This window comes from Puma concolor, chromosome A2 (assembly GCF_028749965.1).
Source record: "Puma concolor isolate L17-30 chromosome A2, mPumCon1.1.hap2, whole genome shotgun sequence".
Classification (NCBI taxonomy): domain Eukaryota; kingdom Metazoa; phylum Chordata; class Mammalia; order Carnivora; family Felidae; genus Puma; species Puma concolor.
In genome coordinates, this window is record NC_141668.1 from 115702625 (window position 1) to 115836180 (window position 133556).

A 133556-nucleotide genomic window follows, 5' to 3' on the forward strand; every position below is an offset into this window, starting at 1 on the left:
AACGGGCTTTCTGACCGCCAGGCCTGAGTGGGGGAGGCTGCAGGGAGGAGCGTAGGCCCTAGAGGGATGCGAATAGAAGTCGCGCCACAGACTCTGGGGCCTCAGAAGGCAGAACCCTCAGGACCTCAGAAAGTGGTACAGGAAGTATTTGGTCCTCTGCGTTGGGAATTGTGTGCTCAACTCACTGTTACAGGTGGGGGAACTGAGGCCAGGAGAGGGGTTCAGCTTTGCTGGGATCATAGTGCAGGTCAATATTTTGGACAGATCAGTGTGTGGGCAAATTTAGGGAAGCCTCTTGGGTCCTTTAGGGAAGCCTCTTGGGTCCAATTCGCCAGACCAAACATCTCTCAACTCGTTTTTTTAAAATGTATTTCGAGAGAGCAAGTATGTATGAGTGGGGCAGAGGCAGAGAGAGAGAGAACACCCCAGTGCGGGGCTCAATCCCATGGAGCTTGAGATCATGACCAGAGCCAAAACCAAGAGCCAGACATTCAGCTAAACTGAGCCACCCAGGTGCCCCTCAGTAATATAAACTCATTATTTATAGATGATGTTAGAATAAAATGCCACTCCCCCAGCTTTTTCTGGTTGTTGGCCTTTCTTTTTTGATATATATATTTTTTATTTTTGAGACAGAGACAGAATGTGAGTGGGGGAGGGGCAGAGAGAGGGGGAGACAGAATCTGAAGCAGATTCCAGGCTCTGAGCTGTCAGCACAGAGCCCGGCGTGGGCTCAGACCCACAAACTGAGATTTTGACCTGAGCTGGTCAGACGCCTCACCAACTGAGCCACCCAGGCGTCCCTTGTTGACCTTTCTGATGGCCTCTGTCCACCTCCCTCCTCCCTGTGTGTTTTGGCCATAACTTGTATTCATATCCTTGTATTCCATCCCTTACTATTTGTGTGACTTAGGGCAAGTTACTTAACCTCTCTGTACATTTCCTCACCTATGACACTGGGCTAACAGAACCACCTCTGAAGGCTGTAGGAGAATCCAGAGAATTCTTGAAAAGCACTCAGAAGCGCCTGCACGAAGCCAGTCTGTAGCACAGGGGTACCTCTCTAGGTCTGGCCCTGTCCACACCCTCTTCCCTGTTTCAGAAGGGCCCAGAGTCTATCGCCCGGCACTAGGGAGAACAGAGGTACCCTGTGCCCAATCTGGCCTTTGGCTAAACACACCTCCAGAGATGGGGGCTCACTCCCTCATGCATAGCTGATGGGAAGAAGCTCTTCATCTGCCCCCACAGAGCTGTGGACCCCTAGTGAGGCCTGGCTGTGCCCTCTGGGCCCATCCTGCCCTGGATGTCCAGTGAAGACTCAGGACATCAGCGAGATCCCACCCAGGATAAAGTGGCTCCATGCAGCAGACCCACCACTTACCTGCCTCGGCGGCTTCCTCCTGCAGATAGGATAAAATCCAGTCCAGACCCAAGCCCTCACCATTGGGCCCTGCACCCTCCAACCTGGTCTCCCCACTCTGCTTTTGGGCCTCCTTTCTCTTCCTTGACCCACCAAGTTCATTCCCACCTCAGAGCCTTCGCACTTGCGCCCCCTGCCTGGGACACTGTGCTTCCCCGTCTCCACAGGGTTGGCTCCTGTCTTTAAGGTCTCCCCACAAATACCTCTTCAGAGAAGTCCTTCCCTGGCCCCGGAGCTAAAGCTCTCACCCTCCACTGTGTCCCCATGACTGTTTTGTTTTGTTTTGTTTTTTCATTCTGAAATAATTCTTTACAATGTACTCCCTTGTTCATTGTCTGTTTTCCACTAGAATTATAAGCCCCATGCAGACAGGACCTCCTCCGTCTTATTCATGTTGTTTTTCCAGGGGTGAAAACAATGCATAGTCCAAGCAGACTTTTTGAATGGATGAATGAATGAATGAATGAAACAGGTAAGATGTCCTAAGATCCAAACAGAAGCTACTGCCAGCCTATGATCAAAAAAAATAATAAAAAAAAAAAAGAAAGAAAAAGGCAGACACCCCAGTCCAGTTGCATTTAAATAACTTTATTTAAAAAATCATCCCAATGGCACCCCACCCCCAGCTCCCACGTCATTGCAATCCCTGGCAGAACGGATTTACGCGTGGGCCCCAAAGAGACCCCAATGGCCTTTGCAATGCAGCCCCTTGGCATGTGCTTCCCGAGAGCTCTAAGAAAACCCCATGTAGAAAAATACTTTACAAGGAATATGCTCTAATCTCAGCCAGAGAAAAATACAGCTTTTGAGGGTGGGAGGGACATGTCACAGGGGCTGTACCCAAAATGCATAGGCAGGCAGGATGCTCACCGGGGACGGGTGTCGGGAAATGTCAAGTCTGGGATCTATGATCCCCATGAGAAGCCAGAAGAAATATTGCATATGAGAAGGCCGGCCACGGCCAGGGGCCACCTGCCGGGCCCGGTTGCATACGTCTGGGGGAAATGGCAGAGGCCTCCAGCCCGAGAAAACAGGGGAGCACTGGACGGGTCAGAACGCATCTTCCTTCACCTGCAGCCAGATGCAGCTTTCCCAAGCTGACAGGCCCTGGGAGTATGTCCTGTCTAGCCCTGTCACTTGACAGAGGCCCAGAGAGGCTGGGCAACTTGCCTAAGTTCACGCAGCTGTGGCTGCCAGTGGCCATGTCTCTGTTGTGTCACCCCCCACACCCCCAAGCTGAGGGCTCTTGGCTTTTCCTCAGTGCCCCTGTGATGGGTGGGCAGTGCCCTTTCACCCTGGGGCGGATGTTCACACAGGAATCCAAGATAGCAGAGGCATTGGACAGTCCAGCCGTGGCATGAAGGGCTCTCCAGGGAAGACAGGAAAGGGCAGGCTATGGGAAACTGGAGGGAGGAGAGGGAAAGCAGGCCCCCAGGAAGAGTGTGGGTGGGGTGCCCAGTGGGCCTGGTTCTGGCCATGACAGGGAGGCCCGTACCTGCTCAGAGACTGTCCACCCCTTGATTGTCCAGAGAGGGCCAGACCAGACCCGGAGGGGGTCACGGAGCAACCAAGCAGCAACCCAGGGTGAAAAGAACAGGCCTCTCGACTCCCCATCTTGTCCCTTGAGTGGAAGAGTGTTTCTGGGGGGCCTCCCTTGGAGGGAAGCATGGAGGATGCAGATGGGAATGGGTGCCCCGTTTTCCTGAGACCCCCATTAAGAGCATAGCAAATCCCCAGACCTGACTGAATCCTCCCTGCCCGCCTCCATCCCTGGGGCCCCAGCCCAGACCACCAGGTGAAGGCCGCCCGTGCCCTTCTCAAAATCAAAAGGGTTTCTGGGTCTGTGGAAAATGAGGACAATGATTTTAAGGGATGCTGGTGCTTCCAGATTTCAAGTGGGAATAAACTTCCTTGAATGACCACCTTGGACACTGTCGCCTTTGGGCATGAGAGAAGACGGCCCATCTCTCTCCTGCCTGCCTCTCTATCTCTGTGCCTCCCTCTCCCTGTCTCTCCTCCTTCACTAATTTAGATATTGAAGAGGAGCTGTGTCATCTAACATGGCATACTTCCATGGTTTCCCCATCTCCACTGGAATGGCAGACGAATGGAAACCCCTGGGTCGTCTGTTCCAAATGACTCCCTCCCGCAGTGTGGGACCTGGCCTGAGAGGGGTGTGTTCATATGGATCTGTGCCTGTGCACCCTACAAAAGCAGCAGGAGGGGCTGAGAGCCCAAAGCCACACTGAGCTTGCCCAAAGGGCCCAGCACTGTGGTCTCAAATCACGGAGGCTTCAGACCAGAGATGCCGAAGTAAGAAAACCACTCGCTTTCAGAGTTGGCGGGCTGACGCTTCCTGGGCTTCAGCCATCCCAGCTCAGAGTCTCTCCAGTGGGGATGCCAGTGAGACCCAGACACCAGAATGCTGAAGAAGAGAAGGGGCTAGGCTCCCACCCTGAGTGGCATCTTTCTTGGTGGGAGGCGGTCCAGAAAACAAGAAACACCCTAAATGCTCTCCCCCTGTTGGGAAACTAACTACCTGAGCATGTGTGGACCCACTGCCCGGATGCTTCATACCTCAGTCCATGACTGCACTGGGGGTATCCAGCTCCCACTTGCTCACCTCTTGGGATGGGGAGCTCACTCCTCCCTGGCAGCTCCATAGCTCTGCTGGGAGAAAGCACTCCCTACATGGAGCTGAGCAGCCTGTCTCAGCCCCTACTGAGTGGGGCTCCTCCGGGCATCTTGGAACCCCAACATGGAGAAAGACCTGGACGTCACTCCAGCTGGCACAGGGACATCACTGCCTGGGACTCCAGGCACCACAGAACCGGAGAATAGACACAGAGTCCGGTCCCCGGCTCAGAGCCTGCCAGACGGACAGATGGATAAGTGAGCGGCCACTTCTCCAGCCCAGCTACAGGTCTGGGGGTCAGGGTCTACTCGGGCAGCCCCTGGGGTGTCCAGACCACACGCTGACTTCAGAGCATCCGGGGGCTGCTGGGGCCTGGTGCTCGCGGGGCTCGGCTGCTCTGCGCCAGTGGGTTGCGGCTGATGACCAGTGCCAGGACATCGCCTGCCTCAGCCAGGAGTGGCACCGCCAGGCAGCAGTCGAAGTCCCGCGTGCGAACGTGGTTGACCTGCACGGTATACAGCCAAGGGGACAGAACGGCATTAGCTGAGCCTGGGCTAAAGTAGGTGGGAATCGTGGGACTTCCTGAAGCGTGGGCCCTGCCCCAGCCCAGGTACAGGGTAAAGCTAGAACACTCCTAGAGAGGAAGTCCTCCTTCATTTAGTTCTCTTTCAATCTTTCTGGTTAGGTTTTATCAAAGAGAAACCCCCAAAGGGGTGCCAGTACCTCCTTCCCACTCCACGAACACCCACCTCTCTCCCTTTTTTTTTTTTAACATAAAAGAGCAGACCACACACCCAGCTTCCTGCCTAGAATTTTGTGACATTGCTTTGTTTCTGTTTTATTTTTATTTTAGATTGATCTTTTATGTCAAGCAAAGGGGTGCTGGGTTTTCATTCCTAATTGACACAAAAAGCTTCATTTCAAAATAAATTTCAGTTGAACTGAAAGGAAACATATTTAGTAAAAATGTAGCACTGATATAGCAAAAATCACATCATGGGAACAAAAGTAGCTGGGGCCTGGGAAAGGCGGTGCAGGGTAGCTGGGCCAGGCCTGTCCCAGAGCTTTCGATCTGCTCACCCACATTTCCCAGGCTCCCTTGCAGTTAGCAAGGTCACATCACTAGTTCCGGAAGGCCAATAGGCTGTGAAGGGGAGTAGCAGGTGTTCTGGGTAAAGGCAGGAAAAAACCCACGTGTGATGTTCCAGTCGCTTTTCCTAAGTCACGTCATCTAAGGCATTTATAAGAGGGTACAGCCCCCATCAGCCTGGGTGGATTAAGCCTATGCCAGCCCACTGTGGACAGGTATACGTTCATGTGTGTTAAGCTACTGAGACTCGGGGTTGTTACTGCAACACAACTGAACCTAACCTGACTAGAGGACTGGTCCTGTCATTCCCTTTGCTCTATGAGAAAGCTGGGGCTCAGAGAGGGGAGGCGACCTGCCTGAGGCCTTTCAGCCAGGGTAGAAACAGGGCTCTTTCTCCACCATGAGGCAAGAAAAGGCCACGCTATCCATGGTGCCCCCGGCCCAGCATTACCTGAAGGACCCTGTCGAAGGGCCGAAGGCCCCCACGTTGGGCTGGCCCATCAGGGCGCACAGTGTGGACATAGACGCCCTTCTCCAGGAGGCCATCGGAGACGCTAAAACCGAAGTCATTCCGCAAAGGGTCCTTGTGCAGTGTCACCTGGGAGCGGAAGGAGGAAGAGGTCCCTGGAGCTTTGACCTTTGTCCCCCGCCCCCCACAGCAGCCCTTGGTGCGGGACACACACTTAGCCTGCCGCCTAGCTGTGCTCCCCACACTTCACTGCGTTTGTCCCACAGCGCCCCCTTGCGTTCTGCATGGCAGCACATCCTCCAGTTCCCAGCACCAGTCACAAAGGGGAAGTTAGGGATAGAGTACCTCCTCAGTTCTTTTTCAATCCTCTCCCTTCCACCCAGAAGAAAGTCTCCGTGGGGTACCAATGGGTTGTCACCCTTCTAACACTTGCTCCTCTCCCAATTTACCAAGAGGCTCTGAGCCTTCTGAGGACTACCAGCTGAGAGGTTTCTTCTCTGTTTTTCTATATAGTAACCTACAGATGGCAAGGGAGGCTGGCTTCTCCTTTAAGGAAGTGATATATATAGATACACACATACAACTACATATACATGTATTCTATATAAATGCCTTTAGATCTTACACACTAACTTAAGTGGGAAAAAAAGTGAGTCTACTTAAAGAAATGTATTAATAGCAGCCTGGTGTGTATCATTGGGGGTGGGGGTGTGTATCACCCAAATGATGAGAATTTTGGAAAACTCAGTCTAATACCAAATCGTGTTTGGTGGTGGAGAATGAAGCCCAGAGAGGGGTGGGGCCCCTCGGGAGCCCCTGGTGAGTCCTCGTGGCCCCGGGACACCCATCCAGGCTTCCCGTGCCCAGCCCCGGTGCCCACCTTGTGCATCTCTAAGGGTGTCGGCACAAGCAGCTCCTGTGTCTCTTCAGGGGACGCTCGTACCTCCTGGCTCCTCTGCCAGGGCCGGTGGCCAGGCCTGCCCTCAAGGGCCACGCTCTGCACCGTGCCCGTCATGATGGATGCCTGAGGACACACAGAGCTTCATTCAGATGCTTGTTGGCTCGCCGTCTGCAGTCAGCATCTATGGACACCTGCTATGTGCCAGCCTTCAAGGTCACAACAGTGAACAGCATAGTCATGGTCTTTGGCCTCCTGTGGCTCTCAGTCTGCGGGTGGGCAGGGGTGAGGTGGGGGAGGTCTTCGATCACACCAGCAATTAGCATACAAATTGTTGGCACTGAATGGCACTTACTCTGTGCCAAGCTCAAGTCTAAGGACTGTCCCCACAGAATTCGTTTTGCTCTCTACAATCCTATGAAACAAGCAAACACCATTCTACCATGCCTTTGGTCTATTTTATAGGTGAGGAAGCAGAGGCTAAGAGAAATTAAGATCTGAACTCAGAGTCTGCCTTCAAAATCAAAGGTTTTAACCACTCTGCTACCCTGCTATTGGTAAAAATAAGTAAGATAAAATCACTCACAAAACCTAAAAGAGTTTATGCCGCCTCAAGATTCTCACTAAAAGATCTTAAAGGATGAACTGAGACGGAAAACATGGAATGCGAGAAACAATGGTGAGCACAGAAATTACCAGTAACAGTAAATGAGTATTGACTAAAATCCCACAAAACTAATTTTGAGCAATTTTATAAACAAGTGGGGAGAGGAGTTGGGAGGGAAATGGAAGCATTCTGCAGGGCCTGTCTCATTCAGGAGGAGGACAGAGGCACTGATTAGACTTTGTTAAAAAAAAAAAAAAGAAAAAAACAAAAAAGGAAAGTGAAGATGGTAAAAAAATTCAAGGCAAAGTCCACCGGGCCTGGTCTTTTCAAATAGTCAGCAACATGGTCTATCCATGGGACGGAATATTATGTGGCCATAAAAAGCATGAAGTATTGATACGTTCTACAACATTAAGCTAAATGAAAAAAGGCCACATACCGCATGACTACGTTTATAAGAACTATCCAGAACAGCGGTTGAGAGATGTGGGACTCCTTTTTGGGATGTTAGAAATGTTCTGGTCATGTATGCACAACATTGTGAATACACTATAAAAGCCCTTGAATTACTAGTGATTATCCTTAATTCATTCTTTTTACTTTTAATATTTAATTTACATTTGAACGGTTTGTAAATTTTTTTTAAAATTTTCAATGTTTATTTATTTTTGAGAGAGAGAGAGAGAGAGAGAGAGAGAGAGAGAGAGTGAGCAGGGGAGGGGCAGAGAAAGGAAGACACAGAATCCGAAACAGGCTCCAGGCTCTGAGCTGTGAGCACAGAGCCCGACGCAGGTGCAAACTCACAAACCACCAGATTATGACCTGAGCTGAAGTTGGACGCTTAACCAGCTGAGCCACCCAGGGGCCCCATAACATTATGTAAATCTTATGTTATGTGAATTGTATCTTGATAAACAAAAATTTTATGTCAGCATCGTTAAAAAGGCACTGGACTAAAATTAAGAGAGACTGAAAAGGCATAAAAACCAAGTGCCAAGCATGGATTAGGGACTAGTTTAGCCAGACCAGACCTAAAGGGAAATTTGGGGTCAACTGTGAAAATCTACGACCTTGCTATTAGAAGAGATGAAAATATATTAGAAGATTATTTCCATATATGGAAAAACAGAGTAGCTGACTGAAAAAGCATATAAAAGAGCATGTATATCATGGTTTTGTTATCCTAAAAATACATATACACTCACTTAAGCAGTAACAGTGGTAATCTATGTGTGATGAGACTGTTTTGTTCTTATGTTTTACTCTGCTTATTTCATTCTTTATTTTACTTTGTTTATCTAATTTTGCACCATCCACATGTATGGCTTCTGTAATAATAAAAACATTAAATGTAAAAATTCAATATTAAAAGTAAAACAGGGGGATTCCTGGGTGGCTCAGTCGGTTAAGTGTCCGACTTTGGCTCAGGTCATGATCTCATGGTTCGTGGGTTCGAGCCCCGCATCGGGCTCTGTGCTGACAGCTCAGCGCCTAGAGCCTGCTTTGGATTCTGTGCTTTCTTCTCTCTCTGCCCCTCCCCCACTCACGCTCTGTCTCTCTCTCTCTCTCTCAAAAATCAATAAACGTTAAAAAAATTAAAAATAAATCAAAAGTAAAACAGGGGCACCTAGGTGGCTCAGTAGGTTGAGCATCCAACTCTTGATCTTGTCATGATCCCAGGGTCATGGGATCAAGTCCCTCATCAGGATCTATGCTGAGCATGGAACCTGCTTAAGAGTCTCTCTCTCTCTCTCTCTCTCTCTCTCTCTCTCTCTCTCTCCCCCCTTCCTCTGCCCATCTCCCCTGCTCACACTTTCTCTCTAAAAAAAAAAAAAGGTAAAATGAATTAAGGATAATCACTAAAAGAATAAAAATTATAAAAAATACCCTTTTTCATGATGGAAAGAGTGCAGGAGTAGGAGATTTATCAATACAAGAAAAGTTAAGATAGTAGATCAGAAGTATTGAGAAAGTAGGATACTTTCTTTGCTAGAAATAACTTTATATTAGTAATCACAAAAAGAATAAATGAACTAAACTTGCCTTAAAAGAAGACCCTTGGCTTGGGGGGACAATCAGCTATATATAGCATACAACAGATACACTTAAAATGAGAAATGTACAACTTAGTAACACAGTAAGTTTGAAAATAAAGAAATTAGAAAAAAGACAGGAAACATTACTAAAATAAAGCTGGTGGAGCCATATTATTATGGGAAAAATGGAATTTAAAGTGGAAAGCAGATAGGGATAGAGATACTGATTAATAACAAAAAGAAAAATTCACCAAGAAGTTATAGCCATCATGCGCTTAATGACAGACAAATTTTGACATAGACAAAAATTGACAGAATGTCAAGAATTTGCCAAATCTCTACTCACAATGGGATTTTATCATACTACTAACAACAACAACAAAAAACCACACGAAGATAAATAAAGCATATAACATTTCATCAGGATGCAGATTTGAACAAGTTTATGAACAATCTTGATGTGCAGAGAACCCTACACCCAAAAAAGGGAATTCACATTGTTTTGCAGGCATACACGAAACATTTACTAGAATTGATACTAGAAAGAAACCTCTCCACTTCTGTATATGTTAAGGGTCTAACTAAAATTGTACTAGACATTTTTTAGATATTTGGAACTGAATGATCAATTAAAGCACTACAAATCAAAACTTGTGGGATGAAGCCAAAGCAGTACTTATGGGTAAAATCATAGCTTAAGATGCACCACAGTAGAAAACAAGGGAAACTGAAAATTAAGGACCTAAGAAACCAGGAAAAGTATCATTACTGAAACACAAAGAAGTTAAACACAGAAACGAGTAAGATAGGAGACAATGAAACACAAGACAGAATTAACAAAGCCAAAAACTAGTTCTCTGAGGAGCATAGTAAATAGCAAGGCTGATGGAGAAAAAAAAAAGGCCCTAGTCAACAATATTAGGGCCAAAAGCACAGGTAAAGCAGAGGTTTACATTATCGCTCTCAGAGTATGAAGGAGCTTCTGAAATGACCCAGCTGGATCTTTCCTAGACCTTCTGCGCAGCCTGTTCTGTTATGGGCAATGTTGACCTCACACAAAGCTGTAGTCACTTCTCAGCTCCCCTGACCCCGATCCCCTGTGCTGTCACTGATGTTGACATCCACGTGCTTCCACAGGGCATGCCCACAACCGTGTCCACATACTGCACATGCACACACAGACACCAAAACTGTCCCTGTGCATATCCAACTGTGCACACTCAGACACACCTGCTCTGAAATGCCCACACACATGCTGCCAATGCACACATGATACCAGACAGGTTCACATGTGCATACGCCTTGAACCGCCACACCACAGTGTTCTCAGTCACACTTGTGTATGTGTCCGCACATGTGTGAAGACACCTTTACATGGCGGGTGCCGGGAGAGTGCATGACACACATGACACGCAGGCAGGATCCCATCAACACGCTTGTCTCCTACGGCATGCCCGTCAGTGTGTCCATGCACAGGTGCCCCCAGGAAGGTCTGCGGGTGGGTGGCCCTACCTCCAGTTCCCTCAGCAGCTCTGACTGACCACACGACTCCAGGTCTTCGAGGGCTTCCCCGAACATGCGCCAGAAGCCCTCCTCACGGGCAGGGCCAGGGGCTGGGCTGTAACGTAGGAACCAGAGAGCGTCAACTCCTGGTGGACAGATGGGCGGGCAGGCGGGCTGGGGCCTGAGGAGTCTTCGGGGCCCCAGGGCCCGGCGTTGGGCTCAAGGGGCCAGAGGGTGGGCGGGCGGGCGGGCGGGCAGGCAGGCGGGCGTCCTCGGTGGCAGTGCTGGGGCCCCAGGGCAGTGGTTGGTGACACGGAATGGGGGGGAAGACGCAGTTAGGGGCGACCAGGACTGTCGGTGGCCAGTTAGAACAGGGGCAGATGAGACGGGGTGGAGAGCGGTGACACAGGACGCCTGGGAAGAGAGACAGACGGACGGACAGACAGACAGATAGACAGAGAGGAGATCCATGGTGTAGTCCCAGAGGACGGCCCCTGGCCCCACCCAGACACATGGCATCATAGCACAGTGACAGGGACAGAGCTGGAGCCAGCAAGGACACAGATGGATGGAGATGGCGTGTCTGTGCTGGGGAAGGGTCCAGGCCACCCCACGGCTTCCGTCACAGGGTGTAGGAGCCCATCATCACTCTAAAATTGAGGCGCGATAGAATATACCAAGTCACACTTGCACGCTTCATAGTTCACAAAGCCACCTGCCGCCTACAAAGTCCTGGCCGCTTATAAAGTATGATTTGCAAAGCACTTTCTTATAAAGGCCCTCCAGCTTTTCTCTCCTAGGGAGACTCAGGGAGGCTGATGCATGATAGTTGCCTCCTGCCCTTCCCATTTTAAAGATGAGAAGACTGAGGCTGAAGGACATTCTCTCCATTCAAATCATTTCTACAAATATTTTGAGCCAGGGCTCCATCCACAGGGCTCACGGCTACGGAGGTAAAGAAGGTGTCGCCCCTGTTCTTAAGGAGCTGGCGGTTCCTTCACAAAGTGTGCAGGTATGCCTCCTGGGTGCCAGGCACTTAGCAGAAGGGACCACAGCCAGGGAACGCATCAGGTGGACACAAGGCGGCCAATGCCATGAGGAGGCTCACATGCCTTCTGCCTGAAAAAGTCGGGGAAGCTTCCCGGAGGCAGGACCTGGGTTTTCAAGGCACAGTAGGCCTTGGTCAGGAGAGAGTAGGCAGAAGGAAGTGCCTGATTGAAAGCCCAGATGTGGGAGGGGTGGCTAGGGCTCAGTGAGGAACAGCCACAGGGCCTGTTCTCCGCAGGGGCCTCCTCCAGGGGTGACAACGTGCCCTTCAAAGCCAACACTACAAAACCCATCACGTCCACAGCTCAGGGCTGGCACCTGTGACCCGAAGGCCCTTGTAGGGGGGCCGTCAAGGAATCTGGGCTAAGTCAGGAGGGTCGGGTTCAAGTTCGGAGTCTATTGCCTTTCTTCTGAGAACGAGAGATTAGCAGACTTCAGAAAGGCAAACACCTTCCACACGTTTGCCATGGCAGCGCCCTCTGCTCAGCACAGCCTCATCCCCATCTCAACCAGGCCGAGGCAGCTCTGACCGACGTTTCCTCCTCTCTCCTGGGAAGCGACCCTCCTCGGGAGCCAGACAAGACTCCTCCGCTGCCCCCCTACGGTGGCACAGGGACCCTCACCCATCCTAGCCAGGAGACCGTGACTGCCTCCTCCCTCATGGCGTTGCCACCACAGACCTAGTTGGTGGCTCCCAGTCCTCCTCCTCCTCCTCCTCCTCCTCCTCAGGGAAGCTCTCGTCTGTGGGGGCCGGGGTGTAGCTTGTCCTCCGGGGCTCCGTGGGTGGGGGGCTGCTTCTCAGCCGGCTGGGCCGCCACTCCTGGGGGGTCACATTCCGAGCTGCCGCCTGTGGAGTGTAGGAGCCTGGCAGGTGGAGAGGGGGGTGGTCTGAGAGGGTATAGCTCACCCTCCTTTCTGCCCCTTTTCCAGCTGTGCTGGGTGACCGTGGATAGGTCTTTGCCCCGTCTGGACCTGCATGACTACCCAGAGTCCCCTGAGGGCCCGGCCGCCACCCAGAACCCTCTGAATCACCCAGCAGAAGAGTTAATGCCCAGGGCTCCAGGACCCTGCCCCGCCTCCATCAAGCTTCGCCCAGCTGCCCTTGCACGGGAAGGACTTTCACTATTTTGACCATTCCTCTCTTCCTGCCTTTGGGAGCTCTGACGACCCTGCCCTGGGAGTATGCTAAGAGATACTGATCAAGTACTTGAGATGGGGAAGCTGAGACCCCAGGGAAGGCAGATATACAGACAGTGAGGACAGGGGCTGGGAGCCACCTGAGGGCACTTAGAAGCCTCGCTCCACTAGTTCTCTGAGTTTGGCCTTGGGGAGCCCCTGTGGCTCTGTATTGCAGAGGCCAGAAGGCCAGCTGCTGCAGTCAAATGCCCCCAACCTCCAAAGCTACCTATGGGTCTCAACACACATGGGCAGGGGAGCTCGTGTCCTAAGAGGGTGGCCTGGAGGTGTCCACTTTAAGGCTGGGTCTTGCGGGATGAGGTGGGAAGGGGTTTTTTGCCCAGGACTCCACGGATGCAATAAACATTGATTGGGCACCTGCCGTGTGCAGGGCACTGGGCTGGGAATGACAAAGACACAAGTATGGCCAGCTTGGTCCCTAACCTCAGGGTGGGGAACTCTGAATAGCCAGCTGAGGTGCTATGGATGCTAATCAAAAGATGTGTGAAGGCCTGGGGTCCATGCTCTGAGCAGTGAGGGGCCCTGGGAATGGCTGATGTGGCCCAGGCGGGTCTGCCTCCAGGAAGCGTCCCTGAAGGAAGGAGCTGGGAGGGGAGGAGGAAGGATTAGGCAGAAGGAGCAGCCCCTACAAAGGCCTGGCAGCTGGGGTGGCCCAGAGAGACCATGTTGCTTATAGGCGATGAAGTGTTACCTGGGCCCCCAAACCCCCCCTCTGTGGCCGAGCTGTCCCAGGACTCCACGGCGCTGTCCACGCTGGGCACGGCAGGGGAGAACCGAGCTGCCAGCAAGCCCCCTTTGAGTGCCTCTGGAGGGTCCTCATCTGCATCGCTGGCCTCGCTGAGGCTGCCTGACTTGCGGTGTGGGAGGGGGCCTGGGATGGAAAGGGGGTGTCACTGCCACTGGCCTCTGACCTCAGAGACAGAGATGCTCAGTGAGCCTCAGTTTCCCCACTTCAGTCTGGTTTGGGAACTCACAGGCACTGAGCACTCCCCCCGAGCCTGCTGCTGGGCCCCCTGATATGAGGGAGGTGGTGCACCAATGGGCAAACCCATTTCACAGACAGGAAAACGGAGGCTGAGTTCTCTGAGCTGGCCTCGGGGAGCCCCCGTGGTGTTGTGTGTGCACAATATGCCCAAGGTCACAGGGTGAGCAACAGTGGGGCCCGGGTCAGAAGGAAGACCCTGAAGGCTCCTTCCACGGTGGGCGGTGGCCTCGCTTGCCAAGGTACAGGGTACAAATCGGGGGAAACTGAGGAAAGGACAGGTACAGCCCGAAGGCATAACGAGCAGCTGTGAGAGGCAGGAGGCGATGAAGACAGTGGGTGGTTCAGGCCCAGACTCTGCCCCATACAAGCTGTGACCCTTCTGGGTCTCGTCTCCTCAGCTGTCCCAGGTGCCTTCCTGCCTCTGTGGGGTTTGGTGGGGATTCCACGAGGCTGGGCACAGAGGGGTTCCCACATGGGCTGAGGGCCCCCAGGTGTTGGGGTGAGGCTCACGGTCTAGCTGCTTCTTGATCTTCAGTGTGACAGTCTCACCAGCCACCTGCAGGAGGTGGATGGCCTCACTCAGAGGCCGGCCCTTGAGGCTGACGCTGTTGATGGCCAGGATGCGATCCCCAACGTGGATAGCGCCAGTCCTGGGGAGGGGGCACAGGACAGAGAACGAGACACGGTCGAGGCTTCAGGGTGGGGGTCTGCCCTCAGAGAACTCAGGAACCCCAAGGCACAAGCCCAACGGACCTCAATCAAACCCAGCTGCAACAGAAGGCAAGTGTGATCTCTGGTGGTATGAACAGAGGTACAAAGTCTAGAATTTGGGAGGGGAGGGATTATCCTGCCTGACTGTAAAGGCAGGTTCTGGAAGCAGGGTGAAGCATGAGTTCTGAGCACGGTCTGAATCGCGCAGAACAGCTGTCAACTACCACGTGATCTGGAGCCCGTAAATGAGAGTGATAAACTTACTTTACCTAATTCTACCTGAAAGATGGATGGGTGGAAGGGATTCATGCTTCTCTCCATGGACAGCCTTTCCCTTTCCCTGGGCCTCAGCTTCCTCACCCAGAGAATGAGCACAGGGTGCCCAGGCGACCTCACAAGGGGATGCAAGGGGCTGGCAAGGCCAGGCAGCAGCATCGATCCGGTCCAGTGGGTTTCTGCCCAGACACCACTAGAATTACCTGAGGAGCTTTTCTAAACATGCACATGCCTGGCCCCCACGCCTGGCCAATTAAATGGTATCCCTGGGAATCGGGCTGGGGAAGGGGATCCTGAGGAACAGCCAGCACTGAGAGCAGGGAGAGCAGCTGCAGGTGGGCACCGCCCACCAAGCTCCCCAGGAGTCCAGGGAACTGAGTAAGTCAGGGGGGTGGCGGGCTGAGTGAGGGAGGGAGGTCTGTCCAGTTCGCAGGGCCCCATAGCATGGCTGCCACAAACTGAGACGCCTTGACTTAGGCAAACTACACACCAGATTCTGAAGACACAATTAAAAAAATAGCGTAAACTATCTCATTAATCATTTGTATATTGATTACGTGTTGAAATAAATACATACGTAAGATTCGTTTTATTTCTCTTTATTTTTCTAATATGGCTACCGGGAAGTTGATAATTAAATGTGTGGCTCGCATTACACTGCAGCTAGACAGCACTAAGCTAGATCAGCCCGGTGAGGGCACGGGGGGCTGTCTGTTGTGCTCCCAGCGTCCAGAATGAGCCGCCACATAGTAGGTACCCAGTAAGCGTGGGAGTAGATGAACATACTTGAGGTGGGAACCATCCACACTGGCCCCTGGAGTGGGCCAGCAGGGGGCGCTCCGGGAGCAAGGACACCAACAGGGAGCCAGGAACCACACTCCTCAGCCCCCTCTGTCCCACTGCGGCACCCCGTCACCACGTGGCCCTTCCTGCTTTGTGTCCTCCCCCAGGGGCCCAGCCTGCCCCCTCCAGACCTGCCCAGTCTCTCCCTTTACAGCCAGTTCCTCTCAGTGGCTGGAGAAAGCTGCATCTCGCCCAGACTGGGACCACCCCCTGTGACCCCCATGGGGCCCTGTTCTACCTCTGGGCCCCAGATTCACCTGCTCCCCCCAGTCTGGCCAGCCTGGGGCACCCTCTTTCTCACACCTTCCCCAGGGGAGAGGACAGCAGGGGGGCCCATAATGCCTGCAGAAAAGCCCCATGCTGTGCCAGGATTGAAGGCACACAGCAGGTGCTCCAAAAAGGCTCATAATGCTGACTTTCCAGAAATCTCCAGGAATCTCCACGTTGGGAGAGAGAGGAGAGTTGGCATACATTTATCTGGCACCTACTGAAGCTGGAGAGGTCAGCCAGGGAGGGGCTGGTCTACCTCTGTGGAACTGAGGCTCAGAGAGGGAAGGGACAGTCCTGATGTCACCCAGAATGTCAACGTTGGAACCAAGGTCAGAATCCACTTCAGCTGTTCTCAAAGCACAACCCCTGCCCCATGAGGGTCCCTGGGCCCACCCCATGCATCCCCCCCCCCCAGAACCCTGGCTCACCTCTCAGCCAGACCACGCTTGGTGAGGCCTGAGATGACAATGGGGTCAAAAGGCTCCTCTGTGCCCGAAATGGTGATACCCAGGGGACCCCCGTAACGTTTCAGTTCCACTGTGTAGCTAATGGCACCCGTGGTCTCCTGTTCATCTGCAAAGGTGGCACCTATCAGGGAGGGGTGCAGTGGGGCAGGACCCAGGAGATGGACGCCCCCAGCCCCCAACACCTTGGTGTCCTTACTCACTCCCACTCGCACTCACTCATTTGTTAGTTCACCCACTCACTCCTGCCATGACTTTGGATGGCACAACCCGGGGACCCTGATGCCATCTTCAGAAATGTTCTGCCCTCGAGAAATGTTTTCTGGCACCCAAACACCATGAACCCAACACTCTAAAATATAGATTTCATGCATGACACAAAATAACAATAATGAGAAGAGAAACCAGATTTCCAGCTTTCTTTAAAAAAGAAAACTCAGAAGAAGTTTTGCCCACAAGATAGCATCCTTCCCAGGGTAGGAGTTGCCTCTCTGAATAAGGGATTGGCTCTCCAGGGACCACAAGCCTCACCCCTCCCTACTGCCTCCCCAACCTGTATACATTTTTCTTACCTTCTGTCCAGTTCACTCACTTCTGTCACCCATCTGGCCTCAGAGGTGTCACAGCTTTTACTTCTTCACTCACACACTGCCCATGCAGGGTGCGGTCATTGAGGCATCCCTGCCCCGCCCACTCATCTGCTCGCTGCTGCCCCCTGGGGGTCCCCTCTGCTAGGCTTTGTGCTGGGCGCAGAGGATCCAGGCAGCCCCAGGGATGGTGAGACATCTGTGCTGGGGCTCCTCCCTGCATCTGTTCATTCAAGGAGCCTGCAACAGCAGCCTGCCTCCCTCCCTCCTTGGCCAGAGGGAACCCCAAATTGCAAGCTGGGAACCCATCATCCGGGGGTGGACCGAGAGGCGCAGGGCCGGGCAGGGGCCATACCGGAGTTGTCCTCGTCCTTCCGGATCTTCAGCTTCACCAGGTCCTCGCACTGCCGCAGGATTTGCACAGCGTCCTCCATGGGGCAGTTGTCCAGGCGGATATTGTCGATGGCCAGAAGCTTGTCACCTGGCTCAAGGGTGCCGGTCCTGCATGAGCAGGGGTGGGGGACAGAAAGAGGCTGGCACACGCTACTCCCCCTGGATTACTCCCCCTGCCCTGTGCCCAGGGCCAGCCCTACCTGTGTGCCACGCTGCCCTTCTTGATGTCAGAGATGATGAGGGGCTCTCCTCGCTTCCTGCTGGTCGCTGGGGGTGGAGGGGGGAGAAGCATGAATCTGACCTTTGACCACCTCAGCCTCAGGGAGTTTGGAGGGGTCAGGAGTTAGAGCACGTCCTGCTCTCACTGCTTCCTGTCTGGGTGACTGTGAGCAAATCAGCCCCCTTTCTGCCTCAGTTTCCCCTCTGTAAAATGGGGGGGATGCCACAGAACTCATGGAGATGTCATGAGATCAAACTAGACAAAGCAAAACCCAACGTGGATCCCGGCACATAACAGGTGCTCAGTCCACATCAGCGCTTTTCCCTTCTGCTCAGCCCATCCCCCAGCAAACTGCGAACTCCTTCAGGGTCTGTGTCAGGGACTCCCACCTGGCACAGGGCCACGACCCAGGAACTGGGTGACCCTTCCACAATTGAGTTTTCCCTTCTCCCATCTGCAGGGAGTGCTAGCTGAATGGCCCGCAGGGGGCTCCCTCTCTGGAAACGGCCTCTGACTAAGAGAACAGCCTCACCCAAGGTTATGCAGCTCCTGGGTACAGCCTGGTCCAACAGAGGTGCAAAGGCCTGGCTCCCAGCCTCATTCAGGACAACTTCCAAAGCCTTCCTGGCCCTTGGGCTCTCCGTGGGATTGGCTGAGCCACCTGCTGTGGTCGCATCACAACCCAGCTCCTCCATCTGCCCAGCCCCACATCCTTCACCTCGCACAGGTGGTGATTCCAAGAGCCCTTCTCAGCAAACCCCCGGAACATAACTCTGTCTAAGAAGCTCTTTCTGGGGAAACGTGACCTAAGACAATGGGTGTTGCATGAATAGCTAAGTTTTCTTGCAGAAAGAATCCATCTGGGCGAATGGATTTTCCCATTAGTGACCAGATGGTGGGAGCCTCTTCTAGCCCATGTGGCATCTTTGCAGATGAGACAAGGGCACCTCTTCCAACTGATGTAATAAAATTGTAAGTCTACCTCAAATGGGCATCTTTGTGTCATGTGCAACTTGTGCAACTGTATCTGGCAGCCCTACCCAGAGGTTCCTGGGCTGGAAGCAGCTTCTCCCCTCCCAGAGTGCTTAAACTTCCACCTCCATTGACTGGAGTCTGGGGAAGGAAGGAGCTGCAGTCACCCTCTGTCAAGCCCAGGGTGGGGACTGAGGATCATTTCACACAAGGACTGCAATCCTGGTCTTCTGTTCTCTGGGGCTCCCTGAATCTCCCTGGGGAATGAGGTCCAAGCATCTGTTGCCTGACCTGGGGTCAGCCTACCAGTGTGTGTGCTGCCCTGGCCAGAGTGGACACTAGCCAGGAGGTCACCTCAGCAGGGCGGTGGGGGTGGCAATGCTACAGCCAGCCGGGGGGTGTCTCCACCCCTTATCCCAACGTTTTTCCCTTCAGGATCCCCAGGGCACAGTTAGAATCTCTACTATGTATGTGCAAGGGAGAAGGAGAGTGAACAAAACAAAGATCCCCACCCTCCTGGGGCTACCAGTCCGGTGGGGGACACAGATAATCAACAACATTTTAAAGTACAGCTGGCCTTTGAACTATGTGGGGGTTAGGGGTGCTGTCTCCCCATGCAGTTGAATATTAACTTTTGACTCCCCCAAAACTTAACTACTAATAGCCTATGGTCGAATGGACACCTTACAAATAACACAATTGATTAACATGTACTTTGTATGTTATATGTATCACATACTGTGTTCCTAAAATAAAGTATGCTAGAAAAAGGAAAATGTTAAGAAAATCGTAAGGAAAGGGGGCGCTTGGGTAGCTCAGTCGGTTAAGCAGCTGGCTTTGGCTCAGGTCATGATCTTGCGGTCCGGGAGTTCGAGCCCCGCATCAGGCTCTGTGCTGACAGCTCAGAGCCTGGAGCCTGTTTCGGATTCTGTGTCTCCCTCTCTCTCTGACCCTCCCCCATTCATGCTCTGGCTCTCTCTGTCTCAAAAATAAATAAACGTTAAAAAAAAATTAAAAAAAAAATCGTAAGGAAGAGAAAATACATTTACAGGACGTACTGTATTTATCAGAAAAAATCCACGTTTAAGTGGACCTGCACAGTTCAAACCCATGTTGTTCAAGGGCCAACTGTACATAGTTTGTCAACTGATAAAGCATGCTGTGGAGAAAAAGAAAGTATGGAAGGGGCCACGTGGAGGGTAGGGCAAGTGTAAATCGGGGTGGTAGGAAAGGACTTCCAAAGGTGCCATTTGAGCAAATGGTGGGGAAGAGGGCAGAGGGAACGGCCAGTGCAAAGGCCCTGAGGCTGGAAGGAGCAGTGTGTTCAAGGATCAACCAGGAGGCCAGCAGTGGCTGGTGGGGCATGATGGAGGGATGGCGGGAGATGAAGTCAGAGATCACTAGGACCAGATCACAAAGGCCTCATCAGCCGCGAGGACTTCAGCTTTTACTCAGAGTAGGATGAAGCCATGGGAGGGTTCTGAAGGTCCCTATGCTTGTGCATTCTACTCTTCTGTTTTCATCCTCCCACTACTGGGAACGTGAAGGTGAAAAACAACAACAACAAAAAAAAAAACAAATAAAAAACCAATCTGGCCCATGTGTTTGGTGCCTTACAAGCCACTTAATCCCACTGGGAGAGCCACATGGCCAGGAAACTCCCATTGTGCAGAATGGGAAACTGACGCTCCCAGTGGCTAGGGTGTCGCCCAAGGACACAGAGCTGAGCATTGCAGGCAGAGGGAACCCAAGCCAGCCCTCCCACCTGGAGCACCCCCCTCTTCTAGGCTGGAGGTGTGTGCTTTCCCCCAGCAGGAGGCTCACTCGGCGTGGGGACTGCATGGCGGGGAGGGACTCACAGCCAATGGTGATGCCCAGCTCCACCCCACGCCTCTTGGGCAGCTTCACGTGGAAGGTACCGCTGCTCGGGATGACGGACTCTGCAGGCAAACACACGTGGACTCATGTGAGGCCTGAGGGAGAAGACTCAGGGAGTCCCAGTAGGCCAGCTGGGAGAGACTGCAAAAAGTCACCGTCCCAACCCCATCCTGCGTCTTCCACCTGACAGATGAGGGAACTGAGGCATGGTGAGCTGGCATTTGCCCAAGACAACCCATCTGGTCAGAGCAGATTTGGGGCTGACGCCCAGGCTGAACCCAGTTCAGACCCAGTAACAATCTACCAAGCACCTACTACGTGCCGGGCCTTAGCTGGGTGTTTCCGCACGATTTATCTCATCTAACCCAACAATATCCATTGTAGTAGGACTCTATTCACCAGTTCAAGTTGGGGAAGCTGAGGATGGGTGGTGGGAGGGAGTGTCCAAAGTCACAGAATGTCGAAATCACAAGACCAGAACGTCTAACTGAGTTTTTGTGTGGGGTTCTTTGCCTAAGCCCTGCAGAGGGGCAGGGAATGTTTTCAGCCCCCCTCTGCCCTCCCTCGGTCCTGTTTCGGCACAAAACTCCCTCATCAACGTTCCCACTGGTGTGCAGAATTCCTGCCTCCCCGGCCAGTGCCTTCCTGGTGCTGGTGCTCAGGCACACGCTGCAAACGCTCAGGCAGAAGGGTCGCTGCAAGGGGGGGGGGGGGGGGTGGGGTGCGGGTGGAGGAGCACGTGCAGCGGGCGAGAGCACAGGACAGGAGGGAGCACAGGGTCCCCAAGGGCGAGGGGGGAGGTAGGGACACTCACTCACCTGCCACATCAAACTCGACCTCCAGTGCGACCCTGTGGGCCAGCGCCGCGTCCCGCAGCAGCTGGTTAGCTTCCTCCATCGTCCCGTCCTCGGTGGCAATACCATTGATGGACAGGACCCGGTCTCCCACCTGCAGCAGCCCACACCTGAATCCCGGGCAGCCCCACGGAGAGAAGAAGTTCCGTTACCAGCACGGCTATCCCTGGGGGACAGGAATGCCATGCAGGGGCAGGCTCGGGGTATGACTCCCAGCTCGGCCCTATACCAGCTGTACATCCTCAGGCCATTCAGCACGTGACTCTGGCTAAGGGAGTGAACTTGCTGGGCCTCAGCTTCTCTGTCTGCCCAAGGGGGGTGATGCGTGCCTTAGGAGATATGTATATAGAGGACTCTGGCTTCAGGCAGACGGGTTCCAGTCCTGGAGCACTCACAAGCTGCGTGACCCTGGGCAATGCATCAGCTTCTCTGCACCTCAGTTTCCTCATCTGTAAAGTGGGACTGATGATGGAGTTGATGGGATGGCGGAGCAAGATACACTTGTGAAGCCAGGCTTGGCATGTGACTCAGTTTCCCTGGCTGTCTGTGAGCCCTGAGTTGGAGAGTGGAGGCCCAGTGGGGCAGGGGAAGTTGGCTCACCTCTCTGCTGGGCTGTCGGGCTCGATGAAGCGCACGAGCGGAGGGGAAGAAAGGGTCTCGGTGGCAAAGATGCCACCCTGGAGCTGGAGGCCGAAGCCGCTGAGGGGATCTCCGCAGAGTATGACCTCCGTGGTCTCCGTGTGCACGATCTGTCCCCCTGGCCCCACCGTGCTGGAGGCCAGTGACACTGCAGGACAGGTGAGCATGGCTGTCAGGTGGGCAGTCCCAGAGAGCCCTTCAGGCCAGAACCAACCCATTCCTAGGCTCAAGAACCTGGAGTCAGACAGGCAAGTGAGTGGCCCAGGGAGTCACAGCCTGTTCTGGGCAGTGCCTCCTCATCTGCACAGCGGGGGATTCCCACCCAGCAGGGCCGTGACAAGGATTAAGGGAGACAGCTCCTGGGACTGCCATGTTGTAAAACAGAGGATTGTGATATGTGATGCGATGTTGTAAAGTCCTCTGTAAAACAGAGGATTGTGATGTTACGTTGGGTTAATGTTGTTCTAATGCTAGTATAATACCATAATACGTAGTATGCTATTTTTGGTAACAGCTTTATTGAGATACAATTCACCTAACATAGCATTCACCAATTTAAAGTGTACAACTTAGTGTGTTACAGTATATTAACAACGTAGTACAACCATCAGCACAATCAAATGTAGAATCCTTTCATCATCTCAGAAAGAAACCCCATTCCTTTTAGCTAGTGCTCCAGATCCTTCCATCTCTCTCGGCCCTAAGCAACCTCTAATCTATTTTCTTCTCTATGGGTTTGCCTATTCTAGACATGCCCTGTAAATGCAATCCTATAATATGTGGTCTTTTATGTCTGGCTTCTGTCACTAAGCGTAATATTTTCAAGGTTCTCCTTTATAAGGCTAAATAACATCCCACAGTATGAATACGCCACATTTTCTTTAACCATTCATCTCTCTCTCTCTCTCTCTCTCTCTCTCTCTCTTTTTGAGAGAGAGAGCGTGCATGAGAGCAGGACAGGGGCACAGGGAGAGGGAGAGAGAATCCTAAGCAGGCTCCATGCTCAGTGAGAAGTCCCACAACCCTGGGATCATGACCTGAGCCAAAACCAAAAGTTGGACGCTCAACCAACTGACCCACCCAGGCGCCCTTATCCATTCATCTCTTGATGGACATCTGGATTGTTTCCACCTTTTGGCTAAAATGAATAATGTTGCTACGAGTATTCATGTATAAGTTTTTGGGTAGACATGACATATATTTTCATTTCTCTTGGGCATATATCAATGTGGAACTGCTGGGTCATATGAAAATTTTATATCTGTTTGATACATTATGTTACTTAATATATATTGTTTTATATTCCAGATATAAAAATATCTGTATTATTAATAGGTATTATGTATTAAATATAATTTATTATATTTAATTCTATTATGAATTCTATTATACTATTATGCCTTTATTACTATTTTGTTATACTTTATATTACATGTTACAATCTGTGTAATATATTATATTGTTGCATATGTTGTATTGCTATAATTTTCATAGTTCCATCCCTAATAACAAGAATGGTGCTTGGTATATAGGAGGTGTTCAAAATGTTTAACTAATTAACTAATGGTTATCATCAATAATAATAATAATAATAATACTTTACTACTCATCCATCTTAGGAAAGGGACAGGTAAAGGTGTCCCAAGAGCCCTTAGCCTCCACATGCCCCTGCCTATGAACAGCATTTCTGAATCTTTTTACCTACACACCTCCAGCTTTGGTGGTTGACAAAGGAGGTTGGTAAAGACGTATTTTAATCTCTTATCTGACTCTGAAGTGTTTCCATTTTCACCTTGGCTTCCAGGAAGCTCATAACCGTATTTAGCTCCTTTCCAGGAGATTTGTATTCCTCTTCTCCCTCACCTGGTTCAATTCCAAATGGCCCAGTTAACCTTTCATCCTTCCTGGAGGCCTCTACAACTCAGAGCAGAAGGCTGGATAAACTCTCTACGTCAACAAAGGAAGGACTTTTCCCAGGAAAGACTTCAAAATTCTTGGCATTCTCGTGACTTTTGCTAGTTCCACACGTCTCCTGCATTATCATTCACTACTATTTGTCTTTACATTCACTCACTTTTTAAAATACTTATACCTTCATTTCAAAAGGGAACTACGGGGCGCCTGGGTGGCGCAGTCGGTTAAGCGTCCGACTTCAGCCAGGTCACGATCTCGCGGTCCGTGGGTTCGAGCCCCGCGTCGGGCTCTGGGCTGATGGCTCAGAGCCTGGAGCCTGTTTCCGATTCTGTGTCTCCCTCTCTCTCTGCCCCTCCCCCGTTCATGCTCTGTCTCTCTCTGTCCCCAAAATAAATAAACGTTGAAAAAAAAATTTTTAAAAAAAAACAAAAGGGAACTACATATACAGTGATTGCAAATAGAAATGCCTATAAACAAAAGGTAAGTAGAAATCTATACGTGTGTGTGTATATGTGTGTATGTCTACACGCATATGTGTATATATACATACAGACTGAACGTGAAAATTACCACATGCTGGATGGCTAGCCTCAGGCCTACATGTCTTTGTCTTAGGGGAAATTAAAAAATGTCAGAGAAGCGGTAAAGACGTAGCTGCACCACGCTCACACTTTCTCCTTGAATGGATCAGAACGAATCCAGAACGAAAGAAAATGAAATGGAGTTCCTGCAAGACCTTTGTGCAAATCTGAAAGAGGAAAGCTTTTCAGATTCAGGTATCCTCTCCTCAAGGCACTTTAAGGTGAGGTGCCTCTTTGATGGTGAGGTCTATCACCTGCTGGGAATTTTCCATAATAAATGTACAAAGTAACTGGAACTCATCAGGTGCATCCTTGTACACTGCACAACCTACCCAACCATCCAAGGCAGTCTGGCATACCACTCATGCTATTTAATGACCCCACAAACATAGAACTGGGGCCCTGCCCCAAATGCACCCATTCTTCGGCAAATCTCTCAGGATCAGGCACACATGTAGCTCAAAGCGGAGGGAAGAGCCCATGGTTTACTTACATGAGCTCTTGTGCTCCCTTCTTCGCTGCCTCCTCCGCCCCATTGTGGTCCGGGGGCTCATAGGGTGGGATCCACGGGGAAGGGTGCTGGGGTTGGTGCAGGGAAAGGCATGATTCATGGTCGGCGAGGAAAAGGGAGTCGAGGACAAGGCTGAGGAGATGAGAGCACAGCCCCGTGAATCCCAGAAGGGCCTGCCACCTTGCCACACAGTGGGTGCTAGGCAGCCACCCCAGCACAAGGCGACACGGGGACGCACTCCCCCTTTCACCTCAACCACTGGCTGTGTGACCTCAGGTAAGTCTCTCCCACTCTGGGCCTCAAAGACTGCAGGGTTTTCACAGACCTGGTGAAACCCAGCTGCCAGGCTCATGTCGCCACTAATGTGCTGGGTAATACCGGGCAGACCCCCTAACTTCTCTGCGTCTTGGTTTCCTCCCCTATGAAACATGCACAAGCCATGGTGAGATGGGCACATTACATCGGCTCTGGTCCTGGCCGGCAGGTGTGGCCCAGGTGGGCGTCCTGCAGTGGCCGGGCCGCGGGCTGTGGCAGGAGAGCACGCAGGGGTCCCAGCGATGTGGCTGTTCGCTCCTCTGCACCTTCACTGTGACCCAAGGAAGAGGAGACAGAGGTGCAGGTGTTAGGGACTGAGCGAGTCTGGACTCACCACGCCCCCCTGGAGGGCAGGCTCCCATCTGCAGGATGAAGTGAGAAGAGCAGGACCAGACAGCCCGAGTTTCCCCAGAGCCAAGCCAGGCATTCATTCGGATGCCGCTCATGTGTCCTGAACCCCCCCACTACGTGCCAGGCACTGCATGTGTCCTGAACCCCCCCACTACGTGCCAGGCACTGTGCTCAGCTCTCAGCCGGGCGGCAGCAAGGATGGGAGGGAAAGCAGGCCCAGCCTGAGAACTGGCCCATCAGCTTTGGGCAGCGCGGCTGGCAGACCCCACTGGGCCCCTGCGCCTTTAGGATCTACTGCGGTGCTGTGGCCTGGGCAGCCCTGGCCAGGGGCTGAGCACATGGGGGCACTAGGGCCTGGCTGTTTCTGCCCCATGCTGGGCTCTCGAGGCAACCTATGCTCCAGGGCCGAGGAGTTGGCAGAGGTCTGCTCACCCCCGCACTGCAGTCTGAAGCTGCTCTGGCTTCCCGCCCCCTGCCCTCCAAACTTCCACAGGCTTTACCCCCAGATGAATTCTTTGCAGTCTCCTCCATCTGCTTCCCACGGGACTCCAGCGATCCTGCCTCCCCCACCTGCCCCACCAGATCTTCTAAACCGGCTGCCATGCAACGCCTCCTCCCAGACTGCCCCAGGTCCCACCTTGGCTCTTCCTTCTGCTGTGGGGCTTTCGGGGGGGGGGGGAGGCCAGCCTGGTGCAACGTGTCCATGGACGGATGAGTGAGAACCCAGCTATCTCAGCCCAGTGACTCCACCCCCTGTGCAGCACCTCCATCCCACACAGGGAGGGCACGGCACACAAGCCAACTCAGGAGCCAGCTGCCAGGTCCTTGAGACAGGCCACTTGGCCCCTCTGTGCCTCACTGCCATTATCTGTATAATGGGGCTAAGATAGTGGCTGCCTCCCAGGATAACGGGGAGGATGTGAACGAGCTACCACATAGGACATGCTTAGAGCAGTGCCTGGCACCTAGCGGAGGCCCACAAGGGCCAGGAGGGCTGTTGGCAGCCGTGTGCCCTCATGAGGCACTTCAGGGGTGCCTCTCTGAGCCTCAGCTGCGTCAACCTCCTCTGGAAAGTGGAATAACAGCAATACTGACCTCACAGACTCGTTCCTAGGATGAAAGGAGGCGACCCATGGGAAGCCCCAGCCCACAGCAGGTGCTCCATATGTGACTCCAGCTCAAGCCCCAAAGCCTTCCGTGTCAGGCCCTGGCTGTGGCTTGATGGGGCCTTTTCAGACCCTGGCAGAGACCACACAGATGGACCCTCCCCAACACCTGTCTCCCCGCATTTTATTTGAGGGGTTTCTTTCTCTTCCAGATGATCAATCGGGTGTGCCAGGCTGGGATTCACACCCCTGGGCTGTGCTCTATCCTCTACCTTGGTTAACTTCTCCCAAGCCTGTGCATGTGGGGTCCTCACTCCCATTTACGGACGAGGCGATGGAGGCTGAGAGATGCAGAGGCTGTTCAGCTGGGGCAGTGCTGGCATTTGAACCCAAAGCCCAAGGTCTGGAATGCTAGAGGCACTTCCCTGCCCCAAGTTCAGCTCTGCCCTCTGGTCTCTTAGACCACCTGCTTCCTCTGCTCTTGGACTGCCTCGCACCCAGCTCTCTGCTCTGGTCTGGGAGCCCCCAACTCCTCAAAAGGCGGGGCTCTCGGTCCTCCTGACTGACTGGCTACCCCCTCTGGTCCTGCTGAGGACAGTAAGCTGAGCCCCAGATCTAAGCTCTGAGTAGCACAGAGCACAGAAAGACTGTCCCCAACCTTGGTCTAGCCGTTGTATTTCTATTAATACAAAGAGTGACGGAAACAGCCTTGGGACACCCACCCCAGCAGACTGTCAACACTCAAACATTCAGGTTGTTTCTCTGCCCCACCGGCCCAGCCTCGGCTGCTGCACTTGACAGTCTGAGCTTCCCCATGGGAGCGGACATTTGTTCCAGTAAATTTTAGCCTGCCCAGGGCTACAGTCCTAGGCCTCTGGGACCCTGTGCAATCCTCCCCATCTGCCCTCAGGTTTGGGGGCTGAGACCCTCCAAGGGGACCCACCTGCCTCTGACGGTTTCAGGGGCCGCCGACTTTGGGGTGCTGGCAGGATCTCTAGCCGCACTTTCTCTGACACGTTGGCCAGGAGCTTGGTGGCCTCCAGAAGCGAGCAGTGTGCTGTGCTGGTGCCATCGATGGACAGGATGTGGTCTCCAGCATGTAGGGCCCCACTCCTGGCCGGGCGGGAGAATGAAAGGGGAGGCTGGTCTGGCCAGAGAGAGCTCAAGGTGGCCTCTCCCCCGTCCATCCCTGGCCACTACGGGGGCAGCACCCAGTGTGCCTCACCTGTCCACCACACTGGCCGGCTTGATGCGGTCGATAGTGATGACTGACTTGTTCCGGTGGGAGCCGGTGGTGAGTGAGATCCCCAGGGCAGACCCAGGCGTCTTGGTTATCTCCACTATCAAGGGCCCCGAAGCATTGGCCACTGTGTCTGGCACGTGGAAGGAGACAAGAGTTCGAAATGCAAATATTGAACGCTTGCCTCCCCAGCCTCAGTCGGCTATCTCAATTTAATCCCCACTGCCAGGGAGGGATTACTGTACCCATTTTACAGACGGGTAAACGAGACGTATGGAGGTAAAGGCCTTGTCCAAGTTCACACAAACACTCAGCAGCAGAGGAGGGTCAGGAACTCAGCTCTGAGGGGCTCTGACCCCACGGCTCTGCTAGACAACACTAAGGTGCTCCCACTTATGGAGAGCCTGCCATTTGTCTACAACCTTTTCCCATCTCAGAAAACGGCACCCCCATTAACCCACCCAGTGGTTTAAATACGAAACCTAGCTCCTTGTGCTCTCGACGCCCCTGCCCAATCCCCGCCACTGTGTCCAAACATCAGCAAATCAGACCAAATCGACTTTCATCATATTTCCTGAATGCAACCTATCTATGCTTCCCAGGCAACCAGCCTGGTCCAGCCACCATCACCTTTCTCTCCCCTAGCCTTTCCCATCTCTCCCTGATGTTTTCTTTATTTTTAGAATGCCACTTATTGCTATCTGACGCCTTCCATATTTGATTTATTCTGTTTACTGTCCACCTCTCCCCACCAGAAGGTGAGCTCCCTGAGAACAGAGGCCTCGTCTGTATTGCTCTCACCTGGATCTGCAGTGCCTCAAACAATGCCTGACACATAATGTTTATTGCCCAGAGAGGCTCAGAGAGGCTAGGTGCTGGTCCAAGGTCACAGAGCCTTTGCAGTGGTGAGGATTTGGGTCTGCTACCCCTTGCCCCAAGCCCTGGGCCTCTTTCTGCCCCAACCCTAGTCCTCAGACCCCCAACTCACCTGGGATGGCCACATCATACTCCACCTGGAAGAGCGCCTCGTGGCTGCACTGTTGCAGCGTGGCCATGGCAGTGGCGTGGCTGGCCCCGTGCAGCGGGATCCCATCAACGCTGAGCAGCCTGTCGCCCACCTTCAAGGAACCTTCCCTGCAGGGAAGGGCCTGGTCAGCCAGCCCGGCCTCAATGAGCACTGTGCACAGCCCTCCCGAGAGGGTGCTGGGAAAGGTTGGGGCACGGGGGACAGAGAGGGGCAGGCAGTGGGTGAAGGAGAAAGGGACGGAATGATGAGTGAGGGAACGTAGGAGGGAGTCCATGGGTAAGCGGCTGAATAAATGAAGCGGGCAGGTAAGGATAGCTGGGACCAGCGACCAGCTCTGACAGCTCCCCCCTTTCTCGGTGCTTAATAAATTCATAGCCCCAGCTCAACCCTGGAACGTCTGAGTGGGGACGCCCAGGGATACAAGAGAATGCCAGTGCCCAGAAAGGACACCAGCCCTGTCAGGGCCACACAGCATCAGGGGCGGGGCAGTCTGGAGGCTTCATGCTGCCCATCATGAGGTCCACTCTCACTGCCCCCACTCTGCCTCCTCAGCAGTGATTCTGGCCTGGTGACAAGTGCACCTGGGAACAAATTCAGCAGGGGCCCCAGGAGAGGGGCCTGAGTGGGGGTTCACCTCGGTTTGGGTCAAATCTCCACCCTGGAGTGCTTGCCCCAACAGATGGCCAAAGCTATTCTGGGAGGTTCTATGAATAGCTCATCACAGCCTCTGTCCCAAGAAAGGGTTTAGATTTCTGACAAGGCCGTTCCAGGCTTCTCTTAAAATGGCCAAGACTCTCCCACTGGGGAGGTCAGGGGTCAGGTGCTGGGAACCGGACACGTTTGTCTCCCACATTCTCGTCTCCTGGCCCTGCCTGCCTGGTCCTTCTGGGCTATGCCCAGGCAGAGCCAGGCAGGGTGGCACAGCCAGGACTCCAGAGGCTGCGTTATAGAGGCCATAGCGGCACTGCTAACAGGGCCCCCGAATCTCTCACAGCAACTCCTAGGGGCCGTAGTATCTGCCCCATGCCACAGATGGGGAAAACGAAAGCCAGGGAAGGGAAGAACAACAGAATGCCAAGGCTTGCTCCCCTCCCCACCCCTGAGACAGTAGGTTGTTGGGGAGGAAAGATCTTGGGGTCTCTCCCGTTTGGCATTGAGTCCTGCTCCACCAACAAGTCCAAGTGACTCTGAACAAGGTGTGTCCTCTCTTTGGGCCTCAGTTTGCTCATCTAGAGAACAGTGGTTTCTGGTCTGCCTTCTTCACAGAGGAGCTGGGGGCAGTCAGGGCAGGGAAAGGCTGTATGGTTTCTTCTGGTTCAGGCTCACCTGTCTGCAGGGCCGCCAGGCCGGACACAGGTCAGGACGAGCGGGCGGGTCTTATGTACGTCTTCATGGGCACCCCCTGGACAGAACTCAACAAGAGGAATCAGTCATCTACCCACTCTTTCCCTGATGCCTAGAGGCCCCGACTCAGCCCCTAAACAGGCTCCCTTAACTAAATCTGTTTTAGGACCTGTCCCTTCTATTCACGGGCCCTCTTGTAAGATACCAACCGTAAATCCCCAGAGCTGGAACAAAAAGTAGGGAACGTGACCGAAATCCTTTCTTAAATGGCTTGCTTCCCTTCCTATGATCTCATCCTACTTCCCTTTTTGCCCTGGTTGCTAGGCAGCTCCAAACTTTGTTCTCAATCTCACTCCCAGCAATCACGCACCCTTCATTGCTTGGCAAATGTTTCCATTTAACATTTGACTTAATGGCCCTGGGTTCTTTAGAGTCAGAAGCAAGAAGCGATCCTATCTATCCATATACCTATCCCTACAACCTCATTAAAGCAAAGCATGTGTTCACACATGGAATTATCAGTAGCCTCCTTCCCACCTCTTGGCCCCAAGTATGACTCTTACACTGACCTCTGAGGACAAAGCCAAAGCTATTGCCCTCCTTGTACAGGGAGACGTCCACTGTCTTTGTGACAATCCCTGGGCTGTTCTCAGGGGCTGGGGAGAAATAGAGGGCTCCTTTGAGTACCTCAGTCACATCACCAAGCCACAGACATCCCCAAAGCTCATTCTGGGAGAATTGGGTGACCAGACAGAGATTACAGGGAGGGTAAACTTCCCCCCACCCCAGTTTACAGGTAGGACAAGCAAGACTTCAAGGGACCCTTCACCTTAACACCCACTTAGAGAGAGGCCTGCCCAGGCTCACACAGAGACCACGACAGAACTCAGACGTGAGTCCATGGCTATGGGCTCAGGCCAGGGTTGAATTCCAGTCATTCAAATCTTAAGACTTTAGACCAGCTTTGAAAATTCAGAGCTAGGCTAAACCCTTGCCCACTGTACTCTGTGCAAGCTGGCGGGGTGAAGACACCAGTAGGGCTGGGAATAACTGTTTCAGCCCCCATTCCCCAAACCATCCCCCCGCCCCCCGCCATGAGGAAGAAATCTGGACGCTACATGTAAAAAACGACAACGGGTTATAAACAGGGCCCTGCCACCTCCTGGTGACACCACACTACAGTTGCAGCCGAAGTCCCTAGGTGTGACATAGGCCGGTCTTCAGGTCCCACCCACCCAGCTGGTCCCCACCACCCAGGTGCTGGCAGGGAGGCAGCTGTGTCTACCCATGACTAAGGCAGTGGAGAAAGTTCCCTGTCCAAGGGCACCCACCGGGCGGGGGCAGCTCATACTCCACCTCCAGCACCACGCGCTCGCCCACATTCTTGAGCAGGGTGATGATCTCATCATGGCGGAGCCTGGTCAGGTGGATCCCGTTCACTGACCGAATATAGTCGCCCACGTTCAACAGGTCACTCCTGGGAGCAAGGAGGCCAGAGCACATGCACGGTGAAGGTGCCAGCATTCACACCCACTCTTCTGTTGAATCCTTATGATCTCCGAATCCCCATGTCACAGACGGAGAAGCAGTGGCTCAGAGAGGTCAGACATCGTCCAGGGTCACACAGCGGGTCAGTAAGAGAGTGCAGATTCTAACCTACACCTGTCTGACACCCAGGCCTGGCATTTCCCCCGATGCCGGCCTGCCTGCTTTTCTTCCTGCTGGGGTGTTGCCCTCATAGTTAAGGCTCCGACCAGCCTCAGAGGAGCCTACAGAGTGGCTGGATCATCTCCTTATTTGCTGTTTCCTAGAGCTCACCCTGGCTTCTAACCACTAATCTTCTGTTCTATTCAACTGGACGCTACCGGTGCCTGCCCTGTGTGAGGCCCAGAGAGGTGGCAACAGAGAGGCTAACCCCCAAGTCTCATGGAACTCCTGATCCAAGGGACCCGCATAGGCCAGACGACAGGAAAATCCAGAGTGATGTGTGCAGAACTGGCACGCAGGGCCATGCGAGCAGAGCAGAGGAGCCGCCTGGGCCTGGGGTACGGGGGGCCTCCCAGAGGCAGTGTGGATGGATGAATAGGAGGCTGCCAGCGGGGAACAGACCTTCTGGCAAGTTAACTGCATGTGCAAAAGCTTGGAGGGCCTGGCAAGAGTGGGATGCTGTGGTCGAGCCAGCCCCTTGAGTAAAGGGGAAAAGAAGAAGCTGGGGCCTAGAATTACAGCCACCGCTGACCGGAGGCCTCCCTCCAAGGAGCACTGGGGCGCTCCTGCAAACAACTGACTGATGGCTTTACCGACAGCCCTGGTACCTTTTCCGCTGGCCCCTGCCCGCCTCCTCCTGCCCCACGGAGCCCACTCCTCACCTGGCTGCGAGCCCCCCCGGTCTCAGGTTGGAGACCCTGGGCTTCCCATCCTTGTCGGTGCCACCTGAGATGGTTAGGCCCAGCGTGCTGCCTTCCTTCTTGGTCAGCTCCACCACGGTGACCCCGCGGAACTCCTCTGTCAACAGATGGGGGGCTGAGCGGGCAGTATGGCACAATTCCAGGCCCCCAGCTCCAATACAAATGAGACCCACACTTGGTAAACAGAGCACCTGGCTGCAAAATGCTGGGTAAGATCATCTCCTTTTTACACAAAGAGGATCAGAGAAGTTAAGTGACCGGTCTAAGGTCACAGAGTGAGTCATCGGCAGAGCCACTGCCGTCTGACCCCCCCCCCCCCCCGTTCTGAGCCACCTGTGCCTCCAGGACAGAGAAAGGGGAAGGGGAAGAGGCTCATCACCTGGAATGCTCTGTCTGCGGCATGCCAGGGCCACATCGGTCCCTCCTGCATCCTTGCCCCCTTTGGAGTAAGGTCCATCGTCTGCAGGCAAGAAAGAGAAAAGGCCCTGAGTTCCACTTTCATTTCCGTGCAGGTGAAACCTTTCTGCCTTGGGACTCTTCTGCTTCATGGATGTGACCTGTAAAAGGGGTTCCCTCCTGCCACCGGCTCCGACTGAATCTGCTGGGCGGTGGCGGGAGGGGGGGGGCGGTCCTCATGGCTTCTCCTCCCAAAGGAGGCTCCATCTCTGCCCTTGAGTGGAATAACCTTCTTCTGAACACCACCACATACTGGGGCTTCACAGCCATCCTGTGGTTGAGTGTCATCCCACTGTATAGATAGAGAAGCGGAGGCCCCAAGCGGGACAACTCAGGCGCATAGTCACACAGCTGGGGAGTCACGCCATCTGGATTAGAGCACAGGTCTTGGGGCCCCACCACCCGGGGGCTGTGCCTGCACAACTGCCGGGACTGGCAACTCTCTCCCATGCAGGCACCACGGCACAGGTGAGACGGGGCTGACTGTGAGCAAACTCAGTCAAATGGACCCACTCAGCGCTCCTTCATGAGGACTGCACTTGATTGTTTACAGTTCACATTCTCAGATGTTCTGGCAGCCCGCGAGAAGTGTGTCTCCTTTAGCTTCAATTCTAGAAAACACTCTCTGAGAAGTCTGTCTCCTTTAGCTTCAATTCTAGAAAACACTCTCCGAGAAGTCTGTCTCCTTCAGCTTTAATTCTAGAAAACGCTCTCCGAGAAGTCTGTCTCCTTTAGCTTTACTTCTAGAAAACGCTTTAAGAAGTTTTCACAGATTTCAAACATAACGAAAACAGAATAGTACAATGCGGAGGTTCTCAAAGCATGGCTCCTAGACCGGCAGCACCAGCAACCCCTGGGAGCTGGTCAGAAACACAGATTCTCGGGTCCCACCTAGGACGTAGGACATTAGAAACTTTGAGGATGGGGGTCCAGCAATCTGCATGTGTACATGTTTTAGTAGATTACCCTAACTTACATTTTCATCTATTTTTTAAATTTTATAGACATTAAAGTTCTTTGTCGTGTGCTCTTCTCTGGGTTTTGGGAAATGTGTCCTGACCACCACAACCAAGATTTAGAATAATTCTATCACCCCCAAAATTTTCCCTTGCTCCCCCCTTTGTAACCAACCAGTCCCTGCCCAACCCTCAGCCCCCAACTACCACCGATCTGTTTTCTCTATATATACTCTTGGCTTCCCTAGAATGCCATATAAATAGAATCATGTAGTAAGTATGTGGGCTGTTAAGTCTACTTTCTTTTATTTAGCATAATCATTTGGGATTCACTCCTGTTTTGCATGGATCAGTGGTTTGTTCCTCTTTTTTTATTTAAAAAAGTTTTTTTTTATGTTTATTTTTGAGAGAGAGAGAGAGAGAGAGAGAGAGAGAGAGCAAGCAGGGAAGGGGCAGAGGGAGGAGACACAGAATTCAAAGCAGGCTCCGGGCTCCAAGCTGTCAGCACAGAGCCCAATGAGGAGCTCGAACTCATGAACCGTGGGATCATGACCCAAGCCGAAGTCGGATGCTTAGCCACCCAGGAGCCCCAGTTTGTTCCTCTTTATTGCTGACCGATGTTCCACTGCAGGGATGCATCTGTTTGCTTAGCCATTCACCTACTGAAATACATTTCCACTCTTCCCAGTTTGGTGCAATTTCACAGGGGGCATAATAAATATTTGCATATAGATTTTTGTTTGAACATAACTTTCTGTTCCATTTGGGTAAATACCCAGGGATGGGATTCTGGGTCACATGGTAAGGATGAGGTTAACTTTGTGTGAAACTGCCAACCTGCTTTTCAGGGTGGCTGCACTATTTGTGGGTCCACCAGTAATGTAGGAGGGGTCTGGTTGCTTCACATTCTCACCAGTATTTGGCAATGTCAGGTAGGATTGGTTTTGTTGTTGTTGTTGTTGTTGTTGTTGTTGTTGTTTTAATTTTAGTCGTTCTAACAGATATGTAGAGGCTTCTTACTGTGTTTTTTTAAAAGACTTTATTTTTAAGTAAACTGCACACCCAACGGGGGCTCAAACTCACAATCCTGAGATCAAGAGTCATATGCTCTCCCTGCCTGAGCCAGCCAGGTGTCCTTCTTATTGTGGTTTAACGCACACTTGCCTAATGACTATGATGTGGTACGCTTTTCCTCATTTGCCACCCATATATATCTTCATTGGTGCAATATCTATCCAAACCTTTTCCTCATTTTTAAATTGGGTTGTTTGTTTTCTTGTTATCAAATCTTTATATATTCCAGATTCCTCTGTGTAGATGTAATAATTTTGTGTTTTGCAAAGGCAACTCTGTGTCACACTGAAGTTTGAGAACCACTGGTATAATGAATCATCTTTACCCAACATCTAGTTTTAACAATTAACACTTTGTCATATGTATCCCATGTATTTTTATGTTGAGATACTTTAAAACAAACTCCAGATATGATGAAATTACACTCTAAATATTTCAGTATGCATTTAAAAAAGTGGGAACACATTTCTTAAATAGCAAAAATATCACTATCACACCTTACAAAATTAAAATGATTTCTGGAGCGTCTGGGTGGCTCAGTTGGTTGAGTGTCTGACTTCAGCTCAGGTCTTAATCTTGCGGTTCGTGAGTTCGAGCCCCAGATCAGGCTCACTGCTGTCAGCCAGTCAGCACAGAGTCTGCTTCGGATTCTCTGTCTCCCTTTCTCTACCCCTCCCTCACTTGTGCTCTGCCCAAAATAAATAAATTTTTTTTAATTTTTTTTAATCTTTATTTATTTTTGAGAGAGAGACAGCGTGTGAGCCAGGGAGGAGCAGAGAGAGAGGGAGACACAGAATCTGAAGGAGGCTCCAGGCTCCGAGCTGGCAGCACAGAGCCCGACGCGGGGCTCGAACTCACGAACCGTGAGATAATGACCTGAGCTGAAGTCAGACGCTCAACCGACTGAGCCACCCAGGTGCCCCAAAATAAATAAATATTTTTTTAAATTCCTTCATTATTAAATTACTAATTAAAATCCACTCCATATTCAAATTTTCCCAACTTCAGTAAGTTTCTAATTTCAATGAGTACAATTTTGGTTTTAGAAAGTTGTGTTTGGTTCTTTTGCTTATATCCTTGTCATATATTGTTCTTTCCTTATCTAGTGCACCTTACAGGTCTCTAATAATTTTAAATCTTTGCAATGTTCATCTATTACTCAATTTTCTATTATCTCAGACTCTTGAGAGGTGTTTCTGCTGTCTGGGATGTCTGATGACTCTCCCTCGTGGTGAACTACTTCCTTGTATATTTGGTAATTGTTGGATTGTGAGTTCATGTCTAGTAGGGCTTCATCTGTGGGAATCTTATTCAGCCTGGTTGAAGGCAGGTCCCTCCAGGGTCCAGAGAGTATTTGCAATTCCTTTCCCTCAGTGCCTGCCAAGGCATTATTTATAGAAATATTGGCTCAGGGGTTCTGGAACCAGGGGAGTAGTGTGAATTACAACCTTCAACAGATACCAGGGGCACATCTCGGAAACCCAAATCTCAAGACCTAGCTGAGACAGACATTCTCTCTCTTTGGTAGATGGGTGGGTATTTTCCAAGTCCCCACTTTCGCTGAGGGTATGTCTTTTTAAAGGTCCTGGCTTTATGCTGGGGTGTGAGTTCCAACTAGGGAAGGTATAGGGACATCATCTCCTGTATCCTTAAGCTATTAAAACCTAAGCCTTTGGTTGCCAGACCAGCAAACACCTTCATTCCTGCTGCCCCCCCCCCCCCCCCAGTAAGGAAGCTTATCAGCCTACATGCATCCTGCTGGTTTTCAGCTTTCTCTTCATTTTTTGATTAGAAATGTACTAAATTTACAGACCAATTTGTGGACAGTTGACATCTTTACAATATCAGGTCTTCCAATTAATGAGCATGGTCTACTCTTTCATTTATTTTTGTCTTCTTTAATCTCTGCCAAGAATATTGTATACTTCCACGGGCAAAGACCATGTACATCTTTCATGAAATATATTCCTAGATATTTGAAGTGTCTTAATGCTATTGTAAATTGGATTGTTGTTCAAATTTAATTTTCTAATCATTTGTTGCTGACATAGAATAACAGAGTCGATTTTGTATACTGACCTTTAAAACTCCCGTATTAATTCTAATAGTTTATCTGTAGGTTCTCTGGGCTTTTCTGTCGTCTGTGAAAAATGACAGGTTTTTTTTCTTTCTAAATGTCATACTTTTTATTTCTTTTACCTGCCTTTTTGCACTGGCCAGACTTCCAGTGCAAAACTGACAGAAGTGGTTATGAAGGCCGCTCTTATCTCCTCTCCAATGCACCCTCTTCATTTCCTATGAGTTTATCTGTGCATCTCAAAAGAGTTTGAAGCTGGAAGGTTTCAGGTTACCTGCTCTGTGATAATGCCTGAGCCCTTGCCTCTCCACAGAACTTGTTTGTCTTAGACACTGTGCATACTCTGGATTCTCCTCTATGCCCTGGCAGCAGGGGGGAAGGGGGGCTCACACATCATGCACCAACCATCCACACCATCCCCTATATCTCATTTACTTCTAACAGTAACCCTGGGAGGAGGGAGATGTTACCATCACTTCCACTTGACAGATGAGAAAACCTGAGACTCAGAGGGGCAAAGTTCTTGGCCAAGGAAGCTTCTGCCAAGAGCCAGGACCTGACCCCAGGCCCCTTTGCCCCTGTCACCCCACATTCCCAGCCCCCTTAACCAGGTTATTTTTTTCACACTCCTTCTCCAGGTCCTTCCTCAGCACCAGACTGAGATGGGCAAAGACAACTGGCAAACCATCAGGCTGGCAGGCTCTCCCGTGCTGACTCGGGGGCCACCCCTCCCAGCACCAGACATGTCCCATGGGTCTCCAAGGCCTCATGTGAGCCTGCACACATCCCCACCCACCTATGAAGAAGAGCCCTCCTGCTGCCCTCATTCAGGCAGCTCCAGCCTGGCCCAGTGTTAAGGGGATGTGCTCAGGGTTCAACCCATCCTGAGTGCAGGCTCCGGCTCAGCTATTCACCAGCTGTGGGAAGGCCACTCCTCTCCCCAAGCCTCTGGCCATGGCAAGACCTAACTCCCAGCACCCATCTTCCCTTCTCACTCCTCTGCGGAGGCACATGGAAGCAGAGTTGATGAGGAATTAGCCCCTGCAAGGGGCAGAAGCCACAAATCCCATCCCAGCCAGGTCCTTTTCAGATTAGGGTTCAGCGGGGGGTGGAGTCAGGCTGGGCCAAGGTCAGGGCTCAGCTAGAATCAGTCAAACTGGGGGAGCCTGGGTGGCTCAGTCAGCTGGGCGTCTGACTTCGGCTCAGGTCATGATCTCACGGTTCGTGAGTTTTGAGCCCCGTGTCGGGCTCTGTGCTGACAGCTTGGAGCCTGGAGCCCACTTAGGATTCTGTGTCTCCCTCTCTCTCTCTGCCCCTCCCCGACTCACGTTCTGTCTCCCTCTCTCTCTCAAAAACAAATAAACATTAAAAATAAAAGAATCAGTCAAACTACAGCAGGTTTCTCAACCTCTGCACTATTGACGTTTTTTTGCTAGATAATTCCACATGGTGGGGGGCTCTGTCCTGCACTGTACCATGTTTAGCAGCATCCCTGCCCTCTAACCACCAGACGCCAGTAGCACCCCACCCCTACTCACGACAACAAAAATGACTCCAGACATTGCCAGATGTCCCCTAAGGGGGCAATAGTGCCCCCACCCAACGCCCTCCCCCTGAAAATCACTGCTCTAGAGTCAGAGTGGGGCTCAAGCTGGGGCTGGGTCAGGTTCAGCAGGAGGTCGGGGTCACAGCACAGCCGGAACCTCAGGAAGGTGAGCCCCTTCACCACCTGCAGCTCTAGCCACTGAGAAACTACCCAGGTCCCCCATCACTCTGCTTTTCCAGACCAAGGCTAGGCTCCCTTTGCTTGCCAGGTGGCAAATAACAAATCAGATAGCAGGTGAGCCCCAAATCATTTCTAGGGCCCCCGCAGTTGGGTCCCCAGCAGCTTTCCTTACTAGCTGCCCCCACCTCATCCCCCAGGCCCTTGTTCATACAAGCCACCACCAATTGAGGCAACACACCATTAAGTATAATGCCTCCCATAACGGTTCCCTAATTTGCACTTCATTTAGATTCAACAAGATGTTTCTGAGCTAATAAAATGAAAAAGACTGGTTTCTATCAACTCTGTGACAGCGAACATCTCTGGTATTTCATTGTGGGCAATTCCAGAATTAAAATTGGCCTTATCTCCTGCAAATGAGATTCTTGTCACTGGAAAATCCCTCTCTCCTAGGCTGTCCTGGGAGGACCAGAGATAAGCTTGCCGGCTCCAGGTTTGATTCCAGGGAGGCGGTTGCGGGGAGAGGAGAGATTATCTCTTAAGAAAGGACGGGGAAAGCAGAGGGTCAAGTTCACCAAATTCAGTGCAGCAGGATCCCCAAGAATGGAGTATGAGACAACAGTGGGTTTAAGGTGGTGTTCTGGGCCCTGATATCAAAAACAAAGTACCTAGAGACCTAGAGTGAGGAACGGTGGGATCCCCAAATGCTGGGTTCCGAAGCAGAGGCTGCAGGATGTTGGCTCTGAAAGAGAAAACCCATGTCCTGGGGTGTCCCCACGTGTGGCTTCCACGTGGCCTCTCCTCCCTTTGCACACCCCAATATTCAGATTTTGCTCCGCTGAACCATACGGGGCCACATCGGCCCACAATGACCCCCTTGGGAAAGAGGTGTCAGGACCACCTGTCTCAACCCTGAGTGACCCCGATTCCCTCCCTTCTACAATTCTTTTGCTGGCTTTGGGCTCAGGCTGTGAGCCATCTCTTTTCCCGGCTGGCAGGTGTGCTGCGAACTGAAATTCATACGACTGTGTGCAAAGAGTCAGTGGGCAATAAACTGGGACTTGAGAGACTCTTTCTCTAGAAAAGGCATGTGCATTTTTGTGTGTGGCCTTGATGACCTCTCTTGGAGACTGAGGCCACTCAAGACAGCCAGTTGCTGGGTAAGAGGCTCCTGGATAGCCAAGACCCCGTACCATATTCAGGAAGGCACAAATGAGAAATGCGACAACATTTGCTGATGCCTGTTCAGCAACAGTGCCCCACTTTCATGAGCATCCAGGGTGGGGGGAAACCGAGGCAGCCTTCAAACCAAGAATCAAGGCAAGGCCAGAATTTTCAGTTGGCTGCGTGACTTGAGTCTCTATTTCTCCATCCATAAAATGGGGGTGTATCCCCCCACTGCTGGCTCTAGCCAAGCCAGTCTTGAGAATTTGAGGGAATTATTTATAGAAAATTCTATGGGGGTTCAGACCCTTGTCCTCCTCCCTAGCACAACGTGCTCACTCTCTCCCGCTCTGTCTTTTTTTTTTTTTGTTCTGGGACTTGGTAATTATATGCCTAGAGATGAAGGCTTTTCAAAAACATCTTTCCCACCAATTTTCAGCTGGAAACGTGCATAAAAACAGAGATATTTTTATCCGCGTGTTTCTTTTTTCCTGTCTCCTCCTTCCAGCAATGGGCAATTATGAGCTTTTGCCTTCAGTCAATCCGTCCTGTAAGAACTCGCTTCAGAGGGAAATGCATTTCCGCAGCGAAGCCAGCCTGTCCCGGCAGATGCGGGCTGGCCCCGTCAGGGAGCAGAAGGGAGCGAGGACACGCAGTGCCCAGTGCAGGGTATACACCTGGTCCCAGGCCCCACGCTGCAGCCAGGGGCAGGTGGGTGGGCTTCTTTTTTATTTTATTTCTCTTGAAAGCTTTGCTAACTTGCCTTCATTATCTCCATCTCTCTGGGGCCCCAGGGAGCTATTGAGCTCTGACAAAGGGCAAAGGAAGTCTGCCCCTGGCCAGGCTGCCTGTGCCAGGATCCCGCCTAAGCAAGAAAGGGGCGCGGGAGGGCGGGGCGGCAGACTCAGCCTACTGAGCTTGGTTCTGTGGGTCTCCAGGAGGGAGCATTCGGCCTCTGAGGGGGGACCACTGAGAAAACACATGTTCCGAGGCTCAATCTGGGGGGAACAGGAAATGACTGCGTGACAGCCAGCCACCAATGGGGCCAGCCCAGCCCCGCGCTGATGAGAAGGGGGGCCCCACTTTCCTCTGCGCCCAACGTTGACTGCATTCAAGTACAGTACTCAGGGGCCCGTTGCTGACCCTGGGGCAGCAGCCGCTCACTGCTCCCACAGGCCACCCGGGATCTACTGGCCCCAGCTCCGCTGTTCCCACCTCTGCAGGCATGGCTGGTCCGATGGAAAAAGGAAGGACAGACTTTGGAGTTAGGCCAACTTCAGAGTCTGATTCTAAACCCTGCTGCCCACTGGCTAGGGATCTAGGACCAGCCACTTCTCCTCTCTGAGCCTCAGGCTTCTACTCTGCACAGTGGGGGGCGAGGGCCCGCCTCATGGGTTGGTATGAGCAATCTAATTAACATTATAGGGTACACACAAGCCATGAAACACGGGAGTTCTCTCCCTGTCCCCATTACTGACCTCGTTAGAAAAGTTTTCATAGATTAATAATGGTAACAACTCCTTTTGATGAAGTGCTGGGTGTTGTGCTATGCACGTTATAAGCATCGTCTCATTTAATCCTCACTACCCTCTGAGATGGTATGATCGTTATTCCCGATTTACAGAGGGGGAAACCGAGGCACAGAGAGGTTACCTGACTTCCAATGGTAAGAAGCAGGGTCAAGATTTGAACCCAAGCCGTGTTCTATGAACTTTAAAATTATTACCACTTTAGGGGCGCCTGGGTGGGGCTCAGTCGGTTAAGCATCCTACTCTTGGTTTTCGACTCAGATTATGATCTCACAGTTTGTGAGTTCGAGCCCCGCATGGGACTCTGTGCTGCTTGGGATTCTCTCCCTCTCTCTCTCTGCCCCTCCCCTGCTTGCTCTCTCTCTGTCTCTCAAAATAACTAAACAAATAAACTTTTAAAAATTAGTACCGCTTTATCCTCACGATAATCCTATGTGGTGGGTGCCATTATCATCCCCATGTTCTAGATGAGGAAAACGAGGCACAGAGAGGTTAAGGGACTTACCCAGGGTTACACAGCTCCTAAGCTCCTAGTCATGGAACCCCTCCAGCCTCCTACCTCCTCCTACCCTATGACAGTCTTGGGGAGTCACCAATGAAACCATTTTATTTCCTGGCGGTGGCTGCCTAGAGCAGTAAAAACTCATTTCACTCCGTGAAGAGTAAAAGCAAAAGTTCCTGCCACAAGTGACAGTCCCTCGGCCTCCCTGACTTTGCCAGATGATACGCGTCCCTCCGCCAGCTCCCTCCACTCCAGGTCCCAGGTCTTCTCGCTGTTCCACACACCAGACTTGTGCCCACCCCACGGCCTTTGCACCGACTGTTCCCTCTGCCCAGAATGCACTTCCCCAGACATCCACAAAACTCCCTCCCTCACCTCCTTCAGCAACTTGTGGAAATGTCATCCTCTCAGGAAGATCTTCCCCAATCAGCCTGTTTGAACTTACCCTCCACCCCACCACCACCTCCCACACCTCCATTACTCTGTATCTTTCTTCATGCACTCAACACCATCTAACAGATCTCACTTTTGTAAAAACTTAGTGATCTCATTTACTATCTTCCTCTGCCCACTAGGATGTCAGCTCCAGAGCGCTGGCGTTTTGGTTGCTGTGTCCCGGAAGGAAAGCATGGCATACGGTAAGTGTTCAGTAAATAATCTGGAATTCAATTCCCACTCACAGAGTAGGAGAAGGGGGATCAAAGAGGTGGCATGAGATTTTTAAAGTCATAGAATTGGAAGAGGCAGAGTGAGGATGCCAATCCAGGCCTCCCTGGATCCATACTGTGGCCTCTGTGGTGGAGGGCCTGGGGTTGCCCCATGGCCATAGCCCCTGCCATGCAGTAGGAGGTGAGGCCTGACAGAGGATCCAGGCAGTGATGGTGAGAGCCCCTCAGAGGAGTGGGCAGCCCAGGCCACAGCAGAAGGACTACCCTTCCCAATCTCTACAACACACATGCATACCCTGCCTGAGCCTTCCCAGGCCCAAGCGATACTCACTGAGGCCCAGCAGGCCCTGGGAACAAAGACCACTTTGTGGCCAGGAGTCAGAGGGGAGTGAACGCTGGGAGGGCTGGGGGTGGGGCTTCCTGCCAAAATCTGCATTCAGGCCTCCAGTGCACCCAACCCTGGTCACATCCCTTTCCGCAAGGGCTTAGGGTTAGTGGGTGGTGAACGAGGCTCCCAGGGCATGTGCAGGCAGGAGTCCATCGGGGACAGAGAAAGGGCACTGGGTAGTGCATTCCACAGACCCCAACCCCAAGCCAGGCTCTCACTGAGGAGCTCTGCAAGTGGCCTGACTTCTTATAGCCCAGCCTTCCCTGCAAAATGTGCAGGGTGTATGGAGTGGCCACCTGTTGGCTATCCTTGTCTCCCCTGCTCCTGGGGAGGCCACTCGACCAGGCCTGGCCAGCCAATCAGAGGCCTAGTGATTGTTCAAGGGTGAGCATGTGATCCAAGCTGGGCCAACAAGAGCTGGCCCTGGGATGTTTGCTGGAACTATTGGAAACAGGTTCTCTTTCCTTAGAGACGACTGGCCTGGTTGACCTTAAGCTCAAAGGTTATGGGGCCCTCTGGGCACCTCAATGAAAGGAAAGAGTCTGCCTGGAAATGAAGATTGCCTAAACCAAAGCAGAGACCCAGAGTCCTAATGATGTAAACTGAGCACATGGATCCCACTGTACCTAAGCTCCACCTTTAGACTTTTCTAAAAAAAAAAAAAAAAGCCTTAGTGCTGAACATCAAATGTGGCAGGTGTACTCAAGAGGCTCTGTGGCCTGGGAAGGAGTCTAGGGTGGGGGCTGCTGTGGTGAGGATGGAGGTCCAATAAGTCAACAGAGAGAGAAAAAGCCAGGGAGATGCCAAGATAAGTCTTGAATGCCAAGATAAGGAGCTGTGATCAGATTTGAGTTTTAGAAAGTTCCCTCCTAGGGCAGGATGGGAAAGTGGGGTGGAGGCTAGAAGGCCAAGAAAGAGACTGGGGCAAAGGTCCAGGCAGGCAATGCTGAGACCTGAGCCTAGGTGGAGGCCACAGGCCCATGAGGTGAGGGAAGACAACCTCCCTGGCAGTGCTCCAGGGGAGGTCTCCAGGGCACTGTTGCACTTGTGGCTCTGACCACTGGAGGACAAGGTCACCCCACTCACCTGGGCCTTAGGTCAAGAGGACAGATATACCCAGGCCAGGGGAGCAATGCCTCCATTTATAGTGTAGTCACCGGGAGGAAGCCGGGGCAGACCACATGGGGAACATCCCAGCTTTGCTACTTCTGGCTGTGTAGCCTTGGACAAGTCACTTAACGCCTCCATGCCTCAGTTTCCCCAGCTGGAAAATGGAGAGAAAAATAGTACCAAACTCACAGTATTGTGCAAATTAAATGAGAAAATGCACAGAAAGAGCTTAGAACAGAGCCTGGCACAGAGTAAGATCTCAACAGCTATTAGCTACATTATTCATGTTATTATCTGGGGGTCGGGGGGTGACCCTGTCCCTGCCCCTTGCCATGGGGGGGTGGGGTGGGAGCCTAAGTTCACCGGGCCCTTGGAAGCAAGATGGAGGTAGCTGTGCCACAAACGTCATCTGGGGCTAGTCCTGCTTGGACACTGCACTGTAGCTGTGGGGACTTGGGTGGGCCACCACCCCTCTCTGAGCCTGTTTCCATCGGTCCACTAGGACCACAGCCCTTACCCTCGGAACTATTTCAAAGAGGTACCATTAAGAGTATGTTGAGTGTAGGAAGGGATTGACAGGGGTAGTCCCAGGGCACTGAGTGAAGGATGACCGGTTCCCGGCTCTTGATAAGCTCGGGCTGGGGTCGGGGGTAGGGCAGGAGCAGGGTTAGGAAGGTAGCCCAGCAGGAGAAGGCTGGAAAGACAGGCGGCCAGACGGACAGATGGAGCAACCATGTCTGCTCCAGAGCCCCTGCAACAGCGCCCATCCTGGGCCCACTTAGGAATGTGGAAGCTGTGTGATACCTGTCCCACTGCATTCCCAGGACCCCGGGGCTCCCCAGCCAGACCCCGGGCCGGGCCGGGACTTCTGCCTCCTGCCAGGAGTGCAGCCTCCCGCCTACTGTAGGAGCTCCCTCCACACCACCCTGAGCTCAGCCTCTGCTCTCACATCTCTGGGCCGGGAGCTCACTCCCCCCAGCTGATGCCCATGCAGAGAGGGGACGCACCTCCCTGAGGCACCTCTGAGGGGCTGAGGGCTGCCCTCTGGAACTCCAGATCTGCCTGCTGCCCCTGCCGTGCAGGACGGGGGGCAGCCCGGGGGACTCAGTCCCTGGCTACAGGACAGCAGCCCTCTCATGGGCCCACCAGGGGCCGGGTGTCCCAGCCCTGCACTCTCTCGGGGCTCTGGGTCTCCAGGGAGTGGCCATCCTTGTCTCTTCTCTGGGCAGCAGTTCCGGAGGGTTCAGTCCCATCACTCTGCCTACAGGTTCCCATTACTCACCCGCCTCTCCAGGGGTCTCCCGGCTGAGCCCACACAGCATGTCTGCTATTGTCTCCTCGGCTGCCCACCAACTCCCTCGGGAGCCACGCTGCTCAGCCCTCCCTCACCCTCCCCGGGGAGGGGCTGTGGGAGGGAAGCTCACGGCTCCCACTGGCTGGGCACCGAGTCCACCCACTGCAGCGGGCGGCTCTCTGCTTAAAGGGGACACGGCCACTGTATGACTGGCTCCTGGATGTGGTTCTACACCCCCCGGGGCCCACGGTCTGAGTCTGGGTGGGGACCTCTGAAGATGGCATGTCTGGGTCCTCCCGCTGGGTCCCCAAGCAGATGTACCCCTGGAGCCAGTTCTGTTCCTAACTTGCTCTAGGACTTTGGTAAGTGACTGTTCTCCCCAGGCCTCAGTTTTTCCATCTAGAAAAGAGGAACAGTGCCTTCCAAACTTTTTTTTTTTTAAGTAGCAGATTCCAACAGAATCTCGCACAGAATCCCAGGACATAAGCCAGATAAAGTGCAGCCATATGCCAAAAAGCATTTGCAGGACTCAGCGTTAGAAATCCCTGAGCTCAGAGCCCCCTGGGGCTCTTCCACTGACATTCCAACTACCTCCTCCAGGCCTCAGTTTCCTTTTCTGTAAGGGAGGGCCTGGGGAGGATGAGCCCAGCAGCCTGCCCCATAGAGCACTCCCCCAGCCTTTGGGGAAGACAGAGTAAGATGGGCAAAGGATCCGCCTGCCTTGGGCTTGATGGGCAGGGGCAGCTGATCAGAATTCCAGCCCCGGCTGGGCCTCAGCCCTGCACACTCCTACATTCCTCCACGCTAGCTCAGGACTGACTCTGCCAACCCTGATGGACACACAAGGCCCCTCCGCCCAGCTGCTTCTGCGCTCCATCCCACCAGTGTATGCGGGCACCTACTGAGGGCCAGACCCCGCAAAGGTGCTGGGAAGAAAGGGGGGTGATAGGGACACAGGGTGTCAATAGCCTGTATGCCTAACTCCTGCTGAATGCAGAAGAGAGCAACACAGATGAGGTCCCAGCTCCCATGGAGAGTTTCCTGGATACATGGAAACAAATGGGGCTCCAGTTTGTTCTGTGTCCTGCAGTAAATGAAAATGTACAGTACCATGGTTGGGGACTGGGGGCTTCTTCTAGGTTCCTTCCCGTTGCCCACTTCCCAAGGCTGCCTTCTTCTTTTTTTTATTTTTTTTTTTATTTTTTTTATTTTTTTTTTAAATTTTTTTTTTTCAACATTTATTTATTTTTCGGACAGAGAGAGACAGAGCATGAACGGGTGAGGGGCAGAGAGAGAGGGAGACACAGAATCGGAAACAGGCTCCAGGCTCTGAGCCATCAGCCCAGAGCCCGACGCGGGGCTCGAACTCACGGACCGCGAGATCGTGACCTGGCTGAAGTCGGACGCTCAACCGACTGCGCCACCCAGGCGCCCCAAGGCTGCCTTCTTCTTAGGGTGACTCCACATGTACCACAGGGGGCAGGGTCCAGGTTCCAGGTCAAGCTCACTGGGCCAGAAGTGAGGCCAAGGACTCAGCCATTGAAGGGGTAGTGAGCACTGGGTCAGAGAGGGGGTCCGAATTGGGAGGAATTTGCTGGGAGAATCAAGCCAGGCAGGGAAGGGGGGGTGCAGGCTCTCAGGTTCGTCCATGGTACCCAGCAATAGTCAGGACAAGGCTCTCAATGACCATGAGCAGGACGCTAAGGGCCACCTTGGGGTAGTCCCAGCTCCATACCAGGCAGGGACATGGCCCTTCTCAGCCTGTGAACCGCCCTTAACAGACTCTCACCCTCTTCCCCTCACCCCTTATTTACAGCTCCCTGAGGGGCCAGCTGCATGGTGCAAGAGCCTTTAGAGCTACATCCGTCCCCTCTTTTAAGAAAATATTTGCTCGCCACACAGATGCATTTAAATGAGCGATGAAGATTGGCGATCTCTCTTCCTGCTCCTTTGGTATTTACTTTTGTGGATGAGAAGCTCCTGGAAAGGTCACGCCATGGGTTATGAGAGAGCTTCCGTGCGGTGTTTTTCTGAATGCCCGCTGTGCCAGGCGCTGGGGACCGAGACACCAGGAGACAGGTGGGAAACAGTGTCTTCCCTCTGCCCTCTGTCCCTGCCATCCCACTGAGCACATTTTCCTCTTGATTTTATCCAAGAGTGGGTTTGGAAGCAAGTGCTGGTCCATTTTAGAACAAAGCAGGGTTTAAATAAATATCTGGCACAAAGGTTAAGTCACCTGCCCTAGATCTCCCAGCTATGAGGGTGGAGCCAGGTTCACACCTAAGAGTCCTCGGACTCTTGGTTTCGGCTCAGGTCATGATCTCACGGTTTCATGAGATCGAGCCCTGCGTGAGTTCGAGAAAAGCCTTGCTTTTCTCTCTCCCTCTCTGTGCCCCCGACTTGCGCTCTCTCTTAAAATGAGTAAATAAACTTTAAATTTTTTAAAAAAAAGAATGAAAGTCACTGCTGTGTGCCTCTCAGGATTTCAGGGGCTAGTAAAGGGTTCCAGAAGTGCAGATGAGGAGCAGTTGGCTCTGTTGGGGTTCCACCAAGGAAGCGTTTTGAGTCTGACTTTGAAAGATGAGAGGGAATGTGCCCAAGAAGGGAAAAGCCATTGCAGGTGTGTGTCGGGGAATGCAATCCTGGGTGAGAAATGAGGGGACCAGACAGGAAGTGCACGTGGAGCCAGGCTGTGAAGGGTCTACTAAGGCCTCCCAGGGGAGCTCCTCAGCCATGCAGACTCTCAGGCCCCACCCTGGCCCACTGAATCAGAATCTGCATTTGAACAAGCTCCCCGGGGGACACACAGAAGTTTGAGAAGTGCTCTGTTAGGAGTCTGGCTTTCATCCTGTAGGCAATGGGAGCCAAGGATGGTTATAGAGCAAGGGAGTGAGAAGGCTCTCTAAGGACCTCAGACCTGCGGCACCACCTGAGGGACAAGGGAGGGGGGCCTGGCAGTGAGCAGCAAGGGTCCCTTCTGGGAGCTGAGAGCAGGCGAAGCTGCTGTCGGTCCTGCTCCAAAGACGACCCCTCTCATCCAATGAGCGCTGCCAAACTTCAGGGAAGCAGAGGGAAAAGGGGACAGATTGCTGGGTGTGTAAGGTGGCTAGAAGCCAGGCCTGCTAGGGATCCGGGCCGGCAGCAGCTCCCAGTCATGTTTCCAGCACTGTGAATGGGCAGACAGGAAGACTGGACAACCTAGGGGAGGTGGCAGGGCCACTGAGCCGGTGGGCAGATCCTCCATGGCCAGCGGAGGCCCTGACACCCCCACGTCCTTAGGTTTTGCAAGACAACTGGAAGATGGATTGCAGTGTGACCTGGGGCATGCGTCCAAGCCTCTGTGGACCTCAGCTTCCTCGCCATACAGCATACTCCCTAGGGTAGGGAGACCACATGTTAATAAGTCAGAAAGCACTTATCCGTCCACTTTCCCACCAAGACTCTCATATACCAATGTTGTGAAACAGACCAGAGAGGAAGAACTTGGAGGTGGCTGAGCACACAGGTCAGGTGCACCCAGGTTCGAGTTCTGGCTCTGCCACCCTTGAACGATGTGACTCCGGGCCAGTCACTTCTGTGAAGAGACTTGGAAGGGCTGCACAAACTGTGACTGTCCAGCACACATGACCTCTTCCCTACACGAAGGCAGGCCTGCGGGGCCCTTCTTAGTGTCTCTTAACAGGGTGCCACTGGCATGATGCTCTCTGGCGTGTCAGGTTGTCCCTGCAGGACACCCTTCGGGACTCCTGGCACCCCTGGACCCCGCCCACCCAGGAGCGGTGACTGCCACAACTGGGACGGAAAACCGAGACCCAGATGGGGCCGTGTCTGGGGAGCCCCACCAGCACAGAGTGGGAGCCTGGACCCCAGCCTCCACCTTTCCTCTCAGACCCCGGGGCTGAGTCCACCATGACCACAGGGGAGCTGTACCAAGCCCGCCAGCACCACCACCCTCCCCGACGGACAGCCGGAAATGAAGTCTGGGTGGGAACGAGGCAGAGACGGCGATTTGAAGACAAGACAGATAAACCCTTTATTGCTGTTCTGTTGCTTCTTCCTCCCCCTCTCCTCAAACCACCCCAGAGGCCAGGCCAGGACAATCGCGGCCCCCTGCCTGGTTGGTAAACATTTCCACGAGGTGGGTCCCCATTTTACAGCTGGGGAAACTGAGACCCAGCCTGCCCTTCCAGCAGCCACGGGCGAGGCACGAGTGACCCCCCTCTTAGGAGGTGCTGTTTGGCCGCAGTCCCCACTCCGGCCACACTGTTCCACACACACCCCCACTGTCCCTCAGCTACTCCAGGGCGGGCTAGGGAGAGCTTCGGGGGGTAGTGCCACGTCGGTGGGCGGCTCCCAGGCTGTGGCCCCAGACACCTGCCGGTTGCCAGTACCCTTCACCACAGCCTTCCTCCAGCCCTGGAGGGCACAGCGGCATGCCAGCCAAGGGGACCCGGGCGACAGGCCGTGTGCTCAGAGGGAAGGGGGAGGCTCTGGGATGTGAGAGGAACCACAGAACCAGGTGGTGCAGAGACTTTGTGTGCCGGGCCTGACTTTCAACGCTGTATACATCTTTCCTCACTTCATCCACAACACCCGCACTTCAGCGATGAAAAGCAGGGGCCCAGAGAAGGGAAGCCCCTTGCTCTTACTCACACAGAAGGTGAAGGAAGAACCGGGATCTGAACCCAGGTACTCCTGATGCCATCTGCACCAACACCCCAACCCCAATCCCCCTGAGAAAGGCACACTCAGGAGCCCTCTCCCCAGCCCAGAGAGATACAGGAAGGACAAAGGACTGTGGGGGGAGGGGGAGGGCCACACTGCTGCCCCTGGGGAGTCTCTGGGAATCTCCTAACTGGAGAGGGTCAAGAGGCACCAGCCCAGGCCTGGCTGTGAGTAGGGCATCTCCCTAAGGCTCCCTCTTGCCCTCTGTATTTCCCGACACCTGCAATGGCTTCCCTCCTGGAAAAGATGACATGAGGCCACAACCGTGCAGAGGGCCTCCCTGAGCCTCAGGTTCCTCCTCTAAAGTATTGATGAGATTGTCCATTCAAAGGATTCTTGTGAGAAACTCGGTGAATAAACAAAACACCTAGAAAACTGTCAAGTACGGGGCCCACAGAGGTAGCTAGGGTGATCACAGCCCTGTCCTGTCTCTCTGGCCACTCACGCATTCAAAGAGTATTTATCATGCACCCACTACCAGCTAGAATCTAAGCTTGGCCTAAGCTTTCTGCAGTGAACAAAATATGAGTAGAGCCTACCTCTCTGCTGCCAGTTCAGGGGAAGGGCAGAGGTCAAAGGAGAAAAACACACAAGTATAGACACATAATGAGATGGTGCTGAGGGGAGCCGGGACAGCACCAGGCGGGGGGGGGGGGGGGGGGCCGGTCAGGGAGCCTCTCAGGGCAGGTATTGTTCAGGCAGAGGTGAAGGATGGGAAGGGGAAAGGGAGACATCGGGGGCCAGTGCAGCTGAGGCTGGTGGGTAGACGAGGAGTTCAAGATTCTGCTTTGGGCATGAGGAGAGCTGCTGAAGGGTTTTTAGCAGGGTCTTTTGTGATCTTATTCCAAATGGTGGCCAGATGGAATGGGCTGCAGGGTCAGGATGGCATGGGGCAGAGGTGGGGACAAGAGGGGAGGAAAGCAGAAAGGCACCTTAGAGGCAGGAAGCCTGGAACCCCAGCGTCTCTCCTGAGGACACTGGGGAGCCATTGAAGAGTTTAGAGGGAGAAAGGGATAACTGCCTTAGAAAACAAACTTGACTGGGTGCTAAGAGAGTCACTGCACAGGATGAGGGCCTCAGCTGACCTCAGTCCCACCCCCCCGTCATGCTCCTCCCCACAGAGTCTGCTCTGACTCTGCCCACCTGCCCTCTCACTGCCGTTCAAGCAAAGGGAGCAAAACATGGGGCACCTGGGTGACACAGTCGGTTAAGCGTCTGACTCTTGGTTTCAGCTCAGGTCATGATCTCACGGTTTGTGGGCCCGAGCCCCGAATTGAGCTCTGTGCTGACAGCACAGGGTCTGCTTGGGATTCTCTCTCCCTCTCTCTCTCTCTCAAAATAAATAAATAAACTTAAAAAAAGCAAAACATAAAAATAAATGGGCAAGTTGTCAGGGCTTAGCCCTGGGAAAGAGCAGTGTTATGCATTCCAACCTCAGGAGGTCAATGCCACCCTGGCAACGGCTCCTCCCTGCCCTGCCCCGGGGAGAACCCTGGGCTGGGTGTCAAAAGACCAGGTTCAAGGCCCAGCAACTGCTCACGCAGGGCCTACTCCATGCCAAGAACGTCATATGTGATGTCAGAACATCAGCATCTCTTGCAGAAGGAACTATACCCAAAGAGGATCTGCTATAGGCCCAAACATAGCAAAGGGGGCCAAAGAGGAGGAGTCAGGGAAAGCTGCCTGGTAGAGGTGGTGTCTGAGCCAAGCCTTGAGGGACAAAGGAACCAGACACTCAAAGATGAGGAAGGAACAACATTCGAGACAGAGGGGACAGCCTAGGCAAAGGGCGGGAGGTAGAAAGGTGCACAGTATATGTAGGGAAAGGCACCAACCAGCATGGCTGGGGTCAGAGGACCCAAAAGAGCAGGTGGGCTGGGCCGGCAAGTGGGGCTGGGTCCCAACGACACAGAGACCTGCTTTGGAGTAGGGAATGCACTGAATGGGGCATTCCTGGCACCGTGGCCACCACATGCATGACACTTAGGGAAGAATGGTCTCAAGCTGTCAGGAGCAGCGGGTGGAGCTTCTGCACACTGGAGCCTGATTACAGCGACAGCCCCTGTATTTGATGAGGATGTGGGAGGGGAAGGCACCGCCCTCAAGCTGTGCCCTCGAGTGACAGAGTGGAGTAGGAGACTGAACTGGGGCTCAGCCTTGTGGCGAGCACTATGCCTGGAATCCCACCTTCCACGTTCTAGGTCAAGCATTACCCTTGTCCAAATGCATATGCCCCAGAGGAAAAAAAAAGGCTAACATGTACAAAGCACCTACTGGATACCAAGCACTTGATGTTTAGTGTGCTGCAGAATCTTTCCAAAGCCCTGCTGCTCCCACTTGAGGAGAAACTGAGGTCCAGAGAGGAGAAGGGACTGGGCCAAGGACTCTAGCTAGTACAGGCCAAGGGACAGATTGTCAGAATCAGGTACTCCCTCCTCGGGTCCTTTACATGGGCCTTTCCCTCCTTCTGGAAGTCTCTCCCCACATCTAAAGATGAAAATCCGTACAGCCCAACCTAAATGCTGCCTCCACCAAGAAGCCCACCCTGACCACACCAGGTGAGTCCCCTTCACCTCCTCCCAGTCTTTCCACCGATGCATTTGCTCACCTGTTCTTTTCCACTAAACAGGGGCCCCCGGCTATCTTGCTTATTGATTTCAACCCTATATCCAGGGCTAAGCTCAGCACACAGTAAGTGCTAGGATAAATCAATGAAAAATAAATGGTGATTAGGCATAATCTCTAGATTGCTATGTTGGAAAAGAAAGCAATAATTCATCCCCTCTAACACATCAACACAGAAACGTTTTCTGTTGTTTGATATAGTTAGTATACCTCCACGAGTGGAAAGCTCACCACCTCCTAAGCAGCCACCCAACTCCTGAAGAGTCAAAGGATGAGTCGCTCCATTATCCTGAGCTGGAGCCTGCCTCCCTGTGGCTTCCTGTGGCTCCCTGGGGCACCCAGACCCCCTGCCCCAGGACTGCCCCGCATAGAGTCAGGGGCCCTGTCTGGACCCGGGCCATGGCCTCTGAGCCCTGGCAAGAGAGGGAGGCCACCGCTCAGGATCTGGATGTGGCTTCCACCGCATGGTCCCACGAGCAACCATCCCATCCTGAGGGCCTCCCCTGGGTGTGTGGCTGGCCACACATCCCAGCGTTCTGGGGCCATGCTCACACGTGCATCTTCAATCCCTATGGATTTCGGCAAGCCTTTACCTCCAGTGTGTCTGCACCAGGCCCACGAGGCTGGGATAATCACCTCTTTCCACAGATAAGGAAACTAGAGTCCAGAGGGGCAAGAGACTGAGGAATATGCAAGTGTCTGGCTCCAAAGCCTTAATCACAGTTCGGGAGCCACACGTTCTCAAAAGGGCTTTGTGTGAGAGCCTCATTTTATCTCGTGGCCTCCTGGTGGGCCTGAACATTGAAAGAGAACCCTGGAGGCAGGGGCTGATGGGGCGCCTCAGGCAGGGTGATGATCTGGGAAGGCCCACCCAAGGGTCCCGCACAGCTCATGAATATCCCAGGAGATCTGGGCAGCAGCTCTCCCACTGGGGAGTTGTGGGGTGGGGGGGCCCTGCAGGGTTGGGGGTGGGCCACTTGTTTGAGGACAAGGCTTGACACTGAGATTCTTGGGCCAGTGCCTGCTGCCTGCCAGCTGAGGCCTCCCACGGCTCACGGCCCCTCAGTGCTGTTTAGGAAGAACCACTGGGAGGTTGCCAAACCGTGTCCAGAACCGGCTGCCTACCTCTCCAGCGTCGCCCACCCCCATCCCCAGCATCACACAACCTGAGCCCTTTCCACCTCCCAGCCTTCACACTCATGGTCCCTCAGGAACGCCCCCTCCCTCATCCCTTACCTGCCTGGCCAAATGCTGCAAGTCCCCCAGGCTGCCCGCTGTCCCTTCCTCCAGGAAGCCTTCCCTGATCCTCTAGCTGCTGATGCCTCATCTGGGTTCCCAATGCCCTCGGGCACCTCTAGGTCCCACTTCTGTCCACTCACCAGATGTCCCACCCTATTTGCCCATCTATTCCCAGATGAGCCTGACACCAAAGTGGTGAGGAACAATCTAGACTGCCCTCCCAGCCTGTTAGCATCGCCTCCTCCAGCAGTAGTGCCGTGGGAGCCTTAGCAGAGCCCTGGGTTCAAGTCCTGATTCTACCTCTGACTGGTTGGGTGACCTTCAGCAAAAGTGGCCTCAACCCTCTCACGTGTAAAACAGGGGTGCACGTATGGGCTGGAGCCGGGGTTGAACCTGTGGTCCCTGGGTGCTATTTCAGCTCTGACCTCAGCTAACCTGGGACCCCCTCACCCCAGTCTCTGTCTGAGACTCAAGGATCCCCAACCTTTTCCAAATCTCAAACAAACCTTCCTCAACAGACTCATTCTGCAAACGGGGCATCAAGACTCAGCAAGTGGCAAGGACCTTCCCCAAGGTCACCCACAGGGACCCACTACCCCAGTTGTGCGGCTGTGAGAGGTTGCTGAGTGTGTGGCCTCCCTTGGCCCGCCTACCTGCCCACACATCTGCTTATGAGTCACCATCACCTCGGCCAAGACGGCGAAATGTGGGGGCTGGAGACAGAAGGTCAGCCCAAGGAGAGCAAATGGGTGGATGGGGGGAAGGCAGTGAGGGGGCTTCCAGCCACTGGAGAGCACAGCAGGGGGCACAGAAGGGAAACTGAAGCCAGGAAGAGCAAGCACCCACTGAAGGACCCCAAAAAGTAGAGTCAGCCTCAGTCTCCTGTCTAATGGATGTTCTTTCTGCTCCATCAGGCCATTTCCCCAGGAAGGGAGACAGGGCCCGCAGCTTTCACAATTATCCGGGCAATTAAGACAGGCAGATGGTCCCACTGGACTGAGCATTCAAGCTGACAAATGGAGACAATGCTGGGACATTAACTGACAAGATTGGCACTAGTTCTGGTGGGTGACATGGGCAAGGTGAATGTGCCATCAAGACGGTTCACTGCCCGGAATCAGGAAAGGGCCCAGCCTGCTCAGACTTCCCCACACCCTGCCTGGGCTCAACTCTGGGCTCTGCCCTACAAGAGGGACACACACAGGCTGGGACATGGACAGAGATGGTGACCAGGTGGGGAGGGGTGAGAGACCCTGAGAAATGGGGCCCCTTAGCCTGGAAGGGCAATCTTGGGGAGGCACCAATGCTGTCTCTACAGGGCTGTCTTGGGGCAGGGGGAGCAGAGGGAGGGCGGAGAACCTTGAGGGAGCCTGGGGAAGACAGACCAGCAGCCACATGCTGGGAATGCAACAGAGGGGTCCCTTCTTGTTGGCAGGGTGGCCAGATAACTGACCACTGAGAAATGCCCCTGTGGTGAGACATTTGGGCTTGGAAGTCAGACTGCCTGGGGGGCAGGGGCAGGGCACAGATTCCACCATCTCCTTCCTAGCTGTGTGACCTTGGAAAGTCACTTCTTCTTTGGACCTCAGTTTCCTTACCTGCAAAATGGGGCAATTTAGTTCATAACTCACAGGGTTGTTGTGAAAATAAGAAAGTACATGTGAAGTACTCAGCATAGCACTTGACATACAGTAAGTGCTCAATAAATGCTTGGGGAACAAAGAACAGGACCAGAGGTTTGCACTTTATCTCTGTCTTCTTGATAAAATAAAGAAATCCGTGGTCTCTGAGACACTGCAGTTGATCTAAACTTCTGGTGCCCTCCCCAGTCTGGGCATGGAGGAGGGCAGAGGCCTAGGAGCCGGGAGCTGTTCAGGCACTGGAGGGAGGGGCTGGCTTCCCCATTGGGAGTCAGATGTGAGACCCCAATGCAGCTGCTGCACTGTGAGACATGCCAGGAGCCGGATGTGGAGGCGAGATAGAGAGCCTCATTACAGAGGGGAAGGAAGGAGTAAATAATTCATCACAGATGTGCACCATGGAGGGGGTGCAGGCAGAGAAAGCTCGGGAGGGTGAGGCACAGTCCCTCCCTGTGCCCAGGAGGTGCCATGTAGCCAGCAAGAGGGATTCCTGTCCTTAACCTTGGGATAACCTTGTTATCCCTAAAATTGCCCACTGCTCCTCTAATACATCCCCTCTCCTCACCCGGGCCTGGGAGGCCAGATAATAACGCCCTTGCTCAGAACCTCTTTGAGCCCATACCCTCTGTCCTCCTTCAGCCCCTCTGCTCTAGCCTTGCCAGCCTGGGAACAACCAACATGTTCATACCTCAGGACCTTTGCACTGGCTGCGGCCTCTGCCAGCCACATCTTCCCCTGGATAGCCATGTGGCCTCCCTCACCTCCATAAAGGCTTTGCTCTAATGTCACCTCGGTGTGGCCCTCTCTGAAGACACCACTTAAAACCGCACACACTACCCACATACCCCATCTCCTCTTTCTGCTTTATTTTTCTGCACACACGTATCACCGCCATACATTTTCCTCGCTTTCCCGCTGCTAGAATGTCAGCTCCAGAAGGGCCCGGATTTAGGTCGATCTAGTTCCCTACCGTATGTGCCCCTGGGGCCTAGAACAGTAGTTCTAGCACACAACAGGTGCTAACAGATACCTGTTCAGATCGTGAATGGCAAAGCATAGTCTACTGCCTCAACATCCATCAACTCCACCTACCCTAGAGCCCTAGCTCCCTACCTCTCACCTGGACCCCACCCTAGTCCCCTCCCTGCATCCTCACCTGTAGTCTGCACTGTAGCCAGAGCCTATGTTAACACAAAAAGCTGTTCTCCCCTCTCTCCTGCTCAGGGACCTTCCATGGCTCCCACGGACCTCTGGACAGAGTCCAAACTCCATAACCTCCTGCCTCCTCCACCCTGGCTCCCTTCTCTCTTTACACTCTTCACAAAGTTCTCAGCTCCCTGAGGCAGATCTTTGAAGCTTCAGATATTTGTGCTAGCTAGTCCCTTTGCCTGGCAAACTCCTATTCATCCTTAAAAACTCCATTCAGGGGGGATTTCCTTGACCTCCCTCAAGCAAAAGCATTTCTTTCTTCTCCAGGTACCGAGTGGACCCATCCACCCCCACCCCCACCCCATCGCACTGAAGTGCCGACATCATCTACACATCATTTCCTCCTCCCCCAAGCCCTCTGGGTCAGGAACTGCAAGTGATCTCCTTCGGGGGCCCTGACACCTAGCACTCTGAAAATTTCACCTCAGTTGTCCTTGCAGCCTACCCAAGGAGGAAGGCTCTAATATTAACTCTATTTTACAGACAGGAAAACTGAGGCCCACTAGGCCCAGTTGCACAGCTGGGATAAATCCCTGGCTGTTGGCTCCAGGGCCTGTGCTCTGTATATCCTTCCTCCCTCACATCCACACACAGCAAACAAAATCCCTCACTCTTTGAATCAAACATGACCATTTTATGCCCGCAAAGGCCCAAGCATAGCCCCATAGGAAACCTTGATCTGATAGCCCAGAATCCTCTGGGGTGATGCCATCATTATGCCCAGGCTAGGAAAGAAGGCACAGTGGCCTGGGAATGTCTGTGTCCTCTGCAGGCACTGGGGTCCAGGACATGCATGTTAGAGTCAGGCCAGCGCCACAGGCCCCTCCCCACCCCCGAGGGCTCCGTTTCCTCACTGTCCAGATGCGGACATCCAGACACTGTCAGGGCTGTCTGAGATGGAGCAGGGCCGTGTTTCCATCTGTGCATACACGTTAGGTGCTTCCTCTCACCTCGGACCCCTGACCAAAATTGGGGAAGCTGAGTCAGGACTGAACACCTCCTATCTCCAGTCCCGGTCTGGGCGGGGAGTATAGCTCACAAATCTGGGCAAAGCCTCAAATCCCAGTCTGAGGGACACAGGAGGGGTCTCATCTGGCCGCAAGGCCCAGAGACCCCCACCCTTAAACAATCACAGGGTAAAGAACTTAAGGGCCTTACCCAGAAAAGATACGGGACAGGAAGGCCTGCTAGAAAATACCAGCTACAAGTGGGAAGATGTGCCCTTAGGCATTAAAAAAAATGCTTTGGAAACATAAACGGAAGAAACACCTCCCCTTCCTCCGATCTTCCCCCCTTGAATCCTTCTCCCTTGAGCTTTTACATTTTCACAAATGGATGAAAACAAGTTCCCTGTGCCTCTGACAGAGCCCCCGGCAAAGAAGTGGAGAGATGTCAGACAGGAGCCTGGCACACGCCAGCACACCGTGTGCCCCCAATTGGGGTGCGCTCCCCCCTCTGTTTTGTTACAGGTCTGCTGGTCCCAGACACCACCCTGGGGTCAGTGGTGTGCATATGGCTGGGGTGGGAGTAGGAAGCGAGTGGCTACATGAAGTTCAAAATTACCAGGTGTCTACTGTGTGTCAGGCTCTGCGCTAGTCTTTCCCAATCATCACTGCAATCTCAGAAGGGTGGCCTTTCCTGGGTCCATCGTACAGAAGAGGAAACTGAGGTTCTGAGTGGGCTGCACAGGAAGGAAGAACGGGGATAGCATTTGAATCCAGGTGGGCTATGGATAATACAAGTACTTTCTCCACCTCCAAGGGGGCAGAGCCTGATCCACAGTATTTAGTTGGCTGTTCTCCCAAACCCGAGGACAGCCCGGGATGTATCTGTCTATCCCTCCAGCCTAGGAGGATCCCACCCGGTTCTCAGGGACTGTGGACCTGAAGAGGAGGACAACAGCCTTGACGGGGCAGGGGACTTCTCCCTTGGAGGTGGTCCCAACACAGGAGTCCCTGGAAAGCCCCAAAGGAAACTCTGTTCCTGATACTCTCCAAGTTTTTCCTGCTCTGTTGTATGGAAGGGACTGACAAAGGCCTCTACATGTCAGACCAGCAGCAGCCTGAGGGCAAGTACAGAGCCTAGAGTCCCTCTGATACCCCAAAGACCCTACTACCTTACCCTTTGACCACTCCTCAGGCAGCCCCTCTGTTTGTAGGCTCCTCCAAGTCCAGAAAATGTTCATGGCAGTTAGGAGAGCTGGCTTGAGAGAGCCTCTGAGTGTTGCCTGTGTAGCCTAGAGCAAGCCACTTACCCTTTCTGTGCCTGTTTCCCCGTCTACACAATCGGGATAAGGACGGGACCAACCTTGCAGAGCTGTTGTGAGGAATCACTAAGTGAATGTATTGCCTGGCACACAGTGGCACTGAATTAATGTCACTGACTGTTTCTCTTATTAACAGCATGATTATTCTTAGTTCTGAGGCCGGCAACATAAAAACTGTGAATCCACCGTCTCCCACCTCCCCTCCATGTTGTCGACGGACAGATGGCAGCACAGGGAAGCCACAGATGAAACCTAGGGTCACACAGCTTGGGCAGCTTGACTCCCAGCTGGACACTACTCTGACCCCGACTCACCCCTCAGCCTTTCCCCCCTCCCGGGCCCCCTCCTGGAGCCGCCTGTGCAGGATGGGGCTTTGCACACAGTGAGGCTCAGCACACACTCCATGTCACCCAGGGTCAAGTCTTGCCTCCACCCACGGCCCCCCGGCCCTGAATGCCCACACACAGCCCTTGGCCCCCACCCCCCCCACACACACACACACGCAGCAACCCTGCCGGCCCAGCTCGACCAAGACAACCTCATGCCCCAAACAGAAGGGAAAATAAAGGCCATCAGCGACATGCCATGTGAGGGGGACAATGAAAGGGACTGTGACACAGGAAAGCAGAGAGGAAGAGAGACAGTCAGATGCAGACAGGGACCATGAGAGAGAGAGAGAGAGAGAGAGAGAGAGACAGAGAGAGAGAACAAGACAGAAGGGGAGAGAAAGACAAGGAAAAAACAGGTTGGGGCAGAGAGAAACAAAGATGAGAGAGAACCAGACAAAGAGAGAGACAGTAAGAGGCAGAGAACAGAAAGAGACAGAGGCAGAGAGAAAGATGGAAAGACAGAGGACAACAATCTGAAAACAATATGGTCCATGAGACTAGATTAACAATTAAAAAAAAAAGATGGACAGAGAGACAGAGAGACTCCGCCAGACAAAGAGGTGGGGGGTGGGGGCGGTGCGGGGACAAACCGAGAGATGGAGAGATGCAGAAGGCAACAGAGCCGGCTGGGCAGAGAGAAACCAGACACACACACAGATTCAGAAAGAAACCCGGAACAGAAGCGAAGCCCAAACAGTGCCAGAAGAGATGGGGTGGAGGCAGAGACGGGGCAGGGAAGGAGGCCCCAGGTCCCCAGGAGCCCTCAGCCTCCGCCTTCCAACCGGATCGGGTCCAGCCGCCCAGCCCCTGGGCAGGCAGCCCGGCTGCCCCCTGCCCATCTCCCCACTCAGTACCTTTGGGTCGCCGCCTCACCACGCCCAGCCGCCACTTGAGCGACACAGCCAGCATCAACCCCTCGGGGCCCTCGGGGCCCAGGGCCAGGGACACGACCTGCCCAAGCCTCCCTGCGCTCCTGGAGCCAGGCGCTCCTCTGTGCGCTCCGCTCTGGAGCCGCCTGTGCTAACTGGCAGAGGCTGGGCGCTCCCAGCCTCCACCCTCCCGAGTTGCTAAAATAGATAATCCTCCCCAGAGCCAGCAGCGGTGGCATCGGCAGTGGCATCTGTGGCAGCAAGTCCCTTCCTCCACCGCAGCCCCAGCTAGGGAGTGAAGCACCAGGGTGTTCCGAACCCTGAGGCAAACCTTCATGGGGCACCCGGGCCCGAAACCGCAGTCTTCTTTCTCCCAAAGCGCTTACCTTGCCTACCCCTTCTTTTGCCAAAATCTGCAGATCCCCCTCCTTCTGCCTTCCCCAGGCGGTGCTATTTGATGCCCCCAGGCCTTTGCACTTGCAGGGCCCTCCACCTCAAATGCCTGTCCTGTCTGGCATGGCACCATTGAACTTCTCTGCCTGGGAAGGTCTGCTCAGACTTCAGAGACCCCTGATCGCTGGAAATCCTTGCTATCGGGTCTCAATAATGCTTTCTGTTCATACTAGGTTGAAGCTGACTATCCACCCCTGAAACTGGGAGCTCCCTGAAACAAGGATAGGGCCCACCTGTCCCGTGTCCCCTACACTCAGCACAGGCATTCGATGGGGTCGCTGGTGCATAATGATGAGACGTAGGCCCTGCCTCTTCACTCCTTATCCTGACAATGACTCTTGTCTGTAACAGAGAGAATCCACCCGGCTGGCTGACTGAGTGGAATGGATGGGAGTAATGAGGAGTGCTCCGGGTATTCAGCAAGAACTCAATAAATGCATCTGGTATCCCTTCCTCTTGCTGAACAGAAAAGCTCTGACCTAGCAAACAGTGAGGGGAGGAGTCAGAGATCACAAGTCTCTGGAGACCTGAGTTCGAATCCTGGCTCAGTGTGCCCCACTGAGCCTGTTTTCTCATCTGACTGATGGGGCTAACAGTTCCTGTCTCTCATACAGTGGGGCCTGTATGAGCCTGTGCACAGAGCACTTAATTGAGTCCTGGCACACAGTAGGGGCTTGATAAATAATAAATCACAACTGTTCATATTATGGTTATTCTACATGCAGCCCAACACCTGTGTGTGAGTGGAGGAGACAGGAAATCCATCCAGGTGACGGCCTGGCTAAGGTCAGACAAGAAAGTCAAGAATCCAGTGCTTTCCATGCACATCTTAGTTAAGCCTTCCAGTGCACCAGGGTAGTCCTAGGATCATCCTCACTTCCCAGATGAGGAAACTGAGGCTCAGAGAGGTACAAGACAGCCTCAGGCTCACACAGCATGTAAGTGGCAGAGTCTGATACCAGCTGCCAGACTATGCCACCACCGCAGCCAGGCTGTTAGGGAGCTCTTGTTAAACCCCTACTGTGTGCCAGGCTCTGTACTGAGCACCTGCCGGCTTTGCCCTGCCCAGAGCCACGCAGACTGTTAAGCAGCAGAGCCAGGGCAGGAGCCCAGCCAGTCCGAGTCCAGAGCAAGAACTCTGGCCAAGAACGAGGCTGCCCCCCACCTCCGTCGCTGCCTTTGGTGAGAAGATAAATGGCCCCAGTGGTTTCAGGCACACGTGGAAAGTACAATAAATAAGGATGCACAGAGAGGGCATTGAGGCAGCGGGGGCGGGGGGCGGGGGGCGGGGGGGTGGCGAGATCCAGCAGCCTGGCCTAGGAGGGTTTCCTGTCACCAGTATACCCTGGAGGATGCCCTGCAAGTGTCCCAGGCCCCACAGGTGAAGACATCCCCCAGGCCAGAGCCACACATGGATAGAGAGGTGGGTCGGCCAAGCTGGAGCGTTGACACTGGGGTCACACACACACACCTGGGGACGGAACCCAGCTTGGAAACTCCCTGCCCGTGTGGCCTTAGGTAAGTTTCCCTTGGTTTCCTCAGCTGCAAAATGGACACAGTGACCGCACCTCACCTGCCTCCAGGACTGTCACGGGTCAGATGAAGAAAGGAAGCTCTCAGGGCAGGGTGGGACAGGGAGCCTGAGGATGTTAAATGGCCTGGAGAGCAATCACAGGAGTGTGTCAAGACCTTATATGTTGTGAGGAGGAAATAAGATAGGGTGAACATAAGGGCGCCTGGGTGGCTCAGTCAGTTAAGCATCCGACTTCAGCTCAGGTCATGATCTCGCGGTTTGTGGGTTCGAGCCCTGCGTCGGGCTCTGTGCTAATAGCTCGGAGCCTGGAGCCTGCTTTGGATTTTGTGTCTCCCTCTCTCTCTCTGCCCCTTGCCCATTCTCTCTCTCTCTCTCTCTCTCTCTCTCTCTCAAAAATAAATAAACATTAAAAAAAAAAGATAGGGTAAACATAAAGCTCCCAAAACAACCCCTGGCACACAGTAAGTGCTCAATAAATACTACATGTAAGCATTCTCATTAAGAGAGCTGTTGGTAGGTGTAGCAGAGGCCCAACTTCAGTTTAAGTGGAGTTCAGGTTTAAGAGATGGACCTCGGTGCCTCAGGCAAATGAGCAGGGCAGGTGAGCCACCACGGAGGCCCCGGGAAAGAATTTATCCTAAAGAAAAGGAGCCAAGAGAGGTGAGCACAAGACAAGAGTCCCTATGAGTGGGCCTGTGTACATTGTGGTGAGCCCCGGAGGGAGGACTGCGGGAAGGAGTAAGTTTATTTCCCCATCTCTTCCCAAGTTCAAGGCCTCATCTTGAAGACACAGGATACACCCAGAAGTCACTCCAGCCCAGCTGCTCGGAGCTGATTTGGGAGGTGGCTCCTTGGGTCCCAGAAGACCCAGGTCCTCCTGAGAAGCTCGCTGGCTCTGTGCTCGGTGCTATACCAAAAGCAGAGCTGAGGAGGACACGATCCCTGCACACTAAGGGCTCCCGGACTATAGGTGCTGCTTCTCTCTGAGTCTCTTTCCCATCTGAACCCAGGGGACAGGAATGTGCACCTCCTGGGGCCCCAGGGAGGAAACAATGACTCCACTTATCAGAGCACAGTAGGTGCTCAATAAACACCTTTCCCCAGGCGCAGGCCAGCTTCTCCAGGTGGTGAGCTCTCCGACAGCTGGCATCTGCGGGGGCCCCCCGCTGTTCTGCCTCCTGCTCCTCTTCTTCCAGCAGTATCACCCACTTTCCCCGGGGAGCCCCTCCGCTCCTCGCACTCAGTGTGGGGAGAGCTGGCGCCACCGCCCATCCCCCCAAGGAGAGCGCTTGACCCAGAGCTTGGCGATGGCACACTCCCACCCCACCCCTGGTGGCTGGCTCAGGAATGAGCACATGGCCCAAGTCGATCCAATGAGAGATTATTCTGGGACTTAGGATGAAACTACTCAGAAAGGGAAATTCCTTCCCCCCTGAGGGGGCCGTGGGTACAGAAAACAGCATGAGTCTGGAGCTGCTGGTGGCAGAGAGAAAGGGGAGGGAGGACTGAGGCTGATCACACCCTGATGATGTGGTCCTCTCAGCACCTGGAACCCACCACACCTTAAGTCGGCAATATCCCTTTCCAGTTACTTTAGCCAATAAATTCCTTTCTCTGCTTAAGCCTGTTTGGGTTGGGTTTTTCGTAACTTGGACCCAAAAGAGTCCTGGCCGATCCAGTGCCTCCCTCCTCTAAGCGTCCCAGATTCCAGCACAGACTGGGGACTCAGCAAATGCACAATGAGGGAATGATGAACAGAACATGGAGAGATATGTTCATATCTCCAAGCTGCCTTCAGGGCCGGTCAGGGAGGCAGTGGAAGGAGGCCTCAGCTGCATGATGGGTTCCTAGCCTCCAGCGAGCAGTTGGCCTGGCAGACAGCAGGGTCCGCAGTCAGGAATGGATATCTGGGGTTCTGGTTTCCAGGCGCTTAACGCTTGTCTGTTATCTCAGACACACCTGCCAGGCACCTCCCTTCTGTGGCCCCCAGATTTTCACAGGGCTCCTTTTGCAGAAATGGCAGCCACAGGGACAGTGTGGGAGAGCACAGGACCTCTCAGAGGAGAGGAAACCAGGGGTGAACACCAGATCAGCCCAGAGGGAGAGTCAGGAGGCCTGAGCTCAGGTCCAAGCTGGCCGTGGACATCTGACCCTCTCAAAAATGAGCGGACAGAACTCAAAGATGGGCTAAGAGAAGGACACCAATCACAGAGGGATGCAGACCAGCCTCTACCCCTCAGATTCTGCCTTTTCCATTCCTTCTCAGCCTCACAAAGCCCCAGAGGCCAGAGCTGTTGCCACACCCGCCTGCTACCAGAAACAAATTAGCATCTCATCAGACATGCCTTTAATCTTCTTGGGGCTGGCCCTTTCTTCCCCGTGGGCCAAGTGGTGACATTTCTGCCTCCCAGCTCTACTCATCTAAGTAAGACAGAGGCCCTGAGGCTCTGCAGGCAGAGGAGGGGTGGGGGTGGGGCAGACCCCTCTTCATTACTTCTCCAGGCTTGGGGAGGGGGAGGACAAGGGCCATCTATCCATCCATTCACTCATTCAACAAACATTTATTAAGCACCTTCTGTGTGCCAGGCCCAGAGGTATACAGCCATGGGCAAAATCAAGCCTTCATGGATATTCTGGTGGGGGGGGGGGGGGGGCAGAGAAGAAATGACAAATGTAATAATTAAGTAAATTTGCAGTATGTTAGAGCTGAAACATGCTAGAAGTAAATAGAGCGGGGTGAGGGGTATCGGGGCACAGAGGGAAAGTAGTAAGGGGGTAGTATCCCCAGAACCCAGACTACCGTCTCTAAACATCTTTTCCCACTAAAAGGGCCCCCAAGGGCCCCCGGAGAAGTGGCTGATTCCAGGACTGGGGAGGAGATAGTACAAGATGAGCCTCGAACACATTCTGGCACCAGAAAGTAAGCAAACCCTCCAAGTCTGATGGGGACAGGCCGACGGGACAAAGAAGCCAGCTTCAGCGGGCTCCCACCGGCTTAATCTGGGTCACTTTGAGCATCAGAAAGAATAATGACTGCAAAGTGTACAAATTCATGTGCTTGTGATTCTCAGAAGAAAAAAAAAACCAATCTCACTGATCCCTTTGGAGGTAGTTAAGGCACCAGTTCATTATTCTATAAACAGATATTGAAGGTAAAAAATGAAGCATTTATCCTGTCTTCTCGTATGAATGGTATTTGGGGGGGACCTAATAAGGAAGAGCCATTCTTAGCAGAAAAACCACAGCAAATAAGTGCAGAGGAAATAACAGAATTGGAAAACCACCTTTCTGCAGTCCTAACGAAATAAAGGATGCAACATTGACCATCCGTGGAAGGCTGAAAGAGACCCTATGACAGAGAGACAAGCAGACAGCATTTGGCCCCCTGGACCAATCTTAGCATCACCCAAAGTGGAACATTCTGGAATTGTGTACCTCCTGATAGGATGTGGAAGGAAGCCCACAGCACCACCCATGACATATTCCTGCCTACAAAATTAGACCTGAACCAAATCCAGCTTTAGACTCGAATACAAGTTGATGGCAAGTACAGGGGACAAAAGAATGTATGAAATGACACCATGAGGCATTTCCACAAGACAAACAACCTGGTTATCCCAAGAAATAATTAGAGTGAAAAAAACTGGGGTGGGGGGAGGTGGTTGCTACAGATTAAGAGAGAATTGAGACCCATCAACCAAATACAATCTGGGGACCTTAGATTTGCATAAACTGAGTATGACAAGACACTGGGAGCCAACAGGGGTAACTGCACAAGGATTGAGTATCAGCTGATGTGGAGAGATTCTGCTTAATTCGGTTGGGTTAATGCTGTTCTTATAATTACACTTAGGAAAAACTCTATTGAAGATACACATGTAACAAAAAAAGTCTGAGATTTTGCCTTTAAAATGCCCCAGGATATTCCTGTGTTATATGTGCCATGTAGAAGTAAATAAAAATTTAAGGGGCGCCTGGGTGGCTCAATCGGTTAAATGTACAACTTTGGCTCAGGTCATGACCTCACAGTTTGTGAGTTCGAGCCCTGCGTCGAGTTCTGTGCTGACAGCACAGAGCCTGGAGCCTGCTTCGGATTCTGTGTCTCCTTCTCTCTCTCTGCCCCTCCCCTGCTCACAGTCTGTCTCTCTCTCTCTCTCTCTCTCTCTCTCTCTCTCTCTCTCAAAAATAAACATTAAATTTTTTTTTAAAAAAAGAAGTAAATAAAAATTTCAAAAAAAAAATAAAAATAAATGGAGGCGGGGTCATAAAGGGCCCCACTAAGAAGGTAACATTTGAAGAAAGGCTGAAAAGAGGGAGGCAGCCATGAGGTGGCGGGGGGGACTGCTCCAGGATGGAGGGGGCAGTAGGAAGGGGGTATGCAAGGGGAGGGGAAGGGGGCATAATGCAGGGCCTCCTAAGGACTCTGGCTTTCCTGGGAGAGGTGGGAGCCATTGCAGCATTTGGAGCAGAGGAGGGGCATGGTCTGGCCATGGTTTAGCACCATCCTATGGCTGCTGGGGGGGGCAGGGAGGGTGGAGGCCCTACTGGAGGCCAGGGATCACCAATGGCCACCGGACTGGGGTGGGGACACAAGCAGTGATAACATGGGTGGAATCTGGTTGCTTCTGAAGGTCCAGCCACCTTCTTCCGGTCTTCTGCCAGGGTTAAACATTGACAGAATGGCAGACAGTCCTTTCTTTGGGTCAGGAGCAAGAGCTCTGGGGTCGAGAAAGCCTGGGCTAGTTAAGATGGAGCCCCCACTCTCTCGTGTGGTCCCTTCCCCACTCTGGGCCTCAGTTTCCCCACTGGTAAAATGAAGACAGTGACCAAGAGCTCGGACAATCATTAGGCTGCTTTGCGGAGACAAGAGAGGTGAGAATGTCCTATAAACTGGAAGGGCTGGGCTTGTGTCACAAGGAAACAGCCTTTACCGGGCCCTACTACACGCCAGGCACAGAGCTCAGGGCTCTGCAGGTATCAAGCCTCACCCTATCACTGGTGATTATCACCTGGGGAGCTTAAAACAACTAAGGCTGAATCAGAAACTTTCTGGGTACCAGGGTGGAGAATCATTGCCTCCTTGCTGGCCTGTAACACAGATGGGGCACTGACATTCAGAGAGGGCAAGTGACTGCTCTGGCATCACACAGCTTCCAAGTGGCAGAGCGGGGATTACCTTTTCCGGACCCCCTCACTTTCACCAGACCCCCCCCCCCGCTCCAAGCCCAAGAGCCAGAATGCAACCCCACGGGAGACTCAGACCCAGCCAGGGGAAGCAGCCCATCTGTGTGACGGTTCCGAGACACTCCTGAGCCAAGAAATAAAATGCCACCAAGCATTTTCGGCATGGGCCAGGGCGGCTGTCTGACAGGTGCACCAACAGGGCCACCTGCCAGGAAACAGGTGGCACGCCTGTTAATGTTCCTGGCTCTGCCTTCACGGCGCAATAATTGGGAGCAAATGCTTGGGCAGGCACCATTAACGAGCATGCAGATTAAATTGTGGGGCCCTTGGGCAGAGGTGACAGAAATGCCGCAATTATGGCCCTACAGGGGCTCCACGTGCCAGGCCCAGCCAGCGCCCTTTCCCACCCTGACTCCTGGGCCTCGCCCCCCATACCTGCCTACCGAGTCCTAGGTAGAGGACAGCCTGGTGGGGAGGTGTAGAGGCCAACAGTGCTGGATTCAAATCCTGTGCTGCCTGGCCCAGGACTTTTCTGTGTCCATAAAGGGGGCACAACATCACCCGGGCACCAGGTGGTTGTGACAGCTTCATGAAATGATGCGGGTCCGAGGCCTCTAAGGGCTCCCAGAGCAAGACCTTCTCCTAATTACGTGCCAGGCATTGGCTTTCAGATTGCCGTTTCCGGTCTGAAAAAATGGGGATAAAAATAACCAACGTGTATTAAGTCTTACTCTGCAGTAGGCACTGTTCCGGCTTTTGCCACAATAACCTTCTCTGTCACCCCACGAGGTGGGGACTGTGATTAGCTTCGTGTCATGAACGTGAAGACCAAAGGCACATGGAGCAAGGAAAAGGGCCAAGGTCACACGGCTCTGAGACTGAACCCAGGAGGGCTGGTCCCAAGCCCACCCTCATACCCGCTCTGCTGTTCTTTCTCAACACAGACGCCTCTGTTATGGTCTCCGTGCGAACGTGTGGGTGGGTGTGATTCAATACAGCAAACGTGGCAAAGTGAGCACTGGGGCACACGCAGCCCACGGCCGGGCTCCGGTGCACTTCTGGCAACGCTGGTCTGTGCACCCCCCCTACCTTGTTTCCCACCACATGGCCGTCCCTGCAGGCCAGACGGTCAAGGTGCCTGGACCGAGAGGCAAATGGGGTGGGACCCCTCCCTGACCCTGGGCTCCTCTCCCCATCCACACTGTGGGGCATCCACCTGACACACAGGTACGTATGCTGGTATCCCGTCCGCCCTCTCCCCTTGGCAATAGCCAGTGAGACCCACATCTCAGAAACTGAGGCAAGAATCAAAGGGAGGGGGCAAAGACTGGATCCGTCCTTGGAGAGGCATGGTACCACACGAGGGGCTTTTGTCTCCACTTTGCAGGTGGGGAGACTGAGGCCCAGAGAGGGGAAGAAACAACTTCAAGGTCACAGAGACCCCAGACAGCAGTCAGAACTGCAACCCAAGGTGCTGGGCTCCCAGTAGGGTTGCCGTTCCCACTAAACAGATGTGCCCATCAGGGCTGGTGACTCAAGCGGGGCTTGGATTCCTTACTGACTAGGGGCTTCTCAGAAGGTCCTTACTTATGGGCCACCCGGGTGGCTCAGTCAGTTAAGTGTCTGACTCTTGGTTTCGGCTCAGGTCATGATGTTATAGTTGGTGAGACCTAGCCTCACATCGGGCTCTATGCTGACAGTAGAGAGCTTGCTTGGGATTCTCTCTTTCTCCCTCTCTCTCTGCCCCTCCCCCTGCTTGCAAACACACACACTCTCACTCTCTCAATAAATAAATAAACTAAAAAAAAAAAAAAGTCCTCATTTAGACAGGAAATGCCTCTGCCTTGGGGAGACAGGGCTGGGACTAGAACCAGGGACCTTTGGTTCCAAGTACCCTCCTGATCTGTTCTGGGACACTGAAAAATATTTACAGGAAAGAAGAGAGCAAGCTTCCAAGGGGAATCCTGGCCACAAGTCAATCAAAGTCCTTGCCACCACGTGGGTTCCAATTGAGTGAGGCTGACCATCCATCATGGCTAGATTTAATGAGGCTATTAAGTGCCACAGCCTTCCCTGGGGACACTGCATGCCTCTGGGCTACTGTGTCACATAGCATCCAGGGACTCAGGAGACAGCAAGAGTTTCAGGCTGATGCCACTTCAGAGACAAGGAAAACCTGGGGTCAGACTGGGGTCACCACTCTTATCAGGGAAGGGGGATCTTCTTGTCCCCAAACCAGGGCCTGCCTGGGGCTTGGGCAGCAGAGGCACTGAGAGAAAGATAATAATGGTTACAGTCATGACAATCTGGTACCATTTATTCCCAGACCCCACGCATTCAATTGTACCCCATCATTCATTCACTCCCCCACCAAAGAGTTGCTGAGCAGCTCTTATGCTCCAGCAGAGAATAAATCATGTAACATTTACATTCTACTAGGGGAGGCAGACAGTAAACAGAATATGCAACAGAATATAGTTGAAATGAGCACACTGAAGAGAAATAAAGTAGGCTGAGAGAATTGTCTGTTGGGGCAGAGACTTCTCTGAGCAAATCTTTACACAAATGGAGGAACTCAGGGACCCAGCCCTGCAGACCTCCAAACGAGGCAAAGGATACAGCCAGTGCAAAGGCCCTGAGGCAGGACTGTGCCTGGAATGTTTGAGGACCATCAAGGAAGCCAGTGTGGCTGGAGCTGAATGAGTAGATGTCTCAAAGGACATCAAGGGGGTCACAGGGACAGATGATAGATGGCCAGGTTGGGTTCAGTGAGGACAGATGAGTAAGAGAGGACGTAGCCAGGGGAATATGTCCAGAAGCACCCTTCAAACACCTCCCAAGGGGAGGCAGTGGGGAGCAGGGTACAATAGATGACCTGGGTTCCCATCCCACTCTGCCCTCACTAGCTATGTGACCTTCAGCCTATCACTTAGCCTCTCTGTGCCTCAGCTCCTCACCTACTAAATGGTGCTGTTGTGGGGGTAAATGTATGCAAAGTGCTGGACAGGCAGCAGCTGGGCCATCAGGATCCCAGGCAGGGGACACAGCAAGAGCCTCCTCACTCCATCCTGGCTGTCCCCACTGTCCCCACCTTCGGAGCTTTGCCTCACACCTTTTTCTATCATTTACAGTGAACTCCAGGTCTTCTCTCTGCCACAAATTCAGGAGTGACAGCCATGACTGAGTCGTGCCTGCTTGCCTGGGATTATGACTTCAGGAGAAGAAAAAGACGAATACCCCTGAAACCAGGAGATAGACTGAATGACAGAGTTGCTGAAGGTTGAATTCTTGTAATCATACTGTGCCAGAGAGAGCTTCTGGTCCAAAATGCAGCCCACCCACTTTACAGATGGGAGACTGAGGCCTAGGAGGAAGGGAATGTTTTCTGAGCCACCAGACTCCCAGAGGCACAGGGAATCCAGCCAGGGTGATGGTGTTGGCCAGTCAGGATGGCCAGGGACCTGCTGGGCGAGGCATTAACCATCTGGTTGCTGGATCATGGGAGATCCAGGGGTCTTGGGGGAGAGGCCTGGAGACACTTGGGGGAGGGGGACTTGGGAAGCAGTTATTCCCCAACCAATGTGGAAGTATGCCATCATTTTCACACCTGGCCACACTCTGGTAGCACCAGAAGCCTTCCTCTTTCCCCTCCTCTTCCTGTATGTGTGGGGCTCTTGCCTAGGATCTGGCTCCAAGATGCAACCTTTATATGCACCTTCCTTCCAGATCCTCACATCCACCCTGTGAGGGTGGAGGGGAAACGGGGGGTTAATGAAATGACCATTGCTCACTGAGGAGAAGTGACTTGTCCCAGGTCCCACAACTGGTAAGCAGCAGAGCCAGGGGCTGCGCCCAGGACTGGCTAGCAGCAAAGCCTGACCTGTTGCCACTCTAGCCTTTACTTTAGGGCCTCGCTCTCTGGAGCACTGCCTCCCAGGGGTCTCTGCCTCCAGTTTGCCGCACCAGGCACTGTTCGCCAAGCTCTGCCTCCACATGTTACGGGGACAGAATCAACCCTGACTGACAGTTGGCCCCGGATCTCCCCTCAGGGAGGAGACGTATTTGGGGATGTCCCCAGCAGAAAGCATGTGATATCAGTGGGTCTGGGAGCCAAGACAGCAGGGGAGGTGGCTACCTAAGAAAGTCAGAGGGAGTGGGGGGCCGCACAGAGTACAAAGAAATTCTGGAAGGTGTTGGAGCTGTTTGGGGCCTGGATTAGGGACTCTGAGGCAATCACAGCCTCAGCCGTATTAAGAGCAGAGCTCCACAAAGTGCAATCTGTGGACCGGGGCCTTTCCTGAACTATTTCTTAATGGACAGCAACAGGTAAGTTAGAAACAGAGAACAGAGACTGTTATAGCAATCTGACATTGCCACAACATCCCAGCGTCTGATCAGTGGCTTGGATTTTTCATGTCTTTGTTGTTTTGTTTCATTTTTCAATAGTTCATTGCTGGTGTATTTTTCACATTTATCAGTCTCTAATAGATTGAAACTAAAAAGGAAATACTGGCCTTTCACCAGGCAGTCTAAGAAGCACTGCTTTAGAGGAACTAGCCAGTGACAAGAAGCTGGTACCTGGCCCAACATGTAATTCAACATAAGATAAAGCTGTGAAATAAAAGTTTAGCTTTCGAAATGGCACAAAATTTTTATGCGCGCTGAAATGGAAGTAACCTTTTTTAGATCAGGGATTCTCAGCTTCTAGAACTACTGACATTCTGAACAGTATGGTACTTTGTTGTAGGGGGATATTTAGCAGCATCTCTGGAATTCTACCACTAGATGCCAGTACATCCCCTCCCCAGTTGTGACAACCAAAAATGTCCCCATTTGCCCCTAGGGGACAAAACCCCCAGTTGAGAACAGCTGGCATTGATGTTCTGACTCTGTGTGTGTGTGTGTGTGTGTGTGTGTTATCCCTGGCCAGGCACCTGTAGTTTGTAACCTCTGGTGTCACCCATTACTCTTAAGGGGTGCCTGTTGGGTCTCCCCTCCCTAAAGCTGGCCCACAGAAGAGGCAAAGCTATCACTGAGGATGGGTCTAAGAAGGTTGCCATGGGAACCAGGGCTCTTAGAGCTGCAGTGCCTCCTACCCCCACCTCAATCTCCCAGAGGTCCCTGTATACCATGGACAGTAGACATTCAGCAGCTGGACAGAAACCGTGGCCTCCAGCCAGAAGGAAGGGGCCCAGTGCCTGAAGCACAACAGACGGAGATTGAGAGTAGTCTCTGAAACCTCAAGTCAGCAAGGCTGGCAGGGAGGCTAGTGCGGCAGGAGCTCCTAGTAGGGGACCGTCAGGGAGCACACGGTTTGTTCAAGCTTCATGGGTCTGCCCCCAACCCTGGGAGGACACTGATTCAGAATGACCCAGCAGGGCCTCAGGGTCTGTATTTTTAAAGCTCATCAGACAATTCTGATGTCCAGCAAGAGTTGAGACCTCCCTCTGAGTGGATGAGAATCTCCTAGGAAGCTGGATACAAATATAGATTCACAGAAAAAAAAATTTTTTTAAAGGTCTGACAAACATCAAGTATTAGTGAGGATGTGGAGAGACTGGAACTCTCACACACTGTTGCTGAAAATGTAAAATGGTACAACTACTTTGGAAAGGAGTTTGGCCATATCCATTGAAATTTTTAAATATGCACACCTGAAAATGTGCCTCAATAAAGCTGTTAAAAACATGAATATGCTATGGTCCAGCAACTGCACTTGAAGGGGGGGGGGGTACCCAATAGGAATGTGTCACCTGACTGCCCGAATGGCATATTCAAGAATATTCAGGGCGCCTGGGTGACTCAGTCGGTTAAACATCCAACTTCGGCTCAGGTCCTGATCTCACAGTTCATGAGTGTGAGCCCCACGTCGGGCTCTGTGCCAACAGTGTGGAGCCTGGAGCCTGGAGCCTGCTTTGGATTCTGTGTCTCCCTTTCTCTCCGTCCCTCCCCTCCTCATGCTCTGTCTCTATCTCTCAAAAACAAATAAACTTTAAAAAAATTAAAAAGAATATTCATAGCAGCATTTTCCATAAGAGTCAAAAATTGGTAACAACCTTGAAGTCCATCAGTAAAACAGATGAGTAAAAACTGGCATATTTATGAAACGGAAGGAAATATAGCCGCTACACCAGCACAATGCATGGGTCTCAAAAACTTGACGTTGAGTGACAAAAGCTGGACAGAGAAAGATACACACTAAGATTTCATTTTTTTTTAATGTTTATTTTTGAGAGAGCGTGCATGAGCACAAGTAGGAGAGGGGCAGAGAGAAAGAGAGACAGAGGATCTGAAGCAGGCTCTGTGCTAACAGCAGAGAGCCTGATGCAGGGCTCAAGTTCATGAGCCATGAGATCATGACCTGAGCCAAAGTTGGACACTTAACTAACTGGGCCACTCAGGCACCCCAACACTAAGATTTCATTTATATCAAGTTTAAGAACAGGTGAAAACAAACTCTACCGTGTAGTCATATATAGAAGGTAGCAACACCATCAAGAAAGCCAAGAGAATAATCAAAAAGTCAAGATGGTGGATACCTTAGGGTGGAGGAGGGAGGAAGATACAATTTGAGATGAACCCGAGGGGAACGTTCAACAGGCTGGCGATATTCTATTTCTTAACCAGGGTGGTTAAAGGGTGTGGTTGATTTTCATCATTCATTACACTACACTTCCATCTTATACCCACATGTATGTTTAACGATTTTCAATGAAAGGCGGAAAAAGTGTGTCTAGTCACGCCCAGCAGAGCGGACTCCTCAGTCCAGGTTGGGGCCTTGGGATGAGCATTTTAAACATGCCTCCACTTCCACTCTCGGGAGATCCTGATTTCCAAGGTTCTGGGGCCACATCTGCTGAGGCATGTTGGGGTGAGAAGCCCAGAGAGCCAGCCCCCAACTGGCAGGCCCTGCCTCTCAAAGTGAGCTGGGCCATCGCAGCTGCTGAGTGGTGAGGAGCATCTGTGTTAAGACCCCAGTGGGTCACCAGCACAGGGGCCGGTCCACAGTGGGTCCTCAGCCAAAGCTGGTGCCCTAAAGAAAGGCCCTGTGAGCTGTTTGCTGTATCAGGAGTGGTTGTGGGCTCCTGGGGGTACCTGGGTAACTCAGTTAAGAGTCCGACTTCGGCTCAGGTCATGATGTCACGGATGGTGAGTTCAAGCCCCATGTCGGGCTCTGTGCAGACAGCTCAGAGCCTGGAGCCTGCTTCAGATTCGGTGTCTCCCTCTCTCTCTGCCCCTCCCCCACTCCCTCACCCTCAAAAATAAAATAAAAACATTAAAAAAATTTTTTACAGATGCTACCCCGGATGCAGGGGAAACCGGGAGGGAGGGTGGGTCAGAGTTCATCAGTCACTGAGATGCCACTGCATGGGAACTGGCAGTGTTGTGTGCCCACTCCGGACCCCAGGCCAGGCTGACAGCTCCTTAAGGAAAACAAAAAGGATGGGAGGAAGCAATTAAGGGGCTGCCATCAGGGAGGCAGCTGGCATCTGCTCAGGCATCTGCCAAGACTATTCTGTCTCCCCAGAGCCCAGGCTGGGGGACCGGACCGGGAAACCTTCAGGCCCACCCTGTGTGTGAGGAGCCACAGAACACAGGTAGACGTGTGGATGTCATGTCTCCTTTTCAGCCAGGACAGGCTGGTGTCGACAAGTCTCCAACCCACCAGCCATCGTGGTGGGGGTGGGCTACCCTCCCCCGCGGCCCCTGATTTGTAGATCACCCCAGGGCAGTGCTGGGGACAGAAGGAGGGCAGGTCCCAGCCCATGGCCCTGAGGCTCAGGCACTGCAGTGGACAAGATCAGATCAGCACAGCTCAGCACTGAGAGAGGGCATAAGGGAATTCTGAGAGGCTTTCCTGGAGAAAAGATGCTTGGGGTGAGGTCTGCAGGATTAGTGGGAGTGAACCAGCGAAGGCCCCTTTTTCCCCCTAGGCAGACAAAGCAGCGTGGGCAAGGGTCCTGAGGTGGGAATAAGAGTGAACATCCCTGAGCACTCCCACAGGGCAGGCTTTCCTGCACTAAGTCAGTTCATCCTCATGATGACACTCTGATATAGGTACTATTATTCCCATTTTACAGATGGAAGAAACCAGGCCTCAGAGAGAATAAGAAACCTGCACAAGGTCACACAGCTCATAAGTAGCAGAGACTGAATTTGAATCCGATGAGCAACACTACCTCTCATTCAGCTCGATTTCCCCAAGGAAGCAAAGGAGGCCAGTGTGGCTGGAGCCCAGAGGGCATGGGAAGAGAGCTGTGAGGGATGGGGCTGGAGGGCCAGCAGCACCGGGCCACCGGGGAGGATGCTGAACTTGGTCCTAGCAGCAGTGGGGGGCTGCTGAAGGTCAGAGGAAGTGATGTATTTTAGAGATGCTGTCTGGCCAGGGTACAAAGAGTCGAGCAACACAGGACTATCAAAAGCACCCCACTAGTTGCTCAGCATTTACTGAGCACCTCAAGGCACCACAATATTCTCTCCAGATGGTGTGGTCCACTTTGGCTCCCCATTAGACAGCAAGGACATCTCAAATACAAACACACTAACTTTACTGACTTTGGTGAACATGAGGAAGTGCTTTCTGGCATAAGCCCAGAAGACCCTGTTTAAACCTTTGATTAATTCCCTACAAAGTGTAGTTAAGCCACTGCCACATTGTTCTATTGCCATTTTCTGCTTTATTGAGGTCGATTTCATTGAGATCAAGTCTTTTCCTAACTAAGATTTGTAATGAAGATTTCACTCATCACTTCCTTTGTGAATAGCACATATTACAGCCTGTGGGCCACTGTCACCAGGGATTTCCCATTCTGGCCGTGACTCCTCTCAACCCAGATTCTCTCAGGTCAGATTTTTGCAGATCTTAGTGTTGGCATGGGGATTTGATTCTTCTGTCAATTTTTAGGTCAATAACTATTCTTACTGTGCACAATTTTAGCCGATGTCAGTTTTATTTTGTGTTGATTATTTCTACCAGTGATGTTCATGACGGATTAGATCAGAGGAAATGGTCTGTGTTTTTCTTAGGAGATCCGTGAAAAATTGAAACATGTTTGTAACCAAAAAAAAAGACGACTAAAGAGAGACAGAGAGATCCAGAGACAGACAGGTTGACAGGGACAGACAGACACAGAGACAGGGATGCCTGGGTGGCTCAGTTGGTTGGGCGTCTGACTCTTGATTTTGGCTCAGGTCATGGTTTCCCAGTTTGTGAGTTCAAGCCCTGCATGGGGTTCTGTGCTGACAGTGCAAAGCCTGCTGGGGATGCTCTCTCTCTCTCTCTCCCTCTCTCTCTCTGTCCCTCCCTGCCTCTCTCTCTCTCTCAAAATAAATAAATAAACTTAAAAAAAAAAAAGACAGAGACAAAGACAGAGAGATCTGGACAAGGAGAGAGACCCATGAACTCCCAACCACTCAGCAGAGTCAAAAATGTCAATATCCAGACTGGTAGGCCCTGTCTCCTCTCCAGTCAAAGTCTGGACATTCTCACCTCTGGGCTGTTGTTCTGGCCCAGAAGGCCCTTCCCTTCTTGACATTCACCTCAGGGCTTGTCCATTCCATTACTCAGGAAAGCTTTATCAAAATAAAACAAAAAGTCATTCGGAATACATCCCAGCAGACAGGACGTCTGGACAGATACTGACCAGTTAACAACACCCCAAGCCCAAGTAAAACCAGTCCCAGCCCTTAGGCCAGAGCCAGAGAAATCCCAGCAAAAGGAGAACAGCCAATGTGGCAGAGGGGGTGTGGGCACTGGGGCAGGCTGGGTTCAAATTCTATCTCTTGTCAGTTTCTCCACCTCAGATCTCAGCTGCTGCCTCTGAGAACTGGTGATAAAAACCCAGCTTGCAAGGGTGCATGTGAGGCTGGGGCTCCAAGCGGGACGTACCTAATGGGTCCCTCTGCCCCTTTGTCCCTCAATCCCTCAGAGGCCCCCATGCTGCTGGGCTGGCTAAGGATGAGGCAGTTGCTCTCAGCTCTGACTATCTGCAACAGAGCAATGGCCCCATCCTCACCCTGGGGCCTGTGGGGTGAAGACAGTCTGAGCTTGGGGTCCCTCCTGGCTCAGGCTTCAGGCTGGTGAGCAGCCCTTCTAGAAGGCAGGGCTGGACTCTGCGCTGGTTTGGACTGTTCTCCTGCTTGCTGTCTCCAATCCATCATGAGTGGTTGTATGAGGTCACGTGTTAAAAAAAACAAAAGTCTCTGAGGCTGAGTCAGCAGGAAAGAGCTTGGCCATCCATTAGCAATATTCACCATGGCCTTGGGCTGGAGAGCATGTCTTTTGTTTTCTGCATCTTTAACTGGTACCGAGCAATGACCAGGAGCACAGAGGACTGGGTTGGAGATTCAGCTACACCACTCCACGCTGGTATCCTCGGACAAATCATGTTACCTCCCTGAGCCTCAGTCTTTCACCTGAGAAATGGGGACAATATTATGATTTATTTCACAGGATTGTTGTCAGGATTAAGTGAAATGGTGTATATGTAGGTATCAGTAAAAGTTTATGAATTAATGCAGGGTTTTCTTCTTTCTTCTTTCTTAGCTGTGTCACTAGCAAGGTAAAAGAGCTTTGAGCTGGACTGGTTTTGTGTACTAAGTGACCCAGGTCAGCTGCTTTCTCTGACCCTCGATTTCCTTATCCATAAAATGGGCCTATTTCTTATAAAATGTTGAACATATACTCAACAACCCAGTATCCCACACTTAGTGAATGAGCCCAGAGAAATGGAAACACGTTCACACAATCACTTGTACATGGGTCACAGCAGCCCCAAACTAGAATCCACCCAAACGCCCACGCACAAGAGACTGGATAAAGACACGGGGGTATACCCACTCCCTGGATACACTCAGCAAGAAAAAGAACAAGGTACGGACACATACAACAGCCCAGATGGATCTTAAAATATGATGAATGCGCTGAACACATCAGAGACAAAAAACTGTATACTATATGATTCCATTTATACAAAACTTCAAAAAAAGGACAAATCTAAGTTACAGTGACAAAAAGAAGATCCTGCCTGGATCTGGCAGGACCAGAGGATGACAGGAACTGTTTGAGAAGGGCACAAGGAAACTCTGGGGGGTGATGGGAATGCTCTAATTATACCTGTGTAATTACCTATGTGTACAATTGTGTTTAATTGTGGTGGTGGTTACACAGGTACATACCTCTGTCAAAACGTATCAAACCATACACAGAAAATGCATGTATTTTACTGTGTGTAAGTTATCCTTGATAAAGTTACTATTTTTTTTAATGTTCCTGAGACAATATTCTTGAAAACTTCCCAGAGCTGGTCTGTGATGAGTTATCACATACCAATGGGCATGCAGAAACTCTGTCAGACTGGAGACTACTTTACAGGTGGAAAGGACTGTGGTTATTTCTATTGGGATTAGAAATAGATTCCTAAGCTCTTTCTGTTGAGATTCCTCTCCCTGCCCCCCGTGAAAGTAAGAATACCACAGCTCTGGCATGGCTGACCTGGGCTGCAACCCAGCCTCCTATCCTCACCAACCCCGCTGTCCAACCTGGGGCAAAGCAGTACTTTCCCTCCTGGAGTCTCAGTTTCCGGAACAGTCCTCTGTTCAAAGTCAGCAAAACTCTTCGCTCTGGGCTGAACACCACCAGGCATGCCATCGGCCCTCATCAAATATGACTTCTCCAGGATCCCACTGACTGGGAGACCAGTGCCAAGAAGGGAGCAGCTCCCGGGGACTCACGGCTCTGGAATGGCAGAGGCATCCGGAACCCCAAGATCTTCCACCCATTCCTCTGGGTTGTGGTCAGTGCCAGCCTGGGAAGCGGAGGGTTCCTCCATGTGTATGTAACAGTTTCCTCTGTCGTTAATTATGGTGATTCTCTCAGCATGCCCCTCCTTTCAGCACAGTGGCCGATGGCCAAATCACCTCGTGTCAGGGCACTTGGAGAGCTTCTGACCCCACCACGAAACTTCATGCTGGATGCAGGAACTGCCTCCCCACCAGCCTGGGGATCTTCTAGGGAGGACTGCCTCCCTACCAGCCCAGGGGACCCAGGGGGAGGACTGCCTCCCCACTAGCCTGGGGATGCTGCAGGACAGAGGCTTGGTCTGGCCACCCCTGCAGTCCAGCACCTAGAGCACATGGCTGAGCCAACACTATATGATAGGGACTGAAAACCACACCCAAGGTCCTGGTGGCCCCAGAAGGTTCTCCTTCCTGTGCTGAGGCCATGTAGCCTCTCCTGTCCTTCCCCGAATGGTTCTCCTAGCCTTAGGTGGGAAGGGGACAAACACACTTTTACATTATCATATAATACTAACTTAAATAAACACCTTTGTTGCTCAGTGACAACTTGGCTAGGCTATGGTGCCCAGGTGTTTGGTCAAACACCAGGCTAGAAGTTGCTATGAAGGTATTTTGTAGATATGAATACCACTCACAATCAGTTGACTCTGAGTGAAGCAGATTACTCTCCATACTGTGGGTGGGCCTCACCCAATCAGTTGAAGGCCTTAAGAGCAAAGACAGAGGTTCTCCCAAGAAAAAAACAGAATTCTGCCTCAAGATTGCAGAACAGAAACCCTTCTTGAGTTTCCAGCCTACCCGAGCTACACCACAGATTTATACAAGCCAGCTCCACAATCATGTGAGCCAATTCTTAAAAAATCTTTCAACAGATAGATAAATGGATAGATGGATAGATAGACAGATAGATCTCCTATTGGGTCTGTTTTTCTGGAGACGCCTGACTGATAAATTCTGAGCCCTCTCTCCTCATACAAGTGAACTGAGGCCCCCATAGTGGACATTGGTTGTTTCTACCCATTCAACATCCAGACCTCCTTCTTCTGGTAACAACACTCTGATTTTGTTCTGGGGAGACCCCCTCCTCCACTGTCCATGTACTTCACAGGGCTGACCTTGCTTCCAAGGTGGGCAGAGCCAGGTTTAGCCAATCAGAGCAGTCCACTCTCTAGGCTACAGTGACTGACTAAGGAACACACATGTGACCCAATACTGTCCAATGGCACACAGCCCCAGGACTTTTGCTGGAGCCATCTGTACATTCTTTCCCCACCAGAATGTAGAATGATATGAGTCTGGAGCAAAGCCAGCAGAACAGAGAAAAGACAGGAAAGGAACGGAAAGATCAAGCTGTGACATCATCCTTTGAGCCCCTGGATTTAGCCCTTCCTGAAGCTGATGTGAGCATTTAAGGTTTCTTCCTGGCTTAGGCTAGTGGGGGTTGGGTTTCCGTACTTTGTAACCTGGTAACACCTCCTGCAGCAGGCTTGAGAGAGCCTGGCTTCTGTTTTGGACATTGGTGTGCAAGCCTGGAAGCAAAGCTGATGAGCAGGGCAACACAGGAAAGGCTGTGAAGGGGAAGGAGAAGGAGTGGGAGAAGGGACCCAGCACTGGGGCTTCCAGGGAGACAGGCTGGAAGAGAGAGAGGATGGCCGGGTGAATGTGACTCCATGTTACTCTTTGGGGTGTGATATAAGCTGGTCCCCATCCCTCCAGGGAATCTTTAGTAAAGTGACATTTACACTCCCACTCTCAGTGCACGAAAGTCCTGCTGTTCCTCCTCCACGCAAACACTCAGTATTGTCAGCCTTGTTAATGTCAACCCTTCTGCTGGGTATCTCCCTGTGGTTTTAATTTCCATTTCCCTCTGTGATATGATGTTGAACACCTTTTCATATGTTTACAGGTCATCTGGAACTTCTTCATGAAGCACTTACTCAAGTCTCTTGTCCAATTTGCTACTGGGTTGTCTGGGGTTTTTTTTCTTGTTGATTTATAAGAGCTCTTTATATATTCAAGATATGAGCTCTTTGTTGACTGTATATGCTAAATATGGCTGCAAGTTGGGCACAGAGACCACAGGCTACTCATGGGACTTAGGCTTATTTGGAATGGGTCTTTGGACAAGTCATGAAACCCTTCCATACTGGATGTTTTAGGAACCTGACCCTCCCATCTGGATTACATGGAGTATTTGAGCAGTCCAGGGAGAGCAAGAAAGCAGGAGGGTGGCGGGAAGGAGGAAGACAGAGCCAAGAATTTGCCCTGTGCCAAGACCTGTGCCAGACGTGTCACCCACCTGCTTCATCTCACTGTGCCTGCAGCCCCGGCCTTCCCTGAACATGCCAGACTTGTATGCACCTCAGGGCCATTGCATGTGCCATTCCCTCTGCCTGTGCAGTTCTTGGCAGAGCTGGCTCCTTCTCCTCGTTCAAGTATATGCTCAAACGTCACCTCCCCAGAGAGGCCCTCCCTGAGTACTGCGACTGAGAGAGCTTCTCCACCATCTCTGTGCCCTGACTCTACTTCATTGGTTTTCATTCTACAACCTGCTGTTAGGGTGCACATCTACTTGCCAACATGGTGCTTGGCTGGTGTGCACACTGGAACGTCCATTAGGACAAGGTACTAGTCTGTCTTATTCCTCACGGTATCCCCAAGGGCCAAAGGCAGTGCCTGGCACATAGCAGCTGCTCAGTAAACATTTTGTCAAGCGAATGAAAGAACAAGCCTCACAATAACCTTGTCAGGTAAATACCAACGCTGTGCCCATTTCACAGATGAAGACAAAAGACTCAGAGAAGTGAGACAACTTGTCCAAGGTCTCTGAAAAAATGGCAGAGCAGGGATGGAACCTGGTCCTTCTGACTCCATGGGCTGCCCCTGCTCTCCTGCCCTACTCATGGAGTCACAGTCACCCAGCCACCCTCTCTTCTCTTCTTTCAGTTCTGGGGATGGCAGTTCCATGCATTGTTACTCTGTCTTATTACTGGGTTTCCTGGACCCCAGATGAGCTGGGTCAGGGGCGCAGGGGAGGACAGACTGTAGCAGGGATGATGTGGAGGCTGGGACCCGTGCCAAGGCACCAGTGCATGAACTGGAAAAAAGTAGGCCCTCCAAAGTGGTCAAGCCATCTCCAGAGAGGTCCTGAGCGTCCCCTGGTCCAACTCCCACACAGAACAGGAACCAGTCTGGTGGCATCCTTGATAGAGAGCTGGCTATCTCCTGGGACAGTCCAGTCCAGTCCTGCCCTGCTCCAGGGAAGCAAAAGGTGTTGGCTGGGAGGTCTGGAGAAGGCCAGCACCTCCAAAATGAGGAACTCTGGGTGCTGCTGGATATGGGACAGAAAATTAGGTTAAAGAAGGAATAATCAGCTCATTAACCCCCTTGCCAGACTCCACACACACACCCACAGAGCCTGCTTCAGAGCCACACGGCCGACTGTCCCTGCCTGCCTGGATCCGGGTGGGGCACTACGAGCGGAATATTTTATTTATGTGTCGTGCATATTTATTAGAGAGAGGTAAATAAATTAGCTGCCTGCCATCTGCAACCACCAGCCTACAATAAGTTTCTTCCCTCCTCTGCTGCCTCGGGAGGGGCCCAACCAGCAAAGCCCTGGGACTATAAAAGAAAGGGCTCCTTTTTTTGGTATGATTTTCTCCAGGGCTTGAGCAGCTCTAGAACTATAATCTTTTGAGAAAATGGGATACTGGGGACTGTTATAGGCCACTTACCAGTAGCAGGTTCCCTCCACCTAGCAAGCCTGGGAGATGGGCATATTACCATGCTCATTTTGTAGATGAAGATACGGAGGCTCAGACATATTAGGTCGCTTGCCTAGGCTCACACAGCAAGCGAAGGGAGAGGTTGAGCTAAAGCCGGAGGAGCCCCAAAGACTTCGACAGTGTGCGGGGAGAAAGGCCAGACCAGGAGGTAACTACATTCCCAGCTCTGGTGCCGTTGCCCTGGGGTCCACACTGGTCCCTTAACTTTCCTGACGCCTCTCTGCTAAATGGGAAAGTAAAACACAACAGGTCAGGCTCCACATGGGGCTGTGTGGCTACTCCATCCTGAGTAGCCTCCCAGCCCACCATGGAAGCTCCTGACTCCACTGCTAAAAGGGCCAGACAGACTTCACCCCTGCCCCAGTCACTGTGTGACTCTGGGAACACCAGAGAACCTCTCAGAGCCTCAATTTTCTCTTCTGTAAAATGGAAAAGCAACTGGGCAGGGGAGGGCGCAGGCTATGAGAAAGAGGATTTCCCAAGTGTGGAAAGGCTTGTAAAATGCAGGTCTGGTGGGATACGGGCAGGAGGGTAGGGTCCAGGATCTTGGGGGAGGAGGGAACCCAGGATGGCAAATGGTGCTGCAAAGCCCAGAGAGGGGCCATGACTTGCCCAGGGTCACACGGCAATCATCGCCACCAGGAACCTCAGACCATCTGCCGCCCAGGCTGCGGAGACAGAGCCCAGAGCACTGAGCCCAGCACCGCCCAAGCTCAGCCTAGATCTGAATCTTTTATGAAGCATCATAAATCTCCCTGGAATCGCTCCTGCCCAAGCCCGCAAGCCTTCCCTAACTGCCTCACTGCCTCTGCCTCCCTGCAGTGCCTTTTCATTAAATTAAGTGCAGAATCCGATGCAATTGCTCTTGATTTTCCCATAGGGGCCACCGGCCACCTCCCTCCAGGGAGCTTGAAGGGCCAGAGCCGCTGCAGAGGGCTCACCCACCCACTTCATACAAACTTTATAGAGGTTTCTAGATAAAATATTATTTTTTAAGATGTTTAATTTAGTATCTTTGGAGCTGACCTTAATAAGCCCCCACAAGGTGCCAGCAAAACCTCCCAATAGCCCCAGGAGGCAGAATCTGCCCGTTTCACACAGATGGATAGTTCACAGCAAACACAGGCCCACCAGACCCCCACTTCTGGGGCCAAGTGAGGCGTGGGACTATGATGTGCAGAAGAAACAGGTGTGAGCTGCAGCAAGGGGACAGGTCAGACTTGAAGGAGGCCAGGCAGCAGCCCCGGTGCACTCTGGGACAAGCAAGTCTTACGACTTGACTTCCTTCACGAAGAGGGAACAACAATAAGAGCAGCTAACCCAACCAGGCACCTACTGTGTGCCAGGCACTGCGGAGGTTTCCCATGACTCTCAGAGGAGACCCGAACACCTTCCTTCCACCAGCCGGGCCTGCCGGCCCCACTCATGCTCCCCTCATGACACTGCAGCCACACTGGCCTCCATTCCTCAAACATTCAGAATGTGCCCAGGGCCTCTGCCCCTGCTGTTCCTTCCACCTGGAGTCCTCCTCTCCCAGGCATTCCCTTGGCTGGTCCCAGAACAAATGTCACCTCCTCCAGGAGGTCCTCCCTGACCACCTATCACCCTCTTTCATCTCATCCCCTTTTCCTGTCTTCTTATCCCCTTTTCTTGTCTTGTCTCCACCTGTTTACGACTTATCTCCCCTGTTCCATAAAGACAAAGACTCTGTCTCGTTTACTACTGTATCTCAGCACTTAGAACAGTGGCTAGCACATGGTAGGTCATAGTTAAACAACCACAGAATGAAAGGAGAAAGGAAGGCATCCGCCAACACAGGGTCTGAGTGTCAGGACCGGGACACAAGCAGGAGGGAGGCAGCAAATGTCTGGGATGTGGGCAAGATGACAGCCCTCCCCTCCCCACTGGAGGTTGGGTCCCTGCATTGAAGGTGCTGGGCAGGGGGAGCGGGGGTGGGGGGAGGATTTGGGGAAGGAGCTGGCTTCCCAGAGGGAGTGGGGAAGCCTGGTCGGATATGGAGAAGGTGAAATGGCCTAGAACATAAGGAATAGCAACACTCCAGGAGATTACATGGCCATTAAAAATGACAAGTGTAAGAAATAACATCTGCAGGGGGAGAAAGCCCATGCAGAATTACATCAAGGCTGATGACAACCCCAGGAAAGCGGACTCTTACAGCAACCTTCTTTGTAACAGCAAAATGCTGGAAACAACCTTATTATCCAACCATGGGGGAGCAGGTAAATAAAATCTGCCTGGTACAGACACCCCATGTGGCATTCTGCAGCTGATCCTACAAAACTAAGCAAAGAAAAAAAACATAAAATGGTATATGTCATATGATCTCAATGACAGTAGACAGTGGGAAAAAAGACTGGAAGGAAATGCAGGAAAGTTGTCTCTGGATGGTGGGTTGATGGAGGATGATTTTAGTTTTCTTCCTGGTTTTTTATCTTTCCAAAATGGTCTATATTTAACAATAATTGCATACTCCATCAGAGAGAAAGTAACTTAGTATAAAAGGATACTCTTTTTTTAATGTTTATTTTTGAGAGAGAGAGAGAGAGAGTGTGTGTGTGTGTGTGTGTGTGTGTGTGTGTGTGTGTGTAGGCAGGGGAGGGCAGAGAGAGGGGGTGACAGAGAATCTGAAGCAGGCTCCAGGCTCCGAGCTGTCAGCACAGAGCCCGACCGACGCGGAGCTGGAACTCATTGACCGTGAATCATGACCTGAGCCGAAGCTGGATGTTCAACCGACTGAGCCATGCAGGTGCTCTAAGGATACTTTTTTTTAATGACAGCAAGAGGCCAGAAAAGTATGTACATGACATGTTAGTGCTGTAGTATGGAGAAAGGGGGACATTGCAATGTGTTTTTTTTTTTAACTGGTATTGCTGTGTTTAATTATTTAAAATGGTTTAAATACCCAATGAACATTCTATATGTCTTATTTTTTTTAATGGGAGACAGAAAAAGGAAGAACTGTGAGAATGGTCAATAGGAGGGCTGAGAAAAGAATCCCAGCTCAGGCACGAAATGGGGCAAATCCGTTCTCCTCTCTGGGCCTCAGTCTCATGGTCTGTAAAATGATGTTCGTCACCCTTGTCCCCCACTGTTGTTGTGGAGTCCAGGCCTTGACAGAAAAGGGTGCACCTGTGCCCAGCACTTAGTAGGTGCTCAGTACATATTGCCCTCGGCCCTGCAAGCAAGGGAGACCCCAGCCCAGGATCCCAGGGTCCTTCCAACAACTATAGTCTAGCAGGTGGGCAGGGCGTGGTCCCCAAATCCTCCTAGTCTTGCACCCCCTTTGTGTAAAAACGTCTGTGCATTCCTCTGCAATAACACACATGTATTATTTATGACTTACCCACGTGTTACCATGTCTGTATATCACTCACATTATAAACACAGACAAAAGCAGAGAAAACGAAAATGTGATAGAAAACAAACGTAAGCTAAAGCTCTTCATATTTTTTCCCAGCCTCTTCCTCAAGAGGCTGTCCTGGGTGTGGCACCCACACCCAATTCTGGAGACCACCAGCGGAGTCTCTGAGCTCCTAGACGGCAGGGACCACTGAGGTCTTGGTCAGCACAGACTGCCAGCAAGCGGCCAGCACTCAGTCAGAGGGAGGTCTGTGGTTTGGGCTGGTTTATCTTTGAAAGAAGCAGAACAGCAGAAAGCAAACCACTCAAACCAGAGTCTGACCCCACGGGTCTGGGGAAACCCTGGCCTCTCATGGGACCCGGGCTTTCTGTCTCTCTGGACACAGTCTCCCCACCTAAGCTGGGAAGCTGGACAAAGTGGCCTCTGAGGGACGGTCCTCTCTGCTGTCCTCAGATAAGCTTGAGCTCCTTCCCACCCACCCATGTGAGGCAGGTGGCCTCTCCTGGGAGGCCACAGTGATTTACACCCTCCTGGGTCCCAGCCTCACCATAAAATACAGCTGTCCCCCTGCCTGTCCCCCAGGACTCCTGCCAACCAGAGCCAGCCGCCCATAAACCCCCAGACATAAATCTTGAGGCCCAGTTCCATCAGCACAGAAGGCAAGCAGTAAATTTGAGGCTCCTGGGTCTCTGGCAGCGAAGCTTCCTGGGAGAATTCATTTTTCTCCCTAGGATAAATTACCCTCACTGGACTAGAGAAGGGAAGCATTTGTTCATACAGTTGAAAAATGGTTGCTCAAAGGGCACCCCTCTATGGGGTTCCCCAGCTGGGCTGCCAGCTCCCAGGGCCATCCATCTGGGGGCCTCCAGGACAGGGGCCTCTTGGCAGATCTCTCACACTCAGCCCCCTAAAATCCACCCCTGCATGCCCCTCCCCCCTCAGCTCAGTGAAAGGCACTAGCATAACCCCCCAGGCCAGGAGGAATCCTGAGTGTCATCCAGGCCCGGCCCTCCACATCTGTCCACTGCCACATCTGGCCCATTCTGTTGCCTACGTCCCCCTGCTCTGGGCTTACAACCTCATCCCTGTGAAGCAGACAGGCCACAGGCCAAACCAAAGCCACCGTCCAACCCTGGGACCTTGAACCAGCAAACCCACCTCAAATCCTTTTCTCTTCTGTAAAATTACATGAATCCCAAAGGGGAGTATAAATCCGAACAGACATTTTGGAGAGCCGTGTGGCACTGGGTGCTGGGAGCAATCTGTTTCTCAACCTGGGGTCTATTGCTGCTCTTTGAAAAACACAAATGTTTTAACACTCCTCGTTATGTACAACGTATTTCATGATAAAAGAGAGAGTTGCAGACAGTATGCCGTTATTTGTGTAAAAAGAAGGGAGAGAACGTGTATGCATAGAGCTACCAACAGGTAACGGTAGGTACCTTCAGCGGAAGGTGGAGGCGGGGCTTGGCAAATGGGGAGCACAGGTTAGAGAGAGACCACTGAGATGGTTGGAGGTTTGACATCTGAACCACCCCTCCATTATTAACACCCCAGTGAACGTCTGTGTCCGTGTTGCCTTATGCATCTGTGCTAGATTCTTCCCTAGACTAGAAAATACTTGCAATACTTAGAAAAGGAATGGCTGTGTCAAAGGGTGTAAGCATTTTCCATATTGACAGATAACCCGTCAGACTGCCCTCCTATATGCTTCCCCTTCCTGCATATGTCAGCTTCTGCTTCCCCCAGGATCTCACCAACACTAGATGCTATGAATTTTTTAACTTCTCCTTCAAATTGATATTGTGCTGTTATTTCTGCGAGCATTTTCCTCATGCTAATACAATAATCCCCTAAAATGCTGAGGTTGGCCTTCTTTTCATTCACTCTCTGGCTATTTGTGTATCTTCTAGTAACTTCCTGCTTGAATTCATGACGTTCCTCCTAGACTGTGTATCTTTTCCTATTGATTTGCAGGAGATCCTGATATACATTGGTTCTTAGTCTTCACCTGTGATGTATGTTGTAAATACCTTCCCTCCTGGGCTGTGGCTTGTCTTGGAACCTGGTCAATCGTGCCTTTCATCCTACATCACGTCTACATTTTTACGTAGTCCAATTTTTCAATCCTTTCTTTCATGGCATCTGCTTTTGTAGCTTCTATTTCCTCATCCGATAAGGCTGATCACCTGACCATGCACGGTTATCAGGAGAAGCAAAGACAGTGTGAATAAGTACCAAACAAGTGCTCCTAACATGGTCATTTTGGGGGTCTCTCTGCCTCACCTTGCCTCCCATCCCCCAGCAGTCAGCAGGTGCTTCCTGAACATGCCACCCTCCTGCTTTAAAACCCTTCAGCTGGGGGTACCTGGGTGACTCGGTCAGTTAAGCGTCCAACTTCGGCTAAAGTCACTATCTCACGTTCATGAGTTCAAGCCTTGTGTTGGGCTCTCTGCTGTCAGCAAAGAGCCCACTTTAGATCTGTCCTCCTGTCTCTGCCCCTCCCCTGCTCTCGCTCTCTCTCTCTCTCTCTCTCTCTCTCAGAATAAACTTTAAAAAATAAAGCTGCTTTCAGCAGCTTCAGCTGCCTGAAGATGATGAAGTTCAAACTCCTTTACTGGGTGAGTTCAAGGTCTCAAACACAAACACCTCTAAGGCTGAGCAAGTAAGTGAATGCATCAGCGGCCAGATGGGGAGTACGGCAAGCACACTCCCAGTCCACAAGGCACAGCAGAAATGTAAGACCGAGGTTACCAGATCCTCTGAAGAAAGCTGCAGATATCTTTCTTTTTTTAATGTCAAATTCCCCCCCCACACACACACACACACTCCAAATTTAATGACAACCAATTTTGTGTGTGTGTGTGTGTGTGCCACTGTCAGGGTCAAGCCAGACCCATTTGTGACCAGGGTGTAGCCATCTCTACCCTCACCATCTGTCTCCAGCCAGAATCGTGCCACCCTCCCCCCACACACAGCACATGCAGCCACCCTGCACAACTATGGTCACACCAGGTTTTTCTCAACTCTGTACTTTTGCACAGACCAATCTCTTGGCCTTACGTACCCTTCCCTGCGGCTTTCCTACCTGGCCACTCACACTTGCTCTTTAAAGCCCAGGTCAGAGGTCAGCACCAATGCCCCCACCCCAGACAGAATTCCATGCCCCTTCTCTAAGTGCCTCATTGCTTGTGACTCCTGGAAACAAAATTCCAAAGAAAGCAGTCTGGGGGCAGAGAAAGAGCCCTGGCTTGGGACAAAGACATTCCTGGGGTAAAAATCCTGCTTTGTCACTTCCTAGCAGTGCATCCTTGGGCAAGTGACCTAACTTCTCTGTGCCTCAGGCTCCCAAATGTTGAGATGGCCATAACAAGGCCTAAAGGCAGTCAGCTTTCTGGGAATAGGAAGTAAAATGGTGAAAGAGAGGCAGCTGGCATGGAGTAGGGGCTTAATGATGAAATCACAGAATGAGGGGCACCTGGGTGGCTCAGTCTGTTAAGGGGCGGACTCCTGATTTCAGCTCAGGTCGGAATATCATGGTTTGTGAGATCAAGCCTCACGTTAGGCTCTGTGCTGACAGTGTGGAACCTGCTCTGGATTCTCTCTCCCTCTCTCTGCCCCTCTCCTACTTGTTCTCTCTCAATAAACAAACACTTAACAAAAAGAAATTGCAGAATGAAAAGATGTATGAAAAGAAGAATAAGTATTTCCTTAGACTCCTCGAACACACAGGTGAGGCACAGTCATGCCCAGGAAGTAACTGGCCATTGCCTTCACTGTGCCAGTCACCGCCACATGAGTGCGCCCCTTTCCATAGCTGGCAGAGCCCTCCCCCATCTGTCATCTCTGGATCCCCATGACAGCTCTCCCAGAGGCTGTTAATGCTCCCACTTTACAGAGAAGAAAAGCAAAACTCAGGCAAAGTCCCAGAGGCTGCTTTAGAGAATGGAACAAGGCAAGGACTGCATACCAGGCAGGGAGAAGCTGTTCAGCTCAACAGGGGGCCCCGAGTTCAACATCCTCGTCACCAGGCCATTGAGAGTGAAGGATGCAAACACGGTCAGCCCAGGGCCTAGTTCACATGAGGTGCACAGAAAGGCTGGTGCCTCCCCCTTCCTTTCTCTATTTCATTTTCCCACTCACTTAGTGGGCACCTACTGTATGCCGGCCCCTGAGCTGGGTACTGCACACCCACAGATGGACTGGACAGGGCTCCTGCCCCAGGACCTCTGTGTCTAGCAGAGGAGACTGATGAGTAAGCATAGTTATGCTCCCACAGGAAAGGGGCTAGGACAGAAACATGGTGGGAGAGACGAATTCTGCCATGTCAGGAGGAGGGGGACGGCAGGAAGCTGCTCCTTGGTCTGGCCTGGGGTTGGAGCCAGAGGAAGCAGTACTTTGCTGGGTGAAGAAGTTGGCAGAGGAGAGGCACTCCAGGCATAGAGGCAGCCTAAGCAAAGGTTCAGACATGGGGCAGAACAAGGTCTGTGCATGACTAAGGAGGGAAGAAAGGTTACCGCAGCCAAATGGCAAAGAGCCTTGAACATGAGAGGCCTCTAACTCCAAAGGGAGGTCCTGCTTCACCCTCAGAGTCTGTCTGAATTGGTGTTTAACATTTTTAAATTGGTAGGTGGCATGTAAAACTCTGAGTTTTTAGCTTCCCTAGAAAAATCAGGTCTGGCTTGCTGAGCCCAAGCTCCTATAAACTCTACACTCTCTGTCCCCCAGACCCAATTCACTCCCTTCATCTGCAAATATTTACTGAGCAATTTCCAGGCAAGGTACTGGTTACTGGGGATAAAATGAAGAACAAGATAGACACAGACACAGCCCTCATGGCACTTGCATACTAGTGGGAGAGAAGATATAACAAGGATATAATATAAGGTGAGGCAGCACAAAATGCTGGGAAGAAAAAGGAAGTTACGGGGATAAAAAGCAGCTATTTTAGATGGGATGGTCAGGGAAGGCCTCTCTGAGGAGGAGACAATTGCATAGATCTAAATGAAGTGAGTGAATTGTGTATATGCCAAAAGATCAATCCAGGAGACAGATCAGCAAGTGCAAAGGCCCCGGGGCCTTCTTCACTCATCTTTTGGGTTACTTGTCTTGCCCCTTTAGGCATTTAAGGGTGAGGCCCCTCCTGTAAGTAACAGAGCATATGAATAATGTGTAAACAGATAGAAAACATCCCCAGATGTGTGTTTCAGATAAAACACTTCTGACCCATGGTGAAGGAGACATGGGAAATAGACATGAATGAAAGGCCTGGTATGATTTGTTTCCAATAGGAAACAGGATGGCATTTTGTCTCAAGGACAGACAGGCAGAGGAGGCTCCTCATACATGGAACGTTAAAAGTTGAGCACAGTATGGAGAAACCAAGGGAGCGGGGAGGAAGGAAATCCTCATTTCCTCTTCACTACCTGTATCATCTGCCAAAACCTGTAAGGTGGGAGGCAGGAGTGGGGGAAGAGAGACTAAGAATGCTAAGTCTTCTGCAGCCTCGGAGCTCGTTGTTGTTATTGTTGTTCCTGTTGCTGTTTTCCTGTTTTAGTTTGTTTTCCCAAGCCTATCTGGGCTGCTGTTTGAGGAAGTCAGGTGCAAAGGAAACACTTTGGTGGGTTTCATTTGTTTGTTTCCCAATCCCCTTCCCAAGCAAAATTAAAGTGTGGATTCCTTGTCCTTTTACCCACAAAGTAGAAGAAAAAGATATTATTGTTCTAAAGAAGGAGAGAGGAGGAAAAAAAAAAAACAGACCTACAATCTAATACCAACCTTTTCAGCTGGGGTGGGGGAGGCGATTCTGCAAACTGACATCACAGTCCATGTCACGGGACATAACTTCCGCCACTCAAAGCTCTATTTGCATTTTTAGCGATACAGGGAAATGTTGAAAATCAGCTCCAGGGTTGACACTGCAGTTATTAAAACCAAACAAAAGATCCTCTCCCAAGTCTAGCTGATTCTTCTTAAATTTATCTGGGCCCCCACTACCTGATTTAAGGCAATGAACAGATGTTTCCCAGCAGGAAGTGCATTAGCCCCAGATGCTGTCGCTTTGTTCAAGAGCTGCACACACATTCACTGGCAACCACACACACACACACACACACACACACACACACACACAGAACTCGGGGCAACAAACATTCACAGCTCCCCTTCCGGCACTTGGCACGCCCGCATGGACCATTTGTAACCTCTGCCTGCAGTTCTGACAGAGAGATGAGCAGCGGGAGTCAGTAGCCAATCAGATCCCACCCTATCGTCTTCCTGTTGTCTCCTAGGTAACCGGCACAGGGACACATCAGCTAGCTGGGTACCACGGACACATACACACACACACACACACACACACACACACACACACACACACACACACACACACACAAAGTCCACAATTGCAGAGATACCGGATGCGCCTGTCAGAACCCTAGACAGCTCCCCAGAGCGGCATTCAATGCCTTTGGTTCCTGCCTGTCTGGCAGCCTCAGCCCCTACAGCTTTCCCACCTCCGCTCCTTTACTCATGCCATTCCTCTGCCTGGCATGCCTCTCCCCACTGCCATCTCTATCACTCAAAACCTTGCTCATCCTCGGAGCCAGCCCAAGTCCTTGGTCAAGGCTTCCAATGGCTCCCAACACAGAATAAAATCCACACTCCTTCCCCTACAGTGATCTGGCCTTTCGTGATCTGGCTACTCCAGGTCTCATCTCTTATCACTCCCCTCTCTCTCGCTCCTTTCTCTTCCTCCAACAGGTCAAATTGGTCCACTCCACACTATGCCCTGCAGATCAGGCCTCTTCTTGGTACCGGTTGTTCCCGTGGCTACTAGATCTGCCTTCTGTTCTTGGCATGCCTGAGCCCTCCTGATCTTTAGTCTTAGCTCAAAAGCCACCTTTCAGAGAGCCTTTCTTTCCCTGACCACCCTTGGCTGCCCTATCTGAAGACATCCCCTCCCCTGGGACTCCCCATGGCATCGCCTACTCTGCTCTTGTGTTCTCTTCATCTCACTAATGACTCTCTAGAACTGTCCCATCCCTATTTATGTTTCCTTGTCCTCTGTCTCCCCCTCCTAGAATGTGAAGTCCCTTACAGCAGGGTCTTTCTCTTGTTCATGGCCATAGCCCCAGCCCCCAGAACAGGGCCCAATAAATACTTATCGAATGAATAAAAAGTCATTTCCTCCTCACTGCTTCTGTATTTCCCCATCTCTCTAATAAGACGAGATGACTTCTATTAACCCTCCTGGCTCACATTCCAAGAGTCCATTAGAAAGCAGAAAGGACTGGCATAAGGAGGAAAATTAATCAGGCCACACCACGGGAAGGATCTGCCAGTGGAAGGCTGACCTCCACCGGGTTGCAGAGCCCCCTCCTCTGAGCAGCCTGACCACTCAGAATTGCTGCTTTCAACTTCACGTTCCCCAAGCACTGGGCACCTTGAACTTTTGTTATCTGATGGACTGGGGGCAACTTGAAGCTGAGGACTGGCTTTCATGTTTTTGATCCCACACAGAGCCTGGGGGTGGTGGAGGGGAGGTGGGTGGGGGGAGCTCTGGAAGCATTTACTGCAGTGAATAAAAGAAAATGTGTTACTGTCTACAGGACCACAAACATTAAGGTGGAATTTCATTAGAACACAAGTCACACATGTGCACATGCACAAACACACACACACACACACACACACACACACACACACACACACACACACACACAAACTCAGAAGCTTCATGAAGCTGGAATCAGAGTTCCCCAATCCCAGTGGCTGCCCAGGTCTTTCTTCAACAGACATGACTACTACTTTAGGTTCCAAAAACTGCAGAGTGGTCTGGACGCATGTGCTGTGCAAGCATGGGGGGAGCATAACCACGCTTTTGGCCAACCTCCTTAGGCAAGGCCAGATGGTAGATTCAAGTAGCCACGTGGCAGACACAATCTGATCGGATCCCCCAAACCCTAGGAGTGGAGAGCCTCAAGGCTCATAATCCAGAAATCTACACAGAGTCCTGAGTTCTCCACTGACTCATGCACCAGATTATTTCCCCAAATATGAAGTTAAAGTAGATGTAAAGATCAAAAAAGACGAAGAACAGGATTAGCATTTCTTGAGCACCTACTATATGCAGGTTTTATACTAGGAGACATTAACATTGATTCCTCAAGACCACCCTGCAAGATCACCCTTCCCACTTTATGGATTGGAAACAACAACCATGACTGAAACCCAGAAGGAGTAAATAGTATGCCTAAGGTCACAAAGCTGGCAAGTGGAGAGGGTCTAAGTCTGGGGCACGAGTCCGGTCTCCAAGTCCACACTTCTTCCTCCAGGGCCTTAAATTATACCACAGAATAAGCAAGTAAGCCGGATTTATTCAAAATGTCCCTCCCGCTGGCTCTTCTCTGAGGATGACAGGTCTACAGCCCTGTCTCGGCATATCTCTCTCTGTCACTCTTGGGCTTGACTGACCTTTCGCCATGAGCCTCTTATCAAGCTGGACCCATGTATCAAAGTCTCTCATTTGAGACCCAGCCCACAGGAACCAATGTTCCCGTGACCCAGAGAAAGCCAGGGATTTTGTCTTTTTAAAACAGTAATTTCCTGCCAGCACCGGTAGATGCATCAGCCACACTCTGATTTAGTGCTGAGCTCAAGGATCAATCTCAAGTAAGATTTTCCAAGGAAAACTCAAATGGTGGGTACTTCCTGGCATTGAGGAAAGAAGTGGCTTCCTCTCAATGGATGTGGCCAGTGGCAGGCAAAATGACTGTAGGGACCACAAGACCCACGTGCCTCATACATGTCACACGCGAGCCTCATTGACACCCACATGCATCTCAAACATGACACCCATATACCTCATGCACACCTCACACACACACCACCCACGTGCCTTACCCATACCCCCCACCCCCACCCCCCACACACATACACACACAGCGTGGGGAGTGCAGATCAGGAGCAAGGGAGCAACATCCTTTCTTCAGGACATCAAAGTCCCCGCTTCCTTGCCTGCCCTGGGCTATGTGCTACGCCAGGACTGAGACCTCATTTTATCCCCTTAGGAACCCCGTAGGATGAGCGTTAGGCCCTCCCCTTACAGATACAAACAGTGAGCCTCAGAGGAGGGGGAATGACTTGTCCAAGAACACAGAACACGCCTGGGGTTTAGCTGCCCTGTTTCCTGAAGGGCCAAGCTCACACTGAAGGGTGGTCATGGACACTGGCTCTGCAAGATTTCCTTCTTTCTTTTTTTTTAATGTTTATTTATTTTCAGAGAGAGCGCGTGAGCAGGAGAGAGGCAGAGACAGAGACAGAGAGAATCCCAAGCTGGCTGCACACTCCAACTCACTAACCATGAGATCATGACCTGAGCCGAAATTGAGAGTCAGACACTCAAGGGACTGAACCACCCAGGTGCTCCAAGATTTCCTCCTTAATCTCCTCTGTTCCTCGGGGGCAGCTCCATTGAATAGGGGCACTCCTCCAAGATCTCCTCCTTGTTGGTAGCCTTATCCAATCTTCCTCCTCCCAGGGAAGGAAACCTGGGCACCGGCTATGCCAACTCAGGTTGGATTAAGAGTGGAAGGTCTGCCCAATCCACTGGACGGAGCTATGGGCCTGCCTGGGTCTTGCCCACACCGGCTAAGGCCTGATGAGGGTCTAAACGAGACTCCACAGACTCTGCTCCCAGGCCCTCAGAACCTAGGGCCACAGTGGGATAGAGGTTACAGATCTGACTTAACCCTGGGGACAGGGCAGGAGGAGCAGGGATGAGCTGTCACCCTCCTCTTCCCCTCCCCCACGCCCCACACAGGGTTTCTGGCCAGGGCTGGAAATGGATCCTTTCCTATGAACTGAACCAGGCCCAACTTGCAGAGGGACGTAAGGCAGGCCTGGCCCACAAAAATCTTGCCGGTCATAGAGACTTAAGTTCACATCCCAGCTTTATCACCTACAGGCTGTGTGACCTTGGGCAGGTTTCCTCTCTCTGAGGCTCAGTGTCCTCACCTGTAAAGTGGAAGGAATAACAGCGCCCTCCAGAGGGGGTGGCTGTGAAGGTTAAACACAGAAGCAGATGTTAGGCTCCAGGGCGCACAGTACGCGGTACCAGTAAGTCCGCCATTAGGCCCCCGCTAAGAGGGTGGGCGACTGCCATTCCCACCTCACTCTGCCCCTGACTCAGAGTTCTATCAATTCTTGATTAGCACTGAATCCGAACTTTCCTCAGCAGAGGCAGAGCCTGGGCGCGGGTCCTTCTTCCTCTTCCCACCGCCAGGACGGTACAGACAACAGGTACAGGGGTGGAGCAGCCCCGGAGGCGCCCCGGCGGAGGGGGCTGCGCCGCAGCGCTGCGGCAGGGCCAAGCCCGGGCCGGGGGCAGTGCGGCCGAATCTCTCCGCTACCCCGCACCCCTTCCCACCTCCAGCCTCCCCGCAACTTTGACCAACTGCAGACTGTGGGGTCGGCGCGGGGGTGCTGCCGGGCGTGCGAAGGAAAGTTGGGTCCCGGCGACTGCAGCGTTTGGAACCAAAGTCCCCCGCGGTGAGCACCGGCACCTTCTGACCCCCGACAAACTCCCTGGGAGCCGGGAGGCACGTGGTCGCGCGCCGGCCAAGGCTCGCTCCGGGAACCGGACTCGCGAGCGGGTCGGGGGCTGCGCCCTCGAGGGTTCAGAGCTCTGAACGAGGGTTCAGAGCTCCAGCCTTACGCGGCCGCCCTGCCCCGGGTCCCACCTCCACGCGCCCTGCCGAGCGCCCCCGCAGGTCTGCCCGGCAGGGCTCCGCTCCGCACCGCATGTCCTGCGGTGACCCTGCAAGCTCCGCGCCTCGGACGCGGCCGCCCGCCCTTCGCCTCCCGCGGACACTCTCCGCGAGCGCCCCCGGCCAGCTCTGCGCTGGGTCCGCCCTCCGCGCCCCGCGCCGGTGCTCACCGGCCTGGGCAGCGGCCGCGTCCTACCTTCGTCCGGCAGCCGCTGCAGGCAGAGCGCGAGGTTCCTCCGCCAGCCCCGCATCCCGGCGGCCGCCCTGCGGCCCGGCGCCTCGCCAGCCCGACCCCGGCCCCGGCCCCGCCCCCGCCGGGCCGGGCGGCGCAGCGCAGCGCTGGGGAGGGCCGCGGGCCCGGGGCGCGGCGGGCATGGGCGGCCGCCGAGGATCGGGGGTGTCCCGGCGGCCGCCAGGCGCTCAGCTCGGCTCGCGAGCCCGCGGCTGAGCAGCGACGCTCCCCGAGAGCGCGCGCTTTCCCCGGCGCTGGGGGCGGGGCGGGGCGGCGGGCGGGGGCGGGCGGGCGCGGCGAGCTAGGCTGGAGGAGGACCCCGCGGGGCCCGCTCGCTCTCGCCCCCGCCGCCCACTTGCCACGGCCCCCTCCGCCCCCGTTTCCCACCTCCCCACCTCGGGGCTCTCCGGGCCACATCCTAATAATGATAATCACCACGAATTAGTCAATGAGTGAATGCGTGAAACAATGAACGCGTAAACAAATGGGTGAAGAAGTGAGTGGATGAGTGAATAAACGGGTGTATAGAGAAGTGAGAAAATGAGTGAGCGAATGAATGAATGAGTTAGTGAATTGATGAATGAGAAAATTAATCAGTGAATAAATGGGTGAAGGAATATGTAAATAAGTGAGGGAATAAATGTATGAACCAGTGAATCTGCGTGAGTGAGTGCACCCTGGCCTTGGGCCTGTAAGAGGCCTAGGACCCTCCGCAGAAGTCCTCACGCCTGCCCTGGAAGGGAGGCCTCTGGGTGGCATCTTGCAGAGGAGACATGCGAGGCCCAGAGAGGGCGGGGCCTGTCTGCGAACACACAGCACGCTGGAGGCCAGTAGGGAGAAGGTGGTCTTGGTGTAGGCCTTGTCAACTGCACCTTAACCACAGTTGCCCTCCATCTGTCTGGTAGCCGTCGAGCTCACCAGGTCTCAGAGCTTCTGGGAAGAATAGCCAGGGGAAGGAGCACAGGAGGGTCCCATCCTCAGAAGTCAGTTTGCTTTCTCTATGGGAGTGGGGTAGGGGGGTAAAGGGGAAGGGGGTGTACAATCCAGTCAAAGGAGTACTGCACTGCCCTAAAAAAGGAGGAGGACATTCTTTGGAAAAGGGTGAAATGAAGAACAGTGTTTGTAATATGTTTAGTAAGTAGAAGGGAAGGCTCTGCATTCGTATTTGCTCAAGTATGTGGAAAATTATCTCCAATGGAAACACTGGTCCCTTGGAGAATGGGCATCATGTGGCCAGGGGCAGGAGGGAGAGGGAGAATCCCCTCCCTCTTTTGTGCCTCTTGAATCCCCTTTTGTGCCTCTTGAAATGTTGAACCCTGGAAATGCATTACTTGTTCAAAAAATAATCTAAAATTTAAAATATTTAATTTTAGATTGTTTTTTGAGAGAGAGAGAGACAGAGTGTGAGCAGGGGAGGGGCAGAGGGAGAGGGAGACACAGAATCAGAAGCAGGCTCCAGACTCTGAGCTGTCAGCACAGAGCCTGACATGGGGCTCGAACTCATGAACTGTGAGATCATGACCTGAGCCAAAGTCTGATGCTCAACCCCCTGAGCCACCCACGTGCCCCTAATCTAAATTTTTTAAATAAATGTTTACAATATTAAGCAACATCTATACCTCAGTAAAAGCTGTCTCCTCCCTGACGAAGGAAGTCAGCCCATTTGCCTGGACGCCCTCTCTCCAGCACCTGGCTCAGAGAAGGAGAGGTTCTTGTTAGTCATCAGCAGAGTGAAATATGAATGTGGTGGTCAGCGCAGAACCCTTCTCCCCTTCTTGAGTGTTGGGAAGAAAACAGGCATCTTCTGCTTGGATCCTGGGTCTGTCAGTCTTTAACTGTAGGTCTTTGGGCAAATTACCTCATTTTTTCAAGCCTCAGATTCTCCATCTGCAAACTAAGGATCATCATATTGTCCTAACCGGGTCCAGTAAGGCTGGAGTCAGGTACTTATATTCCAAAAGATAGTTCAGTGGTGGAACCCCAGCCATCTTGACCCTATCAATAAAGCCACCTAAACTTTGGCTTTCACAAGTACCCCTTTTGTACGGAAAGCATATGCTTTTTATGCGATCTTACATCCCCAATACTTCAGCAAGGTTGGTATAATTAGCCCCATTTTACAAAGGAGGGCACTGGCGTTCAGAGAGGTTAACTGTCTTACCCAAGGTCACACAGCCAAGAGTTGTCCAAACTGCATTTAAACCGAGATCTGCCCAGCTCCAAGCACCACCAGACAGCACTGCCCACACAGACCATCTGATATATTTATCACCTGTTCATGCTCCTAAGACCCTCAGATGCATCATATCCCAGCCCTGTATTAATTCTGAATTATTCATCATTTCAGTAAGTAGGGCGCAGGCCCAGAGGTTTAGAGCAAGGGAGGGGCAGATCCGCACTCAGGCCCCAGTCTGCGGAGTGCTGACTCCAGAACTTGTCTTAATGGCTGTGAGCTTCTGACAAGGAAGCGAGTCTCCCCGGCAGCAGAATTGTGAATCACTGCTGTCTGCACCCAGATTGATGAGCTCCACAGCCAGACTGCCCACTGCTCAGAGGATGACAGAGCTGGGATGGCTGAAGGGAGAGGCAAAGATACCAGCGCCAAGGTCAGGAGGCCCCGGCAGAGGAAGGCAGGGAGGAGAGCAGGGCACAGGAGAGAAGTGGCCGCGGCACAAGAGAAAGAGAAGGGATTTTAGGAGGATGGATGGCTTGATTGAGAGGAGAGTGTGCTGGTTAACCATTGTTGCAAATCAGGCCACTCTAAACTTAAGTGGCATAAAAAACCAGTGTATTATGGTCATGAATTCTATGGGGCAGGAAATTTGGGCAGGGCAGAGGGGCTGTCTCAGCTCTATGATATCAGAGCCCCAACAGGTAAGACTTGAAGGCTGGGACTGTAATCATCTGGAGGCTTCTTCACTCACTGGTGCCCAAGCTGGAATGGTTCAAAGGCTGGGCTCAGCTGGGACTGTCACCCCAAGTACCTACCAGTGGCCTCTCCATGTGGCCTGGGCCTCCTTGCAGCATGGAAACCTGGGGGCAGTTGAATCTCTTACACGGGGCTCACAGAAACCGAGTTGTAACAGGTGTGCCAGAGAAGGTGTGCTGTGGCACAAAGTGGTAGCCGCATCCCCTCGGAAGTCACGGAGCACCACTGCTGGCTAGCCTTGAAATGGTCACAAGCCTCCCAAATTCCGGGGAGGTGGCACAGACCACCTCTTGTGGAAGGAATGTCAAGGAATCTGCGAGTAGACTTTGGCTCAGGTCATGATCTCGCAGTTTGTGGGTTCGAGCCTCGCGTCGGGCTCTGTGCTGACAACTCAGAGCCTGGAGCCTGTTTCGGATTCTGTGTCTCCTCCTCTCTCTGCCCTCACCCCCATGCTCATGCTCTGTCTCTCTCTGTCTCCCAATAAACGTTAAAAAAATAAATGTTAAAAAAAATTTAAAAAAAAAAAGAAAAGTTTTTGCAGTAGAAAGTGAAGAGAAGCAATGTGTGGAGAGGTAACATTAAGAATGGTAGTAAGAAAGGGGCCCCTGAGTGGCTCAGTTGGTTAAGTGTCTGACTCTTGATTTCAACTTGGGTCACAATCTCACAGTTTGTGAGTTTGAGCCCCGCGTCAGGCTCTGAGCTGACAGTGCGGAGCCTGCTTGGGATTCTCTGTCTTCCTCTCTCTCTGACCCTTCCCCACCAGTGCTCTTGCTCTTTAAAAAAAAAAAGAAAAGAAAAGAACGGTAGTAAGAAACATAATAGCAGCCCAACCAGGAGGAACTTCACTAGGAATAGGAGAGGCTCTTCTACTGTAGGAAGATTTGAGAGAGACAGTGTGCAAACAGAAGAATATTTGGGGAGTAACAGAAAGGAAGAAGTAACGAGAATGACAGCGAGTGAGCAACATAGAATAGAAACAGGAAGAGGCCCAAGAATGGGGGAGATGCTAATTAATGAATGAAGGCAAGAGCAGGAGTAACAGAGGGGGTGTGGCCGAGTGGTTTAGGACCCGGACCACTCCAGAACCAGGGACCTGGTTTCAAATCCACCTCCAAACTGCACCTTTGGTGACTTTCTGAACTGTGCCTCAGTCTTGGTATCTGTAGAGTGGGGATGGTGATACTGATCACATCTCCCTGATGCGGTTGTAATGAGTTACTCCGTTAAAGCATTCAGTGCCTGGTTCATAGTGGAGTCTGTGTGTGTTAGATACCATTACTAGTTCTCTTAATACCGTAGAAATGGGAGAGGTCCCGTGAGCAACAGATACTGCAGGGGGGTGCCTATTAAGGAAGTAGGTCCGGCTGACTCGAAGGCCTGGCTGGCCTGTTGCTACCTCGCTGGTGACCAGGGCATGGGTCCTTCTCAAAGACCCAGCCCACCGCCCGGCACATTCGGTTATGGTGCTCCCCACCCCACAGCCTCTGAGCAGGTCCCTGTGCAGGAGGTAGGGTGGAAACCAAAGCAGGGACAGAACTCAGCCAAGGTTACTCACCAAGGAGTGACAGGACCTGGGCTGCACCCAGGCTTCCAGGCTCCCTCCCCCCAGGGCTCTCAGGCGAGAAGGGGTGCATGCATGCTCGGTTCCAGGGGTGCTCGGGGCTGGTACACTAGAACCCTCTTGACTCCCAACTCTGACTGCATTTCGTGGGAACCTAACCGCCTTTGGTTGGGAGGGCAGCAGAGCATAACCCGGTCTGGTCTGATGACGTATGGGAGCTGAGCAAACCATTGGGGTGTGGGAAGGAGCTATCTTTCTTTCTCTTTATTTAAGATTTCCTGGTATTTAATATATGGATTGAGCATGGTGCATATATTCAATTTATAAGTATGTACACCTCTTGGGGGTGTGTGCTCCCAATTGTTTTATGAGTAAAGTGTGAGACCACAAAAGTTCAGAGAACCCTGTGCAAAGGTAATCACACCGTGCAAAGCGGCCCTCTGGGGGAAGGTTACGTTCAATCACCCACTAACAATTACTCTGCAATTACAGCAGGACCCCGGCAGGGCTCCAGAAAAGCCTCTGTGTTCTGGTCTGAGCTCCTGAACAGGACCTCACACCTCGCTTCTCTTTTCACGCTCTGAGTCTGGGGTTGGCCTCCACCACATCCTGAGCTTTTACTTTGCTCCTCCCTGATTACTGCTATCAAAGAATCAGTAGTCTCCATTTTTATACATCCTTCCTCTTCCAAGAAAATTATCCAGATAATTCCAGACAGATTGCCCAGAAGCGGCACTGAGCACTGGAAACAGCAACGGCTTCAGAATCACTCAGGCCTACGTTCAAATTTCCACTCCACTGTTTCATTCACTCGATGGTTATTTGTTGACCACCTACTACGTGCAAGGCATTCCACAAAATCGTTGCTCTTACACAGCTTACATCCTATGGGAACAGCTTATTTGCTGTGTGACCTTGAGTGGGTCACTGTACCTCTCTGTCAGTTTACCTATCTGTGAAGTGGGGTTCATAACCCCCAACCTTGCAGGGCAGCTGTGATGAGAGGAGGTCTGGGGCCTGGGGCATTCAATGGAAGGCATCCCAGGTGCCTAGACCTGGAAGAAACCTCAGCCCAACCCTCTTATTCTGCAGCTCTTGACAAATGCTGTCGAGAGAGGAACAATGACTCCTCCAACGCCAGTCAGTGAGATAGGGCCGAGCGAGAACTGGATCTTCTCTTGTTCCTCTTTACTCGAGTCTGAAGTTCTCTGCATGGTCCAGCCAAGGCTGGGGAAGACATCATATTCCTGGGTGGAAAGAAAGCACTCTGACTCTAGAGTTTACCTTCTCCTTGTGCCCTCCCCCAAACCCAGAAGCCAACTTCTTCCCCACACTTCACCACCAAGTGGTCATTGTGGGAAATGTCCCCCAGCTCCCTTTGAGAAACAGCAGCAGCTAATGTGCGGGCCAGAACAATGGCTTGGGAGCCCCAGGCAGCCCGGCATCTGAGTCCTGTGGAAATGACTCTTCTTAAATACCTACCTAGTTCAGCCACAGACCTTCAGGGAAAGGCCCCACACAGCGTGGGGAATGCTGAGGAGGAACGTGCAGGAGCCGGGATCAGTCTTTCTTTTCTCATCCCTCCAGTTCAGCTCCAGATACAAACCTGCACGTTACTTAGCAAAGCAAAGGCCTGATCCCTGCCCCATCCTTTTGTTAAAAAGACCAGTTGGTAGGCATGCTATGGGAAGCCTGACCCTTTCCCCAGCTACAGGGGCCCACCCAAAGGACGATTTCATTGAATCCACAGAGGTCTCTGCACCAGAGTCGTGGGATACACCCCAACCTTTCAGTTGGGATGAATGAGGGTTAAACCCCAGGAGAAAGTTGGGAGGTGGGAGGAGGCACAGGTAAAGCAAGACTTAGAAAAATCATGACTCAGACTTGAATCAACATAGCCTCTGATTGGATTTAAGACAACATTCCCCAACTCGAGGTCTGTCACAGGAAAGGGCAATGTCTTATCTGGAGAAAGGTAACAACATGAAGATCCTCTCATGCACAATATCTGGCGTTCAATTTAGACAAAAAAAAAATTTTTTTTTCTTGACCAGACACATGAATAAACAAACCAAAATGAAAAAAAATAAAACTGATTGAAAAAGACCCGAAGGTGACCCAAATATGAGTGTTATCAGATGTAGACTTTACAACAACTGTGATTGATATGTTCAAGAAGATGTAAGAAGACATGAAGAATTTTTATCAGAGACCTGGGATCTGTAAGAAATAACCAATTGGAAATTCAAGAGAAAAACACAATCACTGAAATCGAGAACCCAGCCAATGTGTTTACAGATGATTGTGCAAATTTGGAGAGAGGATCTGTGAATTTGAAGATAGGTCAGTAAAAAATATGCAGAAAAATAGCTCCAAAATAAAGAGGAAATATCATGGAAAACACAGTGAAGAGGTCTAACTGTATGGAATTGGAGTCGCAGAGAGGAGGACAAAGAGCATGGAGCAGAAGCAATAGTTCTGATAATGACAAGAATTTTCCAGAATCGATAAAAAGACATCAAACTGGGCCGCCTGGGTGACTCAGTCAGTTAAGCATCAGACTTCGGCTCAGGTCATGATCTCACTGTTCGTGGGTCTGAGCCCTGCATCAGGCTCTGTGCTGACAGTTCAGAGCCTGGAGCCTGCTTCGGATTCTCTGTCCTTCCCTGGCTTGCACTGTCTCTGTCTCTCGAGAAATGAATAAATGTTAAAAAAAAAAAAAAAAAAAAGAATATGTCCACATTAAAATGACAACAGCAACAACTGCTTAGCAGTTGGGACTGCCCCTGTGCCTGGGTGGCTCAGTCGACTGAGCAGGTTGAGCATCCAGACAGTTGGTCATGATCTTGAGGTTCATGAGTTCGAGCCTTGTGGTTTTGAATTGTATTTCCCTGATGATGAGTGATGTTGAGCATTTTGTCATGTGTCAGTTGGCCATCTGGATGTTTTCTTTGAAGAAGTGTCTATTCATGTCTTTAGCCCATTTCTTCACTGGATTGTTTGTTTTTTGGGTGTTGAATTGGATAAGTTCTTTATAGATTTTGGATACTAACCCTTTATCTGATATGTCGTTAGCAAATATCTTCTCCCATTCTGTCGGTTGCCTTTTAGTTTTGCTGATTGTTTCCTTCGCTATGCAGAAGCTTTTTCTTTTGATGAGGTCCCAATAGTTCATTTCTGCTTTTGTTTCCCTTGCCTCTGGAGACATGTTGAGTAAGAAGTTGCTGCGGCCAAGTCAAAGAGGCCTGCTTTCTCTTTGAGGATTTTGACAGCTTCCTGTCTTAGATTTAGATCTTACATCCATTTTGAGTTTAGTTTGGGGTATGGTGTAAGAAAGTGATCCAGGTTCATTTTTCTGCATGTCGCTGTCCAGTTTTCCCAACACCACTTGCTGAACAGACTGTCTTTATTCCATTATATATTATTTCCTGCTTTGTCAAAAATTAGTTGGCCATACATCTGTGGGTCCATTTCTGGGTTCTCTATTGTGTTCCATTGATCTGAGTGTCTGTTCTTGTGCCAGTACCATAGTGTCTTAATAATTACAGCTTTGTAATACAGCTTGAAGTCTGGGATTGTGATGCCTCCTGCTTTGGTTTTCTTTTTCAAGATTGCTTTGGCTCTTTGGGATCTTTTGTGGTTCCATATTAATTTTAGGATTGTTTGTCCTAGCTCTAGGAAGAATTCTGGTGTTATTTTGATAGGGATTGCATTGAATATGTAGATGTCTTTGGGTAGTATTGACATTTTAACAATATTTGTTCTTCCTATCCAGGAGAATGGAATATTTTTACATTTGTTTGTGTCTTCTTCAATTTATTTCATGAGCTTTCTATAGTTTTCAGTGTATAGATTTTTCACCTCTTTGGTTAGAATTATCCCTAGGTATTTCATGGTTTTTGGTGCAGTTGTAAATGGGATCAATTCCTTGATTTCTCTTTCTGTTGCTTCATTATTGGTGCAAGGAATGCAACCAATTTCTGTGCATTGATTTTATATCCTGTGACTTTGCTGAATTCATAGATCAGTTCTAGCAGTTTTTTGGTGGAATCTTTTGGGTTTTCTATATAGAGTATCATGTCATCTGGGAAGAGTGAAAGTTTGACCTCCTCCTGGCCGATTTGGATGCCTTGTATTTCTTTGTGTGGTCTGATTGCTGAGGCTAAGACTTCCAATACTATGTTGAATAATAGTGGTGAAGTGGACATCCCTGTCATGTTCCTGACCTTAGGGGGAAAGCTCTCAGTTTTTCCCCATTGAGGAGGATATCAGCATTAGGTCTTTCATATATGGCTTTTATGATCTTGAAGTATGATCCTTCTATCCCTACTTTCTTCAGGGTTTTTAATCAAGAAAGGATGCTGTATTTTCTCAAATGCTTTCTCTGCATCTATTGAGAGGATCATGTGGTTCTTGTCCTTTCTTTTATTGATGTGATGAATCACTTTGAGTGTTTGATGGATATTGAACCAGCCCTGCATCCCAGGTATAAATCCCACTTGGTCATGGTGAATAATTTTTTTAAGGTATTGTTGGATCCAGTTGGCTAATATCTTTTTGAGGATTTTTGCATCCATGTTCATCATGGAAATGGGTCTATAGTTCTCCTTTTTAGTGGGGTCTTTGTCTGGTTTGGAATCAAGGTAATGCTGGCCTCATAGAAAGAATTTGGAAGTTTTCCTTCCACTCCTATTTTTTGGAACAGCTTCAAGAGAATAGGTGTTCACTCTTCCTTAAATGTTTGGTAGAATTCCCCTAGAAAGCCATTTGGCCCTAGAGTCTTGTTTTTTGGGAGATTTTTGATTACTAATTTGATTTCTTTACTGGTTATGGGTCTGTTCAAATTTCCTATTTCTTCCTGTTTCAGTTTTGGTAGCATATATGTTTCTAGGAATTTGTCCATTTTATTATTATTTATTATTTATTTATTTATTATTGCCCATTTTATTGGCGTATAATTGCTCATATATTTTCTTATTATTGTTTTTATTTCTGCTGTGTTGGTTGTGATCTCTCCTCTTTCATTCTTGATTTTATTTATCTGGGTCCTTTCCTTTTTCTTCTTGATAAAAACTGGCTAGTGGTTTATCAATTTTGTTAATTCTTTCAAAGAACCAGCTTCTGGTTTCATTGATCTGTTCTACTGGTTATTTTGGTTTCAATAGCATTGATTTCTGCTCTAATCTTTATTATTTCCTGTCTTCTGCTGGTTTGGGGCTTTATTTGCTGTTCTTTTTCCAGCTCGTTAAGGTGTAAGGTTAGGTTGTGTATCTGAGACCCTTCTTCCTTCTTTAGGAAGGCCTGGATTGCTATATCCTTCCCTCTTATGACCACCTTTGCTGTGTCCCAGAGGTTTTGGGCTGTCGTATAATCATTTTCATTGGTTTGCATGTACTTTTTAATTTCCTCTTTAACTTCTTGGTTAGCCCATTCATTCTTTAGTAGGATGTTCTTTAGTCTCCAAGTATCTGTTATCTTTCCAAATTTTTCTTGTGGTTGATTTCAAGTTTCATAGAATTGTGGTCTGAAACTATGCATGGTATGATCTCAAGTTTTTGTATTTGTTGATGGATGATTTGTGTCCCAGTATGTGAGCTATTCTGGAGAATGTTCCATTTGCACTGGAGAAGAATGTATATTCTGCTGCTTTAGGATTAAAATGTTCTGAATATATCTGTTAAGTCCATCTAGACCAGTGTGTCATTCAAAGCCATCGTTTCCTTATTGATTTTCTGTTTAGATGATATGTCTATTGCTGTAAGTGGGGGTGTTGAAGTCCCCTACTATTATGGTATTATTATCAATGAGTTTCTTTATGTGTGTTATTAACTGAGTTATATATTTGGGTGCTCCACATTTGGAGCACAAGTGTTTACAATTTTTAGGTCTTCTTGGTGGACAGACCCCTAAATTATGATATAATACCCTTCTTCATCTCTTGTTACAGTCTTTATTTTAAAATCTAGATTGTCTGGGGGCACCTGGGTGGCTCAGTTGGTTGAGTGTCCACCTTCGGCTCAGGTCTTGATCTTGCTGTTCATGAATTCAAGCCCCACATCAAGCTCTGTGCTGGTGGCTCAGAGCCTGGTGCCTGCTTCGGATTCTGTGTCTCCCTCTCTCTCTGCCCCTTCACCACTCATGCTCTGTCTCTCTGTCTCTCAAAAATAAATAAACATTGAAAAAAAATTTAAATCTAGATTGTCTGATATAAGTATGGCTACTCCAGCTTTCTTTTGTCAGCCATTAGCATGATAGATGGTTCTCCATCCCCTTACTTTCAATCTGAAGGTGTCTTTAGGTCTAAAGTGGGTCTCTTGTAAACAGCATGTAGATGGATCTTGTCTTCTTATCCGTTCTGTTACCCTGTGTCTTTTGATTGGAGCATTTAGTCCATTGATGTTTAAAGCGAGTACTGAAAGATATGAATTTATTGCCGTTATGTTTCTTGTAGAGTTGGAGTTTCTGGTGGTATTCTCTGGTCCTTTCTAGTCTTTGTTGCTTTTGGTCTTTATTTTTTTCCCATCATTTGTCCCCTCAGAATGTCCCCCTTAAAATTTCCTTCAGGGCTGGTTTAGGGGTCATGAACTCCTTTAATTTTTTGTTTGTCTGGGAAACTTTTCCTCTCTCCTTCTATTTTGAATGATAGCCTTGCTGGATAAAGAATTTCTTGGCTGCATATTTTTCCTTTTCATCACATTGAATGTATCCTGTCACTCCTCTCTGGCCTGCCAAGTTTCTGGGGATAGGTCTGCTGCAAACCTGATCTGTCTTCCCTTGTAGCTTAAGGACTGCTTTTCCCTTGCTGCCTTCACGATTCCTTCCTTGCCTGAGTATTTTGTGAATTTGACTATGATATGCCTTATTGATAGTCGATTTGGGTTGAATCTAATGGGAGTCCTCTGTGCTTCCTGGATTTTGATATCTGTGTCTTTCCCCAGTTAGGAAAGTTTTCTGCTATGATTTGCTCACATAACCCTTCTACCCCTTTTTCTCTCTCTTCATCTTCTGGGACCCCTATGATTCTGATGTTTTTCCTTTATAATGAGTCACTGATTTCTCTCATTCTTAAATCGTGCTCTTTTGCCTTAGTCTTCCTCTTTTTTTGAGGGGGCTTCATTATTCTCCGTAAGTTTGTCCTCTATATTGCTGATTCACTGCTCTGCCTCACCCATCCTTGCCACCGTGGCATCCTTTCTAGATTGCAGCTCAGTTATAGCATTTCTTATTTCATTCTGACTAGCTTTTACTACTTTCATCACCACAGAAAGGGATTCTAATCTGTTTTCAACCCCAGCTAGTATACTTATTATCATGATTCTAAATTCTGGTTCAGACATCTTGGTTGTATCTGTGTTGATTAAGTGCCTTACTGTCATTTCTTCCTGCTTTTTCTTTTGGGGTGAATTCCTTCATTTCATCATTTTGAAGGAAGAAAAGGAATTAATAAGGTCAAAAAAATTATAATTAAAAAATTGAAAACAACACACACACACACACACACACACGAATCAAATAAATGATGCTAGATCCTAGGTGTGTTTTGGTCTGGTTGTTGAAAGGAGCTTGATAGATGAGGGAAAAAAAGAGAAAAAATTTAAAGAAAAGAAAAAGAAAAAAAGGAAAATGTTTGAAAAAAATGAATACAATGAGATAGAATAAAATAAAATGATGGAAGTAAAATAGAATTTGAAAATTTTACAAAAAAAATATAGTAGAAAAAAATTAAAGAAAAATATTTTTAATAAAAATTGAAAATAAAAATAAATTTTTTTCTCTTTCTGTATTCTAAGAAGAAGAAAAGAAACAAAAAAGAAAAAAAAAGAAAATTTAATAGATGGACCAGTGAACATACTGAAATACAATTGAAATTACATCTTTTTCGTGTAGAAGTCAAACTATGAAGCTAAGCAGGTGGAGAGACTTGTGGTGTTCATGAAGAGCGAGGTTGGCCCAGTTTGGCAGGGCTTAGTGTAACAGCTCCATTCTCCACTAGATGGAGCTGCTTAGCTTACTGGGGTGGATTGTTGTGGTGTTTGTAGGTGTGTATGCGCATGCACGGGGAGGGGTGAAAATGGCAACCCCGGCTACCCAGTCTCTAGTATCAGAACTCTGCTCTCCCCGACCAGCAGTCTCGCACCTGTCCTTTGTCTCCAGCTTCCGTTCAGTGCCTGCTTTTACACTGTCCGTGACCAAGCCGTCAGGTTGCCAGGCAGCACCTCCCTCCTGAGTTTTATCTCAGATGCAGCAGTGTTTCCTGACCCCTCACTTCTGAGGGTCTGTGGCTTTGACCCGCTGAGACCTTCTGTGGGAGGGTCTCACTGAGCAATGGCCAGGTGCCAGCCGCACCCAGGAACGTTTACGGGACCGTGCTGCTGCTGGTGCCCAGAGACTGCAGCTGGGTGCCAGCCCGCCCCAGAAAAAGTTCACATGATTGGGTAGCAGCAGCATTTCAGGGATTATGGAAAATCACAACACACATCTGGCACCAGGCTTCACCCTTGACAACCTTGTTCCAGCACCGGTGAATGTGGTTGTTCTCCGGGGTCTGCTGGTACCTTTGCCTGTGTGGGGGCCACACCGCCTCTACCAGATGTCCTCCCAGCAGGGGAACCTCCTCTCCCCTGTGGCCCGAAGAGTCCCCCAGGCCCCACTCTGCTGCTGGGGATTTGCCCTTCCCACCAGAGCACCACCAGGTATCGAGCTGCAGAGTTTCAGCCTCTGTGCTCCCCCTGTTTATAGAGTCTTAATGGAATTTAAACCCTCTCCTTTCTCCTTTCTCCATTTTTAGTTCAGTCCCTGCAGCTATTTCCACTTTTCCATTTTCTCTCCAGCTGCTTGGCGGGGGGGGGGGGGGGGGTTGCTTTTCCCATACATCCCCCCCGCCCCAGCTCCATCCTCTCTCCACACACAAAAACAGCTACCTGCCCTCCATGGCTTCTCTCTTCCCCAGTTCACCTCTCCATGCAGTGTACCTGCTGAGTTCTGTGGTTTAGGCTGTGCATATTGTTGTGTTAATCCTCAAATCAGTTTTCTAGGTGTGCAGGATGGTTTAGTGTTTATCTGGCTATATTTCATGGACCCGAGACAAAAAAAAACTTCCATGCTGTTCTGCCATGTTGGCTCCTCTGACCTCAATAGATATTTTTAAAGTACTTACTAACTACAGGTGCTGTGCCTAATGCACAAAACACAGCTAATTGAGTCATTGTGACTTCCACCATATAATTTAGTAGGGATTTGAAAGAGTGGGAGAAATCCTGTCACATCCTGTTGAAATTCAGGTGAGGCTTCATGAGGGAGGTAGCATTTGAGCTGGGCCCTTAAGAATGGGAAAGCTTTTGGGGCTCCTGGGTGGTTCAGTCAGTTAAGTGTCTGACTCTTGTTATGGGCTCAGATCATGATCTCACAGTTCATGAGATCGAGCCCCATGTCAGAGCCTGCTTGGGATTCTCTCTCTCTCCCTCTCTCTGGCCCTCCCCTGCCCATGCTCTCTCTCTCTCAAAATAAATAAATACATAAATTTTTTTAAAAAATAAATTTAAAAAGGGGAGCCTGGGAGGCTCAGTTGGTTAAGTGTCCAACTTCAGCATAGGTTATGATCTCACCGTTCCTGAGTTCGAGCCCCATGTCGGGCTCTGTGCTGACAGCTCAGAGCCTGGAGCCTGTTTCAGATTCTGTGTCTCCCTCTCTTTCTCTGCCCCTCCCCAACTCACATTCTGTCTCTCTCTGTGTGTCTCAAAAATAAACATTAAAAACATTTATAAAAATAAAAATAAATTAAAAAAGAAAAGAATTAGATTTCCACAGGAGGTGGAGCTGGCCTGCTACAAGGACATGAGCAACATGGCCAAATGGCCAGTGACAGTCAGGAGAGCCCAACAGTTTGAATGGAGCAGAATATTTGCATACACGAGTCACAGGAGAAAAATAATAAGAGCCCTATTAGACCAGATGAGGAGCGTGCCTTTGCTGCCAGCCCAAAGGGTGAGGACCACACTTCCAAATCATGAAAACAAATATCTTGGAGTCATAGAGTTCATCTTCTCAACCCTCCCATTTTACAGATGAGAAAATTGGGAGCTGTGAGCAAAGAGAAACTTTTTTTTTTCAACGTTTATTTATTTTTGAGACAGAGAGAGACAGAGCATGAATGGGGGAGGGTCAGAGAGAGGGAGACACAGAATCCGAAACAGGCTCCAGGCTCTAAGCTGTAAGCACAGAGCCCGACACGGGGCTCGAACTCACGGACCGTGAGATCATGACCTGAGCCGAAGTCGGCCGCTTAACCGACTGAGCCACCCAGGCGCCCCAAAGAGAAACTTTTTTAGTACAAGCATAACATGGACTGATGTGGGCTTTAGAAACATCATTCTTGTGGTTTGGGGGGAGGATAGATTGGAGAGGCAAGATCAGAAACAGGGAGACCAGTGAGGGTTTTTTGAGATGGTCCAAATGAATATAAGGAGGCCTGTCCTGGGGAAGTGACCACAAAGATAACTGAAAGGGAGGAGGCACATATGGGTGACAGTGTGTGATGTGTGTGCCAGCAATGAAGGCTGGTTGAAAAACCTCATACGAATGAGTTGGGGTTCTCCAGAGAAACAGAACCAATAGGATGTGTGTGTGTGTGTGTGTGTGTGTGTGTATGTGAAGATTTTATTCTTATGAGCCAATTTCTTATATATATACTTATATGCATATTTAAGAAATTGGCTCATAAGAATTTATGAGCATGGGCAGGGGAGGCTGAGAAGTCCAGACCAAGGCAAGCCAATGATGTGAATTCCTGTCTGAGTCCAAAGGCAAGAGAAGACCTACGTTCTACCTCAAAGACAGGCAGAGGAAAAGAATTCTTTCTTACTCAGCCTAGTATTCTATTTAGACCTTCAACAGGTTAGATGAGACCTGCCCACCTCGGGGAGAGCAACCTACTTTACTCAGTCTACTGATTCAAATGTTAATCTCATTTAGAAACACCCTCACAGACACACCTGGAATGATGTTTGATTAAATGTGTGGACACATTACGGCCAGTCATGTCGACGTATGAAATTAGCCATCATGCCATGTTAGCCATGGGCCCTTCTGCCTAGCCTGCTCAGGGAGAGGCCCAGGCCTAGGCTTAGGACACACAGTGTGAACGCATCCCCTAGAACTCGGGGTGATGAGATCGTGAACCTTTTGGGGAAAAAACTAGCATTTATCAATCCCTGCAAGTTTGTACCCGGGCTAAAGCATGATCTTATTTAATGCTTATAATCATCCTCAGATGAGGGTTTGCATTTTTTTCCTTTAGAGATGAGGGAACTGAGTCTCAGAGAGGTAAAGTGTGGCAGAGCTGGAACCCAAACTTTGTCCAACTCCAAAACTCACATTCCCTCCACCTCATCAGCCAGGGCATACAAATGACTGAAACCCAAATGTATTAGTTATGGTAACATTTCCCACTGTATGAGACAGACACCCAAGTGCATAATGGCTCCACTATCTAAGTTTATTTCTCACTTACTTGAAGTTCAAAACCACCTCCTCCCAACAGTGATTCGAAGATCAACTTTCTTCCATGTAGTGACCCCACCATCCCCACATGGTCGTATACATTGAGCTGGGGGAAAAGGAAACAGGAGGCAGGAATGTTTAAGAGGGCTTTGGAGTCCAGGCCTGGAAGAGGCTTACATCACATAAAGTGTATATTGAGGGAAAGAAAATGCATTATCTTAGGTTAGGTTTCATTGAGGCAAAGCCTTAGCCAGACTCTTGTACATGTGTTTATCTAGGGAGAGCTCAATTGTAATCAGAAAGGGGTGGGGGAGGGAAGCAGGAGGAGGCAGGAAAGAAATCACTTAAGGATGTGGTTTCAGGAAAAGTCTAGCCTCAGCCTGATCCCACAAGTTGCTCTGGAGCATGAGCGCTACAGGGGGGGTCGTCCCACCATCCCATGGGAAGAATGTAACTTCGCAGAAATTCCCCAGGGAGGCTCCTGTTGGCTGAAAGCCATTCTCAGTGGAAAGGTGCAGCTGAGAGCTGTCAGCAGCTAGCACTCACAGAAGCCGGGGGGGGGGGGGGGGGGGCGTGGAGTGCATCACTTTGGTGATGGAGATCTGGCCAGAGCAGGGCCATGAGAGATAAGAGTGGGGACTTCAAAATATTAATTTGATACTACTGTGAGATAAGCACTGTCCCCACATCTGAGCTCGCTTTGTCCCCAGGATAGCATTGTCATACTGTATGTTAGTGATCAGACTCTCACTGCCTCTGGAGGGCCTTTGGAGGGCAAATTTGGGTCCATTTCACTTTCAGTCAGTTCTCCTTTCTCCAGCTCCTGTATGCCAGGCCCGCAAGTGCCAGAATCTCTCAGACACGGACCCAGCACCTTGGGAGGCCAGTGAGGGACACAGACAGCTAGGTAAATGGGTCACCACAAGACAAGACTAGCAGAGAAATGCCTCAAGAGTGTTCCCTGCACTTGGCCCCATGCTCGTGCAGAACAGATGGTGGGTATTTGCTAAATGAAGAAGAAGAGGTCCCCAAGGCCTAGCTTGGTCCCTGGCATAGAGTAAGCTGATCAAGAGAAATCTGTGGAATGGATGTCCCTGGGGCTGGGTTTGGGCTCAGAAATTACTGGTCACTTATCCATCCTGGCTAAGCTGGATGTTGAGCTGGGGAATGTGTCTATACAGACCCCGGAGCTGCCATCCCCTCTGTGGCTCCCACCCCAGTGGATAGGCCTAATGCCAGACCCCAGCTGCTCTCCACCCCCCTCCCACTCTCTCCCTCATGTCTTTGCAGGAACAGGATATTAAGAGCCTTGAGTGCTGGAATAAAAAATGCTAATGTTAGACCTCCATCCACTGTGATTATTGTCTTTGTCAGCGAGGGCTGCCACAACAAAATACCAGAGTCTAGGTGGCTTAAACCACCAAGATTTATTTTCTCACAGTCTGGAGACTGGAAACCCAAGATCAAGGTGCCACTGGAATCAGTGTCTGGTGAGGGCTCTCTCCCTGGGGTGGAGATGGCTACCTTCTCACTGCATCCTTAATGGTCTCTCCCCTTAATGGCCATCTTTAATGGCTTCCATGGAGAAAGAGAGCTCTGGTGTTTCTACCTCATCTCATAAGGGCACTAATCTGTCATGAAGACTCACCCTCATGACCTCATCCAACCCTAATTACCTCCTGAAGCCCCCACCTCCAAATACCATCCCATTGGGGTTAGGGCTTGAAGTAAGAATTTTGTAGAGGGAGGGCCATCTGGGTGGCTCAGTGAGTTGAGCATCCAACCTCGGCTCAGGTCATGATCTTGAGGTTCATGAGTTTGAGCCCAACATCAGGCTCATTGCTGTCAGCACAGAGCCCGCTTTGGATCCTCTGTCACTCTCTCTCTCTCTCTCTCTGCCCCTCCCCTGCTGTTCTCTCTCTCTCCCCCCCCCTCAAAAATTATAAATAAACATTAAAAAAAAAGAATTTTGTGGAGGGGACATAATTCAGTCCATAGCCACTATCTACTATGCACTGCCTCAGGGCATAAAAGGTCAACAAGAGCGACACAGACCCTGCCCTTCAGGAGCTTAAATTCTAATGGGAAGGGGAGAAGAAAATGGGAGAAAAGTCAAAATACATATGAGATACAATGAGTGGTGAGGAAAAAACAAATCAGGAGGATGATGAGGCCAGGCCTCTCAGCAGAGCTGACATTTATGCTGAGATTTGACTGACAAGGAGAAGGCCATCATGAGACACATGAGGCACTGAGTGAGGGCCCTGACAGCTGGAAGATTAGGAGGCAAGAGCTGGTGGTTGGCAACGAGGCTAAAAAAAATGGCAAAGCCTTATCCCAAAGGCTCTGGAGGTCCCCATAAGGCATTTCGATTTCACCCTAAGGGTAACAGGAAGCCATAGAGAGGTTTTAGGCAGGGGAGAGACATGATCAGATTTATATTTCTAGAAGATTATTTGGGATTCTGGGTGAGGTCCATTCTGCAAGGGAGTGGACTTCAAGAGGGATGAAAGTGGGGTGGCAGTTGGAGGCTGGGTAGGGGTCTAGAAATGATCTAGTGGCCTGAGACAAAGCAGTGCCAGCAAATATGCAGAGAAGGTGGGCAGTCAGCACCATTCAGTCCTAGTACTTCACCCCTCTTGTAGCCTCACCCATTGCAGCACCTGGCGCCTGCACTCTGAGCTTGGCTGCATGACTTGCTCTGATTGATGGGATGTCAGCAGACGTGGCATCAGCAGAGGCTAAAACAGGCATGAGCTTGTGCTAGCCCTGTGCCTCTGCCACTGCCACCCACTGGGATGGCCTGGTGGAGGATGAGAGACGTGTGGAGTCGTCCCAGGCCATGGCCAACTTAGATGCACCCCCCGACCCCCAAGCCAGCCAACAATCCCCAGACATATGAGTGAGCCCAGCTAAGCTTGGCAGAACTGCCTAGCCTACCTCTAGCTTATCCTAGACACAACATGTTTATTGTTGTAGGCACTAAGGTCCGTGGCTGTTTGTTACACAGCGGTATCGTTATGCTAGGTAACTGATACAAAAGTAAACAGATTGGAGAGTACACTGGAGGCAGAGCCAGCAGAATATGCTGATGGTTTGCATATGAGAATGAGGGTGGAGGAGAGGTCAAGGAGGGCCTCCAGGTTTCTAGGTGCACAGGGTACCCTAAATCTAAAGGAGGAAGAGAAGGGCTGGGAGGCTAGAAAGAGAACAAGCCTAGTGGAGAAGATCAAAAGTCCCATTCTATTTGCTCTGATAACAACAGGGAGTCATTTAGGGCTCTCCAAGCAGGACAGTGACCTGGTGATGGTGACGAAGGGGGTGGCCTGAACCCAAAGTTCTCTTCACCAAATGCCTTTCCTGCTGCGGGACTTTCCCTGAAGGTTGAACTTAAACAAATGTCTTTTGTCCATTCTGTTTCCAGAGAGAAACAGACCATATCCCCCCTCTTCCAGTTGCTAGGACACTAATCTGTTTGAGAAAGGCATGGGGACATCTGGTTGGTGGGAACGGTGCTTCTGGGAATTTCCTTTGTATCTGTGATTCGTGCTCCAGGGTTCTCCAACGGGGAAGGGGCAGCTCATGGCCAGGCACTGGGGCAGCAGCGAGGAGAGCTGGCAAGTCGGGGAGGGGAGCCCCTTTTAGTGAGCACCGACTGGATGCCTGTGCTGGGGCACCTGCTGTTGTATCATGATGTATCCCAGAGGGGCCAGAGCTCAGGGAGAAAAAGAGGAGTCTTAGATTTATCTTTCTTTCAAAGAAAGATTTTGGTTTTGCGTGGGTTATCCTCTTTCTCCTCACTAGAACATAAGCTCCGTGTGGCTGATCCTTTGTTTGTTCTCTCCTGTACCCCTGGTGCGTCGAGAAATCTCTGTTGCGCAGTAATAATAGTAGTTAGCGTTGGTGGGGTGGTTACTAGCTGCATGGCACGTTGGTAAGTTCTTTAGATATACAAATTCTTCTAGACTTCAAAATCACCTCAGGAAGCGGGTATTGTTTTGTCCCCATTTTATAGGTGAGGAAACCGAGCATGAAGAAATGAAACAACTTGCCCAGGAAGCAACGGAACTGGCAGTCCCAGGCAGTCGGGCCCCAGAACCTGTGCTCAGAGTGGTAAGACGATTTGTTAAATGAATCAATGACCTTGCCCCTGTCGCACTGAAAAACTGTGTTCCTCACTAGGACGTCCCACCTGCCTCCCTCATACGCACAACAACTAAGGCTTCATCTTTGTGGGGTGTGGACTTCCAGGATGGTGGGGCTGGGTTTCCCCCCTGCTCCACCCAGCAGGGAGACCACAGGTGGGCTCTTCTCAGAACCACCCAAGTGCAGGGTCACAGGCCTCCCTCCAGGCCACCAGTGGCTTGCTAGGCTCCAGGCACTGTCACCACAGCAGATGGTGTGGGCAAGTAGGGGGCTGTGCATATAGGTAAGTCAGATAGAGCCAAGAGATGCCTCAGGGCACAGCGTCCTTCCTGCTGCTCTTTCAAACAATGGTCCTCACAGGGTACCGATGAGGACAGCCAGACCCTTCAGCATTGGGCCCCTTGTGTGGACCCTGCTAATCTCATCCCTCATCATGGCCTCTCCTCCCCTCTTCCTCAATTCAGAAAACTGTTCAATATTCTGAGGCCCAGGTCACCTGGCTATTCATCTGTTTTTCCCAAATCTATTAATTAGAACATGAACCTATGCTCTGACTCAGGGTTTCAATGTTTGAAACCCAAAAGGCCACACTCAGAAAAATCAAAATGGCATTTGAAACTCATCAACCTTGGCCTTGGAATTTAAAGTTCCTGGGATTTGAAACTCAAAGGTCTTTTTTTTTTTTAATGTTTATTTATTTTTGAGAAAGAGACAGAGTGAGAGTGGGGGAGGGGCAGAGAGAGAGGGAGACACAGAATCCGAAGCAGGCTCCAGGTTCTGAGCTGGCAGCACAGAGCCCGACACGGGGCTTGAACTCATGAACCATGAGATCACGACCTGAGCCGAAGCCAGACACTTAACCGACTGAGGCATCCAGGCAGGCACTCCTAAAACTCAAAAGTCTTAACTTTTCAAACTAAAACATCTTAGCTTCTGAAATTCTTGGCACTTGAAACCCCAAAGTTTAGAATTTTAAAACTAAATGAATGGCACTGGAAGATGGGGAGAGAGCAAAGAATTCAGGGATAGGGCAGGTGTGTGTGTGTGTGTGTGTGTGTGTGTGTGTGTGCGCACGCGTGTGTTCATATGTATGGGGGAAATATCAGTAAATATTTGTGAATAAAAGGTTAACAAAACTCTTTCCTTCTCTTCTTCTTAATGTTTATTTTATTTATTTTGAGGGAGAGCGCAGGGGAGGGCCAAAAAGAGAGGGAGAGAAAGGATCCCAAGCAGGCTCCACGTTGTCAGCACAGACCCTGACGAGGGGCTCATGCTCACAAACTGTGAGATCATGACCTGAGCCAAAATCAAGAGTGAGACACTTAACCAACTGAGCCACCCAGGCGCCCCTCTTTCCTTCTCTTAAGAACAGATTTGACCTTGGGTTAAGTTACTAGCTCTGTTAACCCTAGAAACCAGAAAAAAGGTAGAATGTTGGCTGTGTTGCCATGCAACATTGCTTATGTCAAAAATGGCTCTTGGCCAGTGAATTGCATCCAGACTAGAAGGACCGTGAATGTGCCTGATGAGGAAGCCATAATGTTGAGCTTTCCCACGTACAAAGACCCCTGAAACTGGGTGTGTCCTTTGCAGGCACCCTGGAAGCTTTGTATATGGAGCTGTTATTACAAGAGACACTGGCTAGTGTGACATGAGTCTTGAAGCCCACACCTGCCCCATGTAGATAGTATTTCCTGGACTTAAGTCATCACCTGAGGACCAAACATGACTAGCTCTGGGACTGCTATGGGGACTCCTAAGGATAAGAAAGTCCTGCTGCTACCCTTAGGCAGGCTATTTCTTGGACTGTGTCCTGAGTGACAAACGTGTGCTATGGTCAGGTGTGAATTTCATTACCTAGATGAATGCAAAGAAGGCCCCTCCCCCTACTACCCTCCCCCATTAGCTCATGTCTCTGCTTCAGTTACAGCTAGGTAAGCACTTGGAATATTCAAGTTAGCTAGAGCAACATCTAAAGGGAGGGGAAGACAATGTCCGCCATTTGCCCAAGACTTCTGCACACTGTATTCATATGATCTCTGCACATAAGAATTCATATCATCTCACATCAGTCTCTTCACTGGAGGATACTCGTGCATTTTACAGGTGAGGAAACTGAGACTCCCAGAGGTAAAGAGAGTTGCTGAAGGTCATGCAGAAAACCAGTGGCATAGCTGATGTCTGGAAGACTCAGATTTAAGTGCTAGTGTGTTGGGTATGAGCCGGCAGACCTTGTGGGCTATTCTAAACCTCAATCTCTCCCTTGAAATAAGCGGATGTAATTATATTACCATACAAGGAGGCTGTGAGGCTTGAGATAGTCCACTTTCAGATGTCAGGTGCAAATGCAGCAGAATTTAAAATCTTCCTCCTCTATCCCCATCCTGTCTGCTGCCAACACCCCCCGCCCAGGGCTGTACTATCTAGCAAGAGTCTCTAGTTGCCAGTGGCCACATGGCAGATGTCCCCAGAGCATCTGGGACATGCAGAGCAGCATTTCCACGGCACAGATAATCCTGGGGCACAGCTAGAACAGAGGTTCGGCTGTGTCAATAGCCAAATCTGATTTAAAATGGGGAGCCTGATTACCAGCATTCCAGAATCACCTCTGGCGAATGTAAGTAAACCTCGCTGTTGTTAAGGCAGTTAGAGAGAGTCCATTCATTCAATAAATATTTGATGAACACCTACCACATGTCAGGCATTGTGAATACCATTTTCTGTGAGCACACATAATCCTTGCCCGTAGTGTTTCACAATAGTTAGGGAGACAGACATTAATCAAGTAACTAACTCAAATAGTTTTTTAAATGCAGCAAATGTTATAAAGGCAAATGGCAGGGTATTATGAAAATTTGTAACAGGAGGTCTGTTGTAACCTGCTGTTGTTATTGCCCACCCAGCACCATGCCCTCATTTTCTCACTTTTCATTTGGGGCCCATGTTTCTCTTTCTTTTTTTTTTTTTTATTTTTTTTTAATGTTTATTATTTTTTTTTATTTTTGAGACAGAGAGAGACAGAGCATGAACGGGGGAGGGTCAGAGAGAGAGGGAGACACAGAATCTGAAACAGGCTCCAGGCTCTGAGCTGTCGGCACAGAGCCCGACATGGGGCTCAAACTCACGAACCATGAGATCATGATCTGAGCCAAAGTCGGACACTTAACCGACTGAGCCATCCAGGCGCCCCCTCTTTCTTTTTTTTTTTTTAATGCTTATTTATTTATTTTGAGAGAGAGAGAGCAGGTTAGGGGCAGAGATGGAGGGAGAGAGAGAATCCCAAGCAGGCTCAACATTGCCAGTGCAGAGCTCCATGCAGGGCTTGATCCCATGAACCATGTGATTATGACCTGAGCTGAAATCAAGAGTTGGGCACTTAACCGACTGAGCCACCCAGGTGCCCCAACATATTTCTCTTTCATCAGCGCATGTGATTCAGGTGGGGATGAGCTGAGGGTAGGGATATGATCCTGGCCAATCAGAGCATCCACTTCCTGACCACTTCAATGATTGGTCAAAGATCTGCATATGACCTAAATCTGGCCAATGAGATTCAACTCTGGGACTTTTGTGAGGACACTTAGGGAAAGCAAGTTCTCTCTGCACTGGGGTTTCTAAACTGGAAAAGTAGAAAATCTGGGTCTGACATGGAGGTGCCTCCCAGGACAGCCTACCTGAGCCTGGAGCCCCACAGAAGAAAGTTGAGAGATCTGTCGTTAGGCAGCTTCCTGGGGATGAGTCCAGCTCTATCTGAAGCCATTACCCTTGGACTTTTCTGTTATCTGAACCAACAGTCACTGTTTTTGGCTTAAGTCAGTTTAATTTTATTTTTCCACCACTTAAAATCAAGAGCTTTGCCTAGTACAGGACCAAAGGGTCTTGGAAGCCTTCCCTGAGAAGTGACATTCATGCTGAGTGCTGAAGGACGAGTAAGAGGAAACTAGGCAAAGAGGCCAAGTGTAAAGTCAGCAGTTTGGGGGCTTTTGAAAACCTTGAGAAGTTCAGGAAAGGGGAGGGTCCTCATCCTGTGTTCAGAAAAGGCATTCATGAAGGGAGATCATCACGGGGAAAAGGTAAATCACAATTCACACCTAAGGCTTCTATCACTCATTGTCTTTCATTTCATTTGAGCCAGACAAGCTCATCTCTATTCACTTGTGATAAGACCTACATTATAAAAATGAGCTCCTTTTGCAGACAGAAAGATGTCCTTCCCTACACTGGCCATTCCCAAGAGGGCAAGGCCCAAGCTTGCCCCCCCCCCTTTTTTTTTTTTTTAAGCTTTATTTATTTTTGAGAGGGGGCGGGAGGAACACACACACACACACACACACACACACACACACACACACAGAGTCTGAAGCAGGCTCCAGGCTCTGAGCTGTCAGCACGGAGCCTGACACAGGGCTCGAACCCACAAACCATGAGATCATGACCTAAGCCACCCAGACTCCCCCCCCCCCTCCCCCCCGCCAAGCCTGCCGTTGAAGCACCTCTGCTTCTGGCTTTGGAGGCAGAAGTATATTTTTTTAAAGGGAGGGAGGAATTAAACCAAAAGTAATAACAGACCGAAAATGGGGCCTATTTTTAAATGCAAATAACCATTTCTTAATTTACTAGTTTTGTAACAGTGTGTGGTTTTGTGTTTCAGATTTTCTTAATTTTTAAGTGTTTGTTTTTTTCATTATGAAAGTAATATAACCACATTTTGGGAGATGTGGAAGAGAAAAAAACCCAACTCTTTATTATTCCCTCTTTTCAATCCAACCAAAGTTAGTTTGTTTTTTGTTTTTTGTTTTTGTTGTGTTTTTCTTCTTTTTGTTTGGCTAGTTCTGTGCAGTGTGCAGCCTAGTGCTTTTCAAACTTTGATCACCTAGGGATTTGTTAAAATATAGATTCTGACTCAGTAGGTCAGAGCCAGGACCAGGGATTTCTAATAAGCTCACAGATGATATCGCTGCTGGTCCTGGATCATGCACCGAGTCACACGGAGTTGAAGTCAACTCCGGGCTGTGTGGCCTTAGGCAACCCACTCAGACTTTTTGCTCCAGATCCTAAGTCCTGGTTCTTAGGGGTCTCCCATTGACAGTAGGAGATGGGAGGCACCCATGTCTAAGCACTGCTAAAATGTCATTGGGAGGACTATGTGTGTTTGAGAAGCCACTGAGGTAGGGGTGAGGTTTCTGAGAAGTCTGCTTCAGTGGGAGGCACCAAGGAATGTAGGCCATGGTACCTTCCAAGGAGGGTGGCCTAGTAACTTCCAGCCTCTGTCTTCCCAGGGCAGAATGGAAGTGCTCGAGGTGTGGAGCAGACACTTAAGCTGCCACCCACATCTCCCATTCCCCTTCCTCCTACCCTGTCCACCCCTCTACCTCATGAATGCTAAACCCGCATTTTATTAATCTTCGCTGCCCAGGTGGGACAGATGATTAGCTTCTCCAAGGTATTTCAGATCTCAGCCTTGCCCCTGCTCACTGAATGTGTTCCCAGCTAAAATCTTAGCATATTAAACGCTTAAGATATCTGCTTGGGAGGGGGGGGGCACTTTCGACAAGAGACACGCATTAAGCCTCCACAGCTCTAGTGAGGCCTGATCCACTCTCCTTTCTGCCTACCACACATAGGAGAAATGTCCCTCCCCCCTCTCCCGCCCCCCCCTCCCCTCCCCGCAAGACTGGCACTCAATAGTCTATAATCTGACCTCATCTAACTTCCCCGCCTCATTTTCCTTTTTTTTTTTTTGTAATTTATTTTAAATGTATTTTTTAATTAATTTATTTATTTATTTATTTTTTATTTATTTTTTCGACGTTTATTTATTTTTGGGACAGAGAAAGACAGAGCATGAACGGGGGAGGGGCAGAGAGAGAGGGAGACACAGAATCGGAAACAGGCTCCAGGCTCTGAGCCATCAGCCCAGAGCCCGACGCGGGGCTCGAACTCACGGACCGCGAGATCGTGACCTGGCTGAAGTCGGACGCTTAACCGACTGCGCCACCCAGGCGCCCCTTAATTTATTTTTGAGAGAGCGTGCAAGTGAGTGAGGGGCAGAGATTGAGGGAGAAAGAGAGAATCCCACACAGGCTCCATGCTGTCAGCGTGGAGCCCGAAGCGGGGCTCCAGCTCACAAATCGTGAGATCATGACCTGAGCTGAAGTCGGACACTGAACTGACTGAGCCACCCGGGCGCCCACCACCGCCCCCCCCACCCCCGCCCCGCCTCATTTTCTTATGTCCCACATTCCAGCCACACTGAAGCCTCCCAGGCCCCACTTGCGTGCCACTGCCGTGTCACTTCCTCTGCCTCAAATGCCCTTCCCCGCCTTGATCCTTGAAGAACAAACTTCAATTTATCCCTCAAAACGTAAATCATACGTCTCCTTCTTCGGAAGCCTTCCAGACCCTTTCATGCAGGGGCTGACCTCCTGCCCCAAGCCTCCTTTGTATGTTGCACGGACCTGACACAAAGGGCATGACTCTTGGTAGCAGGTGGCTTAGGAAAAAAAACAAGGGAGAGGATTCATTGATTTGTGTAATGGAAAAGAGCAGGTGGTAGAGTTGTGGCTTCAGACACACCTGAGACAAAAAATTGAGTCTCATTGGTCTGGCTTGGTCACGTGCTGATCCTTGAACCAATCACCGCGGCCAGGGGATCAACAGCTCTGACTGGCCCAGCCTGAGTCACATGGCCACAACACCTGGAGCCGGAGGGTCTAGAATGGGGAAGGGCAGCTTCTGGAGAGAAACCAGGGGTCTGGAACCAGAGGCCAACCAAGTATGGGCCCAGCAGCCGAAACCCCCACGTCCCCACCTTAGAGCACTTTTCACACTGTAGTATTTGTTTATATGTCTCTCTTCCAGCTAGTAGGGAACAAGGGTCTTTCTAATCTATAATTCCAGAACATCATTCTAGCCTAAGGGAAAAGGAGCTTAATAAATGGCCATTAAATTGTACATTTTAGGCATTTCCTTGCTATGTGACCTATATAGCAAGTAAATGAGAACAGAATCTGACAAAAAGTTTTGTGACATGTGTATTAAGGTAATGCTTCCTGACATTTTTTTAAATCATAGATTGACTTTTGCTCAGTGCCTGTGTCCATCCAGGGTGAGTCCAGGGTTCTCTCGTGGAATCCACAATGCTGAAGAAGGGAGGGCTGCCTCCTTGACAGGTGAGAAAACGGAGAGGCCCAAAAGCCTTAAGTAGATTATCTGAGGTAACACAGTTGGCCGGTGGAGTCGCTGGGAGGGAGTTAATGCTGTGCGGGGCTGCCTTTCCAGGACTTTGCTGAAGGGGTTCTCAGTTCAGGGGGACAGAGAGAGAGGGATCTCGGAAGCACCTTTGGGCCTGTTTGAAAATATTTCCCCCTCAGTTTGGTTTCCCTTAGAGCCCAACCCTTGAGACAAGGCTTCAAGTGCATGCGTTTGACTTGGGAGGGGACCCAGGGTGCACTGGTGAGAGCGTGTCCAAGTAAGACCGAGCGGGGAAGGCTGCCAACCAAGCCAGCTTCGGACATGGATACTGCTGTGGGCAACTGGAGCGGAATGCTGTGGAGACTCGCTGAGGGTCAGGGAAGGATGGAGCTCACGGTGGTCCCCCCTAAGGGGCAAGGGATCTGGCATGTTTTCACCCTGACTCTCTTCAGCCATTGGTTGGGGCTGCTCCCAGGGGGCAATCCTTAGCCAGCATGTCCAACAGCTAGGAAAAGGCCTCAGGCACCGCCAGATGGATGGGGTCCGGGGCCTCACGCAGGGCACTGACAGAGGCCGCTGCGACCCCTGTCCTCCCAAGCTCGGAAGCACTGTTCTTCAACAGAAAAACAGGCCAAAATATTTGAAATCAGGGCCATTCCAGACCTTTAATGGTGGAGCACATAAGGCACAGAGCCTTTGGGGGGCCTGAGGGGGAGGCAGTTTCTTCTTCCTGCTCTCCCTTCACCTTTCTTGCTGTTTACCTTATGTGTTAACTGTGTTGCACAAAGGTGGTTCTGAAGAGAGCATCCGGGGATCTAAGTGCAGGGGTTCGGTAAACCCAAAGATTATAGCCAATGACTTAGATCTGATACGTATTTTCAAACAGACTTCCTGGAGCACCTGAGTGGCTCCATCGGTTAAGCATCGGTCTCATTTCTTCTAAGAAAATTATGATAAAGCATTTCAGACATACAAAGTAGGGGGACAGTAACAGCAAACACCCATGTCCCCACCCCCAAGCTTCAGAACTGGGCCATTCCATGCGGATTCCATCTTTCAGAACGACCATCCTGCCAGAGATGTGGAGACAGGAGCCCGAACTTCTGGCCTCCACTCTGCCCTTCCCAGCTGTGGTCTTGCACAGTCACTTCGTTGAGCCTCAGTTTCTTTATCTTTGAAATGGGGATCATGCCAGTACCGACCTTAGGGAGAAAATGAAGAGACCTGTGAGCTGATGGGTGAACACAGGTGGTCCGTGCTTTTTTTTTTTTTTTTTGGCAAAATGTTTCACCGCATTTCTTGATAAGCCTGAAAAATCTCCGTCCTTTTCCTTCTTTCAATGGCTGCAATCTTCACTCTGATGTTTCTAGCACAATAGAGTTCTTAGTGAAAAACGAACAAAGGCAAGGCTGGCCGTTTCTCAAGTCTTGTCAGCAATCAGATACAAGGATACACACTTCCCGGTATCCCAGGAGGAGTCGTGCAGGTTAGCTCAGGAGCGAGCATGAGTGTGTTCCAGTGGGAATGTTCATTTGTTTGCTTACACAGGTGTCCTCATTGCTTGGGGGGAGGAGGGAGTGTGCGGGGAGTGCTTGGGGAACGTGTACATGAACTCCGTGTCAGTGGATATGGTCCCTTGACACATTTTTATCTGGTTACGTGTTTTTTCCTGTCATGGTAGTTTTTTATCCCATTACTATAATACCCAAATATCCTGACATTCCTTCAGAAATCCCTCGATTTCTATTTTCTCCTGCCTGCCAAGAAAAAAAGGCAAAAAGATGTTACATTCTAAATCACACAACCCAGCCCCATCAGGAACAACGTCAGAGCAGAGGGGTGTCAGTTAGCTACTGCTGTATAACAAACATTACAATCTCAATGGGTTGAAACAATGAACATTATTGCTCATGAGACTACAGGCCAGCTGGGTGATACTTCTGGTCTCAGCTAGGCTCCCTCCTGTGTCTGAGGTCTGCTGAGAGTCATGTAGGGAACGTTCTGATCTGCTCTGGGCTCTCATAGTTTTGGAGTCGGATGTCCGTAAGCTGGTCCACAATGTAAGCTGGGACACCTGGGCTCTCCTCCAAGCCTCTTTACATCCTCCAGCAGACTAGACAAGGTTTGTTCATGGGGTATGAGAGAGAGGAAGCGTGCAGGTACTCCCAACTGACACACCATCACTTCTGTCACATTCTACTGACCAGAGCAAGTCATGAGTTCAGCTCAGTTTCAAGAGTTGGAGAAATAGAATCATCTTTCAATGAGAGGGGCTGCAAAGTCACATTGCAAAGTGATGTGAGTACAGTGAGGCCATTCATACAATGAGTCTACTGCAAAAAGGAAGCATTCTGGAATGGTCACCCTATCTCAACTGCCACTACCCATAGCTGAGTGTGTGGGTCTCCAAATTGGCAGGTTCAACCTTGCTCCATGAAGGAAGGGAGGGAAATAGGAAAGAAGGAAGAGAGGACTGGGCTTGGCAATACTGGGCTCCCTCCCCATCCTAGCCAACAGCCAAAGGGCTGGGAGGGATTCGCTCTGGCAATGCATGTTCCAGGCATCCAACTTGGAGCTCCTAATACTTAGTGAATCTCTGACACAGTTCAATAAGTTAGTTTATAGGGCATTACTGATTCATTAACTAACAACTAATTGTTAAACATATTTATTCAAGTCTTTGAGCAACAAGATGCACACATGAAATCTGTGTGGTTTCATCGCTGCCGTGATAATCATGCTCATTTAATCTTAATCCCTCTTTCAAGAATTATGTTCTTGTTCTTGTATGTTAAAGGGATGTTCCTTTTGTGAATCTGGGTGCCTGAGCTTTAGGGGGCTCCAGCAGAGGGAGTTAGAGGAGGTTTCCCTCTGATCTTGCTGAGCACCCTCGGGACTCCAGAACCTCCTCCATGCTAGCTCCCCAACCAACTTCTGCCTTGGCCTGGCTGGGCACTCAATTGTCCCATCTCATCTCTCCACGCTAGTCACTTGCCTGCCTCCTTCGAGTTGACAGCTGCCCTGGGAGTCAGATTTGGCTCTGAATCCGGGCTTCACTGCTCTCCTGGGTTGCTTTGGGACATTTTAAAAACCTCACTGACACTCAACTTTCTCATCTGCAAAATGGGCATCAGATGACCAAGACTGCTTTCAAAGTTCACTCAGAGTAAAAATCAAAGTTCTTGCAAAGATCGTAAAGTTTGGATAATCTGGCCGCTGCTCCCTCTCTGAACTTATCCACTATTCAGTCCCTCCCCAGCTCCCCCCCCCTTCTCATTTTCCTACAGCTACTTGGGCCTCCTTGCTCTTCCCAGCAGGCTACTTCCTCAGGGCTTTTGCATATGCAGTTCCCTCTACCAGCAGTGCTCTCCCCCAAGCAGCCACAAGCCTCTCTCCCTCACCTCCTTCATGTCTTTGTTGAAACTCACCTTCTCCCTATCTGCCAGGTCTGCCTAGAGAACGCAGCCCCCACTCTGCTGCACTTCTCATCCAGTTCCCTGCTTGATTTTTCTCCTTATTAGCACTGTATAATTTACTCCACAGTTCATCAGATTCGCACAACATCAACAGCAAGATGAGCCATTAGTTTTGTACCACAAAGAAGGAAAAAATAACACCAAGTAAACTGTAGAACAATGCTGAGACACCATCGAGTATAGGATACACCCTGATTTCAGACATATTAAATGTGAGAAATAAATCCACATCATAGAATCAGTGAAATATGGTGTATTTTACATATTTATGTTGTTTATTTTTTTTAAGTTTATTCATTTATTTTGAGAGAGAGAGAGAGAGAGAGAGAGAGAGAGAGCAAGCACAGGGGAGGAGCAGAGGGAGAGGGACAGAGAGAGAGAGATTCCCAAGCAAGCTCTGCATTGTCAGCGCAGAGCCTGATGTGGGGCTCAATCGCATGAACCATGAGATCATGACCCGAGCCAAAATCAAGTCAGATGCTTAACTGACTGAGCCATCCAAGCACCCCAGAAGGTGCTCTTGCAATATTGTTCAACATTAAATGAATTCTCTTCACCCCCAAGAAAGTACAAGACCTAGAACTGCCTTAATACTGCCCAAATGGGCTGTAGGAGTGTCCGATGTAAGGCGGAGCATGTCAGGAAGGGGTTCTCGTGGGAAAGCAGCCGGCTGGACAGTGACAGCAGGGAGCTCTCCGCACCAGCATGGCAGACAGGAATTCGCTGTAGGAATTCACTGCTACAGTGTAGAGAGTATCCCCTGCTGTTGTGGGGCACCCTGCTTGAGTGGCCAAACACATCCCCCTGGCTTCCTGCCTCCATGTCCCAGGGCCCGGACCCAATGAGAGAAGGGTGTGAACAAGTGAACATGTTGACTCGTGGGACCTGTCACAGGTTGGGGAGTGGCAATTCGTCCCATCCTCACATTTACGCAGGGCCTCACACATTCAGATTTGAGACATTCTGGGGAAGTCACTTTCTGTGTGAATTTTAGGCAGTGCTTTGTAAAAATATTAATGAAGTCTAATTTCAAATGCAAAACTGGAAACAGTAAAAATATCTCCCCCTCCTCTCTCTCTCTCTTTCACACACACACACGCACACACACCAGTTAGTGGAAGGAAATTCAAGAGTCCAACATTTTCAGAGAGGGCCGGCCAAAAAAAGAATTCTAAGTTGTACTTCATGACTGGTGCCACACGATGGCGCCACGCCAGCCATAAACAGAAGCTGCCTCCGTCTTATCCTTGTTGGTCTTGAATTATGAGAGTTTTGAATTATGCAGGGTCTTCAGGAACACTTCTTTCACATACTCCTCATTGTGTTTTATGGGTTGTGTTGCTCAAAGCATTCGTTTGTTGACTTGTACCTTGTAAAATATACCACTTTGTGACACCATTTCTTCGTTATTTGGTCTATCAGGCACCCCCAAGCATGGAAGTGGCCCAGGGTCTCTTGGCTCTGAGAGGCCCCAGAGATTTACTTTCCTGTTGACCCAGGAGAGGTAGCATCTCCTTGCCCCATCCATCCATCCCCAGAGACTTCCATGGGTACATACATGAAGCAAATACTCTGTAGCACATACCCTCAGAAAGGTCTTGTGCTGGGAACCAGATGTCAGAGATGGATCAGATGGGCTCCCCAGAGCCTAGAGGCTGGGGGCTCTCAGGGGAGGCATCCTGGAGGAGATGATGTCTTGACATTCATTAGGTTGAGAGTGTGCACCTGAACATGAAATTATTAATTACCCTTTGTCTCATTGGCTGAACCACGAGCTCCTTGTGGTCAGGAAACACAATTTCATTCATCTGTTTTTCTGCCCTTCTATTTAACAGAGGAAACAGAAAGTGAATTAAGTATGCAAATTTCTTAGAGCCTTGCCTGATGCATAGTAAAGACCATGTAAGTGTTAGCCGCTGTTCTTGGTGTGGCCATCTTGCTATTAACCAGAATCGATGTATGTAGAAAGAGGCTCAGACTAGAGGTCTAAGGCTTGCACTGGAGTCCAGGATGTGCCCCTGACTAGCTCTGATCCTCAGTTCAACATCCAGAAAGTAGAGAAAATAAAACCTTTCAGACCTGGTGTTTTGAGGGGGAAATGAAATTTGAGAAAATGCACAGAAAACAGCCAACATATAGAAGATGCTTACTGCTAATTCTGCTCCCCCTTCTCACGTTATGGCACCTAGTACAGGACTGGGCATGTGTGTGGGCTCAATAAATATTTATGCATGGATTGATAAATAATATTCTCATTGCTTTAAGAATATTAGTCATGAGGCACCCTGGGGTGGCTCAGTTGGTTAAGTGTCCGGCTTTGGCTCAGGTCATGACCTTGCAGTTTGTGGGTTCAAGTCCCATGTGCAGCTCCGTGCTGACAGCTCAGAGCCTGGAACCTGCTTTGGATTCTGTGTCTCCCTCTCTCTCTGCCCCTCCCCTACTCACACTATCTCTCTCTCCCTCTCTCTCTCTCTCTCTCTAGAATAAATAAAACATTAAAAAAAAGAATATTAGTCATGAGACACGTTCAAGTATCTCAAACTCTGAAGCAGAAATGGGAAGTATCTGACATATGAATGTCTGCTCACCATGCCTCACCCAAGGCAGACATTATTAATCAATGATGACATTCTACCAGTCAGGACTGGCCAGCTAGGATCATGTGTCACTGGCAAGGTGCCCCAGGGGAGGGCAGTCAGCAGGAGTGAAGAGTTGGCCCTCCTATTGGTCCAGAGGAAGAAGAAACAAAAGCTTGCATACAACTCACTTTGGCTCGTTCAGAATTGGTTCTGAAAAATACACAGTCTTCTGCGTTGATTTGCTTACATGAAGAGAAACCCAATATCTTTATGATAAAGTACCTCTCACACTAATGAGTCTCCCTAGAGCCTGTAAGAGTTGGGGTTTGATTCGGTTTTTTGTTTCTTCTAAATTACCAGGAAGACCTTTTTTTTTTTTTTTCTTTAAGGGCTAGGAAGCATCATTCCATCTGGAAGAACCATCATCATCATGCCTCCCTTTCCTGGGTGGCTGACTCACTTGCTCGGTTCCAGGAGGCACTGCCACTCAGTTCTGGTTAGGAGCTGTGTGTGCATCACTGTGCGTGCACACCCACGAACCATGGGCACACACACACACACACACACACCTGCCAGGGGCACAAATGCACCATGCTTGAAGTAGGGTGTGTGTCCCCCCACGCCTGGGGCTGCTGACAGAAGCCATTCTGCAAAGGCTTGTTAATTCTTAGACGGTGGGGTGTGAATATCGTCTGACATTTCTAGCTGTCTTCTCTGCACTCCGTCTCGCCCACGCTGAACCATGCACCTGCAGAAGGGAACTGTGAGCATGTTTGCAGCAGATGTTGTGTGCCCTGGAACGCTTAAATATGTATTCTAGCGAAGGCGTTTGTTACCCAAACACAGGACCCGAGGGAGGAGGAGTTGGTGGCGGGGGGAGGGCATTGCTCTGGTTTCCCCAAGTCTATGTCTGGGTGATCTGGGTGGATAGCCTGTGAAATCCCAGGCTTGGATAAAAAACAAAAGGCTATCCTGGCTTGATTTTTTAAAACAAGCTCAGGAAGATGTTAATCATATACCAAAAAAACAAAAAACAAAAAACAAAAACAAAAACAAATAACACATGGGCTATGGAGTCCCTCAAAATCAGAAACCTGATTTTGAGTCCCAACTCTACCGTTTAACTTGCTGGGTGACCTTGGGCCAGTTGCCTAGCCTCTCTGAGTCTTCTCACCTGTAAAATAGATAGATTAAAGTTATTTACTTCTCAGGGTTGTGGTCAGGACCCGTTAGATTAGTGATTCATAAGGTGGAACCAATGTTGGATACTATTTTCTTTATTTGAGCTTCTAAGTTCAGGATGGCATGTCAGGGCAACTTTGTCCTAATATTAGAGATATTATGACCATTTTCTAGTTGCCTCTGGTTCTCAGTTTCCTGTCCCCAACTCTGGCATTCCTGTGCATCCTGGGGGTGGCTCCTGCAGATCCTGCCCCTCCTCAGTCCCCAGGTCTCCCTGGCCTTGAGGGGGAAAATGTATTATGTTGCTCAGTACTTTTCTGATCGCAAAGTGACAGAAAATGGGAACTTACTAATTCATGTAATTAGAAAGTTCAAGGGTCTGACTTCCTGAGATTAGACACAAAGTACAAACAGGCCACCTGCACTTGATTTGACTCTATGTGTCTTCTCCACTTTCTCCAGGTCGGCTCCATTCTGAGGATTTTCCTCATGGCCACAAGATGGTTGCCAGGAACATCAATTCACATCCAACCTAAAAAAGGTGACTCTGTCCCAGCATTCTTAGCAAAATCTTGAGACTTACTTTCATCGAGCAGAGTGAGGAGAACCAGGCACAGGTACAGTGGCCCAAGGAATGCAGCACACTCACTGGCACGGACCTGGGTCACTGGCTGGCACTGGGCAGGGAGACTCACTTGGATCAAGAGTGTACGAAACTGCCTCCTCAAACAAAAATTGAGGGTTCTTGCTAGCAAAGGAGGGTGGGATGCTGACAAGACAAACTGCGGCCGTCTACTGCGTATGTCAGCCTAAAGCTGTGGTCCAAGGAACCCAGCGTTGAGCCTTCTCATTGTTCTCCCTGGGGTCCCAGTGTTCCTGCTCTGACCACTGGCCCACGATTCAGATAAGTGATGGGAAAATGGAATGAACAGTACCCGCGGGGTGTCGTGAGCAATCAACGGGTCACATAAGTAAATGCTTAGCTCATTGTGTGGAGACGGTTCCTTATGCCACCAGGGTCACTTCCATCTCCTGGATGCATGAGAGAAGAACATTCCCTGCAGGTAGATTGGGACCTCAGACTGAGTTCTGACCGATGGACTGTGGACGGGAATGACATACATATTCATGTCCAGTCCTGGCCACCTTCCA

The 133556-nt window shown here is 50.9% G+C and overlaps 1 protein-coding gene across 6 annotated transcripts; it reads right to left on the reverse strand.

Annotated features, from left to right (window-relative positions):
• Positions 1–4121: 4121 nt before the first annotated feature.
• GRIP2 (glutamate receptor interacting protein 2) lies at positions 4122–97934 on the reverse strand. Of its 6 annotated transcripts, none has more exons than XM_086697335.1 (24): positions 97803–97933; positions 33171–33251; positions 32753–32888; positions 31715–31860; positions 30953–31039; positions 30366–30441; positions 29001–29146; positions 27998–28145; positions 27716–27885; positions 25461–25586; positions 24983–25132; positions 21956–22142; positions 21320–21465; positions 20483–20563; positions 17632–17698; positions 17394–17539; positions 16416–16560; positions 14398–14537; positions 13594–13773; positions 12386–12569; positions 10668–10773; positions 6495–6638; positions 5597–5743; positions 4122–4560 (listed from the first exon to the last, which is right to left on the reverse strand). In XM_086697335.1, the coding sequence occupies exons 1-24, from the start codon at positions 97855–97857 to the stop codon at positions 4402–4404; spliced, it is 3153 nt and encodes a 1050-aa protein (XP_086553461.1). In that variant the 5' UTR covers positions 97858–97933; the 3' UTR covers positions 4122–4401. The 6 variants fall into 6 exon arrangements, with proteins under 6 accessions (XP_086553461.1, XP_025777085.1, XP_086553462.1 ...); XM_025921300.2 differs by lacking the exon at positions 97803–97933 and adding an exon at positions 60683–60838; XM_086697336.1 differs by lacking the exon at positions 97803–97933 and adding an exon at positions 45724–45869.
• Between the last annotated feature and the right edge of the window lie 35622 nt (positions 97935–133556).

Excerpts from the sequence above, each read along its gene's own strand:
- GRIP2 (XM_086697335.1), bottom strand. The coding sequence starts at position 97,857 with ATGCGGGGCTGGCGGAGGAACCTCGCGCTCTGCCTGCAGCGGCTGCCG. Across the intron at positions 17,699-20,482 it reads GCTGGGCATCACCATTGGCT|CGACCAGCAGGAAGCGAGGA; the intron begins GTGAGTCCCTCC and ends CTCCACCCCCAG. Across the intron at positions 4,561-5,596 it reads CCTTCGACAGGGTCCTTCAG|GTCAACCACGTTCGCACGCG; the intron begins GTAATGCTGGGC and ends TATACCGTGCAG.